General features: G+C 37.7%; 1 protein-coding gene across 1 annotated transcript; it reads left to right on the forward strand.

Moving 5' to 3' along the window:
- Positions 1-16,998: 16,998 nt before the first annotated feature.
- Positions 16,999-82,030, forward strand: MAP3K21 (mitogen-activated protein kinase kinase kinase 21). The gene is given in 12 exon segments (XM_021000421.2): positions 16,999-18,252; positions 18,255-18,411; positions 37,325-37,505; positions 52,631-52,779; positions 53,617-53,792; positions 60,738-60,978; positions 67,379-67,501; positions 75,268-75,384; positions 75,898-76,048; positions 76,419-76,516; positions 77,051-77,827; positions 79,184-82,030. Coding segments are annotated over 12 exon segments (3,372 nt in total). The 5' UTR covers positions 16,999-17,457; the 3' UTR covers positions 79,591-82,030.
- Positions 82,031-144,179: the final 62,149 nt, after the last annotated feature.

Here is a 144,179-nt window from a genome sequence, read left to right on the forward strand (position 1 = left end):
TGGAGGATATGGTAAGTCATGAAATTTCAAGCCTCAACAGCAATTAGCATTGGATTTGAAGTATTTTAATGTCGAGATAATTGTCTCTTTAAACAACGCACGTTAATTCAATTACTCAAAAAAAAAAACCATTGATGAGTAGTAGTAATTTCTTAAAAAAGAAAGAAAGAAATCATCATATAGAAGCAGGACGTTAGATAAACTTACACTTATTATATGTATAGCGACTGCTCAACCAGAAAAAAAAATGTAATGGAGGTGGGAGGTGCAGTGAGTTTGTAAAAATTGTCTGGTGGTATGGTGGGGAGAGGAGTAGATTTTATGTTAAGTATTCTTGGCCATTATCCCTTTATAATGTGAACAAGAGCATAAGGGAGTGTGCAATTTAGATGACAATGGATTGACAGTTTTTATATGAAGCTAATGAAATGTGATTGAGTCCTTCAAAAGATCCAAGCACAGTTCAGTCACCTGGAATCACACAATGACGTGAACAATTGCTCTACGAGGCTTGAGATTGATCAGTGTCAGGTGCTGCCTATCACTTGCTGCCCGTCTTTTCCCCACTTCCCAACACTCACTCTCCAAATTATAGCTATGTATACCTTTCCCTGAAGGGTACAAGTCAATCATGTTTGAGGATTGGCTTCTGCTCCAAACAAAATGTAGGAAAGCTTCTGGGATGGGGCAGTAGCATTGGTTCAAAATAAAAGTTTTTGTCTTTGCAGTGGCACTATACTTATTGCCCAGACTCTGGCAGAATTCTTGATACTTTCTGCCTATACTCTATTCCTAGATTACAGAACTATTGCATCTTCCTCCCCAATTATTTAGGCTTTTTAATTCTCCCAGTCATCACCACTTGAAACCTTATCATATTTGTATTTTTCCTCTCCTTCGTATCCCAATATCCAAACAAATCATGAGGTCCTGTTAATTCTCCCTTTAAAATGTTGCTCATATGCATTCCCCTCCTCCCTTTTTTCCCCATTTCCACTGCTACTACCTTAGTTCAGGGACTCAATGTGTCATGTCAGAACTACTATTTTTCACTTCTAATGGGGGTTCCGTCACCTAGTATCTCTTTCTCCCAATTTAATCTAAAAACCAAGATTCTCCAGTAGCCTCAAGGAAGTTTTGGAGGTATCTCTACCATTAGCTCAAGCTCCCATTCATTGGGTCCCCTCAGTTTTAAGGATCCTCTCCACCCAAGTTCCCTTTAACCACTTAACAGTAGTATTGGGTTTTGTAAAGGAATGTTTTCTGCAAAAGCATAGCATAAACATGTATAAAAATATTCCCCCCCACTCCTTGAGGATCTATAATTCCCCCATTTCAGTCTTTAGGGAAGGCAGGGGAATTAAGGTCACAGCTTAACTTAGTTTCTATCTAGCATAGTCCCACCAAGTTCAAAGTCCAAGGTGCCCTTGGGTTCATGTCCTGGCACCTTGGCTTCTCAAGACTTCCTACATGGGCTGACTGAAATATCTAGTTTAGAATGTTATCATGGCTTGAACTCCCATATCCAGGGACTCCAACACTTGTGCCTGCAACTGAAGAGGCCAAACAAAATAGATAAAAACTCCTAAGCCTGTTTCTCAAGGCCACAGTGACTAAAGGAGGGCAGAGGAGGCCCTTCCCCCAACCCAGCTTATTTCATGATGCTCATGCTATGGGAGAACAGGATCTTCACCCACCCTGGGCACTGCTGGAAGGAGAGAGTGAGATTATCCATATCCAGTTTTAAATATGCAATCTGTTCTGGCTATGCAGCCAATGGAAAGCAATGCCAACAGGTCATAAAAAAAAGATATCATGCTGAGAGATTAAAAAAATGGAGCTGGGATTCTTAGAAGAGATTGGGGGTAGAAATATTCATAGTGCATCTGCATCAAAGTGATAACGAAACCCATGGGAGTAGACATTATGGTTAATACAAATGCAGAGAAAAAATGTCAAGGAAAGAATATTATTGCCACTGAAGGAGGGGAACGGGGATTGAAGAGGCAGCAAAGGAAATAGAGGAGTTATCAGAGAAAAGGCATAATTGAAGTCAAAGTCAGATAAAGTGTGAAGAAGGGAGTGATATCAAATACCACAAAGAGGAAAGGAAAATGAAGACAGAAAAAGGCAATCACTTTTGATGATAAGGAGGTTGTTAGTAAAATTAGAAATGGGGATAACACCTGCCTCACAGGGTTTTCCTCCTTAAGACAAATGAGATTATATAGGCACAGTGACAATTGTTAACATTTATGTAGTGTTTTAAGGTTTGTGAAGAAAACTTTTACATGTATGTGAAACAAATACTTGTAAAGTACATTTGTAAAGCAAATACTTCACAAGTATGTCTTCTCATTTGTTCTCACAAAAGGCCTGAAAGACAGGCGCCATTTTTATCTCCCCTGGGATAAGGAAATTGAAGCTGAGATATGTTGAGTGACTTGGCAGAGTCACAAAATTAATAAATCACTGAGGTGGGATTTCAATTCAGGTCTTTCTGACTCTGAGTCTAGCACTCTATGTACTGTAGCATTTATTATTGTTGTTGTTATTATTGAGCAGTAGAGAAAGAAGTCAGATTATAAAATGCTAAGGAATGGGTGATAAGGGAGTGGAATCAGTGTAAATAAACAGATCTTTCTAGAAATTTGGCAGTGGAAAGGAAGAGAGGTGGGATACTAGCTTGAAGGGAGTGGCAGGGTTCATGGAGAGTTTTCTTTTTAAGTTAGGGAAAACTTGTATATATTTGTAAGCTAAGGAGGAAAAGAGAAAGAAGCTGCTTGAGAGAGGGGGGATGATTAATGTAGCAAACTTAGGGAGAAGACAGGACAGGATGGATCAGTCACAGCACCAATTTGAAACTTGCAAGAAAATCAGTCTCCATATTTTACTGTCATACTTTTAAATAAAGCTGATCAACTCCCTACCTCTTCCTGTCAAATATGGCCTCTTTTGTCCACTTGTAACCAAATCCATCTTTAAGACAAAAAAAAAGAATCCCAGACCCTAATGCAATCTTGGGCTGCATTATGAATGACATAATTTCCAAGAATAAAGAAGGGATTGTCCCTCTGCGCTCCACCCTAGTCAAACTACATGTAGGATACTCTACTCAGTTCTGGGCTCCACAGCATGAGATAGACATTGATAAGCTGGAGAGTATCCAGAGTAGGGAGCAAGTGTGATAAAGGTCCTCTTGAGTCCATATCATTAAAGTAATAGGTTGAAAAAACTAGGAAAACTTATTTTGCAGATAAAAAAAGACTCAAGGAGGACATGACCAGTTAGACAATCAAAACACATTCCTTAAACATTTAACTTGTGCCAGATACTATGATAAATGCTGCAAGTAAAAAAAAAGGCAAAAGAAATCCCAGTCCTCAAGGGCATCACATCCTAATTGGAGACACAACATATAAAGAAATAGGCACATTCAAGATGATAGATATTTTCAAGTATTTGAAGGGTTGTCATATGGAAGGACTAGACATTTTTGTGGCCCCCAAAAGTCAAACTGAGAGTCATGAGTAGAAGTTGGACATAAGCTTGATGTCAAGAAAAAATTCCTAGCAATTGAGAGCTAGCTGTCCAAAAGTGAAATAGGTTGCCTCTGGAGCCTCTCCCTTATTAGAGGAGGTCTTTAAACAGATATAGGATCATCATCTTTGTCTGGTATGTGTATGTGGACTTGGATTAGATGGCTGCTGAGGTCCCTTTGATCTCTAAATCAGTCTCTCAAATTTATAATCGTATCTCACGTCATCAGCAGTAGTTCCGTCTGCCAGATGGATACTTAAGCCAGCCAGGTGGCATGGTGGAAAAAGTACTAGACTTGGAGCCTTGTGTCCCTGGGCAAGTCACTTAACCTCTTTCAGTATCAGTTTCCTAATATGTAAAATGGAGTTAATAATAATACCTACCTCAAAGGATTGTTGTGAGGATCATATAAAATGAGGTAACATATGTAAAGTGCTTTGAAAACGTTACAGTACCATATAAATACTAACCATTATTATTGCTTCCAATATATGAATTGCAGATTGCAGGATTGCAATCCATGCTAAAGTAGAATTGAAAATGTAGATCATGTTACATTAAGATATTTGGCTAGTATTATTTTAAAATGTAGCATATTAAATTCAAATTAAAAAATAATTCAAATTATCAATGATGCCAAAACATTAAAAAATTAGTGAGAGTTCTAAAAGTGGTTAAATATATTGCTGTTTTCTTCTAAATAAGTTTGAGAAATGGGTCCAGTATAACATAATGTGTGTGTGTGTGTGTGTGTGTGGTGGGAGGGAGAGGGTGGGTTAGGTACTGCAATATTACAAAGAAGCTGAGATGATTGATGTAGGTATTCCTTTCACTGGCACAAATTGCAATCTTCCATAGAGCATCTCAACAGTGAGTCTTACTCTAGTTCTTTAAATATTTCATGGATACCATTGAAACCTTTGGACAATCCATTTGGTATCTCACACTTTTGCTACATAGCTAGCCCACTTTCTTTTTCATATAACCTTGATGATATTTTTACGCCACTTTCTGACCACAAGTTATGATTGATAATGTGCTGAAGCTTAGTTGTATCCACCATATATCTTTTCATTGCCTTACGAGTCACTTTCAACTTTGGTTTTTTATTTTCTAACATGACTCACAAAGTGTTACTACTTGAAAGCCAGTGTTAAAGAAAGATAGCCTTTGGTAGCAAGGAAGAGCTTAGGGTCATTCTAAGTTCCATACAATTTCCCAAATGTAATGCAAACAAACTTAATCCTCCATTTCATTCTGGACGGCTCATCATTCATCTACAATGGGACTTTCCTCCTACAATACTGGTGGTCAACTCTGCAGTTACCAATATCAAAGAGCTGCCAAAAGTTCTGGGAACTTAAGTGACTTGCCCAGAGTCACATAGAGCTTATTACTTGATTCTAAACATAATCCTTGCTTGCTACATGGCCTAGGGCCTTCACTCTGGAGTGCCACCCTTATGTTCAGGTTTCCTTCTCAGTTTACCATGGATCTATGACCAATACATGGGCAGTGAGCAACATAGCTGCCAATTGACACCCGTTCTTACATTCTACATGTCCCCTAATTGTTCCTGTTCTTTCCTCCCTCAAATTAGCTTATATTCAATTAGCCATGTAAATTTTTTTCACCACAATAGACTACTATTGTCTATATAAATTGTGAGTGCTGTGGACTAAAAGTTGTTATAAGGCAAGGATTGTTTTTATTTACTCTTTGCATTCTCAGAACATACCACAGTGCCTTATATAGAGTAGTAACTTAATAAATGCAAGCCAAATTGAAGTAGATTATTGAAAAGATTGATCTAAATGGACTTCGGTGGTGCCTCCCAACTCTTGAGTTCTAGTAATTCTGAATTAATCTTCAGAGGGCAACTATTACGATAATAGGCTGCATGCTAACTCTCACTATCATCTTAGAAAGTCTTAGTTCTTTCCTTAACACTTAGTCCTGCCTGGACACAATGAGACTGACTAGTAAATGACTTCTTGCAGTTTTTTTAGAAATATTGTATGATTTCATATAGCAGGTACTAAACAAGAAGGACGAATTGTTGGATAGGCACTGAAATAAACTAAATCTTACTTGTTTTAGCACTCAAGGGAGACAAGATGCACAATGGTGTGAAATACATGGTTAGAAAGAACTTGTTTATAACACAGCAAGAAGGTTTTTGAAAATAAATTACTTGAGAAAATATTGCTGCAACTTCTCTATTAAGTTGCCTACAATTCTACATTTTGTTCAGGGTAAACATTCTTGGACTCGCCAATTGCTAGGATGATACCACAAGAAGATCAGTGTGGTTTTCTTTGTGGTCAATTGTTCCTTTTAAAACTTGCTTTTGGAAATCTTTATTAACTGATATGAAATAGTCAACAAGCTAGAAAGTAAAAGCACAAAGACAGAATTATTGCACGTCTTCTAGATTTAACTTAGTGGGGAGTGGGTAAGCCAACTAAAGGGTTTTCAAAATGTGATGGATAAAGAAAGAATGTCATTGTATATAAAGAAATAGGCATTTGAGTAGTAGTAGTAGTAGTAGTAGTAGTAGTACCAGTAGTAGTAGTAGTAGTAGTAAATAACATTTATATAGCACTTTAAAATTTACAAGTTGTAAGTTGAAGATTAAAATTTTAAAGTTATCTCATTTGATCCTCACAACACTATAAGGTACCAGGTGCTAGTATAATCTCCATTTTTAGATGAGGAAAGTGAGGCTGAGAAAGGTTAAGACAATTCTCCAAGTTTACACAGCTAACAAGAGACTGAGGCAGGATTCAAACTCAGGTCTTCCTGACTCCAAGTCTAGTATATTATCAACCACACCACTTTGCTACTTAAAATTTCACTGCTTGGCAAAATCAGAATTTTCTAGTTATTTTTCTTCCAAGATTTTGTGCATTAGGGATAAGAAGGGAGAGTAGACTGAGACTATGAAAAATCATTATGCATTGAATAATTCAATTTTACTTGCTCCTAAGAAATCTTATTTGCCTCAATGAAAGAGATAAGTGGACAGGATACAATAGAGAGCGATGCAAAAGAGTCAGTAAAAGAGACAGAAATGTTTCAGATCCAAACCAAACAGCTATTGGCACTATGAAACAGCATGAAGACCACAAATAGTTCTAAAATTAAATAATAATAATGACAGTACTATACATTTGCATAGCACTTTACAAAATTGAAAGCGTTTTCACATCAGCTATCTTATTTTGGACCACTTAACAACCCTGTGTGGTACATAGGACCAACATTAAATGAAAGAAAACAAAAAGAAAATCTGGCAAGGAAGTACCAAGAAAATAATGCCAATCAGGAAGAAGTCATCATGACACATGGTTCTTGGCATTGGAAATTTTTGCAGAGAATAAAGCTAACATTGACGTTAGAGAAATGGAGGCAAGAACAGGAACAAGCTAAATCTGAGTAACCAGAACTGGTACATACCACAACTGAGTGAAAAAGAAACAAAGGTTAGCAAGGTGAATTTGAGAATTCTGAGAAAGATACTGAGCAAGACTGAAAAAAGGAGATGGCTTTTGGGAAGAAACCTAGAAATGAAAAAGCTGAATTAGTAAGTGTTTTTGTTTAGTAATCATAATAAGAATATGTGGTAGGTTTTTTCCAGCTATGGTCCTTAAAGATGGGCATTATTTTACTGAACTAATTTCATTAATCTTTACCTCATTCCTCAGAGCAAGGTAAAACATCTGGTATTCATACTGTTTTGTAAATGAGGAAACTGAGGTCCAAAGAACTGAAAATACTAGCTCAAGATTACCTGGCAATGATGGCTCAGAACCAACACCTTTTGATCTTTATCCTTAAAAGTCCTTTCACTTAAACTATGATGCTAGAAAAACATGACCTATGAGAAATCAAAAGTAAAACTGACATGTAAGAAAACACCGAGAGGAAAAGAGGCATACAGGAAAGGTAGTCAATTAATTTGTCCAGGCAAAAAAAAAAAATCACCTAAAAAATAAAGAGGTTTTGTGACCTCAGCCCTTTTGTTAGTAATTCTGAGGATAAATGCAACAGAACCAGAATAACAAACTTATTGTATATTCTCTAATACAATTAATATGCTTTTGGAATTCAATAAAAAATAACTGTAAACCCATTACCACAGTTCACTCATTGTGACCTTGAGCAGATAACATACTCCATTTCTACCTAGCTTTTCTCATCTGGGAAGAAAAAAGAATTACATAATGCAAGCTTTCTAACAATTCATGAGTAATGCCATTATGTTTTTAAATGGTCTAGTAAGTGCTAATTTTTTTTTAAGACAGTGATAAAAAAAAAGGTACGATTCAGAGTGGCAAAGCAGTTTTCCTATCTTACATTCAGGGTCATTGGCTTTATATGGTTATTTCAGCCCAGATATCTTGAAGATTCTAAGACCTTGGTTTTCTAAATCCCCTCTAGTTTTCACATAGTTGCAATATTTAGTAAAGTCTTTCATTGTTTGAACTGGCAGTCCTGTTAGCTACCGGCTGAAATCTGTAACTTTAACCACTAACAGGAAGACAGCAGTCCAGACTTGTTTCAGTGATTAAAATGAGTGGAAGGTTTTGAAACTACATTCTTTGACTAAAGAAAGCTTCAGAAAAATTTGGAGAAAACCACTGAGAAAGATAGAGAACTGAACATTACTAACTGTGTGCTGACTGATTTTCTGATTTATAGGCACATTTGATACATTGAACCCTAATTATATTAACTCTTGATCAAAGGGATGCCAGAGAATCAGATCTAGCAAAGAATCTTGGGATTGAGTATTTGAAAATATGTAGATAGAATTTTAAATAGTTATTTTATCCACATTTCAACATATTTGCCCAACTGTGATGGCAATCTGAACTCAATTTAAATGTTTATTTCATTTTAGTTTTTTAAAATAGGAAGATAAAAGGGAAATCTAATACACACTTACCTGCCTGAATGCCTGTCTAATCTTATTAGTCATCTTTTGCATGTTTATTATCCTATTTTCATAAAAAATCAAGGTTATATAATCTTTAGTTTACTTTACACAGTAGTCTCAAAAGCCAGTGAATAAGAAAAATGCCAGCAGTACCCCAGTTCAATTTTATCAGCCATTACTGTGCTTCCATAAACTGTAATGTGGTTTTTAAAAAAAAATTTGAAAAATATCTGTCATTTGGCCTCTGTTTATTCATATTCCATAACAGAGATCTTCTGAAGGCTTTTGGATTTCACAGCTCCTAGCTGGGAAGTTGAGGTAACTGGCTGGAGGGCAAATCACATGGTCAAATTTTTTTTAGAGACTTTTGTGGTGATATAAGAAGAATTCTCATAAACACCTCATCAGGCACCCATCATTTCAATTAGGGTTTTTGCCTGGATTTGCATCATTGTTTCTATTTTTTAAATGTAAAACTTCAAGTATTTTTGCTCATTTACATCCATAGAGAATTGGCTTTCAAATCAGTTATGTGAAATCGAATATTTATTAAGTACTTACTATGAGCAGGAACTGGGCTAGATGTTGAAAATACAAAGATAAAGAAAGAATATCTAATTCCATGCAACAAACATTCTACCGAGAAATTTTGCTTTTTTAAAAAACAAGCTTTTTATTGATATCTTTTATTTATATCATAATAATTTCCCCAGTATCATTCCCTCTTCCAAAGAGTCATCCCATATAAGAAATAATATCTTTAAAGACAAAAAGAAAGAGAATAAATGTATGAATAAAGCATTTATGAAGTGTTTACTATGTGTGAAGTTCTGGGTTTACAAAAGTAAAACTGTACCTGCTCTCAAGGAGCTAACATTTTAATGGGGGGGGGCATCACATATATGGAAGGTCAGTCAGTCAGATGGAATAGTTCTTAAGGTACTAAGTGAATCATGAATAGGCAGTAACGGGCTTATATTCCCATAATACCTACAACAGCATCTGCCAATTTGTAGGGTTTTTAATGAAACCTTAGGGATGTTTTGATTTTCATTCCTCTTATTACTAGCTATGTGAAGCATTCTTTCTAATAGTTGTTAGGAGTTTGCAATTTTTCTGAGAACTGTTCATATTCTTTAATTACATTTCTACTGAGGAATGACTTTTAGTTTTACATGCACAAGCATGTATATACACATACATGAATTAAATATATTATAACAATGGTAATAGAGTTTTCCATTTGTGGTTATTGCATTCAGAAGGAGTATACATTCCTTTTCAACCCACAGTAATGAACTTAAGCATTTTGTAGAGAAAATTCTTATAATGCAATAATTGTTATTTTAGCAAATTATCCACTTTATTAACTCAAAACTAAAAGCTTTATTAACTAAAAACTCTTTATGTAGTAGTAAAAAAATAGGGATATACTAGAAGTCAAATATGAGACCTTCAACATATCAGATCCACACCCTCTCTCTGTGTAGTATGTGTGTATGTATGTGTGTTCCATGAATTGATTACTATTTTTATTGCATCATAGTCAGGAAAGGATGTGTTTACTATTTCTGCCTTTTTACATTTCTTTGCAATATCTCTATTCTCTAATACATGGTAAATTTTTGTGAAAGTTCAAGGTAGTGCTGAAAAATATGTATATTCTTTATCACCTAATTTCAAAGATATTATCAGCCTTTTAGCTTGTTTCTTTAACATTTTGTTTAATTCTATATTTTCTCTTTTTTTATTTTTTTTTGTTATATTTGTCCAAAACTGAGAAAGGGACATTAAATCTCCTGTCACTATCTATTTTGGCTATATTTTCCTTATAATTCAGTTAATTTTTCCTTTATGTATTTAAATGCCAAAGCATTTGGAGCATATAAATTTAATATTTATATTGTACTATATGTCTGCATTCCTTCCCCCTCCACATAATGTTAGTTTAAGGGAAATAATTTTAAGGCTCAAGCTGTGCTTCTGGTCACTATCTCTTAATGGGAAAAAGTGTCCCAAACTATCTATAGCCTCAAGGCTTGACTCTTTTCTGACAAAATGCCAGTTACACTAAGACCACACATGGTGGATAGAAAATAAACCCATTTATATAAGCTGATAGCAAACATAAATTAGAGAAACTAAACAGAGGAGAATATATCAGGGAATACATAGAGTGACTGAGCTCCCTCACTAGGAGTAAGATATCTTTGCTCATTCAAGAGAAACAGTGCCAAATCTCATCCAAGAGGAAATTGCTCAAAGTCTCTAAAGCAGTTATCTGGGGATAGAGACATGATTGAGTTGCCAGCTTCTCTACATGTTAACTTCTTCCCAATCTTTCCATCCAGGGATCCCTCTCCCAAGAAAACCTGGAATAACAATACTCTTTCTTAGCAGGAAGCCAGAAGACAAAGATCTCTCTTTTCCCAAGCTTTCATCAACTCCACCCCTCCTGCCTGAGTAATTAATCTCCACCAATGAGGAAAATCTTGTGCAAATAGGTTTTGAGTCCTTGGTTACAAAGGGCAATCCTATTCCCACTGGTTCCTTTCCTCTCACCCTCAAGTCCCATCCCATCTCCCATTTGCTACCCCTTTCTCTGTTTTGGAGCTTTGCTTAATTTAATATTTCTTTTTCATTCTTCCTTTAATCTAGCTATTTAATTCTTTCCCTCTTTTCCTCTTTAATTAAGTAATCAAGGGAAATCCCCTGAATTTTCCTTGCCTTTGATTTGTCTCATTAATTAGTTTTAAAATTGAATTTTTTCACCTTTTTGTAAAACGGAATGTATTTCTTATTTTCATTATTATTTATTTTTTTCTGTCAACTCTAGATTTTTTTATTCTTTGATTCATGAGCTTTATTCTTCTTTAGTCCTTAATTCTCTGTATTCCTCATAGAATTAAAGTTTCAAAGGTACCTATTTTGGGTTCTCTCTTCTAAACAGTTTCTATGTTATTGTCTTATAGATATTTTCCCAAGTCCTATTTTTCTGTTGTGCCTCGATTTTAGAAATACCAGTTCCTATAGGTGGAAAGGAAGGATAGAAGTATTGCCCAACGGTGGGAATTTTCCTGTGTTCCTGATGATGCAGTTCATTATTAACTTTGGACTCACCATGATAATTTTTTTTTCATTTACCATAACTTCTTTTTGTGTTCCTACTCTCCTACTCTTCAGAGTGTCAGTTGCTCCTAGGAGCTCTTATTCCCTTCTTCCTGGGGAAGGATGAGTGGATTGTATAAGCACCAACTTCCTGCAGATTGTACCCATTTTAAGATCCCTTATCTGCCTTTATAGAATCTCTCTTCCCCATGGAAGTATTCTTCAATTAGACCCACTCTTATAACTGAAACAAGATTCCCTCTTTCTTTCTTCTTGTTTCACACCATCCCTTTGCCCTCACTGACCTTTACTCTGTAGGCTCTCTCCTTTTTGAGCTGCTACAGGAATTATTTTCCCTTCATTGTCAAGTTTGACTAGAATAGAATACATTGCATGTTACTCTCTATTTTCTTCTTCCCCTCTCTCTTTTTACAAATCTACTGATGCTGTAATTTAGTATCATAAAAACAAAACAAAACAAAAACACATGTTTCAGGCCTCCTTTTTTTCACCATCTGTTCTATTTGGTTTCTGCTTTCACCCTTGTTTCCTTGTATGCATTTATAAAGAAATCCCTTTCTCTTATTTTCATATTTGTCCTTGGTTGATATGTTTTTATTTCTGTTGCCTAAGGTGTTTGAAAAGCATATAATTCGTTCATATCTGGTTTTCTTTCTAGAAACGTTTTATTCACCTTCTTTTTTAAATTGACTGTACATCTTTTCATTAGTGGGTACTCTCAAGTTTGCAGGCAATTTCATCTTGGGTTGCATTTTGTGCTCATGTGCTCATTGGAAATTATTTCATTGTTCCATTCTCTCCTGTGGTTTCTAGTAGGTGAAGAACAATCTTGTGTTGTTTGAATTTTATTTCCTTTATTTGGAACCATTTCTCCTGATTGCTTGAAGAATTTGTTGTTTGTGACTGGAATTGTTAAATCTAACCATTATGTATCTTGAAGTTTGTAGCTTTTTGTTTTTTAGAAAAATCTATGAGTTATTTTGATTGACATTTGTTTTATGTATTTAGAAGTTCTTGACAATTTTCTTGTAATATTTCTTGCATTCTGGTGTAATATCTATCTATCTATCTATCTATCTATCTATCTATCTATCTATCTATCTATCTATCTGCTTCTTGTGTTATTCTGGAAGATCTTTAATCCTTAAATTGTCTCTATGCATTCTATCTTTGAGATAAATATGTTTTGTTTATATGGAAATTGTGTTTTAATGTTAATGATTTTTACTTCTCCCAGATTGTCATTCACTTGCTGCCTATTTGCCTTAACAATCATTTGTTCTCTCTTTCATGGGGTTTGCCATTTCTGATTATATCTCTTGTGCAGGCTATACATTCTGCTCACATTTCTTATTTCTCTTTTAAACATCGTGCTGTGATTCCAAGCTCTTCAGAACCCACAGGGTCCTCTGTCTCATCAAGTATTCATTCATTTTCCTTTACTTTGTATTATTTTATTCAAACATGCCTGGATTTTTCATTTGATCTGGAGGCCACATTACTTTCTTTGATTAACATCTTTTCTATTAGATTGTCTAATTATGCTTAAGCTCTTTAACTGAGTTTCTTCCTCCTGATATCTTTGATAATTTCAGGCTCCCTCCACCCCTTATATTCCTACATTGCTCACTTTCTGACACTTGTTTTGATGGTAGTTACCCCACGACCCAGACCTAATGGCTATGTCAGCCTTCTCTATACTATGCGAATCACATTTCATAGGCCTCAGTCTCTGCCTCAAGTGACTTCTGGGGGGAGACAGCTTGTTCCATCTGGATGCTGGGTTCTTTTGCTCATGCTTAGTAGAGCACCACACACACACACACACACACACACACACACACACACACACACACACACACACTATTATGCTGGCATCCTGCACCAATTGTATTTTGTTCTGTAACTGAGATCTGTTGCAACAGTGAGTTCTTTTAAAATGCAGCCAAAACAAGCTTCTTTCTTCAGGTTTTCCATGGCACAGAGATGGAGTGGAGGGCAGAATTGACCTCTGAGGCAGGCCAGTGGATTGACTTATGTACTACTTCCCTGACAAGTAAATGGTAGGAGATAGGGTGCTACATGATGGAGTTGGGGGTTTAGGATTAGCCTTCTCTGCTGTTAACTCATTTTTTTTCAATACCTCATTAGAGTTCGTGGTGTCAGACCATGGAGACAGCTGACATTGCTTTATCTCTTGCATATAACTTTTATTTTTTTAACTTATCCAGCATAACCATTTATTATTTCCTACAGGGTGAAAATAGATTTTTTTTAGTCCAACTTTTATTTCATTCTTTAGGATTTTATTTTACCCCAGTTACATGTAAAAAAATTAACATTCATTTTTAAAACTTTAGCTTCAAATTCTCCCCCCTTCCTCTCTGCCCAATGCCCCCTCATTGAGAAGGCAAACAATTCAATATGTCATGTAAAACACTTCCATAACTGTCATGTTATGAAAGAAAACATAGATCCCAAACCCCTCACTAGACATATTGAGTAAAGTTGTCTACTGGACAGCAATTTCAAGATGTCTGAAAGGCATTTGGAGATGTGAAATTGAGGTCATCAAGAGGTTAGGGAAGGAAAGGTAGATCTGAGAATCGTTAGCACAGAGATGGTAAATAATCCATCAGATTTGTTGAGATCATCAAATATATTCTAGAGGGAAAAGAGAAGAGAGCCTAGGACAGAATGCTGTGAGATATCCATGGTTAGAAGGTATGATCTGGATGTGGATACTGCAAAGGACACTACCAAGAATAGTCAGGTAAATAGGAGAATTAGGAAAGAGCAGTGTCTCAAAAATGTAGAGAGAAGAGGGTGATCAACAGTATCAAAGACAATAAGAGGCTGAGGAGAATGAGAATTGAGAAAAAGTCATTGGATTTAGCAATTGAGGCATCTTTGGTAACTTTGGAAAGAGCAGTTTTGTGGAATGATGAGGTTAGAAATTGGACTGTGAGGGGTAAGAAGAGAATGAGAGGAAATACAGTGGCAACATATTGTAGATGGCCTTTACAAGGAGTGTAAATACAAAGGGCCAATGATGTATAGGACAATAGTGGGGATGGAAGGATCAAATGAGTGGTTTTTGAGGATGGGCAGTAGGGAATAAGCTAATAAACAGGGAGAAATTGAAAATAAATTATAGAGTAGGGATGACAGAGGGGGCAATCTGTTGAAGATGGGATGGACCGGATCATTTGAAAAGATAGAAGGGTTAGCCTTGGTAAGCATGAAAGTGTGACATGAGATTCTAGATCATAAGACTGAGATTTGAGCCCAAGTTCTGGTACTTGTTGAGTAACCTTGGACAAGTCAAGTCAATTCTCAGGGACTCACTTTGCTCATCAATAAAGTAGAGATTTATAATATTTACAATGCCTATATGAATTAACATTTATTAAGCACCTTCTGTGTATCACAGGGTTGTTGTGAATAAAGTGTTAAGTAAACATGAAAGCATTATTTGTGAACCACCACAATTATTCCTACAAGAGATAGGGATTGGACCTGTGACTTCATTGTTATAGAGAACTCTGACATGAGGAAACAATCTACCAATGAACAAGGGTTGGCAACATTGCTGAAGCTTACAATCTTAGAGCTGCCTAGAGCACTTGGGTAAGGTCACCTGTGCATCAGGTGCACATCCTGCTTGGATCTCCTCCACCCCCATACAAAGGGAAAGGAGCTTCATCATAGTGCACAGCCAGAGACAGCCTGAGTTGTCCTACTACTGAAGACTAGGGCTTGTGCCAGCTGCCCTTCCTGAGCTACAGAATTCAATCTTGGAACATTGCTGGGAGGGAAATATTGTGATACCAGGGCCCTCATTCTTCCCATGGTTCTCATCAGTAGACTACAAGCCGTGGCCTCGGCCAAGTGTGGCTGATGAAGTATGTGTTGCAGCAGGAGCATGTGGAGCCAGATAAGGCCTAAGCTGAAGCCCTCCTGCCTGATGATACATCATGGAGATGGGTGTCCTAGAGCTGGCTGCAGGTTCCCATCAGCTCAGAATCAAGTCAATAGAACAAATCTTGAATTTGCTTATGCTCTGGTTATCTTGAGCCGAAGCTCACTGGGATCCTTGTGGATTTCACATAGAAGTCTGAGGTTTTTGGTCTTCAACCATCTTGTCAAAGCAAGATGAACCTCCATCAGATATAGAGATGCTAGTCCCCTTCTGAAGAGAAAGGAGAAGTCCTGCTGCCCTGCTGCCTGAGACTGTCTTCCTGCCTTCTTAGGAAAAGCCCTACAAGGCTGGATGGCCTATACCCAGCTACTCTGTGCTGCCTTACCTGTGGGTTACCTAACCTATTTAAGACCTCAGATACAGGATTCAATGTGTGCTTTTAGATTTATATTTGGTGTTACAGACGAGTGTTTCTGAAACAATTCTTGAATATTAAACTTCATTTTAGTACCCACCCATGCTTACTGATCACATATACATCAGTGTACATCACACATAAATCATATGCACAGCACACATTGGCTACATGAGCACCACATCCTGATCACTTGCACCTGTCAACAGGTATACATCACATCTGATCAGTGTACACCATATATTGATCATGTGTCAATCACTGTTAATCGCCATTGATTGACTATATGCTATATGAAGATATGTATGTCACATGCATGTGCAAGATGCAGAACATGTGTTCATCACATATTGGTCCCTTATGGGTCACAGCACATCCCACGTTGATTATTTGTACACTGTATCTGAATGCAAGGACTTAGCCTTCTTCCTCGGGCGTGGGAGTGTCTAGGGTTGGCAGAGGACAATACTGTAAAAAGCCAGAAACTCTAGTAACCCAATCGCTGCCATTGTCACATAAATCCAAGTCAGTGGGTTCACCGGAGGACAGGAGATTCTTTTCCATTCAGGCACAGGGAGAAAGGGCAAACAGGAGATTAACTGTCTTGGAGAGGGGAGGTTCCTGGACAAAAAATGATCTGCCATGCACTCTGTCCGTCTCAGGCTCGAAATGAACTTTGGAGCAGAAATAGTCCAGGCTTGGTGATCTGTCGAGGTAATCCGCCCTGGCTCTGAAACTTGATCTGCTCTGGGACAATTACCCTACAGCAGTCTGGTTCTAGAGGCGCTTATTTCCCCACCGCCTTCAGCCCCTTCTCCTCCCCCGAATAAAAAGCAAATCAAAGAACATGAAGCACCCTGGGGAGATTAGCACCTGTTCGCCCAGCCCTGGGTCCGGAATTGGTCTACTCCAGAGCTCTCCACTGGTCTTGTAAACTTGCCTGCAAACTTATCTGGACTCACAGCTTCCTCCTCCCTCCCTCCCTCCCAGGCTCTCCGGTCACGTGACGAGGGCGCTCCAATGACGGGAGGCGCTTGGAGGGGCCCCGGTGGCCCTAGCGGCGGCCGCTGCCGAGGCCGGGAAGTGAGCTCGGAGAGAGGCCAGAGTGGACCATGGTGGTGACAGCACCCGCGCCGGCAGCCGCTGCTGCTGCAGTGGAGGCGGCGGCGGCAGCACCGGCGGCCGAGGAAGAGCTGGGGGCCCACGCCGCTCGGGCCCGCTGCCCCCCGGGCGCGCTGTGAGCCCCCCACTCTCACTGCCTGCCCCTCACCAGCCTTCCCATCCCCTCCACGCCTCCTGCCTCCCTAGTCTCCCTCAGCTCGCCGCCGGGCTCCCCCGCAGCGGCAGCGGAGGCTGCAGTAGCCAACTCTTCCAGTGGGGCGGCGGGAAGGCCAAGCAAGAGAGGCCCAGGGGGACGATGCGCCTGCCGGGCGGCTGATCCCGGTGTTCCCTCTCTCTTCCCGCCGTCCTCCTCGTAGTTCTCGTCCTCTCTTTCCCTTCACCCCCACCATGGCCTTCCCGGGTGCCGAGGGAGCGGCCGATGGGCCTGCCGGCTCTGGCAGGGAGGCGCCCGCGGCGGGCGCGGGCGGCTCGTCCTCGTCTTCCTCCGCCTCCTCCTGCTGCTCGTCCTCGTCCTGGGTGGCCGGGGGCGGCCGGCTGTGGGCCGCCCTCTACGACTACGAGGCGAGCGGCGAGGACGAGCTGAGCCTGCGACGGGGCCAGCTGGTGGAGGTGCTCTCGCAGGACGCCGCTGTGTCGGGTGACGAGGGCTGGTGGACGGGCCAGGTGCAGCGGCGCCTCGGCATCTTCCCCGCCAACTACGTGGCTCCCTGCTACCCGCCGCGGCCGCCCGAGCCAGCCCGCCCGCGGCCCCGCCAGCCCCCGCCGCCGCCGCCGCCGCCCTCCCCTCCCGACGCCCCGCGGCCCGGCTCCCCGATGCAGATCGAGTTCGAGTGGCTGGAGCTGAAGGAGCTGATCGGAGCCGGCGGCTTCGGGCAGGTGTACCGGGCCACCTGGGGCGGCCAAGAGGTGGCGGTGAAGGCGGCGCGGCGGGACCCCGAGCAGGACCCCGCGGCGGCTGCCGAGAGCGTGCTTCGGGAGGCCAAGCTCTTCTCCATGCTGCGGCACCCCAACATCATCCAGCTGCTCGGCGTCTGCCTGCAGCAGCCCAACCTCTGCCTCGTCCTCGAGTTCGCCCGCGGAGGGGCCCTCAACCGGGCCTTGGCCGCCGCTGCAGCCGCCGCCGCGACCAACGCTGCCGTCCCCTCCTCCTCCTCCCAGCCGCCGGCGACCGCCGCGGGGACCCCCCCGAGCCTGCGGGCGCCGCGCCCGGGCCGCGACCCGCCCGGCGCATCCCTCCGCACATCCTGGTCAATTGGGCAGTGCAGATCGCTCGCGGGATGCTCTACCTGCACGAGGAGGCCATCGTGCCCATCCTGCACCGGGACCTTAAGTCCAGCAACAGTAAGTGGTGGTGGGGTTGGGCGGAGGGCATTCCAGGGCGAGAAGGTCACTGGGGACATCTCAGGGTCAGCAGGCCTGGGAGTTGTTACTTCTGGAATTGAGGGGTCTCCTTGCTTAAGTTGCTTGGGGTCAACCAGCCTGGGAGTTGCTACTGCTGGAACTGAGGGATCTGCTTAACTTAGGAACTTAAACCTGGATATTAAGGCGTCTGTTTACTACCTAAATTGCTTTGGGTCCACACATCCTGGGAATTGCTATTCCTGGAATTGAGGTGCTAGCTAACCTGAAAACACCTTGAATCCTTCCAGCTTCTTGTATTTCTTGGGGCCCTAGTAAACAGATTTGGAACATGCAATACACTTTCTTTGACCTAGCTCAATGGTTCTGGGGTCCTAGAGCTCCTCACTTGCAGCCGCTACATAGAATCCAAGCCAGGGGGTTCACAGTGGGGCAGGAGATCCTTTTCCATTCAAGTACAGGGAGAAACAGCAACCACGAAACAAGGGGGTTTCGTTGGGATGGGTCCTTGACTTTCAAGGCCCTCTCCAGATGTTAGTGAATCGTAGAACACGTGTAAAGATGGGGATTGACTTTGTCACTCTTCTCCTCCATCCTACCTGTGAGACCCCTTGACCAGTTTTGGTTGTACTTCTTGATAGTTATTTTTTTTCTTCCCATTTTGAAGATGATTTCACAAGTGGAGGCATTATTAGTTCTCTAGCTCAGGAGTGTTCTTGGTACTGGTAGATAAACTTTTTTGAGAGCTAGTTCTGTGCATGGTGCACTCTTCATGGAAAGGATAACAACTGGAGGCATTATTAGTGCTTTAACTCTGGAATGTTCTTGGTACCAGTGGATTTTTTGAGAACTTTTTTTGAGAGCTATTTCTGTGCATGGGCATTTTAATGTCCTAAAGATTTGATTTGTATAATGAAGTTTAGTTATTTATAAGTTATATTTTCCAGGCCTGTCAGTAAAGGATGGGGAAAAAACCTAAATACAAATCTTATTAGGGAATCATTGGGTAGAAAAAAGAAATGCTACTTGAAGTTTTTTCTTTAATGGTTAAAAGTTTCATCTTTATTTTAAGAATCTGGAATTAAGCAATCTCGTTAAAGATTTATCAGGACTTAACACAAAACTAGCTCTAGCCTATCACAGCTTCATGCCTCACAACACTGGAAGACTTGCTAGAACAAGTGCTAACTCAAACTGGAACTTGTCCTTTTCTCAGTTTGTTGGAAGACAAATGACAGGGCTGTGTGTATGTATCCATATCACATCCATCCACACACACACACACACATACATGTATGCACACTTTTTTTGGTTTAAAGTTTTATACTGAAAACTGAATTGTTGGGATGTCTTTGCGAATGACTGGCTTAGTCATCATTGGAGCTAGATTTGACCTTTGAAAGCTGGTTTTATTACCAGAAGTTAATACTGTGTTTATTAACTTTTTTATTTCAAGAGATGATTACTAAAAATTGGCTGTTACTCCTTTGGTCCAGTCTCTCATGCAGACATCCTCAAATCATAGAATCAGAACATCATAGTAGGAAGGGACCTTAGAGGCCATGTAATTCAGTTCCCCTCTCTGTTTACAAATGAGTTACCAGGGGTTCAGAGAGGTTAAGGGACTTGTCCTTAGTCACTTTTTTTTTTTTTGCTTTTAGGCAGTTGGGGTTAAGTGACTTGCCCAGGGTCACACAGCTAGGAAATGTCAAGTGTTTGGTCTGAGGCCGGATTTGAACTCAGGTCCTCCTGACTTCAGGGCCAGTGCTGGATCCACTGCACCACCTAGCTGCCCCCTTAGTCACTTTCTGAAGTAGAATTTGAACCCAAGTCTTCCTGAACCAAATCTAGCACTTGAACCATAACACCTACTCACTTTCCTCAAGCTGAGGTGGTATTATGAATTTGGGTTCCTGATTAAGTACCACATAAAGGATACTAGCATTATTCATGAAATATGTGTGTGTGAAAGATAAACACATATGCACATGCATGTATGTATGTAGTAAAGAAACCAGCCATACAAATTTCACCATACATTCCATCAGTTAGCATCTATTAAGTGCCTACTATGTGACAAATACTTTTTGAAGCACTGAGGATAATTTGTAGGGGAAGGCACTCACATTAAGGCCTGGGAAAGGCTTCTTGCTTAAGGTTCAGCTTTAACTGAAACTTGAAGGAAACCAGGAAAACTAGAAGATAAGAAGAGAGGGCTCTCCAGGCATGGGGAATACTCAGCCAGTGAAAATGCTCATCATTGGGAGATGGAGTGTCAAGTAGGAAGAAAAGCAAGGAGGCCCTTGAACAGAGTTCACCGAAGGGAGTAAAGAATAAGAAAACTGGAAAGGAAGGAAGGGGCTAGGATATGAAGGGCTTTGAAAGCTAGAGGACTTTATATTTGATTCTGGAGGTACTGGCGAGCCCTCGGAGTTTATTAACTGGGGGTGTGAATTTTAGGAAGATCAGTTTGAAAGCTAAGTGGAAGATGGATTGGAGTGGGGAAAGACTTGAGGTAGGATGACCTACCGGAAGACTAGTTCAACAGCCCAGGGATGAAGTGATGAGGATCTTCACCAGGATTGTGGCAGTGTCAGAGGAGAGAAGAAGGTATAGAGGAGAGATGTTACGAAGATAAAATTGACAGGCCTTGGCAACAGATTAGATGTAGAGGGTGAGCAACTGAGGAGTCGAGGATGACAACCAGGTTGTGAGCCTGGGTGACTGGGAAGATTGTAGTATCCTTGACAATAATGAGGAAGTTAAGAAGAGTGGAAAGTTTTGGTAAAAGGGAAAAAAGTTCATTTTTTAAGATGTCTATGGAACATACAATTTGAGCTGTCTGGTGGCCAGTTGGAGATTCAAGGCCTGAGGTCAGGGAGGAATGAGTAGATTTGAGCATCATCCGCATAAAAATGATGATTGAAACCATAGGTACTGATAAGAAGACTAAGTGAAATAGGATAGCAGGAAAAGAAAAGAAGAGAGAGCCTTGGGGGGACTCCAGTGTTTAGGGTAGTGATATGGATGAAAATCCATTAAAGAAAACTGAGAAGGAGCTGTCCAATAGGTAGGAGGAAAGACAGGAATTATTAGCAGTGTCTTAAAAGAGAAGAGACCATCAAGAAGAGGTTAATTGTCAGTGTCACAGGCTAGTCAAGAAAGATTAGGTTTGAGGCCATTGTATAATTAGTAATTTTGGAGAGAGCCGTTTGGGTTTAATGATGAAGTCAGAAACCAGATTGCAAAGAGTTAAGAGAGGGAGAAGAATGGAAGTGAAGGACTTTCTCAAGTGGTTTACCCATAAAAGAGAAGAAAGTTATGGGATGATAGCTAGTGGGGATGGAAGCTTCAAGTAAGTTTTTTGAGGATAAGGGAGACATGGACATGTTTGAAGGCAGTAGGGAAGAGACAACAGACTGGGAGCAACTGAAGATTAGTGAGAGAGTAGGGATGATATAGGAGCAATCTTCTGGAGAAGACAGGATGGAATGGGATTATTTGTGCATGTAGCAGGGTTTGTCTTCAAAAAAGGAGAAGGGCTACCTCTGTATGTGAAATGTATATAGGAAATAGTGGCACAAAACATCTGAGTGATATGAGATGAGGAACAGGGGAGAAGAGGGAACTCTCAGCTAATGTCCTCAGTTTTTTCAATGAAATATGAGGCAAGGTTCCCAGTTAGGAGGGAGAACTGCTTGAAATTTGAGGAGGGTTGAGAGGGGAGTACTTCTACCACCTGGAATAGGGGTGAGACTTGTGCTTTAGGGAAATCACTTTGGTGGTTGAATGGTTGGAGCAGTGAGAAACTTGAAGCAGGGAGACCTTATCAGCAGGCTGTTGCAGTAGTCTAGGTATGAGGTAATGAGGGCCTGTACCAAAGTGGTGGCAGTGTCAGAGGAAAGAAGAGGACATGTTTGAGAGATTTTGCAAAGGTGAAATTGACAGACCTTAGCAACAGATCCGATATGGGGAGAGATAATGAGGAGTTGAGGATGACATCTAGGTTTCAGGTCTAAAAGATGGGAGGATGGTGCTGCCCTCCACAGTAATAGGGAAGTTGGGAAGGGCGTGGAGTGGTTAGGGTGAATAATCAGTTCAGATTTGCGTTAAGGACTTAATAGAATCTGGGGTAAAGTCAGTAGAATCACACAAAGTACTTTAGAGGGCATCTAATCCAACTCATAAGTGAATAAGGGTGTCCATCAACAACATACTCAACACTTAGAACAGTGCGTTGCACATTAAATGCTTTTTGATTCATTCCTTTATTCATCCAAAAGTGGTTACCTATTGATTACTTGAAAACCTATAGTGAACAGGAAATCACTATGTACTAATGTAGACCGTTTTGTTTTTATAGTTTTCATTGTTAGGAAGTTATCATTCCATCAAGTCTCAATCTGCCATTTTATAACTTTGGTCCTTTTTCCCTAATTCTGGCCTATGAAGCCAAATAGAACAGATTTAACTATTCTTCTACCTGATAACCCCCCTCCCCCAACTATTTGGACATGGTTTGTGATGTCTTTCCTTTCCACTTAAATTTTCTGTTCTCTACGTCTTTTTACAGAGCTACATAAATCGTGATCTTAAGGTATTTCACCAATTTGTTGTTCTTTGCTGCACATTCTAGGTTATCAGATCTCTTCCTAAAATGTGGTACCCAGATTTTGGTGCATTTGTTGTGTAACATAAAATAGTTGTGAAATTACTTTCAATTGTAAGTTTATAGTTTACAACATAGTATTTTAAAAATTAGTATAAAACAAGGGCAGCTAGGTGGCGCAGTGGATAGAGCACCAGCCCTGGATTCTGGAGGACCTGAGTTCAAATATGGCCTCAGACACATAACACTTACTAGCTGTGTGACTCTGGGCAAGTCACTTAACCCCATTGCCTAAACAAACAAACAAAATTAATATAAAACAGTCAAACATTTATTAAGCACCTACTATGTTCTAGGAGTGTGCTAGGCTCTAAAGACAAAAATGGAACAGTAGTTGCCCTCAAGTACATTCTATGTGGTAAGGCACTAAGTCTAAATGTATGTATATACACAAAGTAGATGTTAATTTTGTGGGAGAGGGCACTACTAGGTGGGAGAGGAATCAGGAAAGGTTTCATGTAGAAAGTGGTGCTTGAGTTGGGTTTTGAAAGAAATGGCATTTCTAAGAGGAATAGGTCATGTGGGAGTGCACTCAAAGCATGAGTTCAGCTAGGAATGGCGATAGGAGGAGTGTTGTATGAAAGGAACAAAAAGGCCAGTTTGGCGGACCATAGAGAGGGAGAGTAATGTTTAACAAGATTGGAAAGACAGGTTGAGTCCAAGTTGTGAAGGACTATAAATAACAAATGAATTTATATTTGAACCTAAAAATAATGGAAACCTCTGGAGTTTATTAAGTTAGGGGAGTGACTTGATTAGTGCTGAGCTATAGGAAAATCATTTTAGTAGCCTTGTGGAGAATGAATTGGAGTGAAGGAGAGAGACTCGAGGCAGGAGATAAATTTGGAGGCAGTAGTCAGGAGGGCCTGACTTGGGATGGGCCAAGTGAGTAGAGAATGGAACAGATGTGAGAAGTTGTAGCTGTGTGGAAGAAGGAGTCAGGAATAACACCCAGGTTTCGAACATGTGAAATAGAGGAGTTAGGTTAGACAAGTGGGTTTTGAAGGAAAGATAATGAGTTTTCTGTTTTACGTTTGAGTTGTCTGTGGGACATCCATTTTGAAATATGCAATTGGCAGTAGTGTATAACTGGAATTCAGGAGAGAGACTAGGAGTAAAAGTTTAAAAAAATTATTGGTTTTTATTTCTCCAAAGTTAGGTGATTCTTTTATTCTCTGATTTGCCAGTAGTGTTCTACTTATTTTCTTTCATGGGCCCCACCTTTTGGCCAGTAGCATACAGTTTTGAAACATTTAGTAAATAAATATTTATTAGGTGATCCCTCTACCAAGTGATGGGGATATGAAAAAAGGGAGAAGATAATTCCTGATCCCAAGGAGCTCACAATCCAATGGAGAGACAATATACAAACAAGTTAGACAGAATATAAATTGGAAAAAATAAACAGAAGGAAGGAAGTAGAATTAAGGGGGTCAGGGAAAACTTCCTGTAAAACAGGGTCCTTTAAATAGGATAAAACTTTATTTACAAGTGTAAAAACCATGATTAGCTACAGGCAGGATAGAAGGGATTTCGTTAATAGGCCTTAGTTTGTAAACCCTGCTGTAGAAGGTGAGATTTTAGCTGGGAGTTGAAGAATACCAGAGAAGTAAGGAGGTGAAGGTGAAGAGGGAAATTCCACACATTGGGACAACCACTGAAAATACTAGGAGACAGGAAATGGAATGGTCAGACCTGAAACATTAGGAAATTAAGTGATGGATTGACTGAAATGGGGAAAGAATATGGCAGGGAGACCCATAGGCTATTGCAGTAGCTCAGGTGTGAAGTGATGAGGGCCTGCACCAGGGTGGTAGTGTGAGTGGAGCATAGTCTTTAGATGTACAGAAATATTCTATTTGAATCTGTTCTTTACCATCTCTCACTCCTAACCCTGTTTTAAGTAGTTAACCCATTCTAGAAATTATAGACACAGTCGTAGTCATAGTAATAGTGAACATTTCACTTTAAACAGCTGGTTAAAAACTGTAGGTCATTTGGGCTTTGAAGAATTTTGCTAGGTGAGTGTTTGGGAAGGGGAGGGGGAACAGAACATTTCAAAGCATAGGAAGGAACACAGAGTCTTGAATAGGAAACTGAAGTTGTGTTTGGGCCACATCAAGGTAAACCAAAGTAGCATTTCCTTAGAGCAGATGAAAAACTGTAACCTGGAAGACAGGTGAGGGGTGAGGGAAGGGATTCAGAACTAGCAGACCAATAGGACCCAAAGATGGATGACTAATGGTGGTCTGTTGGGAGCTTTCTATTAATATGTCTCAGGGCTCTGTCTTTGGCCCTGTTCTGTTTAGTGTTTTTTATCAATGACATGGCTAAATATATGATGTTTATGTAGTACTTTAAAATTTTGGAAGTGCTTTACTTGTACTATCTCATATGATTCTTGCAACAAACTCATGAAGTAGATATGGAATAGGTATAAGTATCTCCATTTTGACAATGAGGGGGAGGGAAGTTGAGATATCAGAGGGGGTTAAATGGCCCATCTCTTAGTTTAATAAACTAAATAGCATGCTTATCCTACTTTCAGATAATAGGAGCCATGGAAGAATTGGTATTGGAAAACATCTAAACAGACTAAAAGGAGATAGTAAATCAGATGTTTATTTTTGGGGGGTGGGGTGGGAGAATAGGATCTGGATTTATGGCTTCTGTGTAGATTTAATCTGATGGGGAAAACTCTCTCCGCTGATGAAGATTAGCTCATAGTCTTAAAGAATTAATTGCCTGGGAATAACTGAGAGATAGGTACATGGTCAGTATATATCAAATGCAGGATTTAAGTTCATGAATTCCTGATTCCAAGGCTAGCAGTCTATTGACCAATCAACTCAAGAGGATATATCAACCATCTTCTCAAGATGAAATTTAATAGGGGTAAATTTAAAGTCTTACGTGACAGTATCTTGGAGTTGTTAGAACTAGTGTCCTGTGGCAACCAGAAAAGCTAGCCAGGTGCTCAGGTACCTTAATAGAAGAATCATGTCCAAAACAAGGGAGATGCTAGTTCCAATGTATTCTCCCCTAGTCAGACCACATAAGAAGCCCATTTCTGGGTGCCACATTTTAAGGAGGATTGATTAACCTTGAGGACCTCTAGGGGAGAATAATCAGGTTGGTGAAAGGACTTACAGCCGTGCCATATGAGCATTGTGAAGTAAAGGTGAGAAGAGATTTTTGGTGGGAGAGGAGAAGAAAGTCATTATTTCTTATGTTAAAATTTTTGAAGTTTGCATGTAGAAACAAAAGCTAGACTTATTCTTCTTGGCCCTAGAGAATGAAAATAGAATTGATAGGTGAAAGTTTAGAGAAGTTGATTTGATTTAGGGAAAGAGCCTGCTCTAAATCCATGATCATATGAAATGAGCTACCTCAGGAGGGAATGAGGCAGTTGTCACTGGAAGTCTTAAGGCAGAGGCTGGACATCCATATCCACTTGACCAAAGTATACTATAAAAGTGAGCTAGATGGTCTTCCAGATCTCCTTTGAAACCTCAAGATTTTGTGATTCATTTTAGGTTCTTTACCTTTTCTCCCTCTTACTCCTTCTCTGACCTCTGTAGTACCTAGGGAGAAGGTAAAGGTAGGTATGTGAATAAAAAGAAGTGTGAAATTCAAATCCTTGCTGAATCACTAATCTTTACAAATAGAAAAACTCTTCTTTGGGTGTTTCCCCACATCCCTATTATGAAGAGACTATGAAGGGTTTTTGTTGTTGTTTGTTTTTGTTTTATAATTTACTGAAGAATTGTTTTTATATGGTACAGAAATAAGAAAGAACTTTCTTTTTGTTCAATATTGAAACTTGTTTCCTTTAAGCCTTAGTTTAGTGAAAAACATAATACTAGTAGCCCTTTCAAATATAGTCTTCCTCTTATCGTGTATACACTTAACCTGCCACCACCCCTACTCTGCAGTCTCCTTATAAAAGAACTGCTTTTGATTAAGGATCATAGCTTCGGTTGATTCTGTCCAGCCAGGATTGTTAGCAACACAGTCTTGTGCTTTGTTCTCTGCATGGCTGCTGGGATCTGTGTGCTTTGGCAGGTTTACTTTTAACTCTGGACTGATAAGTTGGGGGGAAGGGGCATACATTCTAAATTGCTTTGGTAACTGTTTTGCTGCTGCAGTTTATTTTTAGATGTGCTTTGGAAAAAAGGTTATTGGTAAAAGACCTCATTTACTGATTTTTTTAAAATTTAGTTTCTATTCTTAATAATTTAAGTTGTTATAGCTCACTTCTTCCAAGGATTTTGCTTGATCATCAGGCTAAACATTGTGTTAAAACTTTCTACCTCATTATTGATCTGTTGGGTAGAGAATTGTAGAAGAGTTTCTTCATACTTGTACTTTAATGTGTGAATCTTAAAATACTGAATTGTCTTAGGAAGCAGATCTGGACTTCATATAGAGAGCCTTTATCATGAAGAATAAGCAATACAAATACCTAACTTATTTCTATAATTCTTTATATTCAGTTTAAGCCCACATATGTCACTACTTCTGCTTTTCATTTCCAGAAGCTTTTCCTCTTGCATGAAATTAAAGTAACATTTTAAATAAATATACAGTTGTAATACCCCTGTTCTCTGTAAGCTTTTCAATCTCCTATTTGTTCATTTATTTCACAAATATTTGCTAAGCACTGAATATACATATTCATGGCATGTGAATAAGATGTGTATGGCATATATAATATGTAATATATGGTATATGGCATATATTGCATGTTTTATACATTGCCAGATATATTACATAAGACACATATGATATAGTATATATATTATATAATATATACATATTATGTATAATATGTACATACTAGAATATGTATATGTGGCACAATATGTTACCTTTATATGATGATATACATACATCTGTGTGATATATGACATATATAGTGTGTATGTGTATACCTTTAAGTGAATACATATATGGCATTGTTAGGTGCTGCATGGAATACAGAGTTATAGAAAGATCTGATCCCTGCCCTCAAGCCTCTGTATCATAGTAGAGAAGAAACTTGTACCCAAGTATCTAAGATAATAGGCAGTATGTGATAAATACTGTATGAGTGGTGAAAACTAAGTTTTACAGACAGCTAGGTGGTGCACTGCGTAGAGCCCAGGACTTGGAGGTAGAAGACTGGAATTCAAAGCTGTGATCCTAGGCTAGTCACTTATCTTCTGTCTGCCTTAGTTTCCTCAACTATAAAATAATGGTTGAAATGTGAGTAGTCAGGAAAGAACAGAAAGCATACATTCAGTATCATTGGATAAAATTAGAAAATTTAAGTCCTCTATGTATGGAGAAGTGGTATAATCTTTGGGTCATATGGTTCATTTTAGAAGTCTAGATAGTACTGGAACAAGGATGATCTTGGTGAATATTTTATCCTTGTGTATTGCTGTTGCCTTTCTTCAAATTGTTGTTCTGCATTTTTCTTCTAAGATTTTTAGATAAGATTATGCTAGTTAATTATTAATTTATATCAAACCAATTTTATCTTCTTAATGAAAAAAATAGATGTTAATAAAGCAATCTGTGATAAGTTTAAATCTTTTTATGTAGCATTATGTAGCTACTGCAAATTATTTGGCTTCTTTTACATTTCCAAACTTCCAAAAGACTAAAAACACTTAGTAACCAGTGATTGAATAAATAGGCTAAGTACAAGGTTGTAAAGGCCAATTGTTAAAGAATGAAACTAATGAGGGTTAAAAATCTTAGCAGAAGTCAGCCCAAAAGGATGGTCAAGCAGGAGTTGCTAGGTTACTAACTCAGAAGAATTTCCCAATACTGTGAGCAACAAACTCATTTGATTAGTTTGTACGGTATAGTTTTGGTGGGTAACTAATGTTCTGTCATTCTTCCTGATTTAATGACAGGAAGTGGAAATTTGCTGTAACCTTATGTCCTTTCAGAGATTGAAACCTGGAAGGGTGCCCAAAAATTACCTGTTGTAAGGCTGGCTATTTTTTGGTTTCAGTCACATGACCCAAAAGATAAGGAATGTCAGGAATTTTCAACACATTTACAATGGAATCCAAAACAATAGGCCTTTCATACTATTCTAAAGGCATAACTTTCATTTGTTATTTTAACTTTTCAGAGGAACAGGGTTAGTATAAAGTATTGAAGCCCAGCCTGTATGGAAACTTTCTATCTGGGAGGAAAAAAGGTATATTTTAAAACAATGGATCATTCAAGGATGTTTAAAAAACACATTTGCTTCTGCTTTGCTTCTGTGTGCTCTTCTAACAATTTTTGCTCAGGAATAAAATTTGCTTTTAATGTTCAAGTATCAGTGCTTCTCAGTTTTTTGCTTGTCTTCTTTCCAGTCCCCTAATTCTTCCATGGTTTTTATGCTATTTAATATTGCCACGTCTATTCCATGGGAGGTTCGGGAAGTAATACTGCAGAGATTGAAGTAATGCAAAATCTTCGTTGGATTTTGGGGTAAGGGGATAATGCAACATTTAAGAGATCGTTGGTTCAAGATCCTCGTTTTATAAATGAGCAAACTGATACTCAGGTTAAATGACTTGACCAGCACCACACAGGTAGTTTTTATGTTCTCTGACCCCAAATCCAATGTGCTTTCAATTATACTATATTAGTTTTAGTGCCTTATTTGATAATATTATCCTTTATCTCACCATGTTTTTGTACTGGCTGTCCCTCATTGCTGGAATGAATGTTCTTCTTCCTCACTTTTACCTCCTAGCTTCCCTGGCTTCTTTCAACACTCAGCTCACATCTGATCTTCTACACCCTTTCTTTTACACTGTGTCATGAATATGCATAGGTTTTTGCACATTTGCTGTTGTTCAGTCATTGCAGTTGTGTCTGACTCTTTATGACCCTCTGGGGTTTTCTTGGCAAAGATGCTGGAGTGGTTTGCCATTCTCCAGCTCAGTTTACAGATGAGGAACTGAGGCAGACAGGATTAAATGACTTGCCCCAGGGCTATACAGCTAGTAAGTATCAGAGGCTGGATTTGAATTCAGGTCTTCCTGGCTCCAGGTCTGGTGCTCTATCCAGTGCTCCACCAAACTAGCCCTGTTTGCACATTGTCTCCTCCATTAGGATGTGAGCTCTTTGTGGGCAGGAACTGTTTTTTAACCTTTCTTTATCTCCTCACTGATTAGCTTTGTACCTGGCACTTAATCAGTACTTAAGACATGCCTGTTGACTGAGAATTAAATGAGGTAATGTTTGGAAAATGTAGAGTTCTGTGTAAACAACAAGCTATGAGTTTGGATTTAGTTTTGTTTGGTGGGGAAAGATGCTTATTAAAGAGTAAGATTGCACCTTGGATGCCAGGTTGTAGTTGTCTGTCCTTCATTCTCGAAGAGGACCATGGCACCAGGAAGGTGATGCCATGATGTGCAATGGGTAGGCCTGGACAAGGGAGGGTAGATTGTCAAGATTCAGCAATACTCGATCAGCCTCACTTGAATGGAGTGTTTGTGTTATGGGAATAGTAGGAGATGAAGTTGGAAAGGCTGAAGGAATGAATGTAAGAGACGTTTTTGAGGAGCTGATAGAACTAGGTGGCTGGGTAGGAGGAAGCAAGGGAATAAATAGTTAAGACTATTTTCATATCTTAATAACTGGTAAGAATTATATCATTAGTAAGAATGGGAAAGTGAGAGAGGGCTGGTTTCAGGGGTAAAATGATTTCAATTTTAGACCTGTTTAGGTTAAGGTGATGGTGATGTATGTAAGTGGAAATATTTGGTAGAGATATGTTGGAGACATGAGCCTAAAACTTGGAGAGAGAGAGGTTAGGGTTGTCTACCTAAACTTCAGAGTCATTTACAGAGCCAGTAGTTTAAAACCACAAGAAGTGAGGTCTCTGACCAAATGAATGAGAGAGAGAAAAGCAATTGACAGAGGCTTGAGGCTTTAGGAATGTCTAGATTCATAGGTAAGGAGGAAATGCTGCCGAGGAGACGAGATAGTCAGAGAGAATTATTTCTCTATTAATAATTCCATGTAGTCTAATGTCACAAAAGGTAAGTATAAGGAATTTCATAAAGGTAAAGGAACAGTGTCAAGATGCAAAGAGCAGTTACAGTACCAACTGAGATAAAGACCTTTTGACTTAGTGAGTGAGAATTTAATAAGAATGATGGTAAGAGGACATTGATTGTGAAAATTTCATAAGTGAGTAGGTGTTGAAGAAAGGGGGGAGAACATGTAGTTCACTCATTTGAGATGCTGGCAATGAAAGCATCTTCTCCTTCAACTACATTCCCATTACTTCCTCCTTTTACATTCCCGTTACTTTCCTCCTCAGACTTTTTCCATAACCTCCTATCTAGTCTTTCTTCTTCTATTCCAATCTTGTTCTTTAGGAAAAAAAAAAAAGAACTATTAAGGTAGATCATTATCAACAGGTCATTTCTGTCCTTACCCTGCCTCCAACATAACAAAGTGCACAAGAATAAGCTCTGTGGGCATATGTATGGTTTAGAAGATAGATTTTCAAAAGAGAATTTGTCTATTTCCATTCTCAAAGGATGTGGTCATATCTTCCCATGTTGCTCCCCTTTATGCACGCTAAATTCCAGCCACATTGGCCTACTTGTTCCTTGAATTTGACATTCCATTTTCTCCCTCCATGCCATCTCATAGCCTGTTGCCCATGCCTGGATAGCACTCTTTCTCACCTCTAACTTTAAGAATCCTTGGTCTACTTCCAACTCAGAACCTTTATTAGTTCCCAGATTTTATTTGTTAGTACTCACTCCTTCCTCAAATTATCTTGTAATTTATTCATCCCTCCCAATAGAATGTGAGGTCCATGGGGCAGGAACTGTTCTTTTTTTTTTTTTTAACTTTTGTCTTTGTATCTCTGGTGTTTAATATTTGTTTGTTTTAATTGTTGAGTTGAGTTTAATGTCAGTCCATTGCTTACCGACTCTTCCTTAATTTCCCGTTGCAAACTGAGTAAAGTTAATACCTGTTTGTCTGTGATTCATGATTTCTGGTCCACTCCAACTTTGTAGTCTTATTACTTACTACATACTACTTTTATCTGTGCATTCTTTGCTTGACCTAAACTAGACATTTCTTGTCTCCTGAATAAATCTTATTTTTTCCTTCATCCATCCCTTTATTTGTGTTGTTCCCTCAGTCTGGAATGCTATCCTTTTCTCTTTTTTACCCATTGAAGCTCTTCTCATCCTTTAAAGCCCAAATCAAATGGTTGTTGTGGTGGTACTTGTAGCTCTTGTCACTTTGGCAGCAGGGTAAAAGTGGGGGTAAGGGTCTGGTGTTACTGGCTTACTTTAGCGGTACATTTTTCACCAAAGTTTTACTTTTGCCATGTCTTATGCCATGGTCAAATGAAGCCACCATTTGTGGAGGTGGAATAAACAGGAGGCTTTTGAAATAATTTGGGTAGCTACTGATGAGGACTAGTACTAGATTGATGATAGCAGAAGGAGTGAAAAAGGAAGAGGATGGATATTATAAGCCTTAACAACTGATTATATGTGGAGTATGAGGGAAGAAAATTAAAGATAACACCAGTGTTTAGAACATAGATGACCAGGTAAATGGTGCTATTATTGGCAAATAGAGAAGTCTCTAAGGGTGAACAGATGGTTAAAAATGTGGTAAATTCTATATTGGTCATATTTGTAAGTACTGAGATTGTGTTTTTAAAGCTTAAGAGAAAAGTCAGGCCTAATGGTATAGATTTGATATTTTTCTGTTTAGAGATGATAGTTGAGCCCATGGGAACAAGTTGATGGCTAAGGAAGATTTAGAGAGAAAAGAAGTTTGATGTCAGAACCTTGGGTAATAATAGCATATTAAATGGTCAGCAGAAGAGTGATTAGAGAGTTAAGAAGAGAACTAAGAGGATAGTGTGTATATCTTGTGAAAAGAGAGTATACTCAGAAAAAAGGGGGATGGTTTACAGCAGTGTTAAACTCAAATAGAAACAGATTCCTGTAGGTTGCATATTGATTTAGAAAACCACAAATGAACATTATCTATGTTTTCTTATACTTTTTTTTGGGGGGGGGGAGTGAGGCAATTTGGGTTAAGTGACTTGGCCAGAGTCACACAGCTAGTGAATGTTATGTGTCTGAGGCCACATTTGAACTCAGATCCTCCTGACTCTAGGGCCGGCGCTGTATCCACTGCACCATCTAGCTGCCCCTATACTTTTAAAAATTTTATTAAACATTTCCCAATTACATTTTAATCTGGTTGAGGCTGCAGCCTGGAGTTTTGCTTGCTTATAGCCCATGGGGAGTTTAATACCTCTGGTCTACAGTATCAAAAATGGTAGAGATGTTAAGTAAATGGAATACTAAGACAAGGCTTTTGTGTTTGGCAATAAGGCAATTGTTAGAGATCTCTTAAGAGAATACATTTAGTAGAGTTGGAGGTGGGGGGAGGGTGTAAGCCAGATTATAGAATATTGTGGCATGAATATAAGCATCAAATAGAGTTTACTTTTTCAAGTCAGTTCAACAAATCTTTATTACATATATGCTGTGTTCCAGGCATTGTCCGATACAAGGATACAAAAACCGACAATGAAATGGTCCTTCCTGAAGGAGCCTACATTCACCTTGAGGAGGGAGAGGCATAATATATGCATTGATAAGTAAATAAAATATGTATATAAAATGATTGGGGAGAAGGTAGCTCTAACATCTGGGGAGATCAGGAAAGGCCTAGTGAAGAAGGTGGCACTTGAGCTGAGCTTAGAGTGGAGCTCATTATTGCCAATGGTAGCATTCCTGGCGTGGGGAACCACTTGTGTACAGGTATAGAAGTGGGAGGTGGCAGGTTATATGTGGGAAACAGCAAGCAGGCCAGTTTGATTGGAACCTAACACATGCAAAGAGAAATAATGTGAATACAGTCTAGAAAGATAGCTCTTCATAATTTGGCTCCAAAAGAGTAGTTTCTGTTTTATTTTGGAGATATAAGGGACCCATTGAAGTTTCTTTGGGAAGTGGGGATGGGGAAGGAGTGAAGTGCTCTGACCTGGTTTTTAGGAATATCAGTTTAGGAGCTGGAGGATGGATGGGGGGGGCAGGAAGAAGAGGCTAGAGGCAGGAAGGCTGATTAGAAAATGGTTGTTAGCAATAAAGGTGAAAGATGATGAGGGCTTGATCTAGGGTAGTTTGTGATGTGACTAAAGAACAGGGAATAAATATGTGTGGAGGTAAACTCAATTAAACTTGGTGATGGGAGGTGAAGAAGAAGAAAGAATCAACAATGGTTGCAAGGCTGTGGACCTAGATGACTGGAAGAATGGTGATTCCCTTGACAGAAATAAATAAATCAGTATGAGGGCTGGGATTTGGAAAAAGGAAAAAGAAGTCTGCTTTGGATATCTTCAGATGGAGATGTCCAGCAGTCAGTTGGAGATGAAGGACAGGAATCTAAGAGAGGGTTTAGGTCTGGATAAGTAGATTTGGGAGTCACCTGCATAGAGATAATTGAACTCATGAGTGCTTATGATGTAACAAAGGGCATGCTTGAGGTAACATGGACACGGATATTAAAAATCCCTAAGTATAAGGGCAAAGGTTGAGATGTTTAAAAAAAGAGAAGATAGGGCCAGAACTGAGCCCTGGAGTATACCCACATAAAGGAGTTGAAATGTGGGTAATAATCCAGCCCAGACCCTGAGAGGGAGCAGTCAGATGTATAGGAAGAAAAGCAGGAGAAAGCAATATCAAGAAAATCCAGTATTCAGGAGGAGAGTGTCAAAAGCTACAGAAAAGTCAAGAAAGATGAGGACTAAGAAATGGCCATTGGATTTAGCAGTTGAGATATCCTTTTAACCTTGGACAGAACAGTTTTAGTTGAGTAGAATAGTCAGAAGTCAGATTGTAAAGAGTTGAGAAGTGAATGGGCAGTGAAGAATTGGAGCCAATAAATAGAAAGAGCTTTTTTATAGGTTTAGTTGTGAAAAGGAGGAGAGCTATAGGATGATAACTTAAGTAGATGGCATCAAGTGAATATTTTTAAAGGGGAGAGGGATGTGGACATCTTTGTAGTAAGTAGGGAAATAGAGCCTGAAAATTAGGGAGAAGAGGTGATTGAAGAGGCAGAGTTTCACAGGAGACAGACAAGAATGGATAGGATCAAGGGCAAAAGTAGAGTGATTGACTCTCTTCCTCTAAGACTTGAGCAACGAATTGAATGAATGAAAAGAAATTTATTGAGCATTTACTACATACTAGGTTCTGTGCTAGTGCTAGGAATACAGATGCAAACATGAGACCTACATCCTGTCCTTAAGGGAGCTTACATTCTAATAATGGAAGAAAACACATAGGGGAGTGGTGGCAAAGAAGGGAGTTTTGGTACAGGAAATCATAGAGATGATGAATTGATCTGTAGAGCACTTGCTTGACTTGTAGTTTCTGGAGCAATAGTAGCACTAAATTTATTAATTACTGTTCCCAAAGCAAGAGGTGGGGAAAAATAATAAAGATGAGGAGAGAGCCCAAGTGGCAGTTGGGCTGATGACAAGTTGTTTCAAATGAATGTCGGGATGGGATGTGAAGCATGATTTAGTCTGGGACCAGCTAGATAGATGTCTAAGTTGAGTTAGCAGATGCTAATCAAGACTGCTCAGCCTCAGGGTGAGAGTTCCAAAGGTAAATGGGTTAATTCATCAGGGAATGGGGGCATGGTTACTGGAAGTCCAAATCTAGAGGACGTTATTCCAAGTGTTGAAAAGTTAAATAGCGATAGAGAAGGTAACAGGAGGGCTGAATGAGATGTGAAACATGCTTTGTTCTAAAGCCACTTAGATATAGGTTGGGCAAGTTTACATTCACTCTTTAATGCATCTCAGTCCCATGGCTGGAGAGTGGGAGTTTTGAGAACATTTGAAGTATAGAATATCTGGGTAGAAGAGGTAACTTGTGGCAGATGCCTCAATTTTCTAATAAGGCAGCAGATAACCTCTTCTGTTGAGAATAGATGCTAGGTGGATTGTGAGTCAATCAAGAATGAGTGAAAGGATCAATATGTAGCTCTTAAGGCCTAGTTAGTATTAGATAACATAAGTTTGTAGTGGATTCCATCAATGTGGTTATGTGACTTTCTCTCCTTGAGTTCAGCAACAATACCCAAATAGGTGAGAAGATAATAGAGGATGGGGATAATCTAAAGTTTAGGTTAGGAAAGGGATGGATGGAGATAAGACAAGGGGAAAGAGATTCAAGGATAGAGAATGATTTAGAGTTACATCTAGTGCCAAGATTGCTGCTGGAGGAAAGTGAGATTGGAGGATTATAAGGCTGGGTCAGAGATGTAGATTGGGAAAGCAGGCAGAGATAAAGTGAATATAATTTGTATTGAGGAGATAATTTTAGAAGGGGGTGAGGTACAAGGAGAGGTGGAATAATAGGAGGTTGTAATCAGATACAGGAATTTCAGTTTGGAATCATGGAAGAAATCAAAGGTATTGCCATCCCTGTGTATAGCTAAGTTGGAGTAAAAGTATAAATTATAGCAGTTAGGAGTAGAGGAATCTGAAGAACTGAGAAGCTACTGTGCTCGAGGTGACATGGACATGGATATTGAAATAAATATAAGGGCAAAGGTTGAGATGTTTAAAAATAATAGCAACCTGGGTAAACTTTTTGAAAAAGAAATGAAATGACCTGAGTGCATAGATGCATAGATAACAGCCACAAGCATTTTTGTTGCCTTTGATCCTGAGCAGTAGGGTGCATGAGATCTAGAAAGCCAGAGGGCAGAATGGGGTCACAGTACTGGTAGACTTTATGGCAGTAGTTTTTGGAGGGGAAGGAAAGAGAACCTAGGAATGGGGTGATGGTGTGCTAGAATTTTTAGTTATAATTGAAGAAGACAATTGAATGACACCCCACTTGTGACTCATAGTAGTATCCATCCTCCAGGCCTGGTGGACTGTTTTGTGTTAGGTTGCTCAGGGCATCATCATTAGCTTGTTCTAGGATATTATGGGGGAAGGGTACCCAGAGGATGTTTGTCTTTGAAAGGAAGAGTAGAAATGAAGTAGATAGTAGCTTCCTGAGGTAGAGTAACCAAGGAAGAATTTTTTGTTTTAAGGATTTGTGAAACCTAAGCAAATGCAAAGTAGCCAATAGAGAGGGAGATTTAAAATGTCATAGCATTTAGCAATTTTATTGGCATATTGAAATCTCACCATTTGTGTGCTCTTTGCAGTTTTACTACTTGAGAAGATAGAGCATGATGATATCTGCAATAAAACATTGAAGATTACAGATTTTGGTCTGGCTAGGGAATGGCATAGAACAACTAAAATGAGTGCAGCTGGTACATATGCATGGATGGCACCCGAAGTTATCAAGTCATCCTTGTTTTCTAAAGGAAGTGATATCTGGAGGTAAGTACGCATATACATTTGGCTTTTACAGACAGCTCTGTGGAAGTTAGTTATTGTGTTCTATGAAAGGAAAATGTTAATGTATCCAGTAGCTCTGATAACACACACACACAAAATTCTTTTCCAGGAATGTTTTCTGTTTATGATGTCTCCATGTAAACTTTTAAGCCAATTTAAAAATAGACCAGAGTAAATAACTTGAGATTTTTATTTTCAGAAAATCTCTACTTGTTGGTTCAGTGTTATTGTATAGTGCATGTAGTGTTTTTCCAAATTTCAGGTTTGCTTATGATGGATGAGACTTTTTCTTGAGTGGCTCTTCAAGTGCAAGTTTCCAGACTGAATTCAGTTTAGTTCATTAAATTCAAATAAATAAGAGCAAAACTCTGTGTTGAGGAAGATGCAAAATTTAGATGAAACATCCATACTTTATGGGGAAATTTGATATTTACAAATAACTACAACACCTATATACCCTAAATAAGTCGAATTTTCTGAGAAATCTAAGGAGGAAGGCCATTATTGACTAGGGGAATCAGTTAAGTTTTTCTCAAAGGCATTATCTTTGAATTAATCTTGAACCCTTTGTTTTCATAAACACCATTTAGAAATATTTGTGTGATCAAAAAGCACAAAGATGAGCAAGTATGTAGTATATGGGATTGGGGCAAAAAGTCTATTTAGCCAGAAAATAGAGTATATGGAAAGGAGTACATGCTACTCATACTGTAGCATACTGTAAAGCTTATATGGTAGGATGGTGCCATGTATACGAGAGCCTTAAATGTCAGGCAAGGCAAATTGACTATGACTTGCGAGGCAACAGAAGGAACCACTGAAGACTTTTAAGCATAGAGGAATAAATGAATGAATTAAGCATTTATTAAGCACTTATGTGCAAAGTACGTGGATACAAATAGAAAAGTAAGGCAATCCCTGCTCTCAAGGAGCTCACAGTCTAATGGGGGAGACTACACAAGTCGGATGGAACAGTCTTGGTGGTGTTTAGGATGCAGTGATGAGCAGGTGGTAATACACTATGGCTAGTCACAAGGAATCTGGCAGTTGTGTAAAAAATAAAGGCAGCATGGTATAGCAAATAGAACCCTTGACTAGGAGTAAAATGTTCCAAATTTTGTCTTTAGACTTATTAGCTATGTGATGATGGGCAAGTCAATTTCTTAGAGCCTCACTTTCCTTATCTGTAAAATGGATATATATTACTTAAGTCATAAGGTTAATAAAGTGCTTTGCAGACCTTAAAATGCATGTAAGTGTCAGATATTTATTATTGGAGAAGGGAGAGTAGAGGTGAAAAGACTTATTAATAGGCTATTGTAGTAGTCTAGAGATCTGGTAATGGGAGTTTGTACTAGGGTAATAGCCATAAGAATAGAGAAGGGGAAATAGAAAAGACTCTTTTTATCGTGAGTTGACTGGTAAATCTAAAGACTAGATTGTCTCTATTAGCAGGAATTTGTAATGGATTAGATAAGAGGTTGGGGAGAAAAGAGTCAGAGGCTTTGAATTTGAAAGAAAGAGGAAATGGTACCAAGGATAAAAGTAGTGAAGTTGGAAGGAAGAATAGGTTTAGGAAGTAAGAGCAAGAGTTCAGTTTTGTATATTTGGAACTTGATATTCTGGTGGGACATCTAGTTAGAAAATAGCAGTATACTTCACTTTAAGCAAGTTAGAATTTACAAGAGAATGAATATTAACTTCACAAAAGGTTTTTCACATATTTCTTTTAAGTGGCAAATGCATGAAATGCATACAGCTTTTAAGAACTGCCTTGGACTTCTGGGAGGCAAGATGGCAGAGTCCCTTGAAAATCACCTGAACTCTATTAAAGTTACCTCCCACAATAGCATCTTAAAACAAATTCTGGAAAGACAGAACCAACAGAAAGACCAGGTGAAACAATTTTCTAGCCCAAGAAAACTTGGAAGGTTGACAGGAAAGGTCTGTCTCCCCCAGATAAAGGAGGAATACAGTCCAAGCCAGTCAGTGTCCCAGAATGACAGCAACAGGCCCTGCCTCCACAAGCCAGCAGGAGACCCTCAGCCCCAGCACAAGTTAGTGAACAAGGCCTAGTGGCCTCAGTGCAGTGGTAGGCAAGAGACCACCCTCATGCCTCTGGAGTAGCACCAGGGTACCCCCCCCCTTTTCCTACACCTCACAGGTCTGGCATAGCAACAGGGTGCCTCTTCTCTCCCCCTTGCCCCCACCAAGGTCTCAGTACAGCACCAGACCCCCTGCTCACCCAAGCACAGTATCAGGCATCACCTGCGTAACACCAGACTAGCAGCCAGGGCCTGCCTTCCCTGGCACAAGAAGCTTGGGACATTGCCCCCTCCACTCCAGGAACAGATTTCAACTTTAAAAGTAACAAAATAGGCTGGAAAAAATGAGTGAAAAACAACAACAAAAAAGAACATGACCATAAAAAGTTATCATGGTGATAGGGAAGATCAAAACACAAACTCATAAAAGGACAACAATGTTAAAACATCTAAATTCAAAGCCTCAAAGAAAAATGAAAATTGGTTTCAGGCCCAAAAAGAACTTTTGGAAGATCTCAAAAAGGTAGAAGAAAAATTGTGAAGAGAGAATGATGCAAGAATGAAAAAAGAATCAACAACTTGATAAAGGAAGCACAAAAAAATGGAAAAAGATGTAAAAAAATATTCAAGAAAACAACTCCTTAAAAAACAGAATTGGCCAAATGGAAAAGAATATGAAAAAGCTAAATGAAGAAAATAGCTCCTTAAAAATCAGAATTGGAAAGGTAGGAGCTAATGACTCTATGAGACATCAGAAGCTAAAGGACAAAATGAAACGAATGGAAAAAATAGAAGAAAATATAAAATATTTCATCAGAAAAACAACTAACCTGGAAAACAGATCCAGGAGAAATAATTTAAGAATTATCATACTACTTGAAAGCCACAATCAAAAAAAGGACCTGCACGTCAAGAAATGATCTTGAAATTATCAAAGAAAACTGCCCTGCCATTCTAGAACCAGAGACATGGAAAGAATCTGTTGATCACCTCCTAAAAGAGCTCCCCAAATGAACAATTATAGCCAAATTCTAGGACTCCTAGGTAAAGGAGAAAATATTACAAGCAGCAAAAAAGAAACAATTCAAATATAGTAGAGCCACAGTAAGGATTACATAGGATTTAACAGCTTTAGAGGATATGGAATGTGATATTTCAGAAGTCACAGGAGCTAGGACTATAACCAAGAATCCACCTACTTACCCAGGAAAATTGGGCATAATTTTTCAGAGGAAAAATATGGTGATTCAGTGAAATAGAGGACTTTCGAGCTTTCTTGATGAAAAGACCATAGTTGAACAAAAAATTTGATCTTCAAACAAAGATTAGAAAGAAAGCAGAAAGCTGAGAAGCAATTTTACAGCAAGCATCTCTAATAAAGGCCTCATTTCCCAAATATATAGAAAACTAGATCAAATTTATGTGAATACAAGCCATTCACCAATTGATAAATGGTTAAAGAATATGAACAGGCAGTTTTCAAATGAAAAAATCAAAGCTATGTATAGGCATATGAAGAAGTGCTCTAAATCACTTTTGATTAGAGAAATGCAAATTAAAATAACTCAGGTATACCTCACATCTATCAGATTGGCTAATATGACAGAAAAAGAAGATGATAAATGTTGGAGAAGATGGGGGAAAATTGGGACACTGATGCACTGCTGGTTGTGAACTGATCCAGCCATTCTGAAGAGCAATGTAGGAACTATGCCCAAAGGACAACCAAACCGTGCATACCCTTTGATCTAGTAATACAACTACTAGGTCTGTATCCCAAAAAAGATCATAAAAAAGGGAAAAGGACCCACATGTGCAAAAATATTTGTAGCATCACTTTTTGTGGTGGTGGCAAAATAATGGAAATTGAGAGGATGACCATCAATTGAGGAGTGGCTGAACAAGCAGTGGTATGTGAATGTAATGGATTGCTATTGTACAATAAGAAATGGTGAGCAGGCAGATTTCAGAAAAACCTCGAAGACTTGTATGAACTGATGCAAAGTGAAATGAGCAGAACCAGGAAAACATTGTACACAGTATCAGCAATGTTGTGTGATTATCAGCTATGAATGACTCAGCTTTTCTCAGCAATACAATGATCCAAAACAATTCCAAAAGACTCATGATGCAAAATGCTATCCACACTTAAAGAACTAATCTGAATGTAGATCGAAGCATACTTTTTTCACTTTATTCTTTTTCATGTTTTTTTTCCTCTTTTGCTCTGTTTCTTCTTTCACAACTGTGAAACATGATATGACATGTATAACCTATATCAAATTGCCTCCCATTTTAAGAAGAGGGAAGGGGAGGGAAAAGCTTTGGAACTCAAAATCTTATAAAAATGAATGCTAAAAATTGTCTTGACATGTAAATGGGGAAAAATAAAATACTATTTAATAAATTTCATCTTCAAATACATGACTCAAGAGAAGCATAAAAGGTGAAAAGGAAAGAGAAACATAATTCAATGAGCCTAAAAATGTTTGTATCGTACATAGGAAGATGATACTTGTAATTCTTAAGAGCTGTATCGGTATTTGCAGTTAGGAGTATACATAAATCAAGGGTTTACATATAAAGTGACTTTGTGGGATGATATACCATCGAAAGAAAAATAAGAGGTAAGAAAGGGAACTACACTGGGAGCAGAAGGAAGGTAGAATGGGGTAAATTATCTCACATGAGACATGAAAGACCTATTACAGTGGAGAGGAAGATGGGAGGTGGGGCAGTGGGCATTGCTTGAATCTTACTCTCATCAGAATTGGCTCAGAGAGGAAAGAACATACACAATCAGGTAGAGAAATCTATCTTACTTTATAGTGAAGGAGGGGGAGTGACTGACAGGATGGAGGGCAGATTAGGGTCAGTAATGGTCAGAAATGAAACACTGGTGAAGAGGGAAAGGATGAAAGGAGAGAGACAAGGATAAACAGAAGGAAAAATAGGATGGAGGGCAATACACAGTAATCACAACTGTGAATGTCAATGAGATGAACCACCCATAGAACAAAAGCAGATAGCAGAGTAGATTAAAAACCAGAATCCTACAATGCCTTGTTTCTAAGAAACACATTTTGAGGCAGAGAGACACAGAGTAAAGATAAGGGGCTGGAGCAGAATCTATTATGCTTTGGCTGAAGTAAAAAAACAAAATAAAATAAAACAAAAAAAACGGGTAGCAATCATAATTTCAGACAGAGTAAAAGCAAAAATAGATCTAATTAAAAGAGATAAGGAAGAAAACTACATCTTGCTAAAAATTACCATAAACGATGAAGTAATATCAGTATTAAACAAAAATGCACCAAGTGATATAGCACTAAATTCTTAAAGAAGAAGTTAAGTGATTTATAGGAAGACAGTAAAACTATACTAGTGGGGAATCTCAACTTTCCCCTCTCAGACCTAGATAAATCTAACCACAAAATAAACAAGTAGGAAATTTTAGATAAGTTAGATATGATAGGCCTCCAGAGAAAATTGAATGGGGATGGAAAAGAATATATACCTTTTTCTCAGTGGTACATGGCACCTACACAAAAGTTGACTATGTTTTAGGATAGAAAAACTTCACAAACAGATGAAAAAAGGCAGAAATAGTAAATGCATCCTTTTCAGATCATGATGCAATAAAAATTACATATAATAATGGGCCATGGAAAGATAGGCTAAAGAGCAAATCATAAAAACAAACGAGAATTTCGTAAAAGAGAACAATGAAGAGACAACATACCAAAACTTGTGGGATGCAGCCAAAGCACTACTTAGGGGAAAATTTACATCTCTAAATTCTTACAGCAATAAAATAGAGAAAGAGCAGATCAATGAATTGAGCATGCAACTAAAAGAAACTAGAAAAAGAACAAATTAAAAATCCCCAATTAAACACTAAATTGGAAATCCTGAAAATTAAAGATGAGATGAATAAAATTGAAAGTAAGAAAACTATTGAGCTAATAAATAAGAGTAGGAGTTAGTTTTATGGAAAAAAAAACAATAAAATAAGCATTGGTTAATTTGATTTAAAAAATTAAGAAGAAAACCAAATTACCAGCATGAAAAATGAAAAGAGAGAATTCACCACCAAAGAAGATGAAATTAAAGCAATTATTAGGAGCCATTTTGCCCAATTACACGCAAATAAATCTGATAATCTAAGTAAAATCAATGAATATTTACAAAAAATATAAATTGCCTAGATTAATAGAAGAGGAAATACAGTAACCCCCTTTTAGAAAAAGAATTTGAAGAAGCCATCAATGAACTCCCTAAGAAAAAATCCTCAGGGCCAGATGGGTTCCAAAATGAATTCTACCAAACATTTAAAGAACAGTTCCAGTACATAAATTATTTGGGGAAAATAGGCAAAGAAAGATTCATACCAAATTCCTTTTACAATGTAAGTGTGCTGCTATTACCTAAACTAGGAAGAGCTAAAACAGAGAAAGATGACTGCAGACCAGTTTCCCTAATGAATGTTGATGCAAAAATTTTAAATAAAATACCAGCAAGGAGTTACAGCAGTATATCATAAGGATCATACACTGTGACCAGGTGGAATTTATACACGAATGCAGGGCTAGTTCAGTATTGGAAAAACTATCTGCTAATTGGCTGTATCAGTAACCAAACTAACAAATCATATGATTATCTCAATAGATGCAGGAAAAACTTTTGACAAAATACAGCACCACCAGTCCCTATTAAAAACACTAGAGAGCATAGGAATAAATAGAGTTTTCCTTAAAATAATATGCGGTATCTATGTATGCAGTATCAGCAAGCATTTTATATAATGGGGGTAAGCTAGAAGCATTCCCAGTAAGATCAGGGGTGAAACAAGGATGCCCATTACCACCATTTTATTCAGTAATCTACTAGAAATGCTACCTTTAGCATTAAGAGAAGAAAAAAAAATTGAAGGAATTAGAATAACGAGAAAAAAAACCATCACTCTTCATAGATGATATGATGGTATACTTATAGAATCCTAGAGAGTCAACTAAAAAACTACTTGAAACAATTAATGCCTTTAGCAAAGTTGCAGGATAACCCACATAAATCATCAGCAGTCCTAAACATTACCAGCAAAGCCCACCAGCAAGAGATAGAAAGAGAAATTCCATTTAAAATAACTGGAGACGATACAAAACACTTGGAAGTCTATCTGCAAAGATAAACCCAGAAACTATATGAATACGGTTACAACACACTTTTCACAAATAAAATCAGATCTACACAATTGGAAAAATACGGTTGTTCATGGGTAGGCCAATATAATAAAAAATGGTAATTCTACCTAAATTTATTTACTTATTCAGTGTCATACCAGTCAAACTAACAAAAATATTTTATAGAACTAAAAAAATAATAACAATTCATTTGGAAGAACAAAAGGTCAAGAATATCAAGGAGATTAATGAAAAAAATGTGAAGGAAAGTGGACTAATCATATTAGATCTAAAACTGTATTATAAAGTAGCGATCATCAAAACTATTTGGTACTGGCTAAGAAATAGAATGGATGGGTGGAACAGATTAGGCACACAATGCAAAGTAGTAAGTGGCCATAGTAATCTAATGCTTGATGACCCAAAGACCCCAGCTTCTGGGACAGGAACTCAGTATTTGACCAAACTGCTGGGAAAACTGGAAAATAGTGGGGCAGAAACTGGATATGTACCAATATACACCAAAAACCAAGATAAAGTCAAAATGGGTACATGATTTAGACATAAAGGATGATACCATAAACAAATAAGGAGAGCAAGGAATAGTTTATCAGATCTATGTAGAAGGGAAGAATTTTTGACCAAACAAGAGATAGAGAGCTTTATTAGATGTAAAATGAATAATTTTGATTATATTAAATTTAAAAATTTTTGCATAAGCAAAACCAATGCTGCCATGATTAGCAGGAAAGCAGAAAGCTAGAAACAGGTGTCTCTGATAAAGGCTTCATTTCTCTAACATATAGAGAACTGAGTCAAATTTATAAGAATACAAGTCATTCCCCAGTTAATAAATGGTCAAAGGAGATGAACAGGCAGTTTTCAGTTGATGAAATCAAAGCTATCTATAGTCATATAAAAACCATGCTCTAAATCACTATTGTTGGAGAAATGCAAATTAAACAACTCTGATGTATCATTTCATACCTTTCAGATGGGTTAATATGACAGAAAAAGAAACTGGTAACTGTTGCAGGGGATGTGGGAAAATTGGAACACTGATACATTGTTGGTGGAGTTGTGAACTGATCCAGCCATTCTGGATCATTTCTGGAGATCAGTTTGGAACTATCCAAAGGTCGATCAAACTGTTCATACCTCTTGATGCAGCAATACAATTACTAGCTAGGTCTGTATCGCAAAGAAATTAAAAAAAAAAGGTGGGGGGGGGAAGGACCTGTTTGTACAAAAGATATTTATAGAGCTCTTTTTGTGGTGGCAAAAAATTGGAAAATGAGGGAATGCCTATCAATAGGGGAATGGCTGAACAAGTTGGGGCATATGAATATAATGGAATAGTATTGTACTATAAGAAATGACAAGCAGGAGGATAGACCTACATGAACTGATGCAAAGTGAAGTGAGCAGAAACAAGAGGACATTTTACACAGTAGCAACAACATTGTGCTATATGATCAACTATGAATGACTTAGCTATTCTCAGCAATGCAATGATCCAAGACATTTCCAAAGGACTGATGAGGAAAAATGCTATTCACATCCAGAAAAAGAACTGATGGAGTCTGAATGCAGATTGAAGCAGACTATTTTCACTTTATTTTTTCATGATTTTTTCCCTTATGGTCTGTTTCTTCTTTTACAACACGACTAATGTGGAAATATGTCTTACATGATTGTACATATATAACCTGTATCAACTTGCTTAGTGCCTTAGAGAAGCGGGAAGGGAGGGAGGAAAGGAGAAAATTTAGAACCCAAAATAAAAAAAAATGTATGTTGCAATTTGTCTTTACATGTAATTGGAAAGAATAAAATAAAAAAAATGCCTCATTTGTTGAGCAACATATACCTGCAGAGTATCTCCAGACTGCACTTTGCTTTACAGAATTAGATATTCTGAGGTATAGATCCACTGTAAATGGTACAAATAAAGTTTTGAGGAGTAATTTTTAAGAATAAAGGAACAGTCTGTTAATTAATTATAAGTTAATTGTATAGTCATAAGAGCCATAATATAAGAATACATACAGGAGAAGTTTTAGATTCAAGAGGATTATTTAAGGCAGAATACAAATGAGGTTGTTCAGAATCATAATGGACTATGTAAAGCAAGAATCTCAAATATAGGGTTTATATTGGACTTGTAGCCTTAAGGTGTATTATAGCTTTATTCAAAGGACTATGTAATCAAATTAATATTTTTGTGTATGAGAAACAGATTTAGATAGCACTCATCTGTTCAAATGATTATAAATTTAAAAACAAGTATGCAATTTGTTTGAACCCATTAGAACAGAAGAATAGACTGGGATAAGTAAATCTAACCCTACTAAAGTTTTGTGACTGATGCAGTTAGTAATAAATTTCATGTATAAAATGTGGTTAATAATGGGTATATTAATCCTTGTAGCTGTATCTTGCACATTAGAGGTGCAGTGAGGATTAATAGGTAATTAATTAACAATTTTATGGTGATGTAATATTTCTAAGTCAAAAGTGTTTAATAAAGTTTTAATTAAATATTTTACTAGCTTTGTAATACCTGATGCTTAGGTAAAATATATTAAGTCTTCTAAGCAATTTAATAAATTGAGATTATAAAAACTAGAAAAAACATAGTAAATAACTTTGTTCCTACTAGGGATCTAATAATTCTATTCTCAGTGCCTGTTAGTGTGGAGATGTTAAAAGCATCTACATTATGTAAGAAATATACAGTAACAGATTATATGTCTGGAACCTGGTTAGCTTATAGGTTGATCAACAAGAATTAGGAAATAAGGAAAAAAGCCCCTGAGTAACCCAAATAGGTTTCCCAAAGTACATCTTGTAGTTTTCTCATGAAGCCCTTACTCAGATGATCTACTTATCTTAGAAACTATTCTAATATATATCAGTTTATTTTATTTTCAAACACAGTAGTTGAAAAGTAACAAATTGAAACAAAAGAGAGGGCCTACAATATGGGTAAGCATAATGACTGCAGAGAGCAATGTTCCTTGGCAGCCTTAACTGCATGGGAGTAGAGAAAAAATACTGTAGGAGGCAGATGAAAGAATCCAGAAAGTATAGCAACCTGGGACTTTTCCTTATAGCAGCATCTAACTCTGCACATCCCACTAAGTTCTGTATTACAATATGGTATAGTTATTGTTCTTGAAGGAGGCATTGTGGCCTCATGTACTGGATGAGGAATTGGGGAGACCAGGGTTTAAATGTGACCTGTGACTTCATTAAAATGCTAAGTCACCCCTCAGCATCAAGAAACTCCTTTACCTACAAAGTAATAGATGCTTACAATCTGCCTTGATAGAAGGAATACCTGTACTTAAAAAATCCTAGAACTGTGATGTATTAACAATTATTGATGGATCCTACTGATGTATTATCTATTGAAGTGTATTGAGTATAGGTGGTTTTAAAACTCATGGATGTGTGTAATACATTTTACAAAGATTTTCATCATTGCTCAATTTTTAAAAATTATTTAAGGGGGGAATTTTCTCTTTCAGGGAAAACTCCACCTAGACTTACTTCTTTTTCTAGGATTCTATGTAATTAAGGTTTTATTGTACTCACTAATTGGAATAGGGTTTTGTTGTCTTTAGATTTACAAAATCTCTAGCTATTCATAGAACCATTTTAGAGCTAGGAAATGATTTTTGAAATCATTTAATAGAAGCTCTCCATTTTATAGTCAAACTAAAACAAGAGAAATTAATGAGTTAACTGCCTAAGATTATACAACTATTTTAGCACACAGATTCACAAAGTCAGTTACAGAATTTTAGAGTTGGAAAGGATCTGAGCAACCGATACCTGAAAAAGAATTCCTGATAACACATATCTAGCAAGTGGTCATCTGGCATTTGCTTGAAGAGCTCCAGTGAAAGGGAAACTTGCCACTTTTTAAAAAAAATTTATTTATTTTTGGTTTTCAACATTCATTTCCACAAGATTTTGAATTCCAAATTTTCTCCCAATCTTCCCCCCCCACCCCAGATGGTGTGCATTCTGAATACCCCTTCCCCCAATCTGTCCTCCCTTCTATCACGCGCCCCCTTCTCTTATCCTCTTCCCCTTCTGTTTTCCTGTAGGGCAGGATAGATTTCTATATCCCTTTGCGTGTATATCTTCTTTCCCAGTTGCATGTTAAAGCAATTTTTAACATTTGTTTTTACAACTTTGAGTTCCAAATTCTCTCCCTTCCTCACTCTCCAGCCGCCCTCATTGAGAAGGAAAGCAGTTTGATATAGATTATACATGTGTAGTCATGCAGAACACTTCCATAGTAGTCATGTTGTGAAACACTAACTATAGTTCCCTCCATCCTGTCCTGCTCTCCCATTTATTCTGTTCTCTCCTTTGACCCTGTCCCTCCTCAAAAGTGTTTGCTAATGATATCTAATCTGCTTTCTCTTCTATTATTCCCCCCCCAACCCCTTTCCCCCTCTTTTCTTGTAGTATAAGAGATTTCCATACCCAGTTGAGTGTGTATGTTATTCCCTTTGCTTTTTCAGGCATTCTTCTCCTCATGGGCTTTTTGGACCTCTTTTGTCATTAAGGTTAATCTGTTTTTTAAGGTGTTATTTTCTTAAGTATTTTTTTGGGTCTCCTTTAGCAAGCTCATTTTTGATGAGTTTTGGATGAGTTTTTAATGATTTTCTTGCATCACTCTCATTTCGCTTCCCAGTTTTTCCTAAACTTCTCTTACTTGCTTTTCAAAATCCTTTTTGAGCTCTTCCATGGCCTGGAACTGATTCATGTTTTTCTTGGAGGCTTTGGATATAGGAGCTTTGACTTCCTCTGGTTGTATGTTTTGATCTTCTTTGCCACCAAAGTAAGATTCTATGGTCTGACTCTTTTGCGCTGTTGGCTCATGTTCCCAGCCAATTACTTGACTTTTAAACTCTTTGTTAATGTAGGACTCTGCTTCCAGTGTGGAGGGTGTACTGTCTCAAGCTTCAGGGGTTTTGTGCAGCTGTTTTCAGAGATGCTTCTAGGGACCTGTAAATTTTACGTACTTCCAAGGTGGTATGATCAAAGAAGAGGTGCAATAGACCTTTCCTGTTAACCATCCAGATTGTCTTGGGTGGAAATTTGTTTTCCCCTACCTTTTCAGGAGTTCTGCTGCTGTCAAATTTGTTTAGAGCTAGTTTTTACAGATATTTAGGGGAGAGCTCAAGCAAGTCACTGCTTTTATTCTGCCATCTTGGCTCACCTCTCGAAACTCGACACTTCTTAAAACAGCCCATTTTACTTTTGAGCAGCTCTAATCATTAGGAATTTTTTCCTGCCATCAATCCTAAATTTCTGTCTTGGCAACTTCTGTCCATTGCTTGTTTTGCCTTCTGGGGCCAAGCAGAATAAATCTAATTCCTCCTTCCACGTGACTATCCTGAAAGACACCTGAAGACAGCTGTCATATGCCCACTGAATCTTTTTTCCCCCAGGCCACGTGCCCTCATTTCTTTTTAACCAGTCTTCATATGGCCATGAACTGAAGTTCTTCACCATCCTGCTTACCATCCTCTAGGTACTTTACAGCTTTTCAAAGTCCTTCCTGATATGTGATGCCCAGAACTAAAACACAGTGCTTGAGATATTGGCTTACCAGTACATCATACAGCAGAATTATCACTTTAGTTTTGGAAGCTATGTCTCACTTTTAATGTAGTCTAAAATTGTGTTTGCTTTCTTGAACAGAAAATATTATGAAGAGTTATGAAGACAGAGAAAATGCTAAATATCAAATAAAGATATTTTATCCATTTTTATTTGAAAAATGTTTTAAGAATATACTACCACCATTTTGAGTGGGTATATTTTTCTTTGGTAATTTTGTATTTTCCAGTGTTTATCTGTATTTTTTTTCTTTGAAGAAATTTCATTTTAGCACTGTGGCTTATATTCATCGAACATGGGTATTTTAGCCTCTCTGAGGGCAGACATAAATTATTCTCGACGTTGACACATCTTTTAAAATTTATTTTAAAAATTAAAATATAATATGTCCAGTGTGTCAGAGGTTTTATAGAAATTGGGAGGGAAAACTAAAGAATTGGCCAGGAAATAGAAATGGAAAATAATAGGGAGAGTTATATAGACATTTTGAATCACATATCCACATATAATAGCAAATTGGAAACTTTGCTTCAGAACAATGCCATTCTCTCTAAAATGCTTCATAAATAGCAATGTTCTTTTAATATGTTCATGCTTCATCATATGTTCATACAGTAGTTGTTACAAAGCTTATCTTCTCTCTTCAAGTCCCCTATACCACTGTACTCCTTGCCTTTCAGTAAAGAACCCTACTTCCTACTTTATGAAGAAAATCAAAAGCATCCATCATGAGCTCTGACTTTGTTTCATTTCACAACTATATTATCTCCCATGTTCCTCTCCTTTGTTTCAGTCACTGAAGAAGTGACACCTTTCCTTGCTAAGAACAAATCCTGTGCACTTGATCCTGTTTCTTCCTGTCTCCTCTGGGAGCTGCCCCCTTCAGTCATTTTCAGTCTTTCTCTCTGTGGCAGTCTCCCATATGCATATCTGTCTTCTTCACTGCTGTCCACAAACATAGCCAGGTCTTTCTCATCCTTAAACAAATCTTCACTACCATCCTCAGTCCATTCTTTCACATTCAAACTTCTAGGGGAAAAAAAAAATCTAGAGTAGTTATTGCCCCTTCCTTATCTCCTTCTGTCTTCTCTATTCCTGCGATCTTATTTCTTAGCCTACTACAGAATCTCAGGGTTTTAAGGGAATTCTTTTTTTTAATTAATTTGTTTTAATTTATGACATGTGGCCCAGACAATCCTGAGTATGTCCCAAACCAGATTAGAATGTATTTTCTAACTGATTTTAATATGTTGAAGTAGTAATAATAATAATAATTTTTACATATGTATGTATAACATATGTGGTTTTCTAAGTCAGTATGAGGCCTATAGGGAACCTTTTGTACAGTTTAGTGGCCCATATTTCTATTTGAGTTTGATACCACTAGCCTAGACTACTGAGAGGTTTAAGTGACTTAGCTGTGATCTCACAGCCAGCATATGTCAGATTTGATATCAGGTCTTTTGTTTCCAAGGCTAGCTCTCTATTCATGATGCTGTGTAGCTTTTCACTCTGTATAGAAAATGTATACAAAGTTAATAAATAATTTTTGGAAGGCAGGGATTAGTTGTTGAAGAGATCAGAAAAGGCTTCCTCTAGGAAGAGGCATTTGTGCCAAATTCTGAAGGGAACTAATTCTTCTGAGAATGTAAATTGGAAGAAATGCATTCCAGGTGTGAGAGGCAGCCTGTGCAGAGGCATAGAGAAGGAGATGCACTATTTTGTACGAATAGAGGAACATGAAGTGGAACCATTTGGTTGAAGTATAGTTTGTGAAAGGCAGTAATTTATAACCAGCTTGGTACAGTAGGCCAGACTCAGATTATGCAGGGCTTTAAATGCCGAGCAAAGCAGTTTGTGTTAATCCCAGAGGCAGTAGGGAGCCACCAAAGCTTTTTGAAGAGAACTGTTACAGGAGAAAATTGTAATTCAGAGTAAAAGGGACTGAGAAGTGAGTGAGAGGCGAGGAAGTGGAGCTAAGAAGTATAGAAAGGTTTTCTTTAGAAGCTTGGCTGTGAAAAGACGGGAGACATTTTGGATGATGGTTTAAGGGAATGGTTTGGGAGGTTTTGTTCTAAGATACAGGAAACCTGAACGTGTTTATAAGCAGCAATGCAGAGATTGGAGATTAGACAAAGAAAGGGGATAATTGCCGATCTTGTATCAGTGTTGGGAAGACACCATCTCATTCTTTCATTTAACTATTTTAATCTAAGTGTTAAAATTTGCTTTGTAGTTACGGAGTGTTGCTGTGGGAACTACTTACAGGAGAAGTTCCCTATCGTGGCATTGATGGCCTTGCTGTGGCTTATGGAGTAGCTGTCAATAAGCTCACTTTACCCATTCCATCCACCTGTCCTGAGCCATTTGCTAAGCTAATGAAAGGTATCTCTTTGGAGCTTCTGTGTCTTGTGTATTTGTGGGGAAAATGGAAATAGCTCATTAGATTTTTGTTTTTGTTGTTAGGGAAATTAAGCTTGTGATTTAGATTTAATGGTAGTAAGTAAATAGCTATTCTTTACCCTAGTTTAATTCAGTTCCTACTCTTTGATACAAGATATAATATCTTTAGGGAACTATTCCTTTAAAAAAAAACCTAGCCATATCGTTGATTCGGTTATATAAGAACATTTTATTGACAAATCTCAGTAAATTATCCATCAGTTATAGTAGAATTCCAATACAACATTGATATGCTCCTAATTCTATCATTTTAAATTCCTCTTAAGGATCAAAAAGCCACTTTAAAATCTCAACAGACATCCCTTTGCACGATGTAGATTATTTGATCAGTTACCTAATACTTCTTAGCCAGGGGTCTGTTAGGTGATTTATTTCTTAAAGATTCCTTTATGGATGTAGAACTTCCATTTCTTTTGTTTGGGTTCATACAACATTATTTGGATCATGGTGATTTAGATGGTCAAATTCCAGAAATTCATTTTATGGCATGAAAGTCCTCAAATTAAATAGATTATTTATTTTAACATCACTATCAAATAATAATTATGTATGGCACTACTTAGGCACTGTGCAAAATAAATTATTTTGTTTTAGACAGGAAATAGTCAACATGGGTTAGTATTGATGGCAAATATTAAATTGAAACTATTTTAGTTAAATCAGTGATATGAGCCTTTTGTTCTAAAATAGGGAAGTAATCTCGTAAATAAACTGAATTTTTCCAAGCTATGAAATTGATGTGATTCTGATTTGTTATAGAATGCTGGGAGCAAGATCCTCACATTCGGCCATCATTTGCTTTAATTCTTGAACAACTGACTGCCATTGAAGGGGCAGTTATGACTGAAATGCCTCAAGAATCCTTCCATTCTATGCAAGATGACTGGAAACTAGAAATTCAGCAAATGTTTGATGAATTGAGAACTAAGGAAAAGGTAAGTAGAATCAGTTTTCTGATTATGGAATGTATGTATTTTAAATCTCTAAGAAAATTATGAGCTAATAATGTTTGTTAATTTTAACCTACAATCATCCCCAACAGCTTTATTGATCACTGCTTTCATGCGAAACCTCTTTATTTAGAATATGTAAATTTTGCAATGGAGTATGATGATAAATTCATCAACATTTGGTATGGAAGAAAAATTTATAGGCTATTGGGGGTTGGTGTCATAAAATACAAAAAGATAAGAAATTAAAAGGACAAAGGAAAGATATTGGGGAAGTTAGTTTTGTTTACATAGCCTAATTTCTCAGTGAGAATAGATGTCCTAGTGGGAAAGGTATAAATGCTGACTAGTTTTATTCTTTATTTAAATTATTTTTTAAATGTTGGTTGTTTTTTTTTTCCTTTTGTATCACCTTCACGTCCCAGTATATTTCTTTCTCTTATCCCTCACTTCTACAAAGAAAGATGCAGGGTGAGATGCTTATTCTTTTCAAGACTATATAAAATATTTTAGGTATAGATTTTTAAAAGCAAGAAAATAAACTAGATATTTTCACAATATTTATCCGTTCCATGGATCAATATTTATTTGTTTTGCCTTTAGTTAAGTGAGTCCAAACCTCTAGTTAAGCCAGGCATAGTGGCACACATCTGTGGTCCTTGCTACTGGGAAGCTAAGGCTGATGGATCTCTTGAGCTTGGGAGCTCTGAGCTTCAGTGAGCTAAGCTAATTGGATGTCTGCACTAAGTTTGGCATTAATATGGCAAACCTGCAGGAGGGGAGGTGTTGTGGGAAAAGGTTGAAAATAGAGTAGGTCATAGCTCCCATAGCAGTCATAATGGGACAAGGCCCACGAGTGGCCCCTGCACTTCCATCTTGGGTGAAATGGAGAGACCTAGTCTTTACTAGTGTATTAAGAAGTCACTGGTCTGTGCTAGTACAATAAATATCTAGGCTGCTCAGTCAAACTAAGATCTGTTAAAGATCTTAACTTAAAAAGGCCACAGTCTCCCATTGTGTCTAGGGCCATCTCCAGTCATCCCGATCTATATCTTCTCACTGGACCCATTTGGCTCTGGAGGAGAGAGTGAGGCTGGTGACCGCACAGCCCTCTCTCACTTAAATCCAATTCGCTTGTGTGTTGGCATCACCTCCCTGATGTCATGGTCCTCTTTGAGAACAAAGGACAAACAACAACTAACAACAGATATCTAGGCAACAGAGCAGTAGGGAATGTTGTGATATTTGTGATATTGAAAACCTTTTTCTTTTTTCTTTCTTCTTTGCTTTTGTTTTTGGTCTAGACCTGCACTTTTTTCACTGTAAGGAATTCCTGGTGAGGAAACTTATTTCACCAATGTATATTTGCAACTTTTATGCAACTTAACAGTCTTAAAGAATTGTTAGGGACAAACTATATACCCATATTATGTCTTCTCAGACCCTTTCTCCTAACAGGCCCTACTCCTTCTGAGCTCCAAGCTGAGTATTAGAAGACACAGCAGAATAGGATATTCCACAATTTTCTTTGAAACCCCTGCTCTATTCCCAACAAACTTCCTTATGTCCTTGAACTAACGTTTCTTTTACTTGTTCCCTGTAACTAAAACCACATTCTATTTTGAGGACCTCATCTCTTTGACTTCATTTCACTGGATCCCTAAATCCTCCCACTCACCCTGAACTCTAGGGGCAAGGAGAGAGGGAGTGGAGGACTCCTGGTGCTCCACTGTTGCTTCCAAGACATGCCACCATGATCTTTCTTCTTTTTGAGTTCCATGAAATTTGTTTACCTCCTGTTGCCATGCTTACTGATGCCATTTACTGATCTGCAGTTAGTTCTTCTAATTATAGCAGCATATCAGTTCTTTGCTTATCTATTCTTCTCTCCCACATCCCTTATCATCCTCCTTGGAGGATACAGTGTTTATGTTGCGGATCCTTCTTAGCCTAAGAACACAATTATTTAGCCTCTTGTGCATCTTGTTCCAGTTGAAAATGTATCCAGTGACACTGAGACTCAACTACAAGTTTTAATAGGCAGAAGTAAAGAAGACAGAAGAGTCACATGTGAGGACCTGATTAGGGTGATGGCATCATCAGGAGTTGGGAGAGGGAGATGGTTTAGGGGACATATGATGAATTTGCTTTAGACGTGATGAGTTTAAGATGCTCATGGGACATCTAGGTCAAGATAGATATCTGTCAGTCAGTTTGGAGATTTGGAATGGAAGCTCAGGAGAGAGATGAGGGCTGAATATGTAGATCTGAGAGTTGTCTTTACAGCAGTGATACTGAATCCAATTATCTGGTGATCACTGAGATTATGGAAAGAGAACAAAGAAAGAGGGCCTGGAACAGGCCCTAAGTTTTACACACAAGCATTAGGAGCAGAACATGGATGATACTCCTTGAAGGGAAACTAAGAAATAGTGGCTAGACAGGTAGGAGAACTGGGAGAAGGGAGTGTCACCAAAACCCAGGGAGAACAGACTATCCAGAAGAGGATGATCAGTGGTATCAAAAGCTATACAAGAAATAATGAGTACTTATTTTTAAAAAAGTCATTGGATTTAGCAATAAAGACATCGTCTGTAACGTTGGAGAGAGAATGGTTTCTGTTGTGATGGTATCAAAACCCAGACTGCAGATGGTTTAGAAGTTAATGGTGGATGAAAAAGTAGAGACAATGTATATAATAGATAGCTTTTGCTAAGAATTTGGCTGTGAAAATAGAAAAAGTGACTGGACACAATCTTTTGAGAAAATAATTAAAACAGTCAAATTTAGATATCTGCCTTCTGTTTTATTTTTTAGATTTTTGATAGTGCATTTTTGCCTTTACTTCATTTTTGAGCTGTATTGTATGAAACAAAAATGTAGCTTTTTGCAAGCTTCTGAATTTATTTGTAGTTTTTACAGTACTTCTTTTCCAGTTTGTAAATTTTATCTTTTTTTTTTGGATAAGTATAAAAAGTATCATGTATGTGTTCTATCTCATTTTCTTATTCATTTATTTCTTAAGGTGGGAGATATAAGACTTTGAATTAATGGTCAGTAATGTGGCTCTTGTCTTGGTGTTATTCAGAAAACTCTAGGCCTCCATAGATACTGGTTCCTCCTGGGATTCTTGGCTTCTTATCTGTGTGTGTCTGTCTTTGTGCACGCGGGCATGCACCTGTCTTTGAACCACTGTGAGAAATAATGTTGCTGTTAATGATTAACATCTGTTGCCAGGAACCTGGATTTTCCATTACTAAAATGACCAGTGCCAAGCAGTTAAATAAATATTACAACTGGTAATCTGACCAACTAAAAGAATTAATTCTTTGTGTGCTTTATAATTTGAAAGTATTCGAAAAGGCCCTGAGGTTTTTGATTTCTTTTTTAATGTTTAAAATCTCCTTAGAGGAAGGATTTTTACCCCCTTCTTTTATCTTATGATCTTCTATTTTCTCTTAAATAGAGTTTTTAAAAAGCAACTTTTTCCCACAGAGCCTTTCATTTCAAGGAGAAGGTAAACTTTTTCTGCTTCCTCTTACCTATCTAGTCTTTCTTATAACAGAGACTCACATTTTGAGAGGATATTTCCTCTGCTCAGGACTTAAAAAAATTATTCTTCTTTCAATTACCAATTATGACAAAAAAAGAAGCAAAATTAAGTTCTTTATCTAGCTCTATTATACTGCATCTAATTTAACACCAACATGTTGATAAAAAAAAACATTGCTAGTCAGCAACTATGGGAGAGATAGTAGGGAAAGAGGTAGGGACTAGCCTGTTATTTCATTGATAATAGAGAATTTCCAGATGATGAAATTCTCTCTACCTATATAGGTTGGAACCTTCTCAGCAATTTATAATCTTAGTTGCTTAGAGCCCTGAAAAGGTTAAGTGATTTGCTTCTGAATCACGCAGCCATTGTGTGTCAGAGGCAGGATTGGACTTCAGATATTCCTGGCTCCGAGGCCTGTTTTCTGTCCCCTAAGATACTGCCTGTTAAGGAGAAATAATGCTGAATTAAATTAGGAAACTGAATAAAAATAATCAAAGTGTAACTAAACTAGAGTAAAACGTAACTTGCAATTACTGGGGGATGTACAGATTGAAAAAAATGAACAGGTTGAATTGTACAGTATTTTAAAAATTAATTTATTTTGAATTATCAACAATCACTTCCATAAGCTTCTGAGCTTCAATTTTTCTCCCTCTCTCTTCCCACCTCCCTCTCCAAGATGGCACGAAATCTGATATAGGCTATACATATACATTCCTATTCAACATATTTTCACATTAGTGATGTTGTAAGAATTAGAGCCAATAGGAGGAACCACCAGAAAGAGGAAACAAAACACAGCAAAAAGGAAAAAAAATAGCAAATAGTATTTTTTGATCTGCATTCAAGCTCCATAGTTTTCTTTGCATGTGGATAGCATTTTCCATCATGAGGCCTTTGGAGATGTCTTAGATCCTTGTATTGCTGAGAAGGGTTAAGTCTGTCATTAGTCATCGCACAACATGGCTGTAACTGTGTACGGCATTCTCCTGGTTCTGCTCATTTCTTTTCTTCTTTTTTTTTATTAATTTATTTTGATTTATCATCAATCACTTCCATATTCTTTTAAGTTGAAAATTTTTCTCCCCCTTCCTCCCCCCTACCCTCCCCAAGACGGCACACAATCTCATATAGGCTCTACATTTACATTCCTATTAAACATATTTTCACATTAGTGACGTTGTAAGTAAAAATTAAAACCAATAGGAGGAACCATCAGAAAGATGAAACAAAACTCAACAGAAGGTAAAATAAGTGATAGCGATTCAACTTCCATAGTTCTTTCTTTGGATGTGGACAGCATTTTCCATCACGAGTCCTCTAGAGATGTCTTAGATCCTTGTAATGCTGAGAAGGGTTCAGTTTAACAATATTAGTCATCACATAACACGGCTGTTATTGTGTACAAAGTCCTCTTGGTTCTGCTCATTTCACTCAGCATCAGACCATAAGTCTTTCCAGGTTTTTCTGAAGTCTGCCTGCTCATCATTTCTTATAGCACAATAGTATTCCATTACATTCATATACCACAACTTGTTCAGCCATTCCACAATTGATGGGCATCCTCTCAATTTCCAATTCTTTGCCAGTACAAAAGAGCTGCTATAAATATTTTTGCACATGTGGGTCCTTTTCCCATTTGTACAATATTTTTAAAGAAATGAATTTAATTCATAAATAGGGATTAACATTTACCAAAGTTATTCAGTAGAAATCTTAACTTGAATTAATAAATTGCTAAGGGTGAATGGTATTTTGTACCCAGAAGTCATTTGAAGAAAGCTGGGGTGCTTCACAGCATTTTAAGTAAGTTTGCCCTTCTGCCCTGCAATCTTATTTATGTTGTCTGTTGAGAAATCCCCTTCCCCACACTTTTCCCTTTGGTTTTGAAAAAGTAAACTTCTAGCTAAGGTAGAGTTAGTTGCATCTAAATTAGGGAAATTTTTCTGTATTGATTTGCTACCATACTATAGTAGTGTTATTTATTTATTTGTTTGTTTGTTTGTTTATGGGTGGGAGCAGGGGTTTTTGGGATTGTTTTCTGTGAAGATTTGGAATTAGATTGCCATTTGAATCTGTCTGCAAATACTTTCTGGACAAGGGATTTAGGGAACATTGATGTTATTTGAGTTTCCCCAGCCTCATTTTCTTTTGTGAATCTATCTTGTATGATGTGTGGTTCTCCACAAATTGCATTCCTTAAACAGGTATATTTAAAATGTGACTTGCTTATATGGTGTAAGAAACTGTAATACAAAATGTATAGCTACATATATAACTAACATTTCATGTGAAAAGATAGCTGTGGTTTCTAACAAAGACACTCTGAATAGTCTGTTCTAAGATGAAATGTGGCTGGGGCTGTGTAAATGGAAGCTTATAAATTTGTTGCTTTTTCTGCAAGTGCTTGATTTATTAGTGGGGTGATTTAGAAAAGAAAGTAAAATGGTATAGCACTAAAGGGAGTATTAATGTCCTAGATAGAGGCCAAAACAGAGTGCAAAGTTGAGAGGAACGTCATTTAAAATTGTAGAATTGCTTAGATATAATGTTGAATTACTAATTACGAAGATGAAACACTCTATGGATTTTCTTTAAGTTCATATATTGTCTTCTAAAAAAGAAGTCATTAATATTAATAACTCATAAACCATAAAGTATTTTAATAGAATTTTATTATTTACTGTTTAAATCCATAAAGATTTGGAAATAAAGATGAACTTTGCAAATGAGTGTTCCCTTCTCTTAGACTTATATGTGAAATTCTGAGGTAATACACTCTAATGTTTGATGGATCAGGCTTACCACACTTGAGTTTTTACGTTTCCTTTCTCTGTGAGTAGTTCTGTGAACATAAACTTAAGTTGCTAATAATTAGGGAAGTCTTGTTGAATCTGCCTGTAAAGAATCCTTTTGTAATGTGAATAATTTCCTAAATTCATCTGTTTTGTAAGTTTTGTAAGTAAGCAGTGAACCATGTTGGTATATTATCACCTGCATGAGAGGGACCAGGTCAAGAGAGTTTGTACATATTAGAGAAATACAAAGAGCAAGACTGAGCCTGTGCAGAGGCATTTGAGTTTAGCCTAAGTTAATAATTATGTACTGAAAAAGTCTTAGCACTGACTTTCTTACCTACAAAGAGATCTGCCCCTTTGAAGACTGGAATTACTATGTGGTTGAGGGGGCAGGAAAGAGATATTTCAACATTTCAGTTTTGCAGGGGATAAGGTTCTTGGTAGAAATAGTAACTTATTTGGATAAATAAAAGATCAGAAATGTAATTTTTTTGTACCTTAATCCAGTTTATTATATATGTAGATATGAATACACATGTCTCCATATACACATGTGGCTTTTTTGTCTTGTTTTAGGAACTGCGGTCCCGTGAAGAGGAGCTAACTAGAGCAGCTCTTCAGCAGAAGTCTCAGGAAGAATTGTTAAAGAGGCGCGAGCAACAACTAGCAGAACGAGAGATTGATGTTTTAGAGCGAGAACTCAATATTTTGATATTCCAATTAAATCAAGAGAAGCCTAATGTAAAAAAGAGGAAAGGAAAATTTAAGAGAAGCCGTTTAAAACTGAAAGATGGACACCGGATTAGTTTACCCTCAGGTGTGATTTTGACTTGAATTTCTATAGATTTTTATGTGTATTTAAAGGAGAAAAACAAATCTGTCTGAAATTTATCATGTATTGACACAAAAATGCCCTTGGTCTTTGGCCCAGGTTGTTTGTTTGTTTTTGGCCCAGTTTTAACATATTTAAGTCATTTAAACAATTTTGTGAATCTCTACGTAGTGGGAGAAAGGGGAAAGGATGGTTTTAAATCCTAAAGTTGAACATATTTCCTTACCTCTTCCATGTGATTATAATGAACCATTTACATGTTCATAAGAGGTAGCATAAAAATAGAATTATATTTTCTTTCTTCTTTTGTAGTTGACTGGTACCTGTGTATGATATATCAGAACCATTGAATTCCAGAGTTGGAAAATATCTCAGGGGCCATCTAGTACAATTTATAACTGTTCAACATCCCAACAAATAATCCTTCAGCAGTTGCTTGTTGGTTGACTGCTGCCTGTAGAATTATTGAAATACTACAGAAATACTGTAGTATTTTAAGGTGAATTCTTTTGGCAGGTGGCACTGTATGGTGCAGCATATTGATGGGTTTGGAGTCAGAGGCCCTGCGTTTGAATATTGGATCCCCCACTGTTGCCAGCTTTTAGCCATAGCAACAGGCACACCAGTTTCCTGAACTTTCTCTTGTTTCAAATGAGGGTTGGAGAGACTGTGCAGATAGATGACTGCCCCATGATGCCCTTTGGACAAGCACTTCTCCATCTCCTATTCTGCAGAACCTTGCCTAGGATACAATGAGGCAAGCAAGGCACCCTAACCTCTACCTGCTCCTGACTGCTTTGAGAATGGCCTTCTTGGGTCTCACAGAGCACATTTTCATTTGCCAGGAAGCCAAATCTCAAGGGAAGATCTGAACATTCTCTTCTCCTGTCTCACTCAAAAAATTTCTATCTATTGATTTTCTCTCTGGGCTCACTGCTCACTTTTTAGAAGAGTCTCCACGTCTTGGTAATCCTGAACTCTTAGTGGCAGATACGCAAACCCTGTTCTTCATGCTCATCTTGCTACTGTGTCAGGCCTGTCAACCCTCGCCTTCCATTGCCCCACTCCAGATCTGCCTCCCCTTTCCATTGTACCCTCTGGAATTCCTGCTGCATAGATAAAAGTTTCCTTTCATCTTAAACTTCTTTCTTTCTCACACCTTCAGCTTTCTGGCCCTCACAGGAACATAGCTCCCTTCCAAAGACGTATGTTCATTCATTACTCTTTCCAGTACTGTCCTCACTTTCTCTCCCAACTCTGGTCATGGTGGAAGAGTGAAAGTACTGTTTGCTCTCCATTAATACTTCCAGACCCTCCTACAATCACTAAGGAACCTCCCCTCCTTTAAGGTTCATACTATCCAAATGTGTTACTGAGTCTACATCCAGGTGGCTGTGTGGTAATTATTTATCAACATCTAGGATATTTTCCTTCCTTCCTCAATGAATTCAGTGCAAGGTTCATAGTCTTTTTCTCCTCCCCATCTCCTGCAATCCTGTTAGGAGATTTAAAGATACATGTTGATGCTCCCTCAAATACCCTAACTTCCCAGTTTCAGTTCCTTTGACTCCTCCATCATACCTCAGCTATACGCAAAGATGGTTATACCGTTAGTCTTGCCGTCTCCCATAAATGTTCTGTGTCCTTGTCCATGAACTTTGAAATTCCTTTATTTGATCATAATCTTTTATTACTCCATCTTTCTCTATGCATTATGACCCCACTTCTTCATCCTCTCTGTGACCTCGATTCCTTCCACCCCTCTTATCTTTTCCCAGATATCACTGCTGCACTGGCTATACTCTCCTCCCTTCTCTATATCTACCCCTTGTTGAATCAACTCAACTTTGCTACCCATCATCTCGAATTTCTTGTCCCTTTGTCTGGTCTTGCATTGCCAAATCCCAACCCTGAATTACTCTAGCCGCTTCTCTCCTTCACTCTTATTCACTTGCTCCTGTGGAGCTCGAGAGAATCTAGAAACTGTGCTGACTGGGTCTTCTACAAATTTATATTATCTGACAGGACCTTCATTATAGCAAACAGATGTTCTCTTCTTCCCTCATTATTTCACTGTCCCACTCTCCACAATACCTGTTCCAGATGTTCCTGTCTCTCCTTGAGTTTTCCAGGCATTCCCTTTCACTGTCTCATTAACCCTTTCACTCTCTTACAAGGTCTTACAAGCCCTCTGTCGTCTGGCTTCTGACCTCATCATTTAGCAGTAACTACCCTCTTCAAAGTCATTAATGATTTTGTAATTACCAAGTCTCAGGGTCTTTTCTCAATTTATCATTCTTGATTTATCTATAGCATATGGCACTGTTGATCACCTTCTTCTCTGTATACTCTTTCTTTTTGACATTCCTTTCTCTTAGTTCTTTTTCTGTCTGCTCCTTCTGGATCTTTTTTTTTTTTTGCCTTTCTTTCATCAGTGTCACATGCTCTAGCTGTTGGTATTCCCCAAGGCTCTACTCTGGGCCCTCTTCCCTTTTCCCTCTAGTCTGACTCACTTGGTTATCTCCTCAGCTCCTGTGGGTTCAATCACTATCTCTGTGCAGATGATTCCTATATCTGTATACCCAGCCTTTGACTCTGTCCTGAGTCCCACATTGCCATCTGCCTTTTTGACATCTTGAACTGGATGTTAAATCAGTCAGTGTCATAGACGCAGCAAACACAATATGTCCAAACCAGAACACATTCTCTTTTCCCAAAAATCCTCCCATCTTCCCAACATTCCTACTACTGTCAAAGAAGCCATCATCCTCCCAGTCACCCAGACTTGTATCCTTGGTATCATCCTCAACTGTTAACTCGCCCTTGCCTCACATATCCAATCCATTGCCAAATATTAACAATTGTACCTTAACAGCTTCTCTTCTGTATGTCCATTTCTTTCCATTCACAGAGCTTCCATCTAGTTTAGGCCTCATCGCCTCACCTGGAATACTGCAAAAAACCTGCTAGTCAGTCTCACTACCTTAAATCTCTCCCTCTTTAATCCATCCTTCACTCAGCTGCCAAGATGATACACAGATCTGACCCTGTTATCTGCCAGCTTAATATGTTTCTGGTGACTCTGGGTTACCTCCAGTATCAAATATAAAGTCCTTTGCTTAGTGTTTAAAGGTGTTCGTAACTTGGCTCTTTTCTGCCTCTTCAGTCTTCTTAGGCCTTACTCCCCTCCCCATACTCAGTGGTCCAACTACCCTGGCCTAATTTGCTGTTTTTCATAACACTTCATCTGTAGGCCTTACAGCTTTGTATTTGGCTGTTCCCCCAACCATAGGATGCTCAGTCCTCTTAGTTCTGCTTCTTAGTTTCCCTGGCTTCCTACAAGACACAACTCAGACCCTACCTTCTACAGGAGGTCTTGTCTGGGCCCCCTTCCTTCTAGTGATTTCCCTGTTCAAATGACCTGCCATTTACTCATGTATCTGGTATGTACATAGTTATTTACATGCTGTCTTCCCCCTTGGAATGTAAACTGTTCTTACCTTTCTTTGTATCCTCAGTCTTTTGCACTGTGCTTGGCACATAATAAGTGCATAATCAATATTTGTTGGCTGACTGACTGACAAGACTTTTATCTTCTTGGGGCCTTCTTCTTGTGTCTGAAAACATTTAGTAGGAGTATCTTAACCAAGCAGATATGTTGTCTTTGCCACTTAGTACCCTGGGAACCTTGCACAAATCATCTAAACCTCTTATGAAGGGATTGAACCGGATGGCCTCCAAAATCTCTTTGAATTCAGAATCTATCTATCTTTTACGTATTTATTTATTTACTTTGAACTCTAAATCTATAATCTTGTTTTTCCCTTTAGGGAATATTTGAGAAACTTGTATTTAAGAAGTATTTTATGGAAGAAGTGAAAATGTACCAACACAAGTCTATAATCTTCACTTCATATAATAATGAAATATAACTCAGTATACTTGCTTTCTTCTTAAAGTGTACCTTGGCTTACATCCAGAGAGAATAAAGATAGTCTTAAGTTCATATCAGATTTATTTCATTCCAGGATCATACTTCATGGGTCTTTTTTCTTTATCTGAGGAAAGGAGACATTTTTGGTCAAAAAATACATCAACTTGTCAGCTTTTAACTTGCAGGTTGGATCTTGAAAAGAGAGTCCTAATTGAACTATAATTAAAATTCTGAAGCAACTCCACCATGGTATAGTGGAGAGTAAATTTGTAGTCAGAGGACCTGGGTTCAAATCCTGCCTCTGACTCCCCATGTGATCGTGAGCAAGTGACTTTTCCTCTCTGGGTTTCAGTTTCTGTATTTGTAAATGGAGAAGGATGGACTAAATGATTTCCATGGTACCTTCCGGCTTTTGATATGTGCTCCCTTTTTTCTCTGAAAAAAAGAATAAATTTTTAGTTCTGTTATATAAAATCCAGCATTGTTATTTACTTATCAGTCCACAAGATGGTGCTGGGTTGTTATAAAACACACTATCCTCATCTGTCTTAGTCTCTTCCCTGTGCTCCTATTTCCCTACAAATATAATAGATGATGACAGTTTGTAAGGAATTCCTAGAAAGTATAATAGGTAAATACTAAGATGATTTATTTGTTTTTGAAGGTTTAAATGTCTTGAAAACTAAAAAGAGATTGGGGCAAATCTTTAAAGTAAAAGCACTCACATTTTTTTAAATAGTCAAGTTATTTATAGAAATGTCCATATTTTAGTCTTGTTGATCATAAATAGCAAGACAACATTTATGCTTCAGAAGATTCAGAATTTTGTCATTTGGGGTACTGTCTCCCTCTGACGTGGATCACCATACCAGTAAACATTCTTAAAAGGTTTGCTATCAAAGTGTGTCATCAGTTGGTGGTAAGGTGATGGTAATGAGGCATTCTGAACTCAGGCTGGTCCTTAGTCAGCAAATTTAAGATCAGTAAGCACATAAGAAGTGCCTATTCTGTGCTAGCATTAGGCGCTGAGGATGCAAAGATAAAGGTGAAACAGTCCTTTCCATCAAGGCTCTTTCATTCTCTCTAGGGAAACATTAGCGTGGCACATAAGCATCCTGAATTTACAGTTAGCTAATCTGAATTTGAATCTCAACTCTGTACTTAGTGCCTTTGTGACCTATGGCAAGTTATTTAGTCTCTCTAAGGCCTCAGTTCCTTATCTTCATTTGAAAGGACTTCCGTTAGACTACCTCTGAAATCCTTTTAAGCTCTAAATCTATGAGGCTGTGATCTTAGATATAAAATAAATAGAGGTATTCCAGAGGGACAGCACTAGCAACTAGGGTGGGGTGAGGCAATCAGGACAGGCCTCTCACATAGGAGGTGGTATTTGAACTGGAAATGGAATGAATCTAGAGATACTAAGAGGCAGATGCCATCCTTGGACCTCCACTGAAAGCCTTTACATCTTTGTGTAGGATTCACCTATTTAAGGAGGAAGTTATTAGAATTATTATGATTAAATAGAGCTTTTCACCAGGCATCAGTGAAGCATTGTTTTTTTTTTTAAATAAAATACATTTGTTATTATTTTGCCTCTGAAATGTAAGCGTGTATGTATATTCTCTTAGTATAGGTCATAGATCTAGAGCTAGAAGGGGTGTTGAAGGCTTTGGAGTCCAGTCCCCTCATAATGCAGATGGAGAAACTGAAGCAGGGAGGTTGAGTGACTTGCTTAAGGTCACACAGATATTTGGTAACAAGCACGATTTGAACCCAGGCACTCGAATGCTAGAACACCAGTGCAGAATTCATCATGAAAGGTCGATCTATATGCCATCTGAAGGGATGACCTTTGATTCATAGATTTAAGTTCTGCTTCTAGAAAATAAAACATTCAAGAGAGGTGGTACTTTTAGGCAAAAGTGGCATTGTGGTTTGCTGACTTGTTTTTCAACAAAAGCACTTGGACCTCTTTGGAGAAAAGGTACTCTACCAGAAATGAGCCAATGTCTCCTCGTTAACTTTGTCTTTGCAGTTTGCCTGACCTTTATTTAATACTTCCAAACAACCATATTCTCCTGCTTGTGCGATAGAGTCCAACAACAGTGCTTGTGTTCTGTGGGAGAAAGTACTGAAGACTGTTTTCCTCTGATTGTATCCTGTTGCACACTATTTATCCCAGCATACTGCTAGGCTGTTTCTCTTACATATTAGTTTTATGAATTCCCGCATTGCATTTACAGTGAATTTATAGGCAAGACTTCAGTGCTATAAATTAAGTTCCGGAGATATATTCTTTTGAGGAAAGAGCTAGGAGTTATATTTTCACCATTTCCTGTACTGTTGGGTTTTTTTACTTGATTTATATGCCAAAGAAATAGGTGTACAAGACTTAATTTATATACCTGAAATGAAAGTTCAGTATTATTTCCTTTTTTTATCCAACAGATTTCCAACACAAAATAACAGTGCAGGCCTCCCCAAATCTGGACAAACGAAGAAGTTTAAACAGTAATAGTTCCAGTCCACCTAGTAGTCCAACAATAATTCCTCGACTTCGAGCTATACAACGTAAGTTATAGATTTCTTCTCTCCTCAGTCTCACTCATCTTCTCACTATTACGTAAGCCTAATTAATTATAATGATTATTGTGAACCAATAATAATAAAAAATGTTTAATGCATTGTGAGCAAATATATATGTTCTTTAGCTGTTTTGGAAAATAAAAGTTGGTTTTGGGTTCCTGAGAAATCACAGAATCTCAAATTGCGCAGGGACCCAAGAGGCCATTTAGTCTCCAACCCATATCTGAATAGGATCCTCTTTATAATGCCCTTAACAAGTGACCATCTGGCCTTTATTGGAAGACCTCTAGTGAAGGAAATTCACTACTATCTCAAGAAACCGTCCTTTTATGGGATAGCTGTCACATTTCTTGGATTGAAAGTTAATATTTTCAGATTCAGTACAGTTCCTTAATAGTCTTACGGGGTAGATGAAGATTTTGAAGCAGAATGAAGAGTTTGAGAATTTATTTTGTAATTTTATCATTATCTTGTAAGATAGGATATTTAACTCTCTCACCTCAAGATTAACAGCCTAGGTAGTATTTAGATTTCTCTCTCTTCCCTCTGCTCTTCTCCCCTAATTGCCTCTTCCCACTCTCATTCCCCCTTTCTACCTTTTCTCCCCTTCTTTCCTTTTCCTCTTCTCAGAAATAGTTATGATTCTTGGAGAAAGAACTATTTATTTGACAAGAAAATTGTATTCATCCATTTTTCCTATTTGCCTGTGCTAATCTGAGCTTCAAATTAGTTGCTAAATGAAAACCTACTAGAATTTTAAAAAAACCCAAAAACTGATTGTTTCCTCCCCATCAAAGGTGATTGACTTCATGTGTGTACCTGTTGATGCATCTAGTAGTGATCATTTGTATAATGAAGTAAGACATTTTACGGCAGTGATTTGTGTTTCCACATCCATTTTTGACAGGAAGAGTATTTCTCCTAAATAATTACCAAATGTATTATGCTTAATTGAAGGTTGTATATTCATTGGCCTAGATTGGACAGATTCGCAGAACTGACACCAGAAATTCCTTGGAGAATTGAGCAATTGAGTAATTTTCACAGAAGGCAACTTGGTGTAGTAGACTTTGGATTCAGGTGTTGAGTTCCAGTCTCACTGCTGATACCTAATAGATATGTAACTAGAGAGCTGAGAACTAACTGTAAGTTATGGAGGGATTTTGATCTGCCTAAGGTGAAAGAAAATCGCAGGTCCTTAATAGACTAGCATTACTGGCATATGTGTATGTGTGCACATAGATATGTGTGTGTATATGTACATATATATAGTGTGTATGTATAAAATGCATATATGATACATATGTCTATATGTATGTATAGAAAAGCTCTAAGTATATTTCTCTATAACTCTACTTTTTATATTTAGCAAACGTTTCTATTTTGTTCTTGCATGAATAAACTAAAATAGCAATAAGTACTATTTTGTTGGCAGTGGCTAAGGTGGTGAAAAGGAGAATGAATCAATGGTCTTAATGGTCTTAACCCTTCTGCCTTCCCTTTTTTTTTTTATCTTTTTAAAAATTATTGGGGCAGCTAGGTGGTGCGGTGGATAGAGCACCGGCCCTGAATTCAGGAGGACCTGAGTTCAAATCTGGCCTCAGACACATCACACTTAGAGATGTGTGACCCTGGGCAAGTCACTGAACCACACTGCCTAACCAAAAAAAAAATATATTTATTTTTAGTTTTCAACATTCACTTCCATAAGATTTTGAGTTTTAAATTTTCTCCTTCTCCTTCTTCTCCTCCCTTCACAAGATGGCATGCAGTCTGATATAGGCTCTACTTATACATTCACATTAAGCATATTTCACATTAGTCATGATGTATAGAAGAATTAGAACTAATGGGAGGAATGACAAGAAAGAAGAAATAAAACAACAAAAGAAAAAGAGAGCAAATAGTATGCTTCCATCTGCATTCAGACTCCATAGTTCTTCCTCTGAATGTGGATAGCATTTTCCATCGTGAGTCTTTTGGAGTCGTCTTAGATCCTTGCATTACTGGGAAGAGCTAAGTCTATCAAAGTCAATCATCCCACGATGTGGCTGTTACTGCATACAGTGTTCTCCTGGTTCTGCTCATTTCACTCAGCATCAGTTCATGTAAGTCTTTCCAGGTTTTTCTGAAGTCCATCTGCTTGTCATTTCTTATAGCACAGTAGTATTCCATTACATTCATATACCACTGCTTGTTAGCTATTCACCTATTGATCGGTATCCCCTCAATTTCCAGTTCTTTGCTACCGGAAAAAGAGGTGCTGTAAATATTTTTGTACATGTGGATCTTTTTTTTCCCATTTTAATGATCTCTTTGGGATACAGACCTAGAAGTGGTATTGCTAGGTCAAAAGGTATGGACAATTTTATAGCCCTTTGTGCATAATTCCAAATTGCTCTCTAGAATGGCTGGATTAGTTCACAACTCCACCAATAATGCATTAGTGTTCCAATTTTCCCACATCTTTTCCAACATTTATCATTTTCCTGTTTTGTCATTTAGCCAATCTAATAAGTGTGATGTGATACCTCAGAGTTGTTTTGATTTGCATTTCTGTAATCAATAGTGATTTAGAGCATGTTTTTCATATGACTGTAGACAGCTTCTTCTAAATACTGCCTGTTCGTATCTTTTGACAATTTATCAATTGGTGAATGACTTGTATTCTTATAAATTTGACTCAGTTCTCTATATAGTTGAAAAATGATGCCTTTATCAGAGATACTGGCTATAAGAATTGTTTCCCGGCTTTCTGCTTCCCTTCTAATCTTGGTTGCATTGACTTTACTTGTGCAAAAACTTTTTAATTTAATGTAATCAAAATCATCCATTTTGCCTTTCAAATGTTCTCTATCTCTTGTTTGGTCACAAATTCTTCCCTTCTCCATAGATATGATAGGTAAAACTATTCCTTGCTCTCCTCGTTTGCTTATAGTATGAGCCTTTATCTCTAAATCAGGTACCCGTTTTGACTTTATCTTCATATAGGGTGTAAGATGTTGGTCTCTGCCTCATTTCTGCCATATTATTTTTCAGTTTTCCCAGCAGTTTTTGTTAAATAGTAAGTTCTTATCCCAGAAGCTGGAGTCTTTGGATTTATCAAATAGTAGATTACTATAATCATTGACTATTGTGTCTCTACCATACCTTTTTAAATCTACTCTTAACTGGTAGTCCTTTGATTGATGCATATTGAATATGGTATGTGTTTATTAAGGAAGTTTAGCCAGGACACAATCATAGCTATATTAACAAGATGATAAGAAGATTCAACTATTCAAGGGGTATGTATTATAAAACCTTTTTGAGGCACCTCTAATCAGAAAACTCCTTGTATTCCACCTCTAATAATATCTGCTGTAAGCTTTTAACAAGTGGAGGCTTTGCCTCCAAAAGAGCACAATTAGATCTTGGTCATTAGTACAACCCTTCCCTTTTCTCTGTACTCTCGCTCATTCCACTCTAAGGTAGAGCCTTTCTACTGACCTCTTGCACATTGAAAAAGCAAAATCCTAATGGGCTTGGTTTTTTTTTTTCAATTAATGTGTTTATTTTCTTTACCTTTCCCCTCCATCCATTCCACATTTGGGGAGAGAATAAAGAAAAACAAAACCTTTGTAATAATTATGCATAGTTGGGCAAAACAAATTCTCTTGTTGGTCATGTCCAAAAATATTTATCTTATTCTGCATATTTAGTTCATCCCCTCTTGGGCAGGAGCGGGTAACATTCTTTATCATCAGTTTTCAATAATCATGGATTTTTCAGAAATAACTTTTACTGATTATAGATCCAAATTCTGTTCCTTCACGCTGGGTCACTCACTCCTAGCTCCTCGGATTAACTAGTCCCAGTGACTTCCTTGACTTCTCTCTCTGTTACATGTCCCTTGGGTAGTGTCCAAGAGAAATCTCTCCTGCCTCTGCTTCACTCTCTTCTGTTGGCTCAGGTCACAGAAGCTCCTGTTCTTGCTGTGCCGTCATAGGCCCTGCTGCTCCTCGAGGACAGATTCTGGTTGGCAGGCGCTCTCAGCTTTTAAGCCTCTGGTTCATTAACGTGCTCATCTGACTCTTCTTAGTTTTCTTCACTTTTCATTGTTGGGTCTTAATCCATGTCATACCCACTACCTAGGTGACCCTCAAGGCTGTCTTGGGTCTTCTTTTTTCCCCTCTCTCCTCTCACTGGGTGACGTCATTAATTCCCTTGGGTTCAGTTATTATTGGAGTGAAAAGGATTTCCAGATCTATATATCCAGCTATACTCTCCATCCTGAGGTCAGTCCCACATCACCAGCTTGGATATCTCGAATTGGATGCCCCATAGGCATTTCAGTCTTGGCATGTCCATTATTTTTCACCCCACACTTTCACTGCTTCCTTATTTTCACCTTCTGTCATGGGTTCTACTAGTCACCCAGGCCCACATCCTCAAGGTCATCTTTGACTCCTCCCTCTCATAACCCTCCAAATCCTGTTTTAAACTCTGGGTTTGATAAACTGCCAAAGTTTTGCCAGCAAAGCATGCCACACCAATCTGATTTATCTTGTACCAGTTCCTCAGTCTTCATCATCCAGTCTCACCAATTTGATATTTAGTTACTTAAGGAGTATTCATCCTTAGGCTCATTTCATATTGGTCTGCCAGCTTCCTAGTCTTTCTGCAGTGCCTTTTGGATCTCCAGCTTCTTTCCTAACAAATGCTTCTACCACTTTAGACTTTACAGCTAACATCTCTTTCATCTCTCTGCTTTAACCAAAATAGAATTCTTCTGTAAGGTTGTAATAAATAAGACGGTATGGCAGAGTAGAAAGAACACTGAATTTGGATTCTGACTCTGCCGTTCTTACCGCCTGTGTAAACTTAAACACAATTAACTTGTTACAGATCTCTTACATCTGTTGCCACCCCTCTGTTTCCAATGCCACCACCCTAGTATATAGCTCCTCATTTATACCTTTCTGGACTAGTGCAATATCCACCTAAACTTTCTTCTTCTACTGCAGTGTCTTTGCTTTCCAATTAATCCTTCATACTGCTGCCAGAATCGTCTTTCTTATTGCTGGATTTCTTGTTTCAGTATGTATTGATTTTGATATAATAGTATTGCTATCTATTGTTTGTCTAATATCCTTAGAAGTCTTAATTAACTCTAAAGGGCAAGTTATCGAGGGCTATGTTATTTTTGTAAGTTGACTCTTCTTGTGATCTTGTTATAATTTACCCATGACATGGAAGAGTTGTGCTGCTGTCTAGACTTTCTGAAATGTTGGTTAGTTAGTGACCATTACAATATTTTGTTGCCTGTTGAATTTGCATATTAACATGAATCTGTGCAGATTTTCCTTTAAAACTGGAAGTACTGCATCATCCTTGTTAGTTCCTCAAAATTGTGCATCAGACACACTGTTACCAATTTGAATAGCCATCATCAACAAGCATTTATTAAGCATCTCTTATGTGGGTTATACAAAGACAAAAGAGATAGTCTGTGTTGTGATGGACCTTACCTTCTACTAGGGCCTGGGGTGGGGAGGGTGGGAGAGGATACAATAAGTGCACAGATGCATAAATTCAGGATGTATGTATGTATGTATGTATGTATGTATGTATGTATGTATGTATATATGTATGTTTGTGACTTAAGTAAGTTTAAACTGCATTAGACTTTTGGAACAACCTTTATAGATGCATAGATGTAGAAATGCAAAAATGATCTGGGGAAGTACTCCTAGTAGGGAGCATCAGAGGCTTTCTTATTTATTGACTTTAGTTTCACATATTATTATAATGTGAATTTGAATTTATTTGGTTGCTCTAAGATTCATTAAGAGAGTTTTAAAAAAATAATAGGTTGCTAATTATTTGTTAAAGAAGGGTAAAAATAAGGTGACAGGTAGCTTGCTGGACTTTGTGGATTTAATTCATATAGCTTTTGACTTGAAACACCAGCAGTGTGCTCAACAATCTTCAGTGGTTCCTGAATAAAGTTCATCTTCCTTTGTTTGTCATAGAAGGCCTTCCACAGTATGACATCACTCTACATTTCCAGCCTCATCTTTCACATATTATACTTCAGTCAAACTGGACTGCCTACCCGGAGTATTCTTTGAGCCTTCCTACCTCAGTACCTTTATTCATGTTGTTCTTTGTGTCTGACATATGCTTCTTCCCATTCTTCCTCTGTGGAATTTCCTGCCTGCCCTTCAGATTTATCCCGGATGTCATGTTCTTCATGAAGGTTTCCTGATTTCTTTTTTCTTGGTACCCAACTCCAATTAGACCTCATGAAATACATGGATATAGCACTTTAATGTGATTTTATATACATCTTCTCATTGGATTCTTTTAATAGTCCTATGATGCAAGAGCTCCTGGTATTATTGTCCCAGTTTTCATGTGAGAAAACTGAAGTCTTTCGAGGTTAAATGACTTGCCCACAGTTACTTCTTAGGTATCAGAGATGGGATTCAGCTTCCATTTCTCTCACTTCCAATTCCAGCATTCAATGTTCAACAATGATATAACATGGTGATTTTGTTTTACTTATGAGGCTTTATGTTTCGTGAGGCCGGGAGTCAGTTTCCTAGCAGTAAACAGTGGTCTAAAGGTAGTAAGAGTTCAGTCTGTTCTTATTGATTGTTCATTTTATACTCGTGGGAAATAGATCAGTGGAAGCCAGAAGTTCTGTGTCTATTTAGGAAAAAAAAATAGGATGAAAATTAGGTGATTTGGCAAGTTTGTGTTTTGTCTCTGAAACTTTTCTTACTTCCTTCAGGACATTCCAGAATTCCAAAAGTTCCATGTATACCTATATACATATGTACATGGCAGATATGTTTGTGTACTTACACATAGACTTATGCATGTGAACACACACACACACACATAAATATATATATATACATATATATATATATATACATATATATATATATATGTATGTATATGTAAGTATGCATGTATGTGTCAAAAAGTATTTGTTAAGCACTTACTACGTACCAGGTACTATGCTAAACTTGAGATGCAAAAGGTGGAGAAAAGGTAATCCCTTAAGGACATGATAATCTAGTGGAGGGAGACAACATAAATAGGCACGTCCAAGATGCATGTGGAGATCTATTTAGTAAGAGTTCCAAACTGAATCTCATGTATTTATTGGTTAAATTAAAGTTCAGAAGATTGGGATAAAAGTTTGTCAAATAAAAGTACAACATGAAAGTTAGGTTTTATATATATGCACATATTAAGAAATATTGTTAAAGGATAAAGTTGAAGATTAAATATTCAAGGACTGATTTATGGTATATGAATTCACTTGATAAGAATGTGGTTGACCTTGAACAAAATTCAAATGTGTGTGTGTGTGTGTGTGTGTATTTAATCTCCTTATTCTCTTCAAATGTATTTTTTTTTTAAAAAAAGTGAAGAACACAGGCCTTCATTTTATCTTACAACTCTCTTGATATTAGGGTTATGTGGTATCACATAGAAATGGATCCCTACCAACTGCATATTGCTTGCATATTGATTTGACCAGAAATCAACATTTTTTAAATTGTCTTTTTATTTACTTTTAAATATTTCCCAATTACATTTTAGTCTGGTTCTGGCCTCAGGCAATGCTGGCCTGCATTTGACACGTTTATGCTTATTAAAGATAATGACTAATTTTGTAATTTTTTTGCATTCTTTAGCTTATTGATGGTATGTTCACTAAGTATATAGTAATAATAACCATTTTTCCCCAGTGATTTCAAAATCAGATGTAAGTACTTCTCATGACCGGAGAAACAGTATATATGTGTACCAGCAAGATGTAGATATCACAAGTGAATATGTACTTCCCTATGAGGGAATGAAAAAAGGCAAGACACAATTAAATTGTAAAGGGTTTGGGGGTTTTTGTGACTAATTTTTTTAATCATAATTAAGCTTGAAGACTGAGCATTTAAGTATAAAGTATTAATGTGAAGTTCTCTAATTCAACTCTTAAAGAAACTGTAATGCCACAAGTTAGACATCTCAATTATTTCATTGAAATTATTCTGCTAAATAAAATAAAAATTAAATGCTCAGTTGGGTTTTCTTTCTTCAAATAAAAATGGAAAATCATGAATGGCACAGCATGTGAAAATAAGACCAGATCCTTTCTGCTACCTTCTTCTTAATTTGCATCTTTCCTAATTATTTTGTCCATTCTCTTGCTGCTTTTTTGATTGGAAAAAGCAATTTGTGGTAGCTGTGGGTGAAATAAATAATTTCTTCATCAAGTAAATAAGCCCTTTTAGTAGGTATCTAAGTAAGAGGGTGCTGCTGGTGATTTGATTACTGTAACAAAGCAGTGAATGGATCCGTGAGTGATTTTTCTCTGTATCTAGTCACCTCAGATGAAAGCAACAGAACATGGGGCAAAAGCACCACTTGTCGCCAAGAAGAATTTGAAGATGTGAAGAGAAACTTCAAGAAGAAAGGCTGTACCTGGGGACCGAGTTCAATTCAAACAAAAGAGCGTACGGACTGCAAAGAGAGGTATATCAATTTACTGCTGGTTTTTACATCACTAGTGTGACTAGTATCATTGCTTTTAGCATTTGTTGTATCTGATCACTCAGTTAGCTGGCCTTTCCTTTAAGAAGATTTAACTTCTCATTATGAGGCTTTACTTTACTTTTATTTTTGCTTGCTCATGTTGACATTATATGCATTATTATACTGATCATTCTTTATTAGCTCTTTTTAAAAAATGATAGTCTGATAAGACTTTATTCTTTTACTTTTCAGAATTAAAACTTAACATTGTCTTTTAATCACTTTCCCCATGACCTAACTGGATTTTACTTGCCAGTAAGCTATAATTTGTGTGATTCACTCATGTCAGAAAAATATATTTCTTTTTCAGAGTAAGACCCCTTTCAGATGGCAGTAATCCTTGGTCAACTATCTTAATGAAAAATCAGAAAACTGTGCCTTTAGCGTCATTATTTATGGACCAACAAGGTAAATGTGCTTGTGTTAGTTATAGACTCAGAACTTGGGATTTGTTTGTGTTAGACTTAAAATCTGAACTTTTTAATGTTTTTTCAATTTTTGTGTTGGGGAGAATATATTTGGAGGAGAGGGTTAATAGGTAGTATTATCTAATCCCTTCCGTCTTTAGAGAATAAATAAAGCTGTCAGCTTTCCTGTTGTTTTTCACCATTGTTAGATAGTCTTCTTGGGGAGAAATTCTCTTCATGCTATGTATTATAATCCATTGTTTTACTAGGTTGAGATTCAGTACTTCAATTAGAGTATCTGTGACTTTACATTATTTTGTTGTGGTTACATTTATTTTATTGAGCTTGTAGTTTTGAATTTTCCAAGGCAACTCAGAACCAACTTATTTTAAAAAGTATTAGAGTGGAATTAAAGTAAAAGATATTAAGTTATTACATTGGGAAATGTAGGTGATGTAAAAACAAAAGATTGTGAAATATTATTTTATAAAAAAAAAAAGGTACTACTACATTTGAACCTATACCTCTGATTTAGGTATCTCTCCAGAGCAGAAACTGTTCCCTGATGGACTGGACAACAAAAGACCAAAGCAAATGAAATTGATGAATCAGGCCTATGTTGATCTACCTCTTTGGAAAGATGATCAGGGAGATAACATTGTAGAACCTGAAAGCTTTGAAGAGGGAACCTCTGCAAGTTCTGCAGCCAGCACTCCCCAAATGACTCCCACAAATAGTCTTAGCAGAACACCCCCCAAAAAGAAAACTGAATCTGCATTATATGGATGTGCTGCATTATTGGCTTCCGTAGCTTTGGGATTAGATATTAGGGAACTAAATAAGGCACAGCCTCCTGATGAATTGTTGCCCAAAGAGGATAAGAAGAAACGTGAGGGAATATTTCAGCGTGCTTCTAAATTACGAAGAAGTTCCAGCCCTCCTGCCAGATTGCAGTCTAAAAGAGAAGATGTTAACCTTTCATCATTAAGCCCATCATCAAACACTGTGAACCTCCTGTCCATGCCTTCCATCTCCACAAAATGTTTGCTACACCCAGATAGTGAAGACACATTTGTGGGTACTTGTGATACAGACATTCCCATTATAGGAGTTTCCCCTGTAATTCAGGGAAGTAACTGTGAGCCTGCTGCAGTTTCAGGACTTGTGACTGATCATAGCTTGTCGAAGAATGTGCCTTCCTCTCCTTTCACAAAGCAAGTGTCTGGAAATGTGCCAAATAATGCTTCATCAAAAATGAGGGTATCATGTCATAGACGCACTGTGTCTGACGGAAATGCTTTTCAGACAACAGGTGGGTTGTTTAAAATATGCAAATATATAACTGAATCTACATTAGGTAGTAAAAATAAGTTATTTGGGGACACTCTTCTGCCTTAGTTAAGAGTTTCCTACTCCTGGTCCAGTTCCTTTTCTCCCTAAAATATACTTCCACTGTTATTTATAGTGAGAGCTGGTTTAAGCATCTGATGATGAGAGGCTGGGGAAGCGGTGAATGGAGAGCACTAGTGGTAGAGTCAGGAATTCCTGGGTTCAAGTCTTAGTTCTCACATATCCTGGTTTTGTGATCCTCAGAATGCTACTAGGCAGCTCTGTAAGACTAAAGACTCACAGAACAATTGCCATGTGCCAGTCTTAATTAGTAAAGGAAATTCCCTCACCAGGAGTTCCCCATACCATTCAACAGGATATATGGCCAAAGCTAACCCCCCAAATATCAATTTTATCAAATTAATTTTATTAATAACGGGTCTATAATATGTAAGGTAGTGTCTTTTTTTTATTATTTATTGGTATAGTGATCCTCTGAAAATTAGACTTGAAGTTAAGATTGGTAGCTCAGCACTCTCCTCCCCACCAAAATACTTGCTATCAGCAAATATTTTAATCTCCATGTTGACTTTTTATCAGAACACTGAGTAGTTCATTTTTAGGTTCTTTTGAAAGTTAGTAAAACTTAATAGAATAGTAAAAATATTTTATATATTTTAGTGGAAGAATGACCATTCATGAAAAAAGTCATTTTAACAAAGTACCCCTGTTTGCAAGTCACGTAGAACCCTCTGTCTAAATCCATAAGGAACTAGACTACTTTTGTTTGTAAGATAATCAACATTTGTCAGCCAAATGTGAAGCAATGAAGAATAGTATTAAGCTGAGGTGTTGCCAGTGTTTGAAATCTACCACTGTCTCAGAATCATAGAGAAAAAAATTTGTGTATTTTAAGGTTGTATAATCTTAGCAGCTTTTAAAAATTGATTTCAGAGTAATTTTAAGCAAATATATTTTTTAAAGAATGGTTTCCAAAAGACCTCTACCCAGCCTTCATTCTAATCTGAATTTTTTAAGTTTACTTTAAACATTATAATTAATAATGGTGCTAATATTTTGAAATACTTTTGGTTATGTATCACTACATTTTCCAGTCATGTGCAGCAAATGAAACAGCTGTCACCAACATGGTCTTCAGGCAAATACTCAGTGTCCTAGTGTTTATGACATGGTAGCTCTCCAGTGTTTGCCCACCATTTTCCCATTAGATTCTCACTTCCAAATGATTACTTAGTTGACTTAGCCATCATGGCCATATGACTTTTTTGAATGGAAGCTAAAATTCCTCTAATTACATCTTGTCTTTACATTCTCGTAGTTACTTGCTCAACCAACGGAGTCTCCGAACTGCCACTTCTTCAAGTTTCTGGGATGCTGCACTTCCCATCTGTTCATCAGAGAAATCTGCCAAGTGAGGTCCCACTCGAAAAACAAAGTGCTGTCAGTATCATACCCAGACCTCGCCCTTCTTCTCTGAGAAGTGGAGTAAATCCTCAGCAGGTTCTTCCAGAAAGTGCAAAACCTAGTACTGCACAGACAGGTAGCCCAGGACCAAATGCTGACTGTCTACTTAGTACCAAGGAAAGAACTAAATTCCACGTACCCTCACTACTGGACCTCGATGTGGAAGGTCAGAACAGGGACTACACTGTGCCTCTATGCAGAATGAAGAGCAAAACTAGCCGGCCATCTATATATGAACTGGAGAAAGAATTTCTATCTTAATTTTAAGTGCCTTATGCTTTTAAAAGCGTTTCTGTTTTTAATGAGAACAACTTAAAATCATGTGTCTACCTTCTAATGTTTCATGCTGCTGTGTTTTCAAAAGCTGTGGCCGTGTTACCAAAACAGTAGTAGATATCTTTAACTTTTGGAAAAATATAACATTGTTGTTAGCTTGCCTGTATTGTCTTTTCACTGGAACCACACCTAGTAACTTGAAGTGCACAGAAGTGTAAACCTAGAAATGCACAATAATGTAAAGCTATCTGCTGGATAATAGAGTCTTGATCAGTCTTAACTTTTAGGATTGTTTTTCTCTTTCTCCCTCTCCCCCAGTCACAAAAAGAAAGACTTCCTAAAAATGATGATGCTTTGAACCACTTTTCCCCTTTCTTCAAAAAGGAAGGGGAAAAAAAATGCTATAAATTTGTTAATTGTGAATGATGTGATGCAAAAAACCATTAGGATAGGGCTAGGAATTGGAAGCTCCCAGATGAGGAAGCTCCCTCTAAGCTGTCTCCTTTTCAGCAACTTCCAGTCTTAGTGCCTAGAGCACTGAGATGTTTGGTGATTTACCTAGAGTCACACAGCCAGGATGTGGGATTTGAACCCAGGTGTTCTAGGCTCTGAAGTTGACTATCTACAGCTCCACACTGCTTTGCTAATGTTGTATAATTTTGAAGATAGGTGACCGAAATCAATGTAGGATTCTATTAAACTACCTAACCTTGACATTAGGATTACCAGACAGCTTATGTAGTGACTTCACCCTATTTGAGTAAATTTCACTGAATATGCCTTATAAATACTGACTTCATAGAATTTATGAGGAACCTAATATAGCTGAATGATGTTTGAATGACTATCTTGTACCCACTGAAGAAAGTTTTTTCAGTTGGCTCTTCTCTTGGTAAGAGAGAATTCTAAAATTAAAGTAACCGTCTTATTTTGTACCTGAAAATGCACAACTCTTATTCCCTAGAAATATTTTGGGTAATAAGTAAACTGAATTTAAATGAAGCTTTGTTATTTCAAAGATAATGTAATTTTAGTGATGGCAAAATTACCTAGCACCTTAAACCAAATAGAATTTATTATTTAAATAAACACATTTCAAGATCAGAGATCAGCTGTTGGGAATTAAATATTTTACAAAATTATTTGACATTTCAGGTAATCTTGAACAGTTGTTAAAAGGCAAAGGCAAATAGAAATTACTCAGGAATGGGAATATAGAATATATCCCTGAGTACACTAAGAATGTCATAGACTACTGAGTTGTTAAAAATTGTATTTCTATTTGGATGATGGTGCTTTCATTAAATTTTGTGGGTTTCTTTCTAGAAAATCTATTTTGTGAACTCTCACCTTGTTTAATATTATCAGTTTGGAAGCACACTTATTTTTTTTTTAATTGCCATAAATTTTTAAAGTAATATTGCTTAATTTTTCCTTTAAATTTCTATTCAAGTTAAATAGGCACATTTTACTAAACTGAAATTTTAGTGTTTGAAAATTAAAATTTCACGTTTGAAGTGCATAGTAAACAATTTTTCAAAAAAAAATAATAGTACTTAAATTATAAAGCTGTATCTTTTTGAGTACATTTTGTAATTGTTTTTGTTACTATGACCAGAACATAAAAGGATTAATGGTATATGTATGTCTTATCCTGAGGGAAACAATCTCTAGGTTGCAGTAAAATCTCAGGTACTTAATTCATTATTATTCTATTAAATCAAGTGGTTCACTGTAATACTTAAGTTTCAATTTTTGATAATTTGTTGAATTATTAGTGCTAGATTTTGGTCTTTATGAATACATTACACCAACATTGTTGGCCACTAAGTTTTCAGCCATTAGTGTATGTAACCTACAGACAAAATTGCAGGAGATGCCTAAAATAATGAATTTGTGCAAAAAAAAACAGAAACAAAAACAAAAAACCCTGAACTTACTTACCTGTAATTTTATTTCTACAGAAACAACATTTTGCATTGTACTCCTTTATTGCTTCCTTTCCTAACCGTACATCTTTTAGATCCCTTAGTAGCTTCTCTAGGCCAGTTTGCATTCTGATGAACTGAGATATGAAAGTATATTATAAATAAAGACAATTATCTATCAAAGTATGAATTCAATCTTACATGCCACTGCAGATATTGGGGTGGGGGAGATGATCAAGATTTGTTGTAAATTTGTGATTTCTTTTAATGTGTTGCTGTCTGTAGCATAATATGGTCGTATTTATTTTCATGTAGATTGAATAGTATTTCTAGGATAAAAGATAAATTAAGGTGATCACTGTTAGTAAACAATTTAAGGTGCTTATACTGCAGAAATTTAAGGTATCTACTTGATATGCTGTTTTACAAAGCCTTATGACTGAAAGATGTTTACATATGTTGTATTTTTTTAAAAAATAAACTTTTTTAAATAGCCAGTCTGCTGCTCAGTGGCTTTGGCTTTCTGCAAATTCTTATATCAAGATCTCTGTGATACTTTATCTTGTAGCCAGTGATAAAAAGAATTTCCAAAGGATAAATACCACTGATGTTTGATAAGCAAAATGCACATATAAATATGATGAATGTTACAGCTTTCAGCCTGGCACGTAGTTGGTGCTTGATAAATTGCTTGTTGACTGACTGAATAGATTTAAGGTCAGTTGGTGACCTCAGATAGCTTTGCAACCAGAACACAAGCTCTGGCGAGTTCTGCCAAGCTAAAGTTCTTAGAGTGCAGACCTGAGCACTTCCTGGATCATGTATCTGCTCTCTGAAAACCAGCTGAGCCAGATTCAGAGAGGAGAAGGTTGGCCACCAGGTGGGCATTTGTTTGTTTGGTTGGTTTTTTTGCTTTTAGCCACAACTCATTTAAGCTATATTTCACCCTGGACTATTCGAAATCTTGTTAGATTTTTCTTAAATGTATTTTAATCAGCTTTATATTCTGATACAGAACATAACTGTTGTATCTTTGAGCTCTCTTGGAGGCCAGTTTACAGCAAAAAGGAGCTTTTCTCCCAGGGTCAAGTGGAGCTGATAAAGTATCTGTTTAATTGAGTACATTTAATTATTGTTGAATTACCAACAAATTTCAAGCAATATCCAGTAACTGCTAATCCTTGGTTAGAAGGTGAAGCACAAAGCAGCTAGAAAGTGCCTGATACAGTTATCATGTGTTTGGGGAGAGAAGGAGGTGTTCCCCACTTACCCTAGGGTTTCCTATATCAAACTACAGAGTAATTTATAAATTAAGAGATTCAGAAAGTTTTTGTTTTGCTGCTGCTTGGGTGTAACTAGTTAGATTATTAGTACCAAATTGTACCTTAAATTTACCTTTTTACCTCTCTTTAGACCACATGCTTCATTATTAAATATTTATGCTTATGTGAAAGGTTTTTTTTTTGTTCTGTTTTGTTGTTGTTTTTAATTTCAGTCACAGCAGAATAGAAAACTGCTAAACGCTATTAGCTATTCCTAAGGAAAATCTTAGGCTGGATATAAAGACCAAGCCCCTACCACATGCCTGGTAGCTTAATTAATAATTAAAGTCATAGAAACCAAGAGGAAATAAACAGCTTCTTAAGAAATGGCTTTGCAAACACCATTCAAATAATTGTCTAATATATTAGGTTGCCTCATATTCTATTACAAATTTTTTAAATGTTAGAATGCCCTGAGGCAGTGCCCATCAAGGCAACGATGGGGTGGATAGTAATCTCTACTGGCTGAAAGGTGGTGTACATAAGATTATAGATTTAGAGCCAAAAAGAACTTTAGCAATAATCTAGTCCAACCTTCTCTTTACAGATGAGGAAACTGAGGCCCTGAGTATATGTGACTTGTCCATGTTCACACAAATAGCATCACGTGAAAGGGAAGTAGCAAACTTTCATCTTAGCCTTAAGTATCAGGATTATGAGTTTATGCTTTAAGTGGTAAATCATGGAAAGTCACTGGATATTTAGGTGTAAGAGTGACATGGGGAATAGAGCATTAGAACTATTTGGGAGCCAAGACTGGAATTATGAATGATCAGCTGAGAGATTATCATAATAGTTTCAGTGAACAGAGATAGGAATTCTAACTGGAGTATTTGTATGTGAAATGGGAAGGATGTCTCAGGGGCTTCCAGTTAAAATAGTCTTCTGAAAGGTCTTAAAAGAATCCAAGCTCCTTCTGCACTCCAGCGAAGATCTGAAAAGGCACCAAAAATCGAATAATGATAAAAAAAAAAAATCAAGGATGCCAGCAGGGAAGCCAACAAGAACTTAAGTAAACAGGTAGGAAGCCTGCCGGTGTACTGACTAGAGACATTACAGGGGCAGCTGAGGTCTTCAGCACTTTGATGCAGAAGCTGCAAGGAGTCCAGAAGCCAGCACTGACCCCAGGATGCTGTGGAGGGGACTGAAAACTATCAGCACTCTAAACCGTAAGGGAAATGCTAGAGTATGTAGGTTTTGTAACCAGTGTACACAAAGTTACATGCATTTCTGCAGAGGCACAATTTTACCTAAAGACAATCAGAAGCTTTTTGTGTGGTTAACAGTGAACATTATGTTCAATTATGGTTTTACAAAAGAATACAGAAATTTTTGTCCTGGCCTTTTCAGTACTTGGGTAGACTGGTCCTCAGCATATCATCTCTTCCATATCTGTACTCAGAAGCATTTCCAGTATTGTAGATCCTAACATATGTGTGCTTTCCACTAGCATTGCCCTAGAGACCTTGAAATGGCTGAGGGAAAGGTTGCCTTTAAGTCCAATACTGTTCTTCCGCACCCCTGTCACTGTAAAAACAGAAAGGTGCCAAATAAATTAAAAGTCCATTAATAACAGAAAGTGAAAAGCAAAGCAATCTTCCACCACATACACTGGGAAAACAGATAAGTTAACAAAAAGCAACCCATTGGGGACAGAGGAGATGAGCAATGCTTCTCTAAAAGCAATAATACCAGAGGAAAATCCATGTGAAATATATAGTTCTATAATAAAATAATAATAATTCTATCTCTTTAAAAAAGTAGGGGGAAGAAAGAGAGAATGAAATGGCCACAAGAACCTCAAGGAAAGGCTAATCAAACACCCAATAAAACTGAAAAAAGAGAGTGAAATCAGAAAGCTCTTAATTAAAAACTTCAGATACATGGCTTAGAACAGAAACTGGAAGTTTTGCGCATGCATATTTCACTGGGCACCTGGAGTCTATTACCTTTCTGCCAGGAGATGGATAGAATGTTTCCTCTTCATGATGTTAAGATTAGCCATTGGATTGAATCATTTCTTAAGTCTTTGAAAATTGCTTCTTTACAATGTTGTTATTGAATAAATTCCCCTTGAGGTTCTGTTCACTCCAGTTTGAATAATTTCACACAAATTTTCCCAGGTTTCTCTGAACATTCTCTTCAACATTTCCAATAAAGGAATAATATGCCATTACATTCATATCCCACAGTTTGTTTGACCATTGTCCAACTGATGGCACCTTCTTCTTGTTCAGTCATTTCAGTCATGACTGACTCTTTGTAGGGTTTCCTTGGCAAAGATACTGGAGTGGTTTGCCATTTCCTTCTCCAGCTCATTTTACAGATGAGGAAACTGAGGCAAAGGGGGTTAAGTGACTTACCCAGGCCAGATTTGAACTTGAGGCCAGATCTGAACTCATGAAGATGAGTCTTCCTAACTCCAGGCCCGTCACTTTATCCACTGTGCCCCCATGTATTCGTCAAATGCCTCAGGCTCATGCATTTACCAAACAGAAGCGGTGTTTTTTGTTTCAGCACACCTTGAAGTTTAATCTGCTTTATTAACATTTTCTCCATCACTTTCTTAAATCTAGGTAATCAACAAAATGATAATCAAGCCTTGATTTGTAGCATTGGCAGATTTGTGGCTCCAGTACACCTATCAACCTCGGTCATTTAACTCAAAAGAAAGCCCTCTTTTCCCTGATCTACACTGCATCTCTTACATGAATGCTGATTTAGGTAGTCATGAAAAAGGAAGAGCAAATTGAAGAGAAAGAATGAGCATATTCTTCCAACTCTAGGCCCATACTGTCTGGCCTTTCTTCAAATACTGCTTTTATATTGCCTTTTATCTTTGTGCAGTCCTTCGCCTCTATATATTGGAAGGCCTGTGACATCAAAGACTTTTTGTGATGAATCTCACCCCTCTCAAAATAGAAATCAATTTTTTTAAAATTAAAAATGTAAATTTAGGGGAAAGGCTATGCAATAGCCCTTAGTTACACTGTGACATCCTTGCCTCTTTGAGAGAAGCAAAACAAAATCAGCATTCAGGTGTCAGGCATCAACTGACAATTACTGCTAAACCAGAGCTGAAGTTCAAGGAGCTGCATGCTAGAGTTGTTTGATAGTGGTTACTTACCTTCCATCTCTTAGTGTCTTGAAAGGGAAAAAGGATCCTACTTTGTGGCTTCTGAGTTGGATGGAAGACTCCTCAGCCTTTCTGCCCAAACAGAAATCTCTGAGTAGACAAGCTCACACAAGTTTTTCTTACGTCAGTCGGCAGTATTCTTTTTCCCTCTGTCTTAAATTTCAGACTGTAGAAGGAAAAAAAAAATAAGTCACCAAGACTGTACATCCTGCCTAAGGATGAAAACCAGCCTTTCAGCCTAATGCAGAGAGGTCCTCACCTTTGCCAGCTGATAGGAATGAACACTGCATTTGGAATATAGATATACCCAACTTTAGGCAATAAGCATGCTCTTGGAAAGAGGTACAAATCAAATTTAGTAAATAGTATCTCATTTGCCCTTGGATTTGCAAGATAATTTTAGAATTATTTTTTCCTTATGATGTACTTATAAGTGACTCTGAACACTTCAGCTTTACCCTTTTTTTTTTTTTACTTCTTTCCTCCACCCTTCCTCTAGTCTTTCCCAAAGCCTTTCTTTTCACAGAGCATTAACTACTACACAAACACACAACTTCATTTTGCTAGTTGCTATGGAGCCAGGAACCTACTCATGCAGTAACCCAACTGTTTTTCTGCAGTAAGCCCAAAGACTTGGCTTGGTGCAGCCCTGATTCCCTCCCAATCTGAAGTTTTATTTCTTTCTAGCTTTTGTCTGCTACCCTCTCTCCTCTTTGGCCATGATCTCTTTAGGCTGCACTCATGGGAGAGGACAGAAGTACATGGAAAAGGTGCTGGAGCAGAGAACCCACTCTTTCTGAATCACTTGGTTGTCTTCAATCCAGTTCAACAAAAGATGTATTAAATGCCTATGGCTTGCAAGGCATTGTACTGAATGACTTGGATACAAAGATAAAATAAATACATTTTACCCTCAGAGAGGGATATGATAAAACCTGAGCCTTCAAGGAAGCTGATGCTTTGGAAAGGTGGAGGTGTCTAAGAGGGAGCAAATTCTAGGCACGGGGAGAACCTATGCAAAAACAGAAATGGGAAATAGAACGCTGAGTTCAAGTGGGTCAATTTTGGCTGGAGCCTAGTGTGTGAAAGGGAATGATATAAGCTTAGAAAGGTGATATGGAATCAGATTGTCAAGGGTTTTAGGTACTAGCATGAAAAGTTTATTATCCTAGAGGAAATAAGAAGCCTTTGGGGAGGATTCTTGCACAGAACACTGACATGATGAGACTTGCCTTTTAGGAAAATCATTTTGGCAGCTCTGTAAAGAGTGGATTGGAGAGAGGAGATATGAGAGGCTAGTTGCTTATTGCAATAGTCCAGGTGAGAGGTGGTGAGGGCTTGAACTGAGGTGGTGGCTATGTGAATGGAGAGCAGGGATGGATGCAAAAGATTTTAAGGTAGGATTGAAAAGACCTAGCAACTGATTCATAATGGGAGTGATAGAGGAGAGGGAAGAGACAACAATGGTGCTGAGGTTGGGAAGAGGGGTGGATGGTTATGGAAGAAAGCTAGAGAGCAAAGCTTCTCTTTGCTTCCTTGTCTTACTGAGCTTGAAATGCCTCTCATATGTCCAGCTGCAAATGGACAGCAGGCCGCTTTACTCTCCACTTTGTACTTATTTGTATGTATGTTGTATTTTCCCTAGTAGAATAAAAGCTCCTTGAAGGCAGAGACAGTTTTATTTTTGTCATATCCTCAGGGCCTAGAACTATGTCATACATATTAAGCATTTAGTATATACTTATCCAATGAATGGATCTACTCTTTGCCTCCTGGGCTCTCCACCTGAAGAGCATAAGCATGGAGAGATCAGATTCTGGGAGTAGAGAATGGCTGCTTCCCCAGAGTTCACCAGTTTGCCTTTCTATTCCACTCCAAGAAGGATGAGACTGAGAAAAAACCATCCCATTTCTCAATTGAGAGATATTTGTTGGCTTTTCAGGCAACAATTTCAGTTGAGTGATGATGTCAAAAGCTACATTGCAAATGATTGAAGACTGAGAGGAAAAGTGAAAGCAGCGTTGATAGCTTTACTGCAAGTTTGGAAGGAAGACAAACTAATGGGTCAAACATTCGAAGGACTGGTAGAGACTTTTTGTTGTTTAGTCATTTCCAACTCTTTGGACCCCATTTGAGGTTTTCTTGGCAAAGATACTGGTGTGGTTTGCCATTTCTTTCTCCAGCTCATTTTACAGATGAGGAAACTGAGGCAAGCAGGGTTAAATGATAATTAGTAAGAGGCCAGATTTGAACTCATGAAGATCAGTCTTTCTGACTCAAGGCCTGGCACTCCAATCATTGTACCACTGTGTGCTCATCCTTGGTGAAGGTTCTTTTTTTAGGATGGAGGGGATGGTCATGTTTGAAGGCAATAGAAAAGAAGCCAGTAGGAAGGTAGAGTTTGAAGATTAGAGATAGTAGGGAAGATTAAGAGGACATTCTACTAGATTAGACAAGCTATAAATGCAATCTCCATGATACAGATAAGGAAATAGACCAAAAGTGACTTACTTGACATCAGATAGCTAATAAATGGCAGAGACAGGATTTAAACTTTTCATACTCTTAAATCAGCTGTATTTTCTATTACATTTCAACTGTGTTGGGAATAGCATGCAAGCCTTCTTTGGATTCTTAAAGGGTTTTTCTTGTTAGCCTTACAAGGAAAATAACGAACAAGGGTGAACAGTGAACATTGTCTGAGTCACTTCATCCTTGAATATTAGCTCTTGTCCTAAGAATTGTCTGGCTAGGGGGCATATTACTGGAGGCAATTCATATCTCTAAGAGTGTGTATCTGCTTATGTGGTCTCTTCTTAAATTTCAGAGAAAGCCACTTTTCTCTTATGGGGGAAGTAGAATCCAGGTCTCTTTCTTATTCTTCCCACATGCTTCAGAACATCAATCACAGATGTCAAGAATAAACAACTGAAGTTAATTGGACCTCTTCCAAGCAAAGTTCATTTATACTCAGAGGGACTTTCAGACTGTCAGACTCTTTATTACTTTCCTTTCCTTCCTCTTTCAGGCACTAATTTCATCTTACATCATTTTTTCCCCTCAGTCATTATTTAGGGAAGCTGTACAAATCTTTTGTAATATGAGAATTCCTATTTTAGGGTTCTTAAATCAGGACACACCTGTATTCATATTTTTTTCTAGATATGTTTACTAGGTATATAATATTATCTTCAATTAAAGTCTTATGCCAATGTCTTCTTATGGATTCTCAAATACTATTCCAGAAAAGCATAAAGAGCTGGAAAGTGCTATCAAGCTGTGAAGTCTTTGCGTATGGCTCAATGATAGGTCTCCCACTAGAGGCTTATTATTAGGAATTTTCAGCCACAGCAACTCATGAAACAGAAAGTGGTTATGTCACAAACTGATGAAATCACAGTTCTTTCAAAGTATTGAAAATCTGAATATATATGCTATTTTTTTCTATTCATAGCTATATTAGCCACAGCTTGGAGTAGTGGAGAGGACGCAGGATTTGTAGTTAGGAGACTAGGATTTGAATCCTGATTCTGCCATGTATATTACCTGAGTCACTTTGGTCAAATTATTTCCCTTCTCTGGCTTTTGATTTCCTATGAAATGAAGGAGTTGAGCTAGATCAGAGGTTTCAAACATGCAAAGCAAATACAATAGGAAGACATTTAACAAAATAGATAAAAATACCATAGAGCATAGATAATGGTAATATGTGGCTTTTGACATCAATATGTGGCCCACAGGGCTCCTTATTTGCTGTTAAGTGGTTCTCATTTCTGTTGCGGTTTGACGCCACTGAGCTAGATGACCCTACAACCAGAAGATGGCAGCAGAGAGCAGTTCAGCTGAGATTGCCTGCAGAGAAACTAGTTTCATCAGAGATGCTTAGCAAAGAACAGTCAATACTCCTCACTTGTAAACATTGACAACTGTGCTGGGGGAGGTATAATTTGCCCTTGTCCATGAGTGTTCCGTGGTCATGTAAACTTCCTTCTTATGCTCCCTCTTCCATCAAGCATGGTAACTTATAGAGCCTAAACCCTTCTGTGTAGGACGGTATCTCTTTTATCACTAATTTTGCTATGCTGTTTGATTGAATGCCTTTTGAATTGAACAATTCCTCAGTCAAGTAAAAGAAATCTGTGGGAGTTCATGAGGTATAGTTTTGAATGGATGCTGACCCACAAAGTGCCATAATGAGGAGTGAGTTCTATGGGAGTCCATATGGGAGGGGAAGCCTTGGGTGCTACAGATACCTCTGGAAAAAGGAACAGAATGGCACCACTGGCAGAATGCCACTGGATAATTTAGTGAGTGTTGTTAGTAGGGAAGGAATAACCATAGGGGCCTGCAAAAAATTCTTCACTGGGTAGTGAGGTAATCAAATAATTTACAATGATATTTTTTTTCCAGAATAACTTTCTGAATCATGGAGTACAAGGAGGAGAGTAAAGTATAAGGTGACTGGAAATAGGAAGGACCCAAGCAAGATGTGAAGGGCTTTAAAGGGTTACTGTCTCACCTCACAACAAATGAACACCCTACGTCAACTCTTCCAGAAGCTGATATTGTACCGTGGCTGATTGCCAGGCAAACTGCATTACCCAAAGACCGCTGGTATCTCCAAAGCAATCTGCAATCATCCGGTGGATTTCACGAACGCAAGCTGCAAGTTCACTGTTCGTGGTCCCCACGCAGGGTATATTATGTGTTCCAGTGGTAGTGGCAGCAGCCCCTCTTTGTAAGCGTCTATGCTGCTAGCTCTAAACTCCAGATGGAGAGGCGACATCATCATCTATGGCAGTGGTGTTAGACTCAGATATGGGGGCCGCTAATCTGTATGTAAGGATCCCTGTGCACTGCACATTGGCTTAGTTTTGGAATGTGACATTATCTATGCTTTATTGTATTTTCATTTATTTTGTTAAACGTTTCCCGATCACATTTTGTTCTACTTTGGGCCACAGTATATGTGCTTGACACCTCCAATCAATGGCACAGAGTGAGCCCCCTCTCCCACCTGAAATCTACCTATAGCAGCTCACTGCTATACCATCTTTTTTTAACAAGCATCCCCGACGCATTGCCTATGAGTGTGTCCCTCTAATACGGGATCATAAAGGAGTCCAGTGTCTTCATTTTAAAGGCCTTGCCATTGCACCAGTCTCACCACTGTTCTCCTTTCCATTAATCTTCTGAGGGTACACAAGTCACAGATTCTTTTCCCCTTTGGTGCTTTCCAGATGGGAAACATACACGGAATAACCAGAGAAAAGAGCCTTGGCCAGCAGGTATTACAGAAAAAAAAGAATAAAATGAAAAGAAGATAATGAGGTATACAATTGGGTCGACTTCTATAAATCAAACTGTTAGGGCAGCTAGGTGGCACAATGGATAGAGCGGCAGACCTGGAGTCTGGAACATCCATCTTCCTGAGTTCAAATCTGGCCTTAAATACTTACTAGCTGTGTGACCCTGGTCAAGTTGCTTAACCTTATTTGCCTCAGTTTCCTCATCTATAAAGTGAGCTTGAAAAGGAAATGGCAAACCACTCCAGTATCTTTGCCAAGAAAACCCCAAATGGGGTCATGGAGAGTTGGACATGGCTGAAAAATGACTGAACAACAGTAATAAAATCAAGCTGCAAATATGTGGAAAATGAGAGATGGACAAAATAATAGGCAGTCTGTCAAGACTGTTACCATTTCCTAAGGAAATTTAACTGGTACAAATTAATTGCCACAATGAAGAGATAAAAATACCTTGAAATTACCTCAGCCGATAAATATGTGGTCTCTGCTAGAGAAATAAGGCAGCCAAGAACAATACTAGTTGAGAGTATAAAGTTATTTGTACAATCTTATGAAGATGATGGAGGATCATGAGTAATGTCACCTCATAAAATAGTGAGAAGCACTGGAGAGAACTACAGGTTTACAGAAAGCCTGGTGACAGACAAAAAACAAGTCAAAAGATCCTCAGAATATTTGAGGATGAAGCTAGGGAAAACAAAACAGACAAGAAAATTGGAAATGTTTATAAATATTTCAATAACAAGCTCTTTTCTCCATCAGTTACAGTGAAGCCACAACATTTGGACTCTCAGATCATAGTCCCCGGTGCACTGAATGAGGAAGGAAAAAATGACAGTAAAGAAAATAAAGATGGAAGAAACAGCTGGGCTGGGACATTGAGGAGATAATTCTCAAGATATCAGAATGAAGAGAGGACACCACACTTGGAAGAAAATCTCAGGTCTTATTACTACAAAATAAAAGTATCCAAGAAAATATCAATTACTGATCCACATGCCTATTTTTCATATAATAATAATAGTACCTTTATGCAGTGTTTCAAAATTTGCAAAGCATTTTACTTACATCATCTCATGTGTTCCTCACAATAATCACGTGAGGGAGGTGATATTATTGTACTCATATTACAGATAATGATAGTGCAGCCTGGAGGTTAAGTGATAAGGGTCACGTAGCTGATGAGGTTCTGAGGAGGATTTTACTTCCCATCCTCCTGACCCCAAGTCTGCTGCTCTACCCACATGTCACCTAACTAGCTGTCTTTTGATACAATCTTTATGAGAATAATCTACACATACATTTTACAGGTCTACTTGATGAAAGTTTGAGAAGGAAATAAGGTTTAATAGATGATGTTTCCAGGTACACCGCATCTTTACAGTCATAGTATGACTAGGTAGAGAGAGCAAAAGATCCCATCATGCTTATTAATTATTGACTCATTTTTTTCTTCTGATTTGGCAGAGCAAAGCATTGCCTTGCTGGCTGTCCCCAAATAATGTCTCCTGTGCATGTCTTATAATGTTGTTATTGTTGAGTCATTTCAGTTGTGTTCAACTTTTCAGGATCCCATTTGGTATTTTCTTGGCAAAGTTACAGGAGCAGTTATCCATTTCCTCCTCCAACTCATATGAAAGATGAAGAAACTGAGGCAAATAGGGTTAAATGACTTGCCCAGGGTCACACAGCTAGTAAATATCTGAGGCCAGATTTGAAGTCAGGAAGATGAGTCTCCTTTTCTCCAGGCCTAAAGGTCTAGTGCCACCTATGCCCTTAAAAGATATGACCATGGAGACAATTTTACTTGACCTTCTGATGATCAGCGTCACCCCAGATCTAATAAAAAGGAGACACATGATTGTCAAAGGTGCACAATAGGCCTGGGAAGGTTGGAGTATATTGCTAAAGAGGAATCACGTGGTAGTGGTATAAAGGATGAAATCAGAAATGTATGCAGTGAAGGAAGTAGCTTGGCAATGAAATGAAAGTGAAGGGCAGCCTACATCCTGCATTGGTAGCCATGCAACAGTGAGAAATCTAAGGGCAGATCTCCAGCACACTGTCAGGACTCCTAATGGAAGATTTATGGGAGAATGCAGACAAAGGTTCAATAAGAGGAGAGGGCATGAATGTATGGCAATCTTTCATTGGTGGAAGTACCTATGGATGAACTCACAGGTGCATCAATTATGGAAGCATTAATAATTTTAGGAATAAAAAACTTTGAGCTAGAAAGAATATTAAAAATCATCTATGTAATAGATGAGGATTGTGAGGTTCATATTAATGAAAAAACTTATGAAAAATCCTAAAGCTGGTTAGTAATGGCTTAAGATGAAAAAAAAAAAAGAGTTCTCCTGACTTCCAGAGTTCAGGACCTGACTTGTACATTTTAGGGCCCATGATAATCAACCATTGGTTTAAAACCAGGAACCTTTAAAAAAACCCCATAATTTCTCATTCTGTGAAAATGTTGCCTAAGAGTGAGGGAATTCATCTAAATAATATTGTGATTTAAACTAAGGTGATGTAAATGTAAACATGGTAATTATTAATTAATTAATATTTCCCATTTCCAGAAACTAACCCAAGAGGTTCAGTATACCTGTTTTCAAAATGGAGATGTACCTTGTACTATTCTTGTTTGTATGGGCTCTTTTTCCTGGTGTTCTGGACACTAGATGTCATCACATACATGTTATTTCTTAGATGGAAAAAAAAGAAAAAAAAGCAGTATGAACATGTCTGGAGTTACAGCCACATTTTTACCCGTAGGGGAGGAAAGAGCAGTTATTTATTTGATGTGGGAAGATGTTGGAAGGGTAGGACAAGGAAAGTGGTAGTTGAAAAATGGCTTCATAGGAGATAAAGATTTTTTTTTTTAGAAAAACAAATTCTCCTTTCACACTCCCTTGTTCTCATTTATAAATATTATCATGGAACCTTAGAGGTAAAAGAATGATCAGGAGAAGATAACCAGAGTATCTCAGGCTATAAGGTGATGCCTCATCATTAGGGAATGAAAAGGGGATTTTCCAACCTCACTCGTCAATGCATTTAGTTACTACATCTTTATAATCAATCATTCATTCATCCATCCATCCATACATACATTCAAAAACATTGAATAAAATGTTCTTAGCATTATGTTAAATGTTAGGTAGGGAAGAGAATGATACAATTCCATTTATTTCTCCCTCACTCTCAGATAATGACCCAGATTCATATTTTATTGGGAAGATTGAGGTCACCAGACAAAAACATCCTTATAACTTCTCAATCCTCAATATCCTCCCCTATTCACACCTCCTCCCTCCCAGGCTCAGAGGAAGTTATCATCTTCCTTACCAAAGCTGAGCTTTCCACCTACGGGCTGATTCTACCTCCTTTCTTCTCTATCAGTCACCCCCTCTCTCATGCATATTTAATCCGTCACTTGATAATATTTGTACCTTCTACCTTGCAGAATTGTTATGAGGCTCAGATGAGTAATTTATGGAAACTCCTTTATAAATTAATTATATAAATATGACTATTAATATTGCTCTCCTCCTACCTCTTTCATCTAAAACCTTCTGCCTCCTTTGTAGGTTACTCATCTTTTTTTTACTCCTTAAACATGAATATATTGATAAACAAAATTGTATCCATATATACTCTTCTTATTCTCCTACTAAACTCTCTTCCTTAGGGATCTCATCCACTCATATGACTTCAATTACCACCTTCATGCAAATGACTTCCAAATACATTCTTCTACTCTCAAGGGCTTCCTAAAATTAAAGCCTTGTATTTCTAAATGCTGATATTTCATTCTTTTATCCCTGCCTCACTTCAAATTCATCATACCCTAAACTAAACTTATCTTAGCCTCCATGCCTGATTTTTTTTCCTTTTTTTTTGGTGAGGCAATTGGGGTTAAGTGACTTGCCCAGAATCACACAGCTAGTATTATGTGTAGGAGGCCACATTTGAACTCAGGTCCTCCTGATTCCAGGGCCAGTGGTCTATCCACTGCGCCACCTAGCTGCTCCCTGACCTTTCTTTTAACTTCTTTATTGCTGTTGAGGGTACCGTGTCCCCTCAGTCACCAGAGTTTAAGGGTTAGCTTCGTCTCTTACCTGTAGATACTCAGTCACCAAGTCACTTTAATTCTTTTGTTCTTGTTTAATTATTTTTCAGCAGTGTCTGACTTTTTGTGACCTATTTGGAGGGGTTTGCCATTTCTTTCTCTAGCTCATTTTACAAATGAGGAACTGAAATAAACAGGGTTATGTGACTTGCTTAGATCACACAGTTAGTGTCTGGGGCCACATTTGAGCTCATTAAGATGTGTCTTCCAGACTCCAGGACTCTGTCCACTGAGCCACCTTTGAATTCTACCTCCATAGTTTCTCTCAAATCAATCCATCTTTTCCATTCCCACAATACCCACCCTAAGTCAAGCCTTCATGTCTTTTCTCCCCAGAAGATGTTTTAGAATCATAGGATTTTGAGCTGGAAAGAAACTTAGAGATTATCTAGTTCAGTCCTGCCGTTTTACAGAACCTGAGGCCTAGAGAAATATTTTCCCAAGGTCACATAAGAAGTAAAAATCAGAGTGGAGATTTGAGCCCAGATTTTCTGACTCCAAATCTACTGCTCATTCTACTATACTACATTGGTGTTCTAGATGATACTGTCTTCCAAACTCCAATCTACTCTTCATATTGTCGCTCACTTCATTTTTCTCGTGTATCACTCTTAACATGTTGCTTTTCCACTCAAAAGCCTTCGGTAGCTCTCCATTGCCAGTGAAATAAGCTGTAATGTTAAGATCTTGCTATTCGAGGTCCTCCTCAAGATGATTCAACCTCTTGTTCTAGTAATGTCTCACAATAACCCCTTTCATGTACTCTAGCCAAACTAGAATGCTGTGTTTTTGTAATGCCCTTTACCATTATACCCAATGCCTGGAATGAACTCTGTTCTCTCTCAGATGTTGAAGTCTTTCTCTTCCTTCAAAGCCCCAGTCAGATGGGACCACATCTTTGAAGCTTCTTCTGACTTCCTCAGCTGAAAGAGCCCTGCCCTCATCTAATTTCTTGTAACCTTTTGCCAGGACACTTGCATTTATTACCTTCTCTTTTTTCCCATTGTTATCTGTGTCAGCTCTACTCTGAATTAGTCTGAAAGCTCCTTGAGAGCGGGGTTTATAGCAGGGGTGAGGAACCTGGGACCTGTAGGCTACATGTGTCCCTCGAGGTCCTCAAGTGCAGCCCTTTGACTGAATCCAAACTTGACAGAACAAATTTATTCTGTAAAACTTGGACTCAACCAAAAGGCCGCACCCAAGGAACTAGAAGGCCACATATGGCCTCAAGGCCGAAGGTTCCCTGCCCCTGGGCCACAGCTTATTTACCTTTCTATCCCTGCCCCCTATCATTAGTGATTTGAATACTGTAAACACTTAAATGAATCCATGAATAAGCACCTGCTATGTGCCAGGCACTGTGCTAAGTACTGAGAATATAAAGAAAGATCAAAAATAGTCCCTGATCTCAAGGAACTCGAAGTCTGATGGGGGAGACAATGTAAAAACAACCATGTCCAGACATGCTACATACGGGATAAGTAGGTAATAATAAACAGAGGGAAGGCGCAATAATTAAGGGGGACTGGGAAAAGCTTCCTGGAAAAAAATGACATTTTACCCGGGACTTGACGGAAGCCAGGGAAGCCAGGCAGCATAGATGAGGAGGGACAGTATTCCAGGCACAGGAGACAGTGAAAATGACTCCTGGAACTAGGAGATGGAGTGTCTTGTGCACGCAACAAGGGGTAGGAGTGTAAGGTGTAAGAAAACTGGAATGTGTGTTGAAATGAAATATATGGACCCTTGCCCTCAAGGAGGTTGCAATCTAACCAATAGAATCATGGGGTAACAGATTTAAAGTTGGAAGTGACCTTAGATTTTATCTAGTCCTTCATCTTATAGATTAAGACTCAGGAAGACCAACTGCTTTGTGAGTTGTGTATAGGTATCAGAACTAATGTGAACTCAGGTCATAGAATCGTAGCTTAAAGCTGGAAGGTATCTCTCTCCTATCCACCTACCCTTATTCTACAGATGAACTGAAATGCAGAAAAGTAAAGTCTTGCCCAAGTCCAGTTAACAAGTAGCAGCAAAAGACAGAATAAGGATTTAAACCCAGGTGCTTTGAATTCAGAATCAGTGCACTTTCAACAAGTTATGTTGAATCAGCACACTTTTATACAAGTTATGTAACAATATAGGAGTTAAATAGCAAAACACAACCACACACAGTGAGGGTCATGTAGCAAGAATGAAGGATAACAAACGGAGAACCTGCCTACTACATGGGTACTCATGCAGCGCCAACAAGGAGTAGCCTGCCTATTACCCAGGCACTCACACAGGGTCAAGGTTATCAAGTGACAACTCACATATAGTAAGCACTGAGAGCTCAAAGGACAAAGAAATGACTGTGGGCTAAAGTTTTCGGGAAAGAATGTATGGAAGAGCTGAGGCTTGGGCTAGGCATAGGAGAATGAATATGGTTTGGATAGGTAGAAAGGGTGTGTGTGTGTGTGTGTGTGTGTGTGTGTGTGTGTGTGTGTGTGTGTGTGTTTGTGTGTGTGTGTGTGCGCACTCGCAGGGGGTGGTATTCCAGGTATGGAGATTAATATATCTAACTTAAATACTTTCCCTCTATCTTAGACACATATCTTTGTCTTCAATCTTCATCAGAGGCAGAGAATAGCTAGTTACTATCCTCCACTTGCTAATCCTTCATATTTTTCATTAGCTATTAAATTATACCTTAGTCTTCTCTTCCCAGGAATAAATAATCCTATACATCCTGTAAACTTTCACATCCCCTAATTAATATCATAGTGCTTTCCTGGACTCTTTCTCATGCTCTCCACATCACTCTTTAAAGCATGGATTTCCAATAACTGATAGTAAGGGCCTGGTCCCTGCCAACTGTTTGGGAGGGACTCAGTGCAGTTATATGTTTCTACTTAATGGTTCCTACCGTAATATTAACTATTCTTTACATCTGCCTTGTAGAATCCTTATTTCCTTCAAAGCACAGGTGAAACAAACCTACTACATGAGGCCTTTCTTATTCTTCTCCTCCCACAGCTGCTAGTTCCTCCTCCCCCAAAACAAATATATATATATTAACTCCTCAGTTATGATATCTGAAAGGAAAAAAAAACTCTGAGACACAAAAATCTATTGCTAGTCAATAGATTTTTTTCTTTCAGTGCAAGGGAGATGCACACACACATGCAGATATCTTTGACTATAAATTCAATTAGATTTCACTATAAAGCCTCCATACAACAAAGCAACAAATTCAATGGCAATCTTTATTCTATTCTGATTGGCCACACTAACAAGGAACAGTAATATATGGGAGTAAAAATATTCTCATCATTAAGAAACATCTGCCCTAACAAGATATAATATTATTCAGACAATTGAAGTAGAATGGTTGATATATGGAAAAGCAATTAGCTATAATTAAGAAACATCTGGCAGGAAACAGGGTATAAGAAGTTGTTCCATAGATACGCCTTGTTATACTTTTTGTTTACCTGGCAAACTACATGAATCCTGTGATTGCTTAAAAACCAAGATGTAGTTACTTAGGTTCAAAGTTAGTTAAACTCTATTTGACTTCAAATAGAATGGAAGCTCCTTGAGGACAGGGCAGTTTATCTTTGTCATAGTATCCACAGTCCTGGCATCAAGGAGCTTAATAAATGCTTGTTGATTGAATGAAATCATGGAAGGATCACAAGACTAAAGGTTTAAAGAGCAGCTTCTAATCAGAGCTCTGTCACTGCCTTGCATTTTGAAATTGGGAAAATAGCTTATGTGGGGATGTTTGTGAGGACATGCTGTGTTGTTTTTCCCCACATAGATTATGGATGTACAAATGGGTCTGTCTGTATGTGACTCACGGGGAGGCAAGAATAGATATTTCTAGAGTCTTCACCCCCACACTTTTCAAAAAGGGACTGATTGATGCCAGGAGGTGAAACAGAAGGTTGAGGACAGACCCTGGCCAGTCAGCTCTCATCAGAGACAGGCATTATGGGGCTAGAATTACAGCTCTCTGCTCCCTTAAGTATGGCTAATCAGGGGAAATAACTTTTAGGCTCAAGCTGTGCTCCAGACCACTATCCATTAATGGGGAAGGAGTGCTCCAAGGTATATATCCCAAACTAGACTTTCCACCAGATGCTACTTCTACAATGAATACACATAGTGAATAGAGAATAAACAAATTTATTCAAGTCAATAAAAAATAAAAACCCAAGAAAGTATACATAGGAGAAAATATCAGGCAATACACAAAGTAATCGTGGTATCCCAGCCTTAACAAGATAACTCAGCTCACCCAAGAGGAAATTCCATATATTAAGTGTAGTATAGTAAGCTGGGGATAGGGACATGATTGAGATTCTTAGCTCCTTTACATGTCAGCTTCTTCCTACAGTCTTTCTTCAAGGCCCTAAAGAAAGTCTGGAATGGAGTGTTTTCTCTCTTGAACAAGGAAGCCAGAAGACCAGGACCTCTCTTTTCTCTCATCTACTCCAAAGGCATCGAGAACCAAGCAACTCTCCGGCAGTGAGAAAAGACTTGTGCAAATTGTCTTGAGCCAAGGGTAATACTTAATCACTGTTTCAGTTTTCTCCCCTCTTAACTGTGGGTATTGGTTGGATCCTTTACCAGAAGTAACTTCACCCACCATTTACTATCTGTGTGAGTCTAGGAAGGTCTCAACTTCTGTCTGGGATAATAATAATACCTACCTCCCAGGGAGGTTGTGAGGGGATAAAATGAGTTAATATTTGAATATTAACTTGAATATTAAATTGAATACTTGCTTAGCAAGTGCCTGGCTCACAGTGGGTATTAATCCTTCCTTTACTGGTTCAACTTGGAAAGTGGGAGAGAGTAACCTACTGATATAGCACCAGAGGTTGTATAGTCAAGAATTCAGATGAGGCTCTTAGGAATCAGCAAATACTGCTCAGGCAGGAAGCACAAAAAGCAAGCAGGTTGATAAGGAAACAGATTAGAGTTTTGGCTGTGTGGGGGACTCAGATAGAGGCTAGAACTGGAACTAGGTGATCTGCTCTCTCTTTGACCCTTGGTGTCTAGTTCAGGGGGTTAGGCATTGGCCAGGGCCTGATGCCAAATCAATCCCAGTGAGGTAGAAATGAAAGAGGAACCACTGGCTGATGATAAGGCAGTATGGAGCTTGCTAATTAGGCAACCCTACCTAAGGTGGAAGTGAAGAATTTTAAAAGTGAAAGGTCTGGGACCATTAAAATTCAAAGTGGACATCCTTAAAGGTAACTACAGAATGGTACCTGCCAATGGGAAAGAATGGGTGGAGAAGGAAGAGGAGGAAAAGAAGGGTAACAGCAACTCATGAAGGTAGCTCAGGAGACACAAGAATCAGAGGATAGGGAGAATATTCGGTGGGCACCAGAATCTGGAAAAGAAAGCAGGAGGATAATAAGAACTACAGCTAAAGCAGCCATCCAATGAGTAAGGTTGAACGTGCAGAACACAGAGTTCTCCAAGTCAAGACAAGGAAATGAAGAGCTTCAACTAGGATGGATGATGGTAGCAGGAGGAAACAGGAGAGGTAGGAAAAGATACGAGAAAAAAGAAAGACAGGATATTAATGTAGTTTAGTGGAAGGAGCAATGGACTTGGAGTCAGAAGGCCTGCCTATCTTAAATCCCTGCTCTGACAGGGCGGCGTAGGCAAGTCATTTAACCCTTAATTCTTTCTCTACCTTCCTCATCAGAATGCTGTAAAGAATAGGCCTTTTAAACTTTAAAGTGCTATCTACATACAAATATGCCTGAGCTGTTATCATTATCTTTCATCCCATACCTCTACTGATGGTAAATTCCATTAATGTGAACCCAAGGAGACATATTATCTATGATTCAGATAAGTGCAAAGAGTCTGAAGTGGGAGCTCTGTAAAGGAAAACAGACTTATTTTGAATACTATATCATGAGAGGCAGGTTGGTACAGTGGATAGAGTGCTATTCCCAAGAGCCAAGAAGAAATAGGTTCAAGTCTAGTCTGATAGATATTGCCTATGTAGCAGCCCTATGCTATTCCCTAAGGCTACACATTGCAGAGAAAACTCCAGTCTGCACTAGTAAAAGGAAATTCGTCACCAAAGCTCCTTACCCTAATGAAATCACAGATCTAGTTAAAAAAACAAAAACAAAAACAAAAAACCACGATGTAAAAACACCAGGAGCCCTGAAGACTCTGTAGAGATTCCACTGAACAGATCAAGGTAAAAGATTTTGTTCTTTCTTTTCCTTGAGGTTATTTAGGAACACAGTGCCTTTCACTGTCCTTAATAGTTGACCTCTTGAATCCCTACTTTTCTCCATCTTTTATTGCTGAATCCAGATTGAGAGAATGGTGTGTGTGTGAGAAGAGCCAGGCCTCAGGAAGATAATGGGAACTGCTTAACTCATACGCCCAAGCCTTCCTCCTACCAAGGGAGGAAGACATCCACTGCAGCTTTAGTCCCCAGCCCTTCACAGATAAGGGCTAGTTCCAGAATCCTCCCTTGGCCTAGCCTGCTTAGATAAGGGAAAGCTTGAGGCCTTAAACAAAGGTTCATTTGGACTAGTTAAGGAACTGATCAGTTGGGTTTGCTTATTTGTAATGTTAATGATGTAATATGACCATAAGCTAGATTGCAAATGCTGGGGCTATGAACTGTCTTTGTAATCTACCTGCTTTGAAGAGGGCTACTCATCCCTAGGGGAGAAGGGGATTTCAATTAATGGATGCAGCAGGCAGTTTGGTAGTATTCTGGATAGAGTGCTGGACCAAGGGTTGAGACAGACATGAGTTTGAATTCTGCCTGAGACATTTGCTTTCTGTGGGATTTGGGGCAAGTCATTAAACTCTTCATTTTCCTTATTGTAAAATGGGGGATTATAATAGCACCTAAAATGAAATAAAGTATTTTCAAACCTTAAAGTTCTATATAAACGTTTTTGCTATTGTTATTGTTGTTATAATCCCCTTGTCTCGATGTCTTTCCTGTACTGATTTTTTAAGACTGAAAACAATAGATATGGGAGATAGTATGACTTGGTTAAAAGGATGTAATGAGGTAAGAGGTTCATTAACAGTAGCTGGCTGGTCAGAAATTTTCATGGATGAATGTAAGTCTGAAATAGACCTGACAAGGGAACAAACTTTGCATGTAGTGAAATAGATGGTTTCAACTGGCATAGAGCTCAGTCAAAGGCCTACTACATTCAATTCAAAAAGAGACTGATTGATGCCAGGAGGTGAAACAGAAGGTTGAAGCCAGACCCTGGCCAGTCAGCTCTCATCAGAGAGAGGCAATATGGGGCTAGAATTACAGCTCTCTGTTCCCTTAAGTATGGCTGCTGTTTTTGAAGAAGACCAATAGTTTCTTGGGTGATGTCTTGATTTGTGTGTGAATTAGTTTTAAGTGAGGCAGAGCTGCACAAAGTCAACTCTATCTTTCAGATTCATGGAAGTCCTGTGGCAAGACAAAAGTCAGGACAACTGGTGATGGCCCAGGATGCTGTGGATGACCTTGGAATTTTTGATGTCTGACCAAGTTTTAAGCACTCCACAAAACCTGCTTCAGCCACCTTTAACTGCCCTCATAAAAAGAACTGCTGTAAATATTTTTGTATATAAGTCCTCCCTCCACTTTTTTTCTGATCTATTTGGGATACAGACCTATTAGTGACATTGCTGAATTGAAGGGTATGCATAGTTTTATAAACTTTGGGGGCTATAAATTTCTAAATTGCCCTCCAGAGTGGTTGGATCAGTTCACAACTCCACCAACAGTGCATTAGTGTCCCAATTTTCCAATATCCCCTGCAATATTTCTCATTTTTTCATGTTTACCAGCCAGACAGGTATGAGTTGATACCTCTGAGTTACTTTAATTTGCATTTCTCTAATCAGTAATGATCTAGAATATTTTTTCGTATGACTATAGATAGCTTTGATTTCATCATCTGAAAAATACTTGTTCATATCTTTTGATCATTTATCAACTGGGGAATAACTTGTATTCTTCTAAATTTGACTCACTTCATCACATATTTGAGAAATGAGGCCTTTATCAGACAACTTGCTGTAAAGATATGTTTCCCAGCTTTCTGCTTTCCTTTTGATCTTGGTTGTGTTAGTTTTATTTGTACAAAAACATTTATATTTAATATAATCAAAATTATCCATTTAACATCTCATAATCCTATGTCTTGTATGGTCACGAATGTCTTCCTTTCTTCATAGATCTAACAGGTAAACTATTCCTTGCTCTACTAATTTATTTATGGTAACAGCCTTTATATCTAAATCACGTACCCATTTTGACCTTATCTTGGTATATGGTGCAACGTGTTGGTCTGTACCTAATTTTTGCCATACTGTTTTCCATTTTTCCTAGCAGTTTTTGCTGAATAGTGAGTTCTTGTGTGTAAAGCTTTGGTCTTTGGGTTTATCAAACACTAGATTAGTGTGATCATTTACTACTATGTTTGGCATACCTAATCTATTCTACTGATCCACCACTCTATTTCTCTCCTTTCTATTTCTCAATTACTGATAATGTACATTTTCAATATAGAAATACAGGTCATGGAAACTCAAAGGCAACAAAAAGTCATATATCTATTAAGGTGGGTTTTAGATTCTTTTGGTCTCTTCTATTATGGTAATTGATTTATGTCAGTTGAGCCCGTATTAAATTGTAATAATTACTGGTGATGTCCTTTCCTCCATTCCCCCACCCCTTTAGGTCAGGCTGGAGATTGCCTTAGTTGCAAGACCTCTCTATCTCATTTTGATTCTTTCTAGTACTCTATTTTTATATTTAGATCTAATGAATTGTTGTTCTGACTATCCAAATATATCAGAATAATAAATGACTACCACATTAGTATTTGTTTCCTATCTGTTAAAAAATACAATCAATTTCATTTTTAATGTTACTTAGTGTTGGCCATACTCAACACTTTCTAGTTATTTCCTTAAAGTATAAGGACATATGGACATGAGGTTTCTGGGTTGCTTACAAGTCCTTGCACTCTTTGATTCCAAACTTCTAAATAATTACTTCCCATCATTTTTCACCATCCTTGCCTACTTCCTCCTACATTTGCATTGAAGTCACTTGGCATCAATGTACATGATGTTTTAATTTGAAGGGTCTAATTAAATTCTTCATAAGGTTTCTTTGTCTCTTCTCCCTCTGCAACAGTTGTTGGCTAATGAGCTGCATTTATTTTCATGGCAGTCTTTTTGCAGATGAACAAATGTCCCAAGGAATTATGTTTCTTGGTGCCTTAGAATTCATGAGAACAGAACTCCTTTCAAGGAAAATCTTTGAGCTGTCCTTCCTTTTAACTGTAACTTCCTTTTGTCTTTTGGTTTTATTTACAAAGACGATGTCAAGACTAACATAATTTAGTTTCTCCAGTAGAATGTCTATTCACATATAGAGGCATGACTATTTTAAGATTGCTTAATTGTTGTGTTATTGGAAAAGGTCTGTAGCAATTATGATACATTACTCATATGTCTCAAGGAATTCCTTTATATTTAAAAGTGGAACAATATATGAAGACTTGCCTGGTTTATAAATAAATTCTGTATCTATATCCCCCGCAAGATTGTAAGAAAGAAGTTTTTTTTCCCCCCTAACTCTATTCAGATGTCACTGAAAGTTTTCCTGGACTCACACCTCAAATTTCTTCCTAGAAGTGTGACAAGGTTCATAGACTGATGGTCTTAATCTTCCTGGGTAGCCTAGGGTGCTACCATCTGGACTTAGACTAAGTACTCTTTACTGACCAAGCCCTTGTGCTCCAGGAAATGCTATCCTGCCTCTCACCTGAACATAAATTACATTCGTGCTTTGCCTTGAGGTCTACAGGGTGTGAGGAATAGGCTTTGCTCAGGAAGATTCAGTCTTGCTAATCAATGAAAGAATGTGACCTATTATTTGGAGGACTGTTCTCAGAGAGGCTGTAGCATCCAATCAGTATTCAATTGGAGTATGTACCTTCTCTAATGTGACCTCAAAATCTATTGAAATTTGTGCCAGCTCGCAGGCTTATTACTCAAATGGGAAAAACTATCAGTTCAGGTATAGCTATACATCAGAAAGAGTGACATAAAGGGACCCTGGGAGCAAAACACATTTTACTCTTAACTTTTCCCAAAGTATGTCTGTGCATAAATGAATGGCCAACATGTCATTTGTAGGAAATAAATCCAGAAGTTGGAATTAGTTCTGTCACCATTTTACTGGGAATATTAACACCTTATCTTATTTTGACATATAGGGCACAACCTGTCTAAGCCTTGTCATTAAGTGTAATTCTCAGTTTTTCCCACAAATTCTCTACTGTACTTGCTCCCAAAGTTTTTGAAGAACCCCTTTTAAAATAAGAAAAAAATGTTGTGGGTTCATGTGTGACAGCATTGGCACAAGTATCTACAAACTAATAAACTATATAATACCCAAAAGCTACTATAAATTTAGTGATGTTCTTAAGTTAATCTGAATTTTATTGGAAATGGTAGCTAGAAGCTATTCTCCAATACATAAGTGGTCAAAGATATGAACAAAGTTCTCAAAAGAATTGTAAACTGTTAACAAACACATGAAAAAATTATCCAGATCATTAATAATAAGAGAAATGGAATCCTGAGGTTTAATTTCAACCCTTGCAAATTGACAAAGATGACAAAATATAGGGAAAGGTGATGTTGGAAGGATTGTGGGAAGACAGACACTTAGGGCATTGTTGGTGGGGGTGAATTAGTGCAAACATTTTAGAAAACAATTTGAAATTTTCCAAATAAAATAACTAAGATGTCCATATCCTTTTACCTAGACATTCCACTATTAGGCTTATATTCCAGGGAGCCCATTAATAAGAAGTCTCTGTCTCTCTTCTCTCCCTCTCTCTCTCTCTCTCTCTCTCTCTCTCTCTCTCTCTCTCTCTCTCTCTCTCTCTCTCTCTCTCTCTCTCTCTCTCTCTCTCTCTCTCTCTCTCTCTCTCTCTCTCTCTCTCTCTCTCTCTGTCTCTCTCGCTCTGTGTGTATAGTAAATGCCCAATGACTAGAAAATGGCTCAACAAAATGTGAAACGCAAACATAATGGACATTGCTATGTTGTTTTTGTGTTTGTCCTTCTTTCTCAAAGAGGACCATGACATCAGGGAGATGATGACATGACTTGCAATTAACTTTGTTTTGAGTGAGGGAGGGCTGTGAAAGATCACCAGCCTCACTTTCTGCTCCAGAGCCATCTGGGTCCAGTGAACAGATATTCATCAAGATGCAATGGAAGACCCTGACCCTTTTAAGGTAAGGTCTTTTCAGGTTCTCACTTTGAGTGAGGTAATGTCCATTCAGTGAATAGGCTTCTTTAAGAAATGAGCCAAGGGATGGCCCCCTTAAAAAAAAAATCAAACTGGGAGGGGAAGACTCTCGGTGTTGTTGGCCAAAAGAGAAACAGTTACTGTTGATATTCACTCTGAGCAAGGAGGGCCCAAAAAATAACCAAATACAATTCAAGTCAATTTCTTCCTGCTCAATGACAAAACCAGATCATTGTCCACCTCTCATGACCATCCAAGAGACAATAACAAATAACAACAAGAACTACAAACAACTGTTTTCAAAGCCCAATCCACGATCCACAGTGTGTGGAGTGGGAGGGGTGAGAGAACAGTCACTGGCAAATAGGGAAATGACAGCCAGTATGATGTATAAACAGAACTTCATATACTCCGAAAGAATTATAATACTTATGAAAGCATGACAGGAACCCTGGAACTCTGAAATAATTGGGCTCTAGTAATAACCACTGATTGGGTCCAGTGCCCCAATCAATGTATTGAAACTGCTCCTTAGCATCAATGAAATTGACAGGATAACATAGGGTTGCAAACCAATCCCACCTGAAATTGTAAAAATCAGCATGCTGTGTAGGATAGTGGGACAACTGGTCTTCCTTTGTGTCCTAGGACCATGAAAAGTCAAGAGATATCAAAATAAATCAGCAATTCCAATTCCCTGCTTGCTGGAAATTCTCTAGAACAGGTGGGGCTGACCACTGAGGCAGATAAACTATAAGTGGCATGAAATGGACTTATATGGATACTTACTTTCTCATAGGCTGGTATTATAACAAAAATGGGACTAGATCTCACCAGCTTATAGGCAAAGGCTTGACATTATTATTGGGGGGTGCAATAATACTCTCAGCTCCAAGACAAACAATTATGTATTGTCAATTAGTGTAGGGTAATCACAAGAAATAGCATCCTCATTAAGTCTAGATTATATTAAATAAAAGACAGAATCAAGGGGCTAGAAAAACATGAGGAGGGAAATATTGAAGAACCTGTGGTTATTGAAAATCTTCACTTAAGATTTCACTTAAGATCTACTACAGAAATAATACCTAATAGTGAAATGGATGACAAAAACTGTTATTGTCTCCAATGATTTTGGAATGGAGGTAGAGATGCCTAGATGAATTTTTCAAATCCTTTTTTGAGCGTTATGGCATGAATCTAATCAGCAGATCATATACATCAAAACAGAGCAATTTGAAAAAGCTGGTATTTGTTTTCATCATGAATTGATGCATTTTTCTCACAACATTTGATCAGGAAGGTTTGGAAGTCCCCTATTTCATTGAATATCCATCTCCTCCCTTGAAAAATGATGCTCATTTTTGCTGGGTAGTTGATTCTTGGCTGCAATCCAAGCTCCTTTGCCTTACAGAATATCATGTTCTACACCCTGCAGTCTTTTAATGTAGAAGTTGCGAGGTCCTGTGTTATCCTCACTGTGGTTCCATGATATTTAAATTGTTTCTTTCTGATTACTTGCAGCACCTTCTCTTTCATCTGGTAATTTTGGAATTTTGCTATTATATTCCTTGGTGTTGTCAATTTGGGATCTCTTTCAGGTGGTGATCGGTGGATTCTTTCTATGGTTATTTTACCTTCTGGTTCTAGGACTTCTGGGCAGTTTTCCTTTATGATTTCCTGAAAGATACTGTCCAGGCTCTTTTTTTCATCATGATTTTCAGGTAGTCCAATAATTTTTAAATTGTCTCTCCTGAATCAATTTTCCAGGTCAGTTGTTTTACCAATGAGGTATTTTACGTTTTCATCTATTTTTTCATTTTTTTGTTTCTGTTTGACTGATTCTTGCTCTCTCATAGAGACATTAGTTTCCATTTGTCCAATTCTAGTTTTTAACAGATTGTTTTCTTCTGTTAGTTTTTGTACTTCCTTCTTCAATTGGCCAATTGTGTTTTTTAGGGACTTGTTTTCTTCAGTGTACTTTTTTTCCAATTGGCCAATTGTATTTTTAAGGACTCTTCTACCTCTCTCATTTGACTATTAAAATCCTTCTTGAGCTCTTCTAAGAAGGCTTTTTGGGCTTCAGACCAGTTCATATTCCCTTTTGATGTTGCAGATGTGGGTTTGTTGACAATGTTGTCCTCTTCAGAATTTCTGTCTTGATCTTCACTCTTCTCATAATATGAATCTATGGTACGTTTCTTTTTATTCATGGTGTTTCTTTATTCCCTGGCCTTTAAAGAGATTGAGCTCTCCTGCTGGGGAACAGAGGGCACTGACCCAAGTTTCTTGTGTTGGGAGCCTAGGTCTTGGTCACTGACTTTGTGTGCTGGGGCCTCTTATGTGGCAATTGGAGGCTGTAGGTTCTGGCAGCTTACCTCTGTTGGGCTGGAATCAGCAAGGCTGGAACTTTCAGGCAATTCTAGGTTGCCTGCTTTTCCTTTCCTTTAGCTTTCTTCAGCTCCTTTTAGATAGGTGCTGCAGGGTGCTTATCTGCCTGGGGCCCCCTGTAGTGCTGTCTCCCTCATTTCTGCTAATGCACTGGGAGATAGATTCCTTTGCCGTAGAGTGCCGAGGCACCTGGTGGTTTTCTGAGCTGGTTTCCACCGGTTCCCCCTGCCCTCACTGAGGCACTTGGAGGTCCAGGTGTTGGTGTTCGCCTGCTCTACCACCTGGGCTTCAGAACCTCTTCCTGGTTGACAGTTGGAGGTTCTGAGAGCTTACCTGGTGTTGGGCTGGAATCAGCAAGGCTTGGACTTTAGGTTGCTTTCTTCAGTTCTTTTCAGATGAATGCTGCAGGGTACTTATCCGCCTGGGCCTTTTTTAGTGCTGCTTCCCTTATTTTTGCTGAGACACTAGGAGACCCATATGCTGGGCTGCTGCGCTGCTGCTCCCTGTCTTTCTTCTAGTTCAGCTGTTCCAGGTTTTTTTTTCTGGGGTGATATTTTCTGGGTTTTCAGAGGTTGATAGGGGAGAGTGAGAGCCACTACCTTTTCACTCCGCCATCTTGGCCTCCAGAAGTGGAAGTCCTCTTCTCACAACATTTGAAAGTATAAAAACATTTCAGAACATATGGTGACAGTATATGCGGCAACATTGTCACAGTAAGAATCACATAGGAAAACTGAAACTTTCAAGGTATACCTCTCAAAAGACAGGCAGCAAATGTTCCTATAGCAAAAGAGATTTAGGAAAGCTATTGAAAATCTATAGAGTGATATTATCAGGTTATTCTAATCCCCAGCTGGAATACGTAGTAGGAAACTTGAGCACATGTCAGACAATTGAAAGTAACAAGAAAGAAATGTGGAAAACAAAAAATATATCACAAATTCCATATTCCTTTAATAAAGAATTGAAAGAAAGAGCCAAAATCTTAGGGTGAATGTTCAAAGTAGCACAATGAACAAAATTAACAATTCAACGTTGATCTAACCTTTATTAAAGAAGCTTGAGAAGCAAAGAAAATCAGAGGAGGCAGAGGAATTTTGAAGTGGGAGGATATGGAGAATTTCTGGTCATCGATTTGCTACCAGGAAGTCCAAAACAATTAAAACTCACGCTGGATCAAATGAGAAACAGAAGACTTTTGCACTGTTAACATAATGAAAGACAGAACAATTATGGTCTCTATTTAAAACACGTGAACTACTTAATAATGTCAAGACAAATTAATATGAAATGTGACTTTTTTCAGGGAGAGAATTTAAGCCCATTATGGTTTTGCCTAGTCTTAACACCTTTCCTAAATAGAGTTAAGCATCGTTTCCAAATTAAAAAAGGAGTTGAAAAAAAAAGTCTTATTAATCACTTCATGTACATGGATGAAATCAAGCTCTGTGATTCCACTGAAAAACATATTCAATATCTTCATCAGTCTTTCTTTAGTGATATCAAGATGTCATTTGGACTCAACAAACATGAATTTCATGCTATTCACACCCAAAGAAAGAATTGATAGAATCTGAATGCCAGTCAAAGCATACTATTTTCACTTTAATTTTTTCAGGGTTTTTTTTTTCCTTTTGCAAACTGTATTTTTTTTTTGCAAAATGTTTCTTCTTTTATAACATGACAAATATGGAAATAAATTTTCTATAATTGCACATATAACCTATATCAAATTGCTTACCATCTTACGGAGGAAGGGAAGGGAAGGGAGGGAGAAAAATTGGAACTCAATATTTTATAAAAAATGAATGTTAAAAATTATCTTTACATGTAATTGGAAAAATAAAATACTATTAAAAGCAAATAAATAAAAGCAAGTGTAAAATTCTTTACATATGCCAAGAAAAAATTGAGGTTGAAGGCTTCAAATGTGATTTCAAAGGGCAAAATGAACCAATGAGTAATGGTAGTACTTAAAAAAAAGTTTGTCTTCTTCAGGCAAGGCATATCAGGCATGTCTTTATTTTCTCTCCCTTTCACTTACCCCTATTAAACAACAACAACAACAAATAATAAGAAAACCTTTAAAAGAAGTATTCATAATCAATCAGAGCAAATTTCTACACTGACCTCTTACAAAAACGTATGTCTTATTCTGCAGTAAAGTCCATGGCCTCTTTTCTCAGGAGGGGGATAGCATGTTTCATTTCTGATCCTCTGGAATTGGGATTTATTATTATGTTAATCAGAGTTCTCAGGTCTTTCGAAGTTGTCTTTCTTCATAAAAAATATGTATAAATTATTCTCCTGGTTATGCTCACTTTATTCTGCATCAATTAATACCAGTCTTCTCAGTTTTTTCCCCCCTGAAACTATCCATTTCACCATTTCTTATGATACAATAATATAACCTTTATACCTACTTTAATTTACTTAGCCATCTCTCTGTAGATGGGCATCACCTTAGGTTACTGCTTTTTGCTATTATAAAAGGAGCCACTATAAGATTCTTTTTCATATATATGTTTCATTTCCCTCTCCTTTGGATCTCTTTGGTGTATAGATCTAGTAGTGGTATTGCTGGGTCAAAGAATATGCAGTTTAGTGACTTTTGGGGAATATGTAGTTTGACATTGCTTTCCAGAATGACTGGAGCAATTCATTTTCACCAAGAGTATATGTGTGCCTGTTTTCCTGCAATTTTTCCAAGACTTGTCCATTTTTATCATCCTTGCCAATCTGCTGTGTGTGAGGTAGAAATTTAAAGTTACTTTAATTTGTATTTAAATATTTATTCATAATTTGGAGCATTGCTTTCATATATTCGTTGACACCTTGGCCTTCATTATTTGAAAACTTCCCGTTCTATTTTGGAATGGATCTTTTTCTCATTAATTTGAATCAATTTCTTACCTGTCTTGGATAGTAGATCTTTATCAGACAAACTTGCTGTGAAGATTTGTGTTCCTAGCTATTTTTTGTCCTTTCTAACTTTAACTATATTGATTTTACTTGTGCAAAGTTTCAACATTTTCTTTTTATTTTCCGTGTTCATATCTATCATTAATTTGGTCATGAACTCTTCCCTCATTCATACGTCTTAATAGGATTTTCTTCTTTGCTCCTTTAATTGGTTTATGATGTCATTTTTAAAAACACCCTAGATCATGTATACATTTGGAGTTTAGTTTGCTTAAAATTTGAAAGATTGGTTTTAACTTAATTTCTACCCAATTACCTCCTAGTTTTCTCAGAAGATTTTACTGAATAGTAAATCTATACCCAATAGCTAGGGTCTCAATGAAAAGATTTCTACTTTTTTCTCTACTGTATATAATATTTGATCTTGATTTTAGATAGATAATGCCTAATATTAAGGAAAAGTCAATTTATTCCTATACTTTCTAGTATATTTAACAATAATTAGTGCTGTATTTTCTTAAAGGCCTTTTCAGCATCTATTGATATCACCATAAGGGTTTTATTTTCATTATTTATGTGCTTTATTATGTTCAGAGTTTTCTTTATATTGAATTAACTTTGAATTCCCTGTATAAATCCAATCTTATCTGAGATGATAATCTTTTAAAATATGTTCTTGTAGTCCATTGTTAACATTTTATTTCATATTTTTGTGTCAATGTTCATTAGGGATATTAGTCTACAGTTTTATTTTTCTGTCTTCTCTCTCCCTGGTTTAGGTATCAAGAAAATATTTGTATCATAGAAAGGGTTTGAAAGAGTCTCTTCTTTTCCTATTTTTTCAAACATTTTGTGTAATATTGGAATATATTGCTTTTCGAAAGTTCAAAAGATTACTTATCTATCCATTTGGTCCTGTAGTTTTTATCTTTGGAAATTCACTTACATCGTATTAAATTTCTTGTTTTGTTAATCTGAGTAATTTATGTTTTTGTAAGTATCCATTCATGTCACCCAAGTTATCAGTTTATATCAGGCATATAATTAATCAAAATAGTTTCTGGTGGTTTCCTTTATTTCCTCTTAAATTGTTTTGAATTCTTATGCTTGATTTTTGATGTAATTTAGTTTTCCTCTCTTTTTAAAATCAGATTAGTTGTTTAGATATTAGTGTTTTTAAACATGTTCTTTTATTTTATCAATCTAATGGATTTTTGCTTAAAATTTTGTTCATCTCTTCTTTGATTTTGATTATTTTGCCTGCTGGTTTATTCTTCATTGTAAGCCTTTATCTTTTGAAATGTTACAGTCCAAGTTCTTGTCTTTAGAATGGTAGTTGTCAAATCTTGTGTAAGACCTAATTCTGGCCCCTTTCTCTTTCCTATTTCTTTCTTTTTGTCTCTTGAATATTTTAAACCCAGAAACCTAAGCTATGATATTCCTGAGAATTTTCCTTCTGTGGCTTCAGGAAGTGACCAGTGCATTCCTTCTATTTTCACTTAGCTCTCTGGTTTTGAGATGCTGGGTGGTCTTCATTTATCATTAAAAAAAATCACTAATGTATTATCTGGGTCTTTTTTTTCTGGGAAAGAGCATGATTTACATAACCAATGATTTTTTAGATTATCTTTACCTATTTTCTAGGTCAGGATGGATAGGTGGATAGGTGGATAGATAGATGGATGGATTCAGAGTGGGCAGAGTGCTCTTCTTAGAGTAGGAATAGCCGTGTTCAAATTTAGCCTTTAGACATTTAACTAGCTTTGTGACCTTAGGAAAGTTGCAACATCTGTTTTTCTTAGATTCTTCAACTATAACATAAGGATAATAATAGCACCTACCTTTCAGTGCTGTTGTGAGGATCAAATGCGATAATATTTGTAAGAGGCCCTTAGTACAATGCTCGTCACATAGTAGGCACTATATAAATGTCTATTTCCTTTCCCTTTACATCTATTATCTCACTTGGGCTTTCCCAAACCCCTGGATGAATAACATCCCTGTTGTCTTGTCTGGTACTAGAGATGTATTGATGATGCTTTAAATGAGCCTACAAATAATGAGCTTATAACCTAATCCTGTTATTCAAATACAAATCCTCAATTTTATTTATGAAATATTTTAAAGAAAGTTGTGTATATATACATGTTTATGCATGTCTCTATGTGGGGCAGCTAGGTGGCACAGGGGATAGAGCCCCAAGCCTGGAGTCAGGAAGACTAATCTTCCTGAGTTCAAATCTGGTCTCAGACACTTACTAGCCATATGAGGAACCCTGTTTGTCTCAGTTCCTCATCTGTAAAAGGAGCTGGAGAAGGAAATGGCAAACTGCTCCATTGTCTGTGCCAAGAAAATCCCAAATGGGGTCATGAAGAATCAGACACAACTCAACAACATGTGTGTATGTGTGTATATATGTGCATGTATATATATATATATGTGTATATATATATATATATATATATATACACACACACACATGCATATATACATACATCTCTATATATGCATACATCTATACACACATGCATGTATATACATGCACATAAACATATATAGCTCTATTTATCTCATTTAAATGTTTAGACAACCCTGTAAGCTAGGTACTATGGCCATTCTTATCCCCATTTTTCATACAAAGAACTGAATCTCTGAGAGAGTCATACAGCTAACAAGGATCAAGCACCAGACTTAAATATGCTTTCTTTTGACTCTTCCATTACCTTTTGATGTAGAGATGTGTATGTTCATTCCATTCTCCCAAGTTTAGGGGACCCCTTAACACTCTCCTACCCTGCAACACCCACATAGCCTGCATGCTTGGATCATTTGTGTTTTTTATTCACTGTATTCCTCTAATGTGGATGGTTAGACCATCTCTTTCATATTGTTACGAATTTCACTGAGTAGGCTTTAGTGTTTCAGGGCCTGATGCAATTAGTACAGTGTCATCTGCAAATAGAAGCATTTGGAGAATTTTACCATCAATAGAAAATCATTTTTCTATTTGAATGCTGCACAGAATAACTTCTATGACATTAGGCACATATATACCTCTCTGTTTTACATTGTCTTTTATGTAATACTAAGAATACCATTGAATGACCTTACCTCTGTAGACCCACCTTTCACAGAGTTTTTGTAATTTTAATGAATATAGAGGAGTCACCTTATTTGAGGAGGCAGAGTCTTTATTTTACCAAATCAAGTGCTTTTAAAAAAATAATAATAAAACCCCAAATCAATAGACCTAATCGGGCCATATCCTTACTATACCTCAAAATGAGGTACAAAGCCTTAATGAGAGTGGGGCATGCCTCTGGGGAAACAATTTAGAATGTACATAAATTTTAAATGATAGCTTTGACAGATTATCCAATTTTAAAATTTGTTGATATCACATGTATCCCTTTCAGCAGCATACTGAAACAACTAAGTTTAGTGGCACCTAATTAGAAATAATTATTTAAATTGGAAGCTACCAGGAGGCATGCAATATTGATACCCATCTGTAAGCCACTGTAGTAAATAATTACTTTTTATATTTATTATATTTAATTTTCCCCCAATTGCATGTTAAAACAATTTTAACATTTGTCTTTTTTTTTTTAAGTTTTGAGTTCCAAATTCTATTCCTCCTTTCCTCCCTTCCCTCCCACTCTCTTAGATGGTAAGCAATCAGGTATAGGTTATACATGTGCAATCGTGTAAACCATTTCCATATTAGTAATTTTGTATAAGAAGACTCAAATGAAAGAAAAAGAAAGAAAGAAAGAAAGTGGAAAAAAGGCATGCTTCAGTCTGTATTCAAACAATATCAGTTCTTTCTCTGGAGGTGGATAGCATACTTCATCATGAGTCTTTTGGGATTGTCTTGGATCATTATATTGCTGAGAATAGCTAAGTCATTCACAATTCTTTATTGCACAATATTGCTGTTACTGCGTACAATGTTCTCCTCATTCTGTTCACTTCACTTTGCAGCAGTTGTAAATGATTACTTTTTAAATTATTTCTGTATTTTGAATCATAAAATTAATTTGATGATATATTCTGTGCTTCTTGTTGCCCTGGGTGCCCTAACTATTAATTACAGCTGTGGTCAAATATTTGATTGCAAAGATGTGGAAATTTGCTTGTGGAAGCCTACTTATTTCTTAATGTGCATCAAAGTTATCTTTAATAGAAGACTAGGATATTCTCATAAATAATTTTTGGAAAGCACTCATAAGGATTAATAATTGCTGATATTTTCTTAGCTGATTTATTTTGATAAAGACACTATCTATGATCTGTTCCCTGTGGGGGGAATCCTATCTTCTTTAAGATATTTTGAAACTTGAATGCTTTTAAAATAGTGTTATCTCCAGCACATTATTCTGTCCACTTCTCCTCTATTTTGTCTCTTTTCCCTGTGGGGGGAATCCTATCTTCTTTAAGATATTTTGAAACTTGAATGCTTTTAAAATAGTGTTATCTCCAGCACATTATTCTGTCCACTTCTCCTCTATTTTGTCTCTTTTCATAGCATTTCATTCATACTTTTTTAATAGATTTATCATGTATCATTTTGATTCACATATAATTTCTTATTTAGTGCTTCAGCACATTATGTTTTAATGGAGTAGACCACATGCAAACAATTATGTACAAACAAGATATATATAGGATAAATTGGGGGTGCTTTCAGAGGGAAGGCATTAAGATTAGGGTAGACTGGAAAAGGCTTATTTTTTATAGGAAAGGATTTTAGTTGAGATTTGAAGAAAGTCAGAAAAGTAAGGAGGTGGAGATAAGTGGGGAGACAGTCCCCAGTACGAAGTAATTGGGATTCAGCTGGTGAAAATGCTCAGACTTGGAAGACAGAGTATCATGCATTCAAAGGACAGCAGGAAAGCTAGCATCACTGGATCATAGAATCAATACATCAAGAAAACTATGGTAAGACTGGAAAAGTAGGAAGGGGCCAGATTATAAAGGGCTTTGAAAGCCAAGCATAGAATGTTATATTTGATTTTAGAGGCAATAGGTAGTCATTGGAGTTTATTGAATGGGCGGAAGGGTGTGTGACATGGTCACGACACTGTGAAGTAGCAAGTATTATTATTCTCATTTTGGGGATAAGGATACTAAGGTTCAACGGGGTTGCTACAAATCCTATTTGTTAGCTCTCTTCTCTGATAACAATTGGACTTTGTATTTATGTACTTATTCTACTGGACCTGGTATAGGAATGGAAACAGTTTCAAATTTTCTTCTTGGGTAGATGTCTGACACAGTGAATGGCTGTGAGGAAAACATCATGAGGGTTTTGAGTATCAGTTGGAAAGTGCTTTCAGCTTCAGGTTCTACAGGAATGAATCATCACTGTTGTTACAGAGTATCCTCAAGGCTGAAGTCCAGATAACAACATTGAAATGGTTAAGTGGCACACCTCGGATTTGTTTCCCGGGATGGAGTTCTACCACTCCACTTCTAAATAATGTGTGTTAAAAAATTCAGACAGAACACAGAAAGTTATACTCTGATCACGATTTCCTGTAAACTGGTGAAAACAATTGAATGTACTGGTAAATGTTTAACAACCAGTTCTTGAAAACAATAACAACAACAAGTATGCATGACACTCTTAAGTTTAACCTGCATTGTTAACATTTTCTTAGTCATTTATCAAGCCTAGACCAAAAGTCAGCAAACTGTAACAGAGGACCAAATTCTGCTGCAGCTAATTTTTGAATTTTTTTTTGGTGGGGGTTATTTCATTTTGTTTTTACAAAAAACATTTTTAGTTCAGATGTACAAAAGGAGGCAGCTGACCAGTTATGGTCCTCCAGTAGTAATTGGCTGACCACTGGTCTAAACAACCGACTAAACAATAGATCAAGTCCTATTTTGTAGCATTTTTATAATTTTGGAGGTATAAATGCTCACACTGAAACAATCAACTTTTTAAAGCTAGTACAAATTGACTCTGGCACAGCCCTGAAAGTATCCTCCAAATGCCAGATCTTGAAATAGTAGATGAATCTGGTGATTGGAAAATATCACAGATTAAAAATAGGTAAATTGCTGAGTGAAGGAACCAAAGATAACATATTATAGGACTGCATTGAGGCATTGGGGAAGGAGAGAAGGACAGGACACAAGCCAAATTCTCCCTGACATGTGGAAAAAGTGAGGAAGTCTCAGAGACCTATGGAGGGATATATGTTTCCCACCTTGATTTTTGTAGCAACTAATTAAGAATGCCTGATATTGAGCTAGTGTCCTAAGTAATCATGAACTTGATAAAATTATGATCCTGAGCTTAAACAGGATAAAAAAAAATTTATTGGCTTTCCAACTTAATTCAAATTTTCTTTATTTAAAAATTGAATCAACTTTAAAACAGATTACCTAGAACTAGAATTTAAATTAAAACTAAATATGTATTTCTAAAAATACCAAATTTTGACAAAACCCAAATATCACAACATTCTTTAAACCTAGTCTAAATCAAACCATTTTTTTCCCACCTGAGTCCTTCACAATAAGATCACTTTAGTTATGCAAGGAGACCTATGAGTCCCTATAATGCCCTTGTTTGACATGCAAATAGACCTGAAAACAAGATGTCTAGATGAAATTCAATTTCATAAGAATTTATTAAATAACTGCTATGTGCTAGGTGCTGAGGATACAAGACAAATATGACATTTCCCCTACCATCAATGAGTATATGTGTATAAACAACATATACACATATTAGTATAGCCTGAGGCAACTAGATGTTGTAGTGCGAAGATTGCTGGCCTGTAGTCAGGAAGACCTGAGTTCAAATCCAGCCTCAAATGCCTGCTCAAATGCTTGGGCAATTCACTTAATTTCTTTTTACTTCAGTTTCCTCATCTGTAAAGTGAGAATGATGATAATAGCATCTTCTTCCCAGGGTTGTTGTGAGGATTGAATGAAATATTTTATAAAGAGCTTTGCAAATCTTAAAGCACTATATACGTGCTATCATTATACGTGAATATAAAACATGTTAAGTTTAAGATACCTAAAGCTATGCCTCTACTTCAGATTTTTATGCTAATCTCTTGCCTTCATGTAGACTTGCGTGTGACAAAATCTCTGGGCTTTGTTTAGCATTCCTGCCAGTGACAGATATCTCTGGTGTTTTCACATTTATCACTCTGAATTCTTTCCCTTTCTATTCTAGAATGGATACCAACCCACACTTTGAATATAGATAACAGCCATTTAGTCATGGAAGAAATCTAAATGTCACCCACTCAGTGCAAATCACTGCAAAATTATTCAGTGAAAGGGGAGGAAAGGGTTCTTATTAAAGCAGGATGGAATCAGGGGAACAACCAAATGTCACAGGAAGGGAGTTGCTTTTGTTTAGTCATTTCAGTCATATTGGACTCTTCATGACGCCATTTGGGATTTTCTTGGTGAAGAAACTGGAATGGCTTGCCATTTCCTTCTTTGGTTCATTTTAGAGATGAGGAAACCGAGACAAATTGGGTTAAGTGACTTGTCATGGGTCCCACAGCTAGTAAATGTCTGAGGCCAGATTTGAACTCAGGAAGATGAGTCTTCCTGACTCCAGGTCTGGCACTCTATCCATTGTGCTGCCAAGTATTCTTCAAATATCTCAGGCTCATCACCGAATTACCAAGCAGAAACAGTGGTGTTTTTGTTTGTTTGTTTGTTTGTTTCAGCAAAAAGTGTAGTGGTCAGAGAAAAAATGTTCTCAGCAAGGTAGGCCAGGTAGGTTAGAAGGAAAATTTCCTTCATTGAGCAGAGCTGAGGACTTCTGGGTCAAGCGATCAACAAGATGGAAGATTAGACATCTTCTCTGATCCTTATGACCTTTGAAACCTCTCCAAAACAGAAATCATGTGTCAGAGATAAAACAACTTCAACCGCATCCATGGTTTAGGGCACCATGACGTCAAAAGAAGGTGGAAAACCCCACAAAATAATGCCAAAGTGGAGCTCCTTTGCAATGCAACTCTACATCCTGACTTCCAATCACCTCATTTCTAGTGCCAAACTGCAGAAATGTGTTGAGATCTGAATAGCTAGCACCATAGTGGCTGCCTTCTGTGCTGTAAGAGATTTCTGCAAGAGAGAGGAGGAACAGAGGGAAAAGGGACAGAGCACATATTTGGGCTTGAAAAGAGTTCAATACCATGTTCTGATGTCATCTCTAGCACCGATTTGGTCTTGCTCTGCACTCCCAGGCCAGAGAACTGAGAAACAAGGTATGGGATAGAGGGAGAGAGGGAAAGGGGTGGGAGAGGGGGTAGGAGAGGGAGAGAGGGAGAAAGGAAAGAGGAGAGGGGAGGGGAGGGGAGGGGAGAACAGATGAGGGGAGGAGTCGATGGTGTTCTATTGAGCCTGAAAGAAAGAGCCTAACAACTAGCTGGATCCAGTTCTCTCTCCCAAAAGTCTCTTGGATCAGGGACCTAGAATTGTGAATCATAAATTGTCTCATTTGGAAGGGTGCTAAGACACTTTGACATCCAGTCACCAAGGAAACCATCATTCAGAGGAAAGGGAATCAGAAAGTGAGCAATAGGGGAAGATAATGGAGGGAGAACACTGGTATAACCAAGTATTTGTGGAGGAAGAAAACTCAAAGACCATGAAGATAAGCAGATAAATCCACAGGGAAAACATTAAAAGCAGAAGTAAATATTGCCTCTAAATCTGGTAAACAACTTTAGGCATCTGTGAACAAATACTGCAAAACAAAGGAAAATGATTCAACACTTGATGAGACAGGGGACCCTGTAGAAGTTGAGGAAAACATGGAATCAAAACACACTTTTCCTGGGCAGTTTAAAAGAGAAATGAGAGTTGTGAGAGCTGAATTTATGGGCTATATAACAGGAAAGGGCAACTAGGTGGCATACTGGACAGAGCACTGGTCCTAGAGGCAAGAAGACCTGAATTCAAATCCAGCTTCAAATGCTAGCTGTGTGACTCTGGGCAAGTCATTTAACCCTGTTGGCTTCCATTTCCTCATCTGTAAAATGAGCCAGAGAAGAAAATGGCCAACTACTCCAGTGTCTTTGTCAAGAAAACCCCGAATGGGGTCGTGAAGAGTCGGCATGACTGAAATGACTCAGTAGCAGAAATAATTGGCAGAATAGAGAAACTTGACCCTACAATGGCAAGTTTCACCAAAGAAATGATAATTGATTGGGAAGTGAAGGACAATCAAGAACAAGAGGACCACAATTGAGAAATGGAGTATTCCTATTGGATATCAGCAGGAATGACATGCCTCCTACAATGAACTAATAACATGAGATAAGAAGTCAGCAAGCCATTGGGAATAATGTCCCAGTTCCATTCATCAAGATCTAGGCACAAGGGTGGGGAACCTGTGGCCTTGGCCACAAGTGGCTCTCTAGGTCCTCAAGTGAGTTCCTTTGATTGAACCCAAAGTTCACAGAAAAAATTTGTTTAGATTCAGTCAAAGGGCCACGCTTAAGGACTTAGAGGGCCACCTGCAGCTCCTTGAGGCCAATGGTTACTCACCCAATTGGGTATATGAGTCCACATCTAGGCATTGCTTTATGTTGGTGATCTTGTAATTGGTTAAGTTCTAAAGAAGACAAAATAAGCAAACCAAAAAACAAAGGAGAATTTACTCCTCAGATATGTGGGATGGGATCTTGGATTCTAGGGAGTTTTAACACGACTGATATGATCATTCTAAGACTCATTGGACCAGAAGGTAGAAAGAAATCTCATCAAGTGACTGACTCTTCCTCTGGTACAGTACTTGTGGAGAAGAGATGGTCAAAGCCTAAGAGCTACCCTCTCTTCCTCAAATAAGAGCTAATCAGCTTAGTCTTAGAAGTAGTGATCCAATCCAGGCAACATTTGTTAAGTGCCTACTATATTCTAGGTACTGTGTTGAGTATTGAAAATAAACAATAAAAAAAGACAGTTCTTGCTCTCTAGGAGTTTATGATCTAATGGAGGGAGATCATATACAGAAAGAGCAGGAAAGCTGGGGTGGGGGGCACCTCTCTTATAAACTATAAACTTTAAACCTCTCTTATAAACTATAAAATTTTAACAGACACTTCTTATAAACTAAACATTTCAGGCCAGTTTCTTGGTTCTCTCCAGCAACTTATGGAGTAATCTTTCTTACACACACACACACACACACACACACACACACACACACACACTCCAAAGTATTTATTAAGCACCTACTATATGGCAAGTATTGTGTTTGGTTCCGAGGATTAAAGAAAAGCCAGAGTACTGAATGCATTTCAGTCTATAGGGAGTATATAATATGTATACAGATAAATAGCACTAAAAATTACAGAGATCAGGGAATCCTTCATGGAGGAGACAGAATGTGAACTGAGATTTGAAGGAAGCTAAGGATTCTAAAATAGTGTATAAATAGGAGATAAAAATAGGGCTCCTTTAAGGGCAGAATTGTGTAAGGAAAAAATCACAGGACCTGAAGTTAGAAAACGTAGGTTTGAAATTGGCTCACTAAACTATTTGATCTTAGATTCTTTGGTTTATCTCTCTTGGCCTCAGTTTCTTCATTTGTAAAATGAATGTCTTAGAATCTCTAAATCCCCTCCAAATTCTAGATTTTTGAGCATCTAATGTAATTAGGGTAATGATTAGGAATGTCTTGGGAAACTTATGGACAGGTTTTTGTTTGTTTGTTTTGTGGCAAACAGGGTTAAATGACTTGCCCAGGATCACAGCTAGTAGATATCTGAGGCTGGATTTGAACTCAGATCTTCCTGACTCTAGGGCCAGTATTCTATCCACTGCATCACTTAGCTGCCCCGAAGACAACATTCCTTATAACTAAAAATTTAAATGTTCCATCTCTGATTTCAGTTCTCTTTCCAGAGTACCATACTGTTTCTCTATTAATAGCTATGAAAGTGTTTTGAAAATTGAAGAATGCTATACAGGTATAAATTACTATTCTTTAATATATGGTAGAATGAAATATGAATAATTTTATTTAAGTAGGTTTCCCTCTGGGTCTCCAGGCTTCCCACCACAAAGAATTATTCATCAGTTTTAATATTTATTGAGCACCTACTATAGTTAAGATTAAAGGTACCTGCAGGTTGTTAACAATACAATAATTTCTCTCATCTCCTTTAACCTTTCCTGATCCTACTCTCCCACCTCAGGTTGCTCTACCCATTTACCCAACTAAAGACTAGATTTCCTAAGTCTGTGTGAAGATACATCAAGCAATTCACTGTAGATTATTCCATGCTGTGGAGAGATGCTGATGGTTAGCATGTGTTTTATTCAAAGACCCTATTCTAACTGCCTTTTCTTCTCATGTGAGAATGCTTAAGCAGGTATGCTTGTGTGCCTGCAGGTGTGATTGTGGAAAAATGGTCAAAAAAATTTTTTTTCAATTACTCATTCTTTTTCACTATAACTGCAACTCTTAGTTTAAAATCCCTCTATATTTTAAATCAAAAGGCAATTAAAAGACCACCAAGCTACTGTTTTGTGAAAGAGACCATCCAAATTACATATTTAAATTCAGATCTACTTTCAAAAATACACATATCTAAGGTCCGAGCCATCATCTTCCCTTGTTTACCAAGACCTTTCCCTCCCTTTATTCAAGTAACTCACATAATCCCAACTCCCTCTTGAAGACTAATTCAAAAAACAAAGGCAAATTAAGTTTCTGCTCCAATATGTGCAAGTACCCTTCTGCTTGGACTGAAACAGTAATGGCCTCATCCATGTATTTGTGCAATATTTAGCTGTCAGCATATTGAACCAGCATTTATATTGTCACTATCTGCTTTATACAAGCCATGGTATGTTCTTTAAAATTCTCTGTAGCATTAAATACCATGAGGAAACTCTAGTATAATTGTGTCTAATTTGACTTCTCTGCATTCAAAATACATTAAAAATTCTGCAAGAAAGAGGAAAATCCCTTTGCTAACTCAGATTCGGAAACAAAGAAAATCTAAAAACAAAACCCCAAACCAAATGAACTTGGTTTGGGATTTGCACCAGATGTTTTCTTGAAATTTCTGTTTCAATAAAGATGCAATTTTTATGTAAATGACAGCATTTTTAAGGAGGGGAAAATCAATCACTCCATCACTTCAACACTTTTTTTCCTTCTTCCAGACTGGATCTGTGACATCATTTCTATAGGGAGCTCCTCATGAGGAACTTTTCTTATCAATGCAGATTGGAAATGGCATCTTTCATGTAATTAGTAGAGATCTTCCAAATACCCCTCCAAACAACTTTAAAATAATACCTTAAAATGAATTCTAGAGTGGCAGAACCAACAGAAGGACAGGATGAAAAATTTTCCAGCTCAACACAACTCAGAAGGTCTGCATTAAGGTCCGTTTCATGCGGATGAGAGTAGGGCTCAGTCTAGTGCAGGCAGCAAATTAGCAACAGGCGTTGGGGTGCAAGAGTTCTCAGCCCTAGACAGTAAAAAGGGATCAGTCAACTAGTTAGAAGGAGAAATACAGGGGATCCTTGACTGGCACTGGGATCAGATCTCTGCTGAATTATCCATATTCCATTCACAGTTCCAGTCCCAGGGAGAAGAGAAGCACTAGCACAGTAGAGCTTGAGGCTACAGAAAGTTCTAGGGTGGAAAAGAGTGTGGTTGCTCACAGACCAGAGCACAAGCCAGAAAAACAGTGACCACACCCTTCCCTATATCATACCCCCTTGAAAGAACTGAAAACTTATAGACCACCAGAACTAGCTCTGAAAATAGTAGCACAAAAAAGCTGAAGCTTGGCACAGTGCCCCCTCCACCCTGGGAGCAAAGCCCAACTTTGACAAAATCAAAAATCAAGAAATAAACTGGAAAAATGAGCAAACAACAACAAAAAAGAACCTGATTATAAAAAGTTACTATGGTGACAGGGAAGCTCGAAATACAAACTCAGAAGAAGACAAAGAAATCAAAACAGCTATATGTGAAAGCTCAAAGAAAAATGTGAATTGGTGTCAGGCCCGAATCCTTGGAAAAGCTTAAAGAGGATTTTAAAAACTAAATAAGAGAGGTAGAAGAAAAAAATGGGAAAAGAAATGAGAGTAATGCAAGAAAAAATAAAAACAGAATGGTAAAAGATGCACAATTATCCACTGAAGAGAACTTACAAAGCAGGATTGGCCACATGGAAAAAGATGCACAAAAAACCATTGAAGAAAAGAACTCCCTAAAAAAGAATATTGGCAAAGTGGAAAGAGGTATGCAAAAGCTCACTAAAGAAAATGATTCCTTAAGAATTAGAATTGGGCAAGTGAAAGCTCATGATTCCATGAGACATCAAAAAATGATAAAATCAAAAGAATGAAAAAATACTTGAAAGTGTGAAATATCTCATTAAAAAATAACTGACCTGGAAAATAGATGGAGAGATAATTTAAGAATTATAAGATTGCCTGAAAGCCATGATCAAAAAAAAAGACACTAGACATCATCACTCAAGAATTTATCACCTTAGTTCCATAGTGATTCTAACAGGAATTACAGACATAATGGAAACAGTGACTTCCTGATAAATGCAACTCATTCTTTGGATATCATTTTGCTATAATGTAATACAGACAGACTGCAAAACTTTCTGAACTGTACTTAAGATCACAAAAGAAAGTTTATCAGTAGAGCCAGCCACCTGCCTCTCAGTGTCCATCTCACATGCCCAGTACACAATTGCTTTCCTAAAAGTAAAAAAAAATGCTGAAGCTAAAAATGATGAAAAAAGAGGAGACGAGATGCATATTTAACTATTTAGTTGTGCTAGCATTAAAAAAAAATTCTCACACACTTGTTACTAGAAAATATCTGGAAAATATCACTAGCCCCATTTTTACAAATACAGAAGACAAAAACATAGGGAAATAAAAATGCCTATCTTTTAGTTAAAAAATATGGACAAAGGTAGACATGGACCATCTCTTTTCTCTGTATCAAAATAGTCTTTGTTTTCTGGGTTTTTTTATACTGAGGACTTGTGAAGGAGCCCTACACAGAGTTGGGATTCTTCCTCACTCTGTCTCAAAGCTAGGCTTTATGATGTTTCTTTCATCTTGTTAAAGGGTTGCCAACACTGACTTGGGAGTTATTTGTTGCCATTTCTAGAAGCAATCTCAAGAGGCTACTTTCTCTATTGTAGGGCCTTAAACCAGTCTTATAACTGAAATGCTTCAGAAAAAAAATCAATCCACCACTAAGCATTTTTAGATGCCAGACACAATGCTAGGCACTAGAGATGTGAATACAAAAGCAAAAGTTCTTGCCTTCAAGGATTTTACAGTCTACTGAGGGAATATAAATGTTCAGAGAAAAATAAAAATACTGTATATCCAAAATGAACAGAAAATGATTTGGGTGAGAGGAGGCATAACTGGGAGAATCAGAAAATGCCACTTTTAGGAGGAGCTCTTGAGTGGTGGTTTGAAGGGACCCAAGGGTTCCCAGGGGCAAAGGTGAGGAGGATACCTTTCTGTGCTTTAGATACAATCTATGCAAAATCACAAATATGCAAAATAGAAATGGAACATGGAATTTTGTATCTGGGGAACAGAAAATGGGCCAGTTTCTCTAGCCCACAGAGTTTACGAAGGGGAATAATATGAAAATAATAGGCTAAAGATTGAGAATAGCTTTAAATGTAGAACAGGAGAGTTTGTAGTCTATCTTAAAGGCATTACGTTGTTTTGCTTTTTCCTCAATGACTTGGAGAAAAACAAAGATGGAATATTCATCAAATGAGCAGAGGACACAGAACTCAGAAGAGTAGCTAATATGCTGGCTAACAGAGTTAGGCTAGAGCATTGGGCCAAATCTAATTAGATGAAGTTCAACAGAGATGGATGTAAATTCTTATATTTGTGCATAAAAAAAAATTCAGCCTTAAAAGTATAATATGGAGGAGGAATGGATAGAGCTAAGTTCTGAAAAAGAATCTAGGGATTTCAGTGGACTAAATGTTTAATAATGATCACCACTGACCCCATGACTATCCAAAAAAAACTAATATGATCTTTAAAAGGGATATTCTTTCCAAGGATATGGTGGTGATAGTCTCACTGTACTGTGCCCTGGGAAAGTCTGGGTCTCTATTATCTCATTTGCAAAATGGAATAAAATTGCAAAATGCTCTACCCACTTCAGAGCTATTGTGGGGAAAAAGCTCTGTAAACTTTAAAATGATTTATAAAAGTTGAGTTCTATGGTCCCGAGTTATTTTGATTTAGGAACATTATGCATAAGGCAATCTATACTCTGATTATTTCAATAAACTCTCCAAAGTAGTTTTTGTTGTACCAAGAAAAGACCATTACATTTTCTGGATGGCATATTGCTTTAGGGAACTGGCTCCCAAAATCCTTACAAATGAAGAAGAATCATTATATCAAATCACTGCAGTAGACTCAATTTATTTCATTACCTCCAAGGCTATTCGGTTAAACTCAATTTAACAAATACGATTCTGGAATCCCTTGATATTTGAGGTCCAGTGTGGGGTGTTTTCTGTAATCATGATTATGCAAATATGTTCTAAAAGACCAGGCAGAAACCACAAATCAAATAGCAAAGCTTTTAATTAGGACAGAATAACAAGGCAAATAGCAAGAGAAAATCAAGGTGCAAAATCAATCTTACCTCCCTAGTATATATACACACACAAAGTACAATCTCCCATAGACTCATGCACTCATGGGGGAAGGGGACATTCCTTAGAAAACACATGCTTTCCCCACTTTAGGTTACATTGAGACTGGAATATCTCTCTTTGATTTATCTCCTTGCTATTTCTCATCTCTGCCTCTTACATTTCCTTTCACTTACGATTGTCGCTTTGCTCCTTCATGACTTTCCATTCTCTGCTTTTGACACTGCTGCAATAGCTTCTTTCTAGGAGGGAGGGTGAAGAGTGTTACCACCATGGAGCAGACATAATGTACCTAAGAAAATTAGCCTGAAATTTTTAAAAAAATCTGAAAAAGGGACAGGGAGAAAACTTCCCACACATATCTGCCAAGTGAGATGTCATAGAGCACATACAACATAGAAAGAATAAAAGAGAGGACCAGTAATTCACAGTAAATAAAATCCATAAAGAGAGCCAGCAGTAAAACTTCACACTCCTGCTAGGTAAAGCTGCTTTCTCTGTGTTGTGCTTGGTTCACTGAAGCACAAATTATTGTAGCACACACTGACTCTCGGTAGGGTGTTGAACAAGTGTTGTGCTCCTCTGGTGACAAGTTGGACATCTACCGAGCTTTTCAAATATGCTCTGGGGCTCTCAGGAATTTCTCCCTTTCAAGACAGTTTTTTCTCAGTCAGCTCTTAAAATAGTCAAGGATTCTGCTTTGCCCAATTAGCTATCAGCAAAACCAAGCCCCCCCCCCTTCAAAACAGATGCAAAGCCTGTCTTTCTCCTATTTTTCACCCTCTCACACCCTCTCACACCCTCAACACATGCATCCCCTGAGGTTTTTCCTCTTTGCTGACATAGTTGACTCCAGAGAGCAATAAACCCAAACAGTTGTCTACCCAGCAGCAGGATTCAGGTCTCTTCCAATGAACTTCCAAGAGTTAAGGAGCCCATCAGGAGGCTTTAGTCAGTTCTCTCAGCTGACTCATCCCTTGACACCTGGTGACCTGTCTTCTGTAACCAGCTCCTATTACAGCCTCCTGTGCTTTCTGTCCTCTTCTTGTTCCTTTCTCCTCTTTATTTTCCTTCTATTTCTTCCCATTCTTTCTCTTTTCCTCTTCCTCTTCTAATGTGAAACTAAAGAATTCCTTATTTTTGTCATGTATGGCACCAGTGATCATTATATAACCCTCTTAAAGGTCCTAATAATTATTTGACACATTATTTCTCAGTTACAACTTTTAAAACTCTACAAACATTTACATGCAACTAACCTCATGTACCACAATGCCTGAAAATCATCATGACCTCTCTCACATCTCTGTCTTCAAACAGGTTCTTTAAATACATTCACCTGAGGGACACTTTTCTATCTGGTCCCCTTAATAGTAGATGTCTCTCTTCAACATTTTATCATAGGAGCAGTTTTTTTTTTCAAGTTGGCCTTATCAGCTTTCCCTATGCAACTCTTTTTTTTCTGCCAGTCAAAACATCCAAATCTTCACTTCTGAAAGGAGAACCGTGTATGCATACATACATGTATATGTGTGTGTAACTGGACAGAAAAGGCTGATGGAACACATTTGAATGAAAGGACCATCTGAGAAAGAAATAGAAACAATTTTGTTGTGGGAGTGTACTATGGACCATGTGAACAGAAGGCAAAAATAGATGAGGAATTCAAATAACAGATTAAAAATCTGGAATGGAGATATCATACAACAGTATTAAAGGAGATTTTATGTAGCCATACATTTGTAGGAAATCTCTGCCCAAAGTAGAAGAGCTAATGAATTCTTGATTTATCTCAATGATACAGGATAAAGAAAGAAAATATTACTGTTTAGGTAGGATGGCATGATAATAATGAAAAATATAAAAAGGTAGGCTTATTTAACTTTTACGTTACTTCTCTCTTCTCTGTGAAGAAGAATGCATCTTGGACTAGAAAGGCTAGAGTAATTGATCAATAGCGAATTAAAACCCAAGACAAATAAGTGTAACTGATGGTCCAGTGCTTACCTCAGGACATTGAATGCACTCAGACTAGGTTCATTCCCAGGAGGAGGTCTAAACCTGCATTCCACAAAAAGTCAACTCCTCTCTTTAGCTTACAACCCCACCATGGAGATTCATTTTGAGGAAATTTTCTAAATAAAGTTGTGTGACTTAGATCTCAGTTTCCCTAAATATAGGTAACAGAATTACCAATTCTCCCATGGTCATCAAATGTACAATACATGAATCATCCACCACCCCAAATGCACATGATGGAAAGGACTTATAGCAGACTAGGAGCAAACATGGAAAAATAAAACTCAGTTGATGAGATGCCTTCTGGAAGATAAAGACACTTTTGGAACTGCTACATAAGCATTTCCCATTCACTTCAGATTTCACTGTCTAGGCTAGCACTTCTTAAACTGTGGGTGAAGACTCCAGAATGAGGTCCTGTAACTGAATGTAGGGGGCACAAAAAGTTTGGCAACAGTGAAAGGTTTCTGAACATACAATGATCAAAAATTAATTCAAAATCAAACATGTAATGAATCCATGGTGTTTCTGGCAGAGTTTGCACATACTGCATTGTGCAACTCCACTTCAGCTTTGGTTCTAACACACTACATGCACACTTTGCACTGCACATGCCATCCTACCACATAATGCCAATGAACACTGCCAGAAACACCTAGGCTCAGATTTGAGACTACCGTATGTTATGAATTGCAGTGTCATTACTGTATATACAAAATCATCAAATTAATTTTGGTTTGAGATCAGGACAGAATTTCCAATAATTTCTGAAATGGCCCTGAACATACTTCTGCCTTTTTGTGCTATGTATTTGTGCAAAGTGGCATTCTCAGCATTGATGATTATAAAATCAAAGTATCAATCAACTCTCAAAAATGTAGCATATGCTCTACATCCGGAAGTATCAAATATTCCCATAAGATTTAATTTTTTATGTAAAAATAAACAAACACATCCATCTCGTTAGTATGCAAAATTGCTTCTGTTTTTAATAAATGGTAAAATTTTATGTATACCAAAGAACCATTTTAAAATAAATTTCTTTGTGATTTATTATGAGTTTGAATTCCTATATATCCAGAGTGAAAAGGAGTCATGAATGGAAACAGTTTAAGAAGCCCTGCTCTAGGCAACTCACAGCAATAGCAGGGAAAGCTTAGTAAGACCCAGAACTCCTGGTTCCTCATGATATGCCTTTAGTCTTCCAGATTCCAGGATCCAGTCCTGCAATATCATCTGCCTGAGGATGTCTTCACCTGGATGACTCATAAGGCATCTCCAATGCATCATGTCAAGAACAGAACTCATTACCTTTCTACTAAAACCTACCCCTCTTCCCAAGCCCCTTGTCATTGTTGTTGCAATTCCATTCGCCGAGGTTTGGAACTCAGAGCTATCTCTGATTCTTTCTTCTGTCTTGTCATACCAGGTTTGTTATATGACTGGATCACCTTTCTTTTTATAGCATGCATTTCTTAAAAGACAGCCTTTTTGTCGCAGAGGATTCTTCATTCCTCTCCAAGATGTGTTTTTGAATCTATGGACTTTGCCACCACGACTTAGCAGCCTTCTCACTCTAGAACTTCCCTAAGTATCTGGGACCTTCTCGTAATGGAACATTTCTCCACCATAATGGCCCTCTCCTTCTATTGGTGAATTTCTTCTGAGGACTCCATTTTGAGGATAGGCCCAGATCAGCCATGCTTCATTCCCTTCCTGGCTATGCTTCTGACTCTTCAGACTTCAACATTATGACCCTTATGTAGGTACCTCCTCTCTGTTCCCCAGGTTCATAGTTCCCTTTACTGGATTGTTTTCACCCATTAGAATGTAATCTCCCTAAGTCAGGGGCTGCCCTTCTCTTTCTTGTATTTGTATTCCCAATGCTTAGCATAGTGTATGACAAAAAATAAGCAATTAATAGAGGTGGCTAGGTGGTACAGTGGCTAGTGTTATAAGCTCAGAGTCAAGAACACCTGAATTCAAACCTAGCCTCATATAATTATTAGCTGTGTGACCCTGGGTAAGTCACTTAGCCTTGGTCTCCTCATCTGTAAAATTGGAATAACAATATTACCTACCTCCCAGGATGGTTGTGAGAATCAAATGAAACAATACATGTGCTTTCCATATAAGTAAGTGATTTCCACAGTTCCTGGGACATAGTAGGTGCTTTGATAAATGCTTGTTCCTTTATTTCTAATAATTGTGTATTGCCTGCTGCCTACAAAATTCTTTTCATGCTTCTTCTTGAAACAAAGATACATCTTTGTAACAACACTGTTATTTGGGTGATACTATAAGGTTGTGAGTCATGGAACACACTGGTCTCCAAAGAAAAGTTGGAAATCACCTAGAGGGCAACAGAGAGGTACATGGCAGATGTGAGCAGACTGCAACAAGATAGATTTGTTGTAAATAAATCAGTCCTCTTACTTTCTTCTTGTGCTTTTAGCAACCTTCAGACCCTGCAGAAACTTGATAAGTTATGTTGTACTCCACACTAAATGGCAGTGTTACAGTCCATCACCAGAATGACTAATTTCTTGACAAGGCACCAAGAGAAAGAAGGACTTAGAACAGGTGAAAAGGAAATAGGATGTAATGCAGTTACTACTGAAAAACAAAGTAGCATGGTACAAAGAGAACTGGATTTGGAGGCAGAAGACTTAGGAATGAATCCCAGTTCTGCCGTAATAATAAGGTGTGTGTGTGTGTGTTTGTGTGTGTGTGTGTGTGTGTGTGTGTGTGTGAGAGAGAGAGAGAGAGAGAGACAGACAGACAGACAGACAGACAGACAGACAGACAGACAGAGACAAAGAGAGAAACAGACAGAGACAAAGAGAGAGAGAGACAGACAGACAGACAGACAGACAGACAGACACACACACACACACACACACACACACACACACACACACACTTTGGGCATATCATGCAATTTCTCCATTCTCAGTTTCATCAGTTGCAAGACCATGAGTTTGGATATCTTTTTTTAAGACAATCAGGGTTAAGTGACTTGCCTACGATCTCACAGCTACTAAGTGTCTGAGGCCAAATTTGAACTCAGGCCCTCCTGACTCCAGGGCCAGCACTTTATCCACTGTGTCACCTAGCTGCTTCTGCATTATATCCTTTTAAATGTCTCTTCCAGCTATAAGTAACATGATCTTATGAACACAACAGAGTGCTTCAAGAACATATCCCTAAATGAACTTAATGGAAACATTCTACCCTTGCACATCAGGTGCCTTTCAAGTCTTATTCTCCCTTTATCTGTGTTCTACCACTTCAATCACCTGATTGTATTAATGCACATTCTAGACCTCTAAATTAGAGGTGTCAAACAATATGGAATCAATATTTTTGAGTGGGCCTAAAGCAGATTAAAATGTAAGTGGGAAATATCTAACAAAATGAATAAAAACATAATATGATATATAATGTGTTATTATAATACATAATGTAAATGTATATACATATATGTATAGTTACATTTTAAAAGTAAATTAATATGTGGCCCATAGAGATCCTTACATATGGATTAGTGGTCCCTATTTCTATGAGTTTGACACCATTGTTCTAAATGATTACCTGTTTTGAATACTACACACCTATCTATGGCCCCCCTCAAAACTGCACTTGTGTCCCATAAGGAACAAATTGCCTTAAGGCAAACAACTTGCATATAAATAATAATCCAAGCATGGTGAGAAGAGCATCCCCACTGCAGAGATGACAAGGTGCTAAAGTGGCCATGAGCCTGAGAACTGAGTGTGACTTCCTAGAGGGAGTGTTGGGGTTAGAACATCTGCCATGAACGATAATGCTATGGAGGACCAAAGATAAAATGAGAAAAAATCCAGCTCCCAGGCATTCATGCTGTAGTGGAAAGGACACGAGAGTGGGAGACCTGGTAGGAACACAGTAAGGAAAGCAATGCAAGTTCAAGTTAGAGGCAGGCATCCACAGAGAAAATGAAATAAGGTACCTTTCACATGATGACTGGGAGGAAAGTTACGAACCAAACAAGGGACAGAGGTGGGAATGAGAGATAAAACTGATTATTTCAGTTATATGAAATTGCAAAGCCCTTTAAAGAATAAAATCAATGCAGCTGGAAACGAAGTTGTCAGGTGGGGGAACAGAGGAGTCTGTGCATCAAATATCTCTGACAATACTCTGATATCCAAGATATGTAGGGCATTGACCAAATATATAATATGAGGAGGCATTCCCCAAAGGATAAGTTGTCAAAGTATATGAGTAAATAGTTCTCAAAAGAAGAATTACAAACTATTAATAGCTATTTGAAAGATTGTTCCATATTTTTAATAAGAGAAGTGCACATTAAAACAGCTCTGATGTTTCACCTCATATCCAGGAAATTGTCAAAGATGAAAAAAGATGTAAATACTTGTTGTTTGAGATGCAGTAGAAAGGTAGGCACACAAATAAACTATAGGTTTTGCTGTCAATTGGTCCAACTATTTGGAAAAACAATTTGGAATTATATTTATAAAAAGATTAAAATGTTATATAGATCTAGAACTAGAAAGGGTATCAGAGGCTATCTCTATTCTAATTCTCTCATTTTATAGAAAAGGAAACTGAGGCCTGGGAAAGGTAAATGACTTAACTAAGGTCACAAAGATATTAAGTGGCAGAGATAAAATTTGAGCCCAGGTCCTCTCGCTCCAGTGAATGTTTCACTATGCTATATTGCCTCCGTAAACTCTGACTAGAAATCTTGTTGCTAGATATATACCCAAAGGAAGTCAGAGACAGGAAGAAAAAATCATCTATTTACACCAAAGTATTTATACAATACTTTTTATGGTAGCAAAGGGCCTGGTGACAAAGTGCTTATTAATCAGGGAATGACTAAGCAAATTGTGGTATGCGGATATTGTAAAATATTACTGTGCTATGATTGATGATGAATATGAAGAATTCAGAAGAAGATATGGAGAGACAGGAAGCACAGCATAATGGACACATAAAGTGGTTGGACTAGATGACCTCTGTGTTCCCTCCCAGCTCCAAGTCTTTGATCCCGTGATCCTTGTGTATTCATCCCTGTCGTTTTGTGTGTCTATCTCTCTGATGCAACAGCAGCATCATTAGTAATCTATTTTGAGTCATTCCTTCCTTTTTCAAGTGGGCCTCATAAAAATATTTGTTTTCTAGTTCCAGCTCCTTCATTTGTTAGCTCTTTGACCTTTTGTAGTTAATTAACCAGTTTCTGTATCCGTAAAATGCGATCATAGAATTAGATACAGGTTGGGAAGGAGGAAGAAGAATTTAGACTGTGTAAGGTAATTTATTGAATTGAGGTGATGAATATCACTGAAAGCTATTGGTGAAGGAAAAGCACATAAAATTAAGGTACAATCACTACTATTTATGCATAGTATAAGCCTTCACTCTTCACACCTCTCTAGGGAACTTGGATTCTAAGCCTTAAAAGAGCTTTACTGAAAACACAGTGAACACTAATAATAATAATAGAAATGGAATCAGAGGTAGAGGTCCAAAAGTGTTGTGCATTGCACATGTTTGGGGATTTTTTCAATGTATTTATCAGCTGTGATGATTCTTTTCCCCTTTAAAAAATGTTCACTGTCATATGGGATAGCTCTCTAGGAAAAGGAGGGGAAGGGATACATAGGGATACTATGGTGATGTAAGAAAGAGAAAATATCAGTCACAAGCTTTTTAGAAGAGAAACCACAATGGATGCTATCCCTTTGGAAAATCAAAGACTCTTTTTTTCAGGCTGTGTTGCTCTCCTTTTAAAAAATTGACTGTGTTCTAGTATACCCAGCTTCTCTTACCTAAATGAAATTCCCATTTTTGACAGAAATCTCAACTTATTGAGCCGTAGTGTATACTTTTCTCTCCACTTGTAATGCCCTCTCCTTCCTCTTCATCAGTTTCAGCTCAAACCCTACAACTAAAGAAACCATCCTTAATCATTTCAGCTTGAGGAGAATCTCTCCCGTGCTCCCCTCTATTGCTTATTCTGCCCTTCTTTTGACAACTAACTTGTGTTCCTGAAGTCTCCTTTAGCCCCCAAACTATTATTTTTCCTATTCTATGTTTTTTCCAAGACTAATAAGAAGGTAAGAATTTCAGGGAAGAATAGTAGCTTTATTAGATTAATTAAATTCTGGCTAGGAGTTTCCATATGTGAATCCTCAATTGTACTTAGCTAAATGTAATCTCGTATAATCAGCTACGCTCAGCAGCTGTTTGTATAGGGCCTTTGACTAATGGTCTCTAATTGCCAATCTAAGGAAGTTGAGAAAATTAGCCTTTTTGAAGGCCCTATTAAAAAAAAATGAAGCCAAACTCAGCAACTCTCTGGTACTGAGCCTTTAGAGAGATGACGAGGTGTGATCTTCATAGTGTATAATGTTTGTCTTTCTGTGATGGACCAGTAAGTGTACATACCTGTTATAAAGAATGATTTTTATGAGACAAGTTTGTGGGTTGTGACAGAGATGGGGAGAAGTATCAATAAAACATTGAAAAATACATAGGAGACAAAAAAGTGACACAAATAGAGCAATTCATTAAATGCACATGTTTAGATGTAACTTACACTTAAAATATGAACTATCCGGAAGAGAAGTTCACGTGTCTCACACGGTACTCTTTCTTGTTCTTTATTTATTAAAATTGTGAGAAAGAATGGTGGAGGGAGAAACTTACTGTTTCTCAAACTTGGGATGTGACAGAAGAGCATACAGTCATGTGGATGAGAATGAGGGGGAGAGGGAGTTTATGAAGTTCACTCTTATCTGGGTTGAACAACAAAAAACAGGAAGAGAACATAGAAATACGGCAAAGTAAGCAGTGAAGTGAGCAGGGGCAGGAAAAAGAGAAGGTGATGTAAGAGAAAGTGTGGAGTTGAAAGGCATAGTCATAAACAAAACATACTTCAGCTACAACTGGCTAGATACAAAAAGGGAGGTTAAAAGGATAAAAAAGAGGACAAGACCAAGTTATCTAAGGCTGAGATTAGGAAGGGGGGGATGGCAAAAGAAATAGGATCAGGCAATTTAAACTACAGATAGCTAATGCTGATTTTATTTCCTTTCTTCCATCACATTATTTTTCCCTGAAAAGAAGAGGTTGGAGGGATAGAGAGAAGACATGTTTCAATGTGATGAAGGGAAAAACAAACCTAACAATCAAAACTCTGAATGAGATGAACACACTTCCAAGGAGGGTGGTAAAATAGATTAGAAGACAGGACCAGCAAAATATTTAGAAGTTGCTGGATGGCATAGTGGGCCTGGAGTCAGGAAGACCTAAATTCAAATCCATCCTCCAGACATTAGCTGTGGGACCCTGGGCAAGTTACTTAGCCCTCTTTGCCTTAATTTCCTCATCTGTAAAATGAACTGGAGAAGGAAATGGAAAACCACTCCTGCATCTTTGACAAGAAAACTCCAAGTGAAGTCACGAAGAGTCTGAAATGACTCTACAATAACAGAGTCAACATTAGCTTGCCCTTTTATAAATTCACCCTATAAGTCTCTCAAGTTTAACTATCATTTCTGTGAGGTTGATTCCCAAATCTCCTCATGCAGTCCTCATCTCTTTCCTGTGCTTCTAGCCAACTTCCTGTTGGAAATCTGTTCAGATATCTGCTAGGGATTTCAACCTCAATGTGTCCAGAATAGAATTTATCTTTCCATTACATCTTATTGTTCATTCATTTTTGTTGATGTCGGACTTTTGTGACCCCATTTGGGGTTTTCTTGGCAAAGATACTGGAATGGTTTGCCATTTCCTCCTCCAGCTTATTTTCCAGATGGGGACAGTGAGGCACACAGGATTAAGTGACTTGCCCAGAGTAACACAGCTATTAAGTGACTGAAGCCAGATTTGAACTCATGAAGTTAAATCTTCCTGACTCCAGGCCTGGCACTCTATCCACTAAGCCACTTCTTCCCAAGTTCTGTATTTTTGTTGAAGGGACCAACATTCTTCTAGTTTTTCAAATTCACCACCTCAGAATCATACATTACTCTTTGGTGTCACCACCTCTACCCAATCAGTTGCCAATTCAACCTCCATAGCTCTCTAACATCTCTCCCCTTCTTTCCTCTCACACAGCTACCAACCTAACCCAAAACCTTAGATTGAGATCTTCTTGAGGACAAGAGACTGTCTTTTGACTTTCTTTGTATCCCTAGCACTTAATAAATTGTCTGGTACATAGTAAGTACTCAATAAATACTTATTGACCAACATCTAGATGATCATCACCTCTCACTTAAACCACTGCAGTCTCATCCTAATTGGTCTTTTCCCCTCTAATTTCTCACTCTCCCAGATCCTATTCTTCAACTGCAAAATGGATATTTCTAAAATATGCATCTTTCAATATCGTTTCCCTGATCAAGAAGTGTTAGTGTTCCGTTTGGTATTTGCAACCCTTCGCAATTCAGTTCTTGTCTGTTTTTAATCTGATTACATATTACTTCCCCTCACACGTTCTAAAACTGGCTTATTTTCTCTTTCTTTCCACAGAATTTCATCCTTTGCCTCTATGTCTTTCCATAGGTTGGCTCTCTGCCTGGAGAGCTCTTCCTCCTCACCTCTACCACTTGGAATCCCCGTCTCCCTTTAAGTCTCAATGGAGGTGCAACCTCCTACATGAAACCTCCCTTGATCATACTACATCAGTGTTGGCTGTGTACATATTGTGTACCCCCAGGAGAATGCAAGTTCCCTGAAGGTAGAGGCTATTTTGTTTTTGTCCTTGTCTCTCCAAAGTTTATGGAGTGCCCTCTTGGGACTCACTCTGCCAACTTGAACTTGGACTAGTAGGTCAGGTTTCCAGAGGGTGACTGATAACTCAGACATCCAGAAATAACCCTGTGGAATTTGATTTTCTAATACTACCACTTATGGATCCCCACTGATGTGCTTCTCAGTATCATTCAATGAATTAATATTTCCACAATATCACATAATAAATTAGCTTTTACAAAGGGATATTTACTAAAAGGGCTTAGCAAGGACTGTTGTACACTAATATTCTCCTCCACTAACATCTGAGACAAATATTTCCACAATATCACATAATAAATTAGCTTTTACAAAGGGATATTTACTAAAAGGGCTTAGCAAGGACTGTTGTACACTAATATTCTCCTCCACTAACATCTGAGACACACTCTCTCGTGAGTATATACGTGATCCAGGGGAAAGCAGGCTCAAGAATAGAGAATCTATCTGACAAAGGGGTAACTCACAGGACCTGATTGGTAGAAGTCCTTTTCTTCTTTTGCGGAATCCTCCCTGTTGGGCATCTAGCATCAGGGCCCCTGTAGATTCCTGAAGCAATATTTTTCTAGTTTGACTAGTTTTCCTTCTTAGCTCCCAGCTTCATGCAGTTTATTTCTGGTGGATGCTCTCTGATAATATGGTTGATGGAGGTTGGGGACCATAACACTCCCTCTGGGTTCATTGTCCCCTCTCCTTTCTGCTCTCTGGTACATCTATCTAGAGGTTATCTAATTCTTTTCAACCAATCCCAGTATATTTGCTTTGTTCATGCCATGCTCACACTTTTAATTCAATAGAGGCCTGGGCTTTCTTCACCCACATCATTTGGGGTAGGGTGATTGATACGTTGGTTGATTTGACAAAGTTATCCAGGATTGTTTTTGTTGGCATTTCATTCTTGAAGAGGACCAATGACATCAGGAGGGTGATGTCTTGACTTGCAAGTGAATTGGATTTAAATAAGGCAGAGCTGGAATTGTCCATACCCACACCATACTCTTTGCCTAGCCCTTTCTAGGCATTTAATAAATGATGATTGATTGAACTGAGTATTTTATCAGATTATCTCATGTTAACATTATAATAGCTACAGTATATAATTATAGTAGTATAATAATATAGTTAAAATTTTTCAACTTTAAATCATAGCCAGAATTGAGCTATGTAACTTTGGCCAAATCACTTCACTTCTGTGGGGTTATTTTCTCATATTAAATATGAGAGGGGTTGGCCAGATATTAACAAATCATGCTTATATAGTACTTTGCTCATTTTATATTGTTTACAAAGTACTTTTTCCACAACTACATGAGAACAGAATTATTATTTCCCTCATTTCATGCTATACAATTATAGATCACATAAGAAAAGACTTTTCTAGTCACATAGTTCAAATGATTCATTTTATAGTTGAGGAAACCAATTCAGAGCTAAGGTCTTTTTCAGTGCTAATAATCTATCATCTAATTTGTTTTCTTAAAAATGATCTTTTGAGAATTTTTAAGTCTTTCAAAAATTCTGGATATGAATATCCTATTTTCCACTTTTTCTGCATTTATCTTACCTCACTCCCCCAACATTTATTATCACATATTTCCCAAATTTCTGGTGAGCTTCTTATCCTGTTGGAGCAGAAGGCCCAAAGAGGCAGCAAGATGGTGTGGTTGATAAAGCTCTGCACCTGAAGTCAGGAAGACTTCAGTTTAAATCCAGCCTCAGATACTTATTAATTATATGACCCTAGGCAAGTCATTTAACGTTTTGCCTCCCTCAGTTTCCTCAACTGTAAAATGAGGATAATAATAGTACCTGTCTCCCAGGGTTGTTATAAGAATCAAGTCAGAAAAATATTTATAAAGTGCTAACACAGTATTTTGCACATAGATACTTAATAAATGCTTGTTCCCATTCCCAAAGGGCAATCAAACTGTGCATACCCTTTGATCTAGCGATACCACTACTAGGTCTGTATCCCAAAGAGATGATTAAAAAAGGGAAAATGACCCACATGTACAAAAATACTTACACCAGCTCTTTTTGTGGTGGCAAAGAATTAGAAATTGGGGGGATAGCCATCAATAGAGGGATGGCTGAATAAGTTGTGGTATGTTAACGTAATGGAATACAATTGTGTTAAAAAGAAATTACAAGCAAGTGGATTAAAGAAAAACCTGGAAAGACTGACACGCACTGATGCAAAGTGAAGTTAGCAGAACTAGAACACTGTACACAGTAACAGCAACATTGTGCTACTGTCAACTATGATTGACTTAGATCTTCTCAGCAATAGAATGATCCAATTCAATTCCAAAAAGACTCATGATGGAAAATTCTATCCACATCCAGAAAAAGAATTGATGGGAGTCTGAATGCAGATTGAAGAATGCTATTTTCACTTTCTTTGTGTGTTTTTTTCCTTTTGTTCTGTTTGTTCTTTCACAACATGACTAAAATGGAAATATGTTTTATGCGATTGCACATATATAACCTATATCAAATTGCTTATCATCTTAGGGAGGGGGAAAAAGAGGAAGGAGGAAGAAAATTTGGAACTCAAAATTCTATGGTGTAATGTTATGAATGTTAAAATTGTCTTTCTGTGTAATTGAAAAAAATAAAATGCTATTAAAAATAAATGCTTGTTCTCTTCCCCTGCCCAAGTATGTAAAATAAATGCAGTTATTCTTCCTCTCCCTCCTCTCACTTTCCTGAATAGTCCAAATAAAAATAATGGAAAAGGTATTTCATGATGACTAATGATTATGGCTAAAGCAAAATATTTTTCTTATTTTAAAGCTTTTAAAAAAATGTTAAGTACAAAGTGTTTAGAAATAAACAGGCTGAAGGTTGTTGACAGTAGGTTATTTGCTGAACTGAAATGAATCTATTTCTCTCTAAACTTCAAAATCTAATTAATCATCTGGAAATCACCATGAGCATCAGTCTGACCTTTCAAAGCCCCCTTTGGTTTTCCCTATTGAATTAGGGAAATATAGGAGGCCTTTTTATTAAAGAATTTATTGAGAAACAAAAAAAGCAAATTGCAAAAATCTGTCTTCCTCCTGCAACTAGATTGCCATATTTTGATAACTTGGCATCCTTTATAAGAATAGACCTGGGGTTTTCAGAAATCTATTCTCCATGATGCTAGTTGATTACTGCTGGGTCCTTGGCATACTTTAGAATACTGCTCTTGGGAATGGAGAAAATAAAAATAAAGCAGAAACATTGAAGAAATTAAAGAAGAAATATGCACAGAACAACTCAGACTAAAATCATACCTCAGCCTGGTTTTGTGATATTCCAGATTACCTTTAATTAGGCCCCACTGTGCTAAGAAATCCACAAAGTCATTTCAGAATGCCACTTCCATTTTAGGTTAAATACATACATACACACACATACATATATGTATATAAATACACACACTACCTGCCAGAGAAAAGAGGAGTTATATGAAATGAAAAAAAAATGATTTAACAACTCCAAAAAACTCTAGGGACACTGAACTATGCATTAATCTAGACAAGGAGTGTGGAACTTGCGGCCTCGAGGCCATATGTGGCCCTCTAGGTCCTCAAGCTCAGTCCTTTGACTGAATCCAAACTTGGACTCAGTCAAAAGGCTGCACCCGAGGACCTAGAAGGCCACATATGGCCTGGCCACAGGTTCCCCAACCTCTGATTCTAGGCAATAGATCATTGGCTCTTTCAGGGCAGGGATTTTTTGCCTTTTTATCACTAGCAGTTAGTATTGTGCCTGGACATACGTAGTATGTACTTAATAAATGTTTATTGAGTGACTAACTATGCTTCCTTTAACCCAAAGACCTTAACAGCCATAGCCAACAATTAAATGATACTTTGTAGTGCCCACTCTCCAAGGTTACATTGTTCTGTTTTGGACGTATCTTTTATGTGTTTGTATAAATATAAACATACACACATACAGTCACATATTTTCCCCCCTGATAGAATATACCCTCCTTGAGAGCACAGATGGCTTCATTTTTTTTTGCCTTTGTATCCTCCAGCACCAAGCATAGGGCCAAATAATATTTGTTCATTGATAAAAAGATTTTTGCATATTTTATTTCACTTTACCCTCACAAAAACTGTGAGTTAGATACTGCAAATATTTTTATTCTCCATTTCATAGAGAGGAAAACTGAGTCTTAAGCAAAGTGAATTTTCCAAGGCTAAACAACAGTGAGTGAAGGGGCAGGGATTTGTGCCTATATTTTCTGGCTCTAATTATAATGTTCTTTCCATTATATCATAAAGCTTCTCAATTAAACTGCACAGTAACAGAGGAGAAGGTAGGAATAATATCAATAAACCTGCCACTGCCACCATCAGCACAACCAAATACACATCTTAGTAGTATATTTGCAGTTACATCTGTGTACATGAAGGGTTTCGTTTAAAGGGCTTAATAATATTTACCTTGAAATTGGAAATATGTTAACTTCATTACTCTCTGGGAGCAAAACTGACCATCTTGTATTTAACCAATCTATTTGAAAATATGCTTCCTGATGAGGTAACATCTGCCAGCAAGGTTCCCTTAATTCTCTCTCTTAACCAACTTTTCTGTGGTTACAGAGGATAACATGATGAAATAGTAGAAAGAATATAGAGTTAAATTCTCTTAAAATTGTACCATGGAGAGGCAGCACATTAGAATAGGAAGAGTCTTGAATTTGTGGAGATTAGATTCAAATCCCAGCTTTGACACTTATGACCTGTGTGAGCTTGGGAAAGTCTCTCTCTAAGCCTCAATTTTCTTGTATGCAAAATGAGAGGATTGGATTAGGTGACCTTTAATCTTCTTTTCCAGTTGTAAATCTATGATCCCATGGTGTTAAAGGAGAAAAGGGTCAAAGCCTGTAGAAATCAGACTTTGGCTCAGTATGAAGAAAAATTTCCTAACAATTAGATAGTTCCAGAAGCAGAAAGGGCTGCCTTGGGAGCTAGTGGCGTTGTGGTCAGGTATAGTTTGAACTAGATGGCCTAGCGATTCTTTGGTTAGAAAAATATTTTAACTCCTTATTCATTCTTTACCTCAGGCATTATGTCCATTTAAGAATAGTAATAGCCTGTGCCCCAGGTTGAAATGACAGACATCAAATAAATAACTCTCCCAGTTGCCATTTTTTTAAAATGGGTATTTGGGGTTTTGTGGGTCAAGGTCAGAACTTGAATGCTTTTGGCTAAAGGCTCTTGAGTGAGGATAAAATATGATGTAAACTTCTTTAGAGTTACTTATAATATAAATTTGTTTATTTTTAATTTTCAGCATTCACTTCCACAAGTTAAGTTCCAAATTTTCACCCCATCTCACCCCTCCCGCACCCCAAGATGGCATGCATTCTGAATATCCCTTCCCCTAGTCTGTCCTGTCTTCTATCTCTGCCCTCTTCTCTTATCCCCTTCCCCTTCTGTTTTCCTGTAGGGCAGGATAGACTTCTGTACCCCATTTCCTGTATTTCTTATTCCCCAGTAGCATGTGAAAACATTTTTTAAAAACATATGTTTTTAAAACTTTAGGTTTCAAATTTTCTCTCTTCCTCCCTCCCCACCCAC

The sequence above is a fragment of the Phascolarctos cinereus genome, unplaced genomic scaffold (genome assembly GCF_003287225.1).
Source record: "Phascolarctos cinereus isolate Bilbo 61053 unplaced genomic scaffold, phaCin_HiC Scaffold_5;HRSCAF=322, whole genome shotgun sequence".
NCBI classification, from domain to species: Eukaryota; Metazoa; Chordata; class Mammalia; order Diprotodontia; family Phascolarctidae; genus Phascolarctos; species Phascolarctos cinereus.